Source organism: Eleginops maclovinus, chromosome 3 (genome assembly GCF_036324505.1).
Source record: "Eleginops maclovinus isolate JMC-PN-2008 ecotype Puerto Natales chromosome 3, JC_Emac_rtc_rv5, whole genome shotgun sequence".
Taxonomy (NCBI): domain Eukaryota; kingdom Metazoa; phylum Chordata; class Actinopteri; order Perciformes; family Eleginopidae; genus Eleginops; species Eleginops maclovinus.
Window position 1 is genome coordinate 19,643,943 of NC_086351.1, and position 102,387 is coordinate 19,746,329.

Below are 102,387 nucleotides of genomic sequence, written 5' to 3' on the forward strand. Positions count from 1 at the left end.
CACTTTGTATGCTTTTGATCACGTATCTACCCGAGTGGCCGTGACTGTCACTGCTGTGCTTTGCATATGCGATTGTGTATGCAAGCGTTTATCCTCATCATAGAGTTTACACACTGAGTGCACAGGTTTTGAGAGCTAACGTGGCATGCGGGGTCCTCAACAGAGCGTGCAAGATGCAAAGGATAGTGGCAATTTTACAACAACCGGTGCTATCTGCATCACGCTGCTGGAAAAAAATCACCTGTAGCTTCTTTTGAACATGAGGCTTTCTTTTCTTGTGATTTTTACCCGGCGACAAGAGGAGCAGCTGTACACGCATGACGTCTCTTGTTGCCATCTGGTCCACATTGGGGACTGCCACTGTCATCTGCTGATAATTACTGTCACCTGCACATTGCGCAGTGCGATAAACACTTGGTGTTACCAGTGGCGAGCCGTGGCACCGCAGCGCTTGTTTAGGTCGCTTTAGAGCTGGTGGGAGAAAGCTGCCGGCAAACACAGAGGTAGAAGAGTCTCAATACAGAGCAGAAGAAAGGAGTATAATCTCCTTTTTTCACCAGCACCAGATGAAAAGATTGTACCTACATTTGGGTTCAGACCAACTATATCTAACAGGATTCATTGCCACATCCCCTGTTTGTCATTACAGCCATGATGTTCAGGTCAACGCACAGAAGGTTTCCCAATTGCATGTTTATACATCTAAATCACTGACCTTTGCATGCACAGGAAATCCATCTGTGCTGATATACAGTATCTCAATGATAAATACTTCCCTTCAAATATTTATAATAGGATCAGGAAACCACAAAAACATAATAGTTTAAATTAGGCCCATCAAAACCAAGTGGCTTGTTAGACAACGTCCAATTTTTTGAAGTTCAGGGTACTCTTTTCACACGCTGTGGTGGGTAAGAAAAGAAAAAAATAGGAAAGGAAAAAGAAAAAACCTCAGGAGTCAAGGGTTGCAATCATAATGATTTAATGATGGGCTTATCCTCGCTGCAGTACAGTGTAAATCGTACCAGCCAGAGAATATAGCTTTGTCCCCTCGGGTGGTTTATCCTCCGGTGCTTCAGTCTCTAAATCTGCCGGTGACACTGACAATTATTTGACCCTTGTGAGGAAGTTGAACACTTAACCGCTAAAAACACAAAGGTTCAGAAGTTTGGAGGCAAAGCAATTATGTTTTATGTTTTAAATACATGTGCAGACTTCCTTTAGTTCACAAAAAAAGATACAGTTTAAAGGCGTCCTTTTTTTGGGGTCAAACACAGACCTAGGTAGTCTGTTGTGCTTTTTGAAACAAGTTTTTTTTGTTTCAACACAATGGTTTGGTAAGGTAATTTGGCTGTGATAAACATAGCCCTATTTCGTTTGATCGACATAAAAAAAAGTTTGAATGTCAGCCAATAGATTTTTCTTTATTTTGAAAGAATGCATTATCCATTGATTTACATCCATTAGTCCATTTTCTGAAGAAGGGTTAGAACAAAAATGTTTATTAATGTCAAAAACGATTTAGAGGCCCCGGCCGTGGCGCGACTGGCTGGGGCACCTGCACTGTACGCCGGCGACCCGGGTTCGATTCCCGACCCATGGTCCTTTCCGGATCCCACCCCAACTCTCTCTCCCACTCGATTCCTGTCACTCTCCACTGTCCTATCCAATTAAGGCAAAAAGGCCCAAAAATTAATTAATAAATAAACAATTTAGAATGTTCTCACACTTTTGTAGCAGATGATAATATAGCTGTACATATGTTTCAGTTTCACAAAAAAAGGACAAAACAACTTTTTGACCACTTGTTTCCACTTTATCAACAACACTACTTGATGTTGGATGTATGGTACAGCAAATGGGAGGAGCCATCACAAAGTTTGTAGGTTATTCAGAGAGGAAGCTTGCTCAGTTAACAAGCTTCCCAATGCTGGCATTGAATCCTATTAAATGTTACTTTTTGTTAATGTTATTTCAACGTCTGCTCCCTTTTCGGTTCCATTTTAATTTTGTTTCATACAAAGGAGCATTAGCCACCTTTATTTCATTGTTCCAGTTGTGATGACAGCACATAACCAGACTAATTTAAAAATGTGTTTCAAACAAGACTGTTTAAATCATAGAATGTGATTAAACAACAGCTTATCTCTTAAAACACATGCATGCAGAATCCATCGGCAACGAGACAAGATTCTGTCATCAGACGTATGCTGATCTTCATTTGAAGTCCAGGTTACATTGATCAATCACATTTGAGCGTGCTTCAGTTGCATAAAGGTCTGTGTGAAAAGCAGAAGAGGCTTGACACATTGAGCCAATATAATCTCGGAACACATATATTTATTTATCTATCTGTGTTCATATGCAGATATCGGTTTAGAAATGAAACGTCGTCCCTCAACTCCAACTCCATTCTCTTGCCACAAATTACTTATTCCACTGTAAACAATTTCACCAAATGGGAGAAGAAATCTAGGCCAAGGTAACCATTATCCAGATATTTGCTGGCTTCACAGGAACCACAGAAAATATTGGCCATTGACCCCAGAATCTAAATCCTCAGACCAAACATCTAGGTGGTTAGGGTTAGGGTTAGGAGTATGGACATGGTCAGTCAAAAAACTAAGGTTCCCACCCATCTATTATGATAGTAAAAATATATATTTTAAATCCTCTTTGTAGTTATTAAAATGTAAACCAAACGAGTACACACATCATAATCAACACAAGGGATAATGATTTCCTCTGCAACTATAAATATATATATATATATATATAGCTGGTGTTGGTCCTAATGTTGTTTTTATCATATTAAACATATCACTCAGTCAAAGGATGATAAACCTTTGGAAATAACAAGTAAAAAAAATCCCAAATCAGCAATCGTTGGATCTCCACCTGCCTGCTCTCACAACATTATAATGCCTTTTTCCTTGACAATTGAAGAGTTGGGAGAAAATGTCCCTGATTGGAGTTGCTAAACTGTCCCCAGTGGCTTGAGAGCAGCTGATAATTGTGAGCGGGATAGATGTGTATATCAAATAGTTTACAAAATGAAGCCAGCTGTGTTTCCCCTGCATACTGTGGCTTCCTGACACGCACCATTAAACCTTATTAGCTACTTCCTTTAACTGAGATCCTCCTCACCCCATCTTCCACCCCTCATATTAACGTTTTTCAGTTCCTCCAAGTGGAAATTATTTGCTTTATTGTAGAGTGTCAACCCCTCACTGTAGTTTTCTGACGCAACGTAATTGGCACTTTGGAATATAATCATGGATGAGGGCTGTGTGATTGTGGTCTTTTATGCACAAATTCCAGCCGATTGTTGATCACATTGTTCTGTCTTCGCCCCCTTCGGTCTCTCTGTGCACACGACTCATCTCTGATCCCTCTGTCTGTCTGGGTACCTTCTCCCAAAGGTCCTCTCTTCGCCGTACTGCTCAAAAGCCATTAGCCTTGAAATGACTCATAAAGAATCAATTGAAAATGATCACAATAGGACGTGCATATCAGAGGGGACGCTGCGTGGCTCATGAACAGATGTCGGCAAACACGTTGCATGTCAGACACATTATTGCTTGAAAAGACATTACCCGCGCAGCCAAATGGAAGAGATAATTGTAGCGATGTTTAGATATGACAATCATTTCTTGGAATGTGAATGAGGAAAAAGAGAGAGCTGGAGTCAATCCATGTAAATGAACAGTTTGGTAAAGCATGTAGAGGTACATGAAAATCATAAACTAGTACTGTAGAGAATAAAAGTGGAACCCAGCAACATCACCCAATGGTTCTTGACTACAGTTGAAGCAAAGAGTTTGCCGTTTTGGGTTTTGATTTTGGTTTTTCCCTCACAATCTTGTTTTTTTGGAAGAAGATACAAAAGAGGGTGGAGCAAAGAAAAACGGAACCCTGAACAACACATTGCCTGAACAAGACATTGCCTGAGCAAGGCAAGCAAAAGTGTAATAATAGTTTTCATGAACTGAAAACACTATGTGAGAGGGTAATACACCCAGACTTCAGAATCGTGGTAATCAATCACAGGGTAGATACACCCTAACACTTTTGCTACTCTCCCGCCTATTTTACTTTAAAAGATTTGACATTTTGCAAAAAAAAAAAAAAAACATCTTTATTAAACAAGGTTTAAAACTAGTGATTTTTGCAGAAAAAGACTGCATATTCAAGGCTCTTCCACATTCACTTTTTTCACTTTTCAAACCCGAGGCTTCCCCTTGTTCAGGACATGAAGGAAGGTGGAGGACTTATTATTTCCAATAGGTTACCATATGACACTTAGGCTTTCATAAGCCATCTATAAGGATGATGTATTGCGAGGGGATGAGGGTGTTGCTTTTACCCGAATATGTTGAAGTAATTACCTCTCGTACCTGGGTGGTCCCACTGAGAATAGACTGCTTGATACCTGCATGTGTGTGCGTGCAGATCTGGTGCTGGTCTTTTTACAATTGATAGCTTCCTATGCAGACAGATATAGTAACAGCAAAACAGTTGTCTTATAATATAAAATTAGAGCAGTTAACCCCTGCAGCGCTTACTGGATTGATGGAAGTCTCTTACAATGGGGCCCCTATGCAGGGCAGGAAGTTATGCTGATGATTGTGAGAACAAGGGATGAAAAGTGACAACACCCCAAGTGATTAGTTATTGTGCCAGTGTTGGGATTTACTGCCCTGTAACATGGTTTAAGCATAATGAAGTGATTTGAGTTATGTTGTTTTTGTTTAAATAATGAGCATGATATTAGTTGCCTTGTTGGATTAATCTGTGTGCAACACTATATTCCGCATAAGCCCAGGTCAGAGGGAATACACATTTCCGTTATTTGTTTACACAACTTAAGAGTGTGTTTTTTGGAATTTTTGCATGCATGTAGCAGCTTCAAATATCCTTTTTAATGCCAGTTTGTGTTGGACATATCGGTCATATTGTCATATCTCAGAGAATGTGACAGGATTAAAGAATGAATCGATCACTACAAACACTGCATTACATTTTCTTCATTTAAGTCTAATGCCAAATTGTTGTTTTCTTGATGTCTGAGATGTTTTTTTCCAAAGTGAACATTTTGAAATACATATTAAAGCATGTATATTTTAATAAACCTTGATCTCTTTTCCAGCTGTTTTAATAGAAGCTTCTTCTCGGAGTTTCAAAAGCCAGAAACACTTAGTTTAAGTGAAGTATAAACACTAATAAAACATATTTGTTCCCCTCACTATTTCGTATAATGGAACTTTTCACACTTTCTACTTTCTACACACTTTTCATGTGTTTCATTGGATGAGATCCTTGAAAAGGGATATGACAGATGCACATGACAATGTATTCATTTAAACATCACCATATGAAAAAAAAGCACAAGAGGCTTCTGTTTATTTTAATTTAATTGCTTCACAAAGAAAGTAAAGGTAACTTGAACCTTGTTCATATGTATAGGAAACATATTTAATATAATCATGTAATAAACTAACTCATCCTGTGAGTTTTCATCCATCACAACATTATAAAACAAACAAATATGCATTACATGTATTCTATGCGTTATTAACCTTTAACGACATGCTGTGTGATGCATCTCTCTGCTTAATATTTGGCAGCCAGATTAATGTGTAACTCAACTATACTGAGGGCTAAAAACAGAGATTCCTTCTTCTTTTTCTCTTAGAAGACCCCCACATGTCCTTGAAGCTTTGCAAAGTGTGATTTGTAAATGAGATAGGCGAGTATTACAGACCCTTGGTATTTCTCTTGGCGCCCTGCGATCAATTAAAGAGCGACAATAATAAATGTATACATTTAGAGAGATTTTCACTGTGGTGACAAATGATTTTACCCTTGAGCTATTGACATTGTCTGGGAATAAGCCGCGTCCGTCCCTGTTGTGTATTCTGTCTGAGGGTCCCTTCCTCTGCTTGGGGAGTCTGAGGACATGGCAGACACATATTCATCATTAACATGTGAGCATGGATGCACATAGGAAGCACAATTTTCTCCCGCTAATGATTGGAAAGTCTCTGCCTTGTTGTACATCTCTGGGCTTGCAGGTCAAAAGAAAAGTTAGATTTAATCATTGCTATTACTTATAATGGGATTTGGAAAGAAATATTTGTGTGGCTGTGTTGCTCGCTGATACCATCTTCAGATGGAGGTAATTGGATCCCCTGTAGTCAACTGAATGATGATTGTGCGCTCTCTTATTAAGTGGGACGACACAACTGAAGCCTCTTTGTTGTACCGGTGACATTTTCCTTTGCTCGTTAATTTCGCAACTCTCTTTTCAAAATGTTTGTTCCATTTTTCTCTCTCCATGGCGAGCGGATTTACTCCACTTTTCATACTTCTTTTTTTTTGTCCCCCACATGAAAATTGGAAAATATATCTTCTAATCCCCTTTTGATTTTATTCATGGCTTTGATATGTTACCTAGTTCATATGATTGATTGGTTGAGGGGGTGATGGAATCGTAGTAATAGAAGTCATTAAGCTGGTGGGGATCTAATATTACCAATCTGCTAGCCCCTGAAAGATCCATCAATAGGTGAGATATTTTCTCGTGAAGAGGGGGGCGACACATTTAACATATTTCAATAACGTAATTTTCATGTGGGGCAGGTCAGGCTCTGAGTACAAAGGGCAATAGCGCTGGAGTGTGTGAGTTGAATCGGGGTGTATGCTAAGCAAATCAATAAAACATTAAAGGCAGCATGCAGAGAGCAGCCCATTTGGTACCTGTCTGCCAAGGGCAATGGTCTAGCCACTCAGAAAAGAGAGAAGGATTGGAGTTGCTGGGCTTGAGGAATGCTCTGGCACTAACATAATTGGAAGGTAGTTGCCTTATGACTGCAAATTGGGTTTTTGCGCTTCATCAATAGGCATTTTGACAAGCAGCGTCCATCACGGTGCATCTCACTCTTGCCACGCCGGGCGGAGAAAGAAGTGTCTCAATAATTACATTAAATCTCTCCGTCTCACCCACCCCCAGCAACCCCTTCCTTATTGTTGGACAAGAAAAGCAATATGGTATAATTAGGTTTGATTGGGATGGTGGTGGGAAAAGAAGGGGGGTTGGGAGATACGTTTCCGGTGAGATTTGCAGATGAACGAAGTTTCCATAGCGACGTGCATCTGTGTCCAGTAGTGCGTAAAGCATAAAGCAAGGCACGTGGGCTCGTACGACAACACATAACATCTGTTGACTGAGAGCATGCCAGGCGTATTGACACCGACCTGCTGGGAGAGATGAACTGATGGTGTCTAAATGCAGATGTGCACCAGTTATAGATGACCTGCTGCTGGACAGGTTATGTACAGTGTTTCACCTGTGACATGTTGGGTAAAAATATGGAAGTGTTTGCTGGGTTTAACCTTGTCCTTCGCACGTTGATGTGCTAGGGACTGGTTGAAATGATAAAGGCTTATGAAATGCCTATTTGTTGGTTTTATTTAGCAACATTTTTGACTGAAAAAATACAAGCTTGGTTCCAGAGGGTATATTGCACACACTAATAGTTCAAATGTCAAGGGTAGTTTAAGCTAAACTTTTGAAATTACCTAACAAAAAGCAAATGAGGCACATTTCCTAGAACTGGATTGAGGCGTATCAATGTAGCTATAGCATAGTTTTGTCAAAAGTTGGTGCTAATTGTTACACGTCAGTAAACAGAGTAGGAGTTGTAAAGGTTGTGATCCCCAAAAAGAACAAGTTGTCTACAACATGTAGAAAAAATGGTGAGAGGCCTTCAGGAATTTGTTTGTTCATTTCTTCTTTAATGTCAGCTGGCCATGTTTATTGCTGTTCAGAGACAGAGTACTTTTTTTTGCTAAATGAGAATTAATAGGGAACCAAAACAATGAAAAACATCAGACCTGGTAAAAATTGTATATCTCGGGGTCTATTATAGTCATTAGTTTGGATTTTAGTCGGTAAATCTAGGTGAAACCTTATTTTTGTCATTATCTCTACCCTACATTACATGAAAGACACGTTAACAAACAAAAAAAACCAACAAAAAGATCATTAAAACTTTCATTCTGTGTCTTTGTAGCTGTGTGTATTTCCATGAAGAGGGTAGTGAATAACATTTTAAAGCTCAATCACATAAAACAAACTCAAAGATACCAGAAGTTCCATCAGCCTCAGTAGACCAGAATGCAATGCAGCCAGTACTGTACATTATGTCCGGAATCGGTTGTTGACAGGAAAAACTGTCGGTCCACTATCATCATCATTATTGCTGCCCGCACCCTCTCATGAAAGCCACAGCTGAGCGCAACACGTTAACACAGCAGGCTGAGGAAAAGTGGGTCCATCAAAGTAAATTATAATACACTGAGATGTTACCCCTGCACTGCGCAGCAAGATTGATAGTTGTGGCAGAAAATCAGAGGAATCACAGACCAGTCTAACACCTGATTTCAATCCTAGTTGGACTGGTCGATTTTAAGAGCAATGTTGCTTAACAGACTGGTGTTTTTGAATAAATAAAATAAATAATTAGTTATTAGTTTTTTCACACCGACCTCTTTCCTCATACTTTTTTTGAGTGGTTTGCTTATTTATAATAGCCTTTATATTGGGATTATGTTTCAAGGCATTTGACAGTATTCTCTGATTTATCAAGAAACACAGATACAAAATTCTCTGTGTAAAAAACCTTTGACTCAACTTTTTACACAACATGAAACAAGAATTTAAAACCTATCTCTATCCAATGTTGGGAAATGAATCCAAATGAGCACATCTTTGATAAGATCATTCCTCATTTGCAAACTAAAACATACATTTCAAACATTTAAGGGTTAGGGTGAGCCAACAATAATAATAATCTTAATAAGAGGTTGATAAGTATTTAAATAACAGTGTGATCTATCACGCAGAAACATAACAGGTGAGAAATCAGTTCTTAAGTCGTGAAGGAATTGGAAAACAGGGAATTGCATTAGCAAGTGGGAGTGTTTCAACTAACAGTCCAAACGGGGGCTAAAAGTTTTAATATACTGTTTCTAGAAAGACTTGAGGATAGATCAACCTCCAAAAACATGGATTTCTGGTGGCTGCATTTGTCACTTAAAGTTGCAAAATTCTGTAACAAACATTCCATTAAATTGCATTTCATTTGGCTGATGCTTTTATCCAAAGCAACTTACAATAAGTGCAAAAACCTTAGAGATTCAAACTCCGAACAACACACCAGTCAATCCTTACTTTAATTCCATTATCCACATATTGTCTGGAGTGCTATGAACCCCTCGTCTTTGTGTCTGCTTCTTATAAACACAGAGCAGGACAAATAAAACAACAGGAAGCGTATGACAGAACAGCTCTGTTTGTAGTACGGTTTGATGTGTCATCACATTCGCTTTATGGATGTTTCTGCTCTTGTTTTTGTTTTGAAATTGTGTAAACCCTTTTTGCGAGAGATGTACACAGATGAGTGGATGTTTGGATTGCTGCTTGTTTAGTCATCCGTGTGTCTGTTATTGCAGTTATAATGACGGGCAATAATTGCAAATATCATTTTCATGATGGGGAAACACAAACAGATGCTAGTGTGGGACAAATGAGTTTGATATTGTGCATTGGAGTCATTAAACCCATTAAGGATTAGACCTTATTGGTTTAAAAAAAAAACATAAAAAACGACCTCTTTCCTTTCCTCGTGAGTCATTGCCACTGCTCAGGTTTCATAAAATCTACCTCGGTTGCCATGTGCAATTTTTCTTCGCAGGAATCTCCTTGAAAAAGTAAAAACAATTATCCTGCTATTTTAGAGGCATGTTTCTTTAAAATTGGATAGTCTGGGGATCTGTAATAAACCTAAGTGCAGGAATGAAGAAAAAGCTCCTTTTAAAGGCGTCCACCTTGGGGAGCATGCCACTGGAAATCCTCTGGCTCTTTTTAATACATCAAAGCAGCAAATTAATCCTGAATACAACACATGTACAGGCAGGTAAATGAAGACAAAGCCACGGTGGACCCAGGCTACATGCCTCTTATTACAGGCCGTTGATAAACTCCACCTCAAGCCTTACAAATGCCTTATTGGGAGGTGTGGGAGAAACTTGTTCTTAATAAGCCTGTCACTTTACAAGGGAAGTGTAAGCAAGAGAAAAATGGGGTTAAGAAAAGAAAGACAGTCTTTGCACATAGGTCTACGAATCTTCTACAAGTCATCCAGTTAGTCATTGTGTATCATACCAAAACATGCAGCGTAGTTTAAACAGGACTACATGAAGAAGGCATCACACGTGTAATTGGCTCCAATTATTTGACGCTTAGCTTTCTAAATAATACAGACATAAATCCTCATTATTTGTGTCCGTTCTCACTGTGACTAAGCTCTTGCTCGTTGTCATGACAGAGATAGGCGGACCATGGAGTGGAAGATTATGGTTATGGAGCGATGACTCGGGAGTGGCTGACGTGAAGCTGTAGGATGTCAGAATTGTTATCCGGCTCTTAATTGCAGTTATTATTCATTTTTAATTGTTGCATGATGGGGATCAGTGGTTGGTACTCTAATAAGAGGTGTACAACCCGCATTTATGGCTACAACAAACAAAGGAAATATTTTGGTATGAAACATGGGTGCGTGAAACATTTTTCGGATGAATATTCAAAGGCTAATGCGGCTGCACCTGGAAGAATCATTTTAAAACAAGTAGGTATGAAACTTTAATAAAATAGTATGAAAAATATATTTATACAATATTTGGTATTAATTATTGTGCCTCTAATGTTTGTTGTTGTATGTTTGTTGACAAGCATGAACCAGCTATTATTACTATCTTCTAAACCATTTCTTCTTTATTGTTGCCAATACATTTTTCAACCACTCCATACAACAAATGTTCAACCCTAACCCTAATACAAAGTTTTATGAAACCTTAAGTAGAAAAAATTACAATAATAGTCCACACTAATAGATACTAAAAAACAAGGTGAATTTACAATAAAATACAGGACTGTTCCCGGATCTGTCAGACCAGACCGAACTGAACCCAACCTGGTATTGTTTCGTTTAAGAGCCCAATTTGACCCGAGGCCAAGGCCTTACTTTTTTATTTTTACTTAAGATAAAGACATGTAGTTGTCTTGAATAGCATTACAATGTCTTCCTTGTATGTAGCCAGCAAGGTTTGTGTGTATTTACACAACTTGTCCGTAATGTCCGCGCAATGCACTGGACTTCCTAAAATCCTTCCAGATTTAAGGGAGATTCTTTTTTTAAGTGTTGGCTGCATTTAATCAATTACTGATTGCAAAATAATGAAACACATTGGCTATTGTTTGTCTTTCCCACCAGCTACGATATTTACCAAATAGGGCTACCTAGTGTGTTGAAAACTAACCCTAAATAGTCTTGTCCAATTCTCTATAAATGACGAGGTGGGCATGAGAACAGGTTGGGTTGACAACTTTGTCCAGAGAGTATTCAAATCAGCAAAGTGTATATAAAAAAGATCTTTCTCATCCACATTCTGGCAGATTATTAATAAAACTCATATGTGATTACATCAAGACTGAATGGTCAATGGGCAAAGTGGAATTTTGTACTAATAAAAGGCTTACTTGCAGTTAATTTAATAGGGGTTAGGATTAGGGTTACCTTTGTAGTATTCCTTGCTATAGTTTTGTGTCATTATTGGCACAGCTGTGCAACTGAGGCAACACATTTTATTCCCTGCGGGGCTTCAGGACAGTATGATCCCCCAGAGATGACTTCCTTCTGATAGCAAGCTCTGAAAGCTTCCTGTCACTTAGTGTGGTTTGACGGCATCATCACAGCGGCTATTGATCCGTTCGCTTGACTCTGCATTATTAAGATGACAACCGCATGCACCGTGTGCGTCCCAACTGTAATGCATGTCTCCAATCCATTATAACCCGATTAGATTCCCCCCTCTCCTGGAAGTGCTGCTCTGTAACAGAGAGCATAATCTTTAATGGAATTTGCGTGAAATTAAATTATACGAGCATCAATAAACATAACATAATTCAGAAGAGTAAATGGGCTTAATTTATTGGATGGGCAGGCGTAATGGCACCGGTGTGTATGGAATGAAGATGTCAGGGAGACAGGTTTGGAACAGCAGGGTAAGAAGGGGTTGACAAATACATCATCTGTGTGTGTGCATTTTTGTGTGTTTGTGTGTGAGGGAGCGTTCGTGTGGTAGCGTTTGTGACACTTTAAGTGAAAAAGATAAATGTTAACGATGAGGCATAACAGGGTCTTCACTGCTCTTATTATTCAGTATTCACAATGGTGTGTGTGTGTGCGTGCGTGCGTGCGTGCGTGCGTGCGTGCGTGCGTTCGTGTGTAATATTCCTCGGCAGGAATTTGGAACAGCAGGAAACTGGCAGACTCTTCATCCACATGAGTGGGTAAAGAAAGTTCAACCTTTTATTACAGAGGACTGTAATTTAATGGGCTGGGTGCACACATGGGCCGAGGAAGAGATGAAGACAGAGGGGGGGGAGTTAGGGAGGGAACAAGAGAAAGAGGAAGATGAAGATAAGATTGAGAGACAAATGAAAGAAAGAGCAAGAAAGCAGCGGAGAGAGAGAAAGTGAGACTGAAAGTGGGTGGGAAAAAAAAGTTTAAAAGGCTGGGGTGAAAACATACTGAGATATAGGGTGAGAAAGAGTGTGTGTGTGTGTGTGTGTGTGTGTGTGTGTGTGTGTGTGTGTGTGTGTGTGTGTGTGTGTGTGTGTGTGTGTGTGTGTGTGTGTGTGTGTGTGTGTGTGTGTGTGTGCTTTCAAAGGATGATTTGATGGAGTGGCTCCGCAGCTGTAACAGTCAAGTGTTTGATTGCCCGGGCGGGAATTGCGTGAGGTTGTCATCTCGCGCCCTTAACCTTTTTTTTCTTTTTTTGGGGTGGGAGGTTAATAATCAAAAATGATCTGCTTCACTAGAGCAGATAAATAGTGTCAAACACAGCTGGGACAGAGAGGGGCTGACTGGCCACCACAGAGCTAAATTGATGGTTGTAACAGCAGAGGAGACGAGGGGAAAAAAAGCCCCCTCGCTCTACTGTATGACATGAATAGACTTCTAGGTGTCGCCTTTTTTTTGTCCTTCTTCCGTTTTTCTGCTCTGTCGTTTTGTGACAGGTTGCTGTCAGAAGTCAGGAGGCGCGGATGTAAAGTCGAGACTTCTGAACCCGAAACGGCTTCTTTACAACGGACTTTCAATTCCCAATCTGAGCGGTTGACATTTTTATTCAATATTTTTTTTGTTCCCTCCTTTCAGTCAGGTTGTGTGTGTCTAAGAAATGTTGACTCTGCGTGAGGGATTATGTCATAACCACACATACACACACACACCTACACACAATAGAAGCTGTTGAAGATATATGTCATTGTCACGTTTTTCATCCTCCTCCCAGAAGGCCTGACTGTTTTTGAAAGATATACTGTCCACAAAAGCCTCTTCTTCTTTATCCCATAAATCTGTTTGTGTGGCGGATAAAAGGAGATGGACTGAGCGGGAAAGGAAAAGCAACTCAGTTTACTTTATCATCTTTCACCCTATAACTCCATCCCCCCCTCCCACTACACTACCCCTCGCTCCAGCACCAGATTTGGGGCCATAATCGTGGATAACTTACAGTATAATCTTGTTTGTTCCTTTCTTAAATGGGACGATAACATCTCTCCGGATCATGAGTGAAATGACAGAAAGAGGGGGGGGGGGGGGGGAATTGGAGCAATGGGGGAGGTGGGAAAGGATAGAGAGGCTGTTGCACTTCTTTTTCTTTATGTGGAAATCCTATAGTGCTGGCGTTTATGACCAGCTGCCTGACTGCTTCCACTCCACGATTTACAAACCCCCTCTGTCTCACACACACACACACACACACACACACACACACACACACACACACACACACACACACACACACACACACAAGCAACGTAGGCACAGCGTTATCTGGAGAGCGGACACTAATAAATATCTGCAATATAAGAGGTCAGCAAAGGTCGATCGGTGAGGACGATCCCCTGTCATAATTTGTTTAAGGACTTGCGTCCAATAGCTTTTTTAGGGATAGAGTCAATGTTGTGTGAGTGTGTTTGGTTTAAGGAGGAAGTGGGGGTGGGGGGGTGGTGGTAAATGTGAACAGTTCACTATTAGGTGAAGTGAAATGGGCTTTTGTTTAGATCAGTCACAGCCGTAAGAGCTCCCAGTGACACGGGCAGATAAACTGGGTTAAAAAATCCTTACTGGGAGCATCACATTTGTGATGATTGGTGATGTTTATCTTATTAAATACAGTGGAAATCAATCGTGGACGGTGAACCCCGTAAACTCGCTTCAATTTGAGTTTTGACTTGTGCGCTTTAGATGAAATGATTGTGTGTGGTAATTCAAACAAATGCAAAAAAAGAGGTTTACGTTTAAAACCATTATTGTTTTGGTTGTTTTGGTTACCTTATGATGGTCACTGACTAGAGATCAGAGATTACCCTAAGAGTTATTATAATGTTTATCCTTATTCTGGTCTTTCAGTTCACTCAAGTAATTAAAGTATGAACACTGAAAACAGAAGTCTGCTCACTGAGCTACCAATTGATAAATCATTGTTAAATTGACTAAAACCATATTTCATTCATTTCAAATTACTTCTCAAGCCAAAAATACATTTGATCACCTAAAAAATGCTTTGTCCCTATGTTGATATCACGAAAATCGCACAAAAATGTAATTTGTAAAGCTTTTAATATTATGTTTACTCAACATTGTATCAAAATGGAAGAAAATCAGAAGTCTTTACCCATTAACTCAGTCAATATTTTGAGCATAGTTTATTAAATCATATACGTGTTTAAAAGAGAAGATCATATTATTAAACATAAAATATGGATTGTGTGTTTAAACCATTTAATGAAGATGCACTTTCTGCTTAGAAAAGGCATGATAAGCTTTTTTTGAAAATAAAATGCCACCATAGTTGTTCACATCACAATCACTGACAAAAATTCCAATAATATCGATGAATAGAAAAGGACAAGAGTCAGTCTTCTTTTTTATTTAAATCAACCTGGTTGTGGTTTCACTGATATCAAATGCTAAACACTTTATCTGTAATGTGTTTAATTATGGAAACAAACAGCATTATAACGCATTCATTTTGACTCTTCTGCAAAAGTAATTTAAGGCCTGCCTAAAGCTGCACACTTATTAAAGCCTGTTTCTCCCGTGTTCTTGGGTGGACAGAAACAGGGGCTCAACAGCTCAGGACATAGAGAACAGCTCTGAGATGCAGATCCCTCATCAAGAGAGCTATAGAAATGTACGCCTTGTTAATTATTTAAAAGACCGTGCAGGCGCAGGAGCTTTACCAATAATGCCGATCAGAGATGAAGGCTTGTTTTCTGACGATTGGAAAAGAAGTGCAATAAAGAAAACCCAAGTCTCAGCTTTGTGACCGCTTGCCTTTGCTGTGTTCAGGGAGTGTCTGATGGATGGGCCTGCATTTCTCCAGCTTTAGAATCACCCTCCATAAACACACCCATGTCCTCGCTGCACCCCCCTCTCCAAGCCTAGACAGGTGATACAAGTGTATATTTATTTATTTCCTTTAATACTCTTCTTTATCTCCTCCGTTGTAAGTAGGCCTGAGAGATTGATCAATATTTAATTTTCTTGGAGAAGGCGTGGGAGGAATCACAGTGACACTCAGGAAATCTTCCCCCAGCATTCTCCCATCCTCTCCCTTTCTCATCTCTTGTCTCATTCAATTCCTCCATCCATCTCCACGACATATTCTCATTCACACCTTCTTCCTGTTACTCTGTTAACCGTTGTTTCCCCATGCTGTACAAAAAAGGGTCCGCTAGCTCAGATCGTCACCGTGACAGAAAGAAAAGGGCTTTAGGTTAACCTCTAATGTAATGAAGGATCATAAAGGGAGTTGCTGTGCCCTCTCGCAGGAAGACCTTGCTATGAACAGGGCCCTTTGGTGACCTTTGATCCCATATGGTCATTGCCCTGTGCTTGGATGTCCCCTTTAATGACTGAGCAGTCTAATCAATGGATCATTTTTCACTTTGAAGACTGGGAGGTCTAGCTTTTTATCATGAGCAGAGGAGATGAGCCCAACAGTAAAATAAAATAGGTTTTTATATGTTGTCTTTTTCTCTGTCTCCATCTGTAACTGGTGGCAATCATAGACGACGCTGACATGTTGATGATCTTTGCAAAACCCTGAATTTGCATCAGGGGAAAATAAAGGATGAGCAGTGACAGAGCAAAATCACTGCATTGCTTAGGTTTGGAAATGAGAAATTGGAGTCCAGCGATCCTGCCAATAAAGCCTTGAGACAACTGCTTAGTCAGGTTCAACTAATCACATGTTTTTGTCGATGTATTTGAAACGAATTGTCGTCAGAGACATGAGCCATTATTATCTTGACCCCTGAGCCTTGTTTAATTAACCCATATATTGATTTAATTCTGACAAAACTAGATATTCTTTCCTTTTTTTTGGAAGAACAGATGGTACCCTTTTGGAAAGTCTCTTTTTCTTTATGTTGAATGGATTTCAATGGAAGCAGCCAACACGTGTTGCGAAAAATAAGGGTATTTGTTTTCCTTCTTGATGCCACTTTACAGAAGAATGTTAAATGGATCTCTGTGGATTAAACACATTCTCACAATACCAAGCATCCGTGTTTGGCTCCTTCTATTATCATTGCCATTGTACAGTAGATGATCATGAAAGAAAGCTGATAGTTTTGACTGCAGGCCACCGCTGCTCTCTCCAGATAGAGGGCAGTGCCATCGTGGCTCTCATTATACCCCCCCATTCCCTTTGCCTCTTGGTAATCGGCACCATAAGGATGCAGGAATTTCTCAGCACATGCTGGTGGTTTCTGGCTCGTTTCAACCTCTGCTTCCCATTGCGCGGGGAGGAATTCAAATTTTCATACACGGCAAGGAGAAATTACTCTTGCAAAGTTGTTCCTGTCTCAGAATTCCTGTCTTGCTTAAATATCCGCTCTAAGGACTTTGAAATCGGATGATAAAATGTTATCAGGAGGGCAAAAATAGGGTTTGGGATGGGGGTACTCTTATATAGGTCTCTCACTGTCTGTGAAGTGGCAGCAGCCAGTTTTGGCTCTGTCTATCTGTGATCCACATAGCTGACTAATAGTGTTTTTCAGCATGGTCTCGGGAGCTTCGGGCCAGGTGTTGATGTTAATGCCTGAGCCCTCAGAACACCTGTTAAGGGCCAGCTTCAGTACACATGCAGACGTCTGCTCTGGTTAACCAACCTGAATTACTCGGAAGCAATATTGCCAATCAAAAAACATGAAAAAAAGAAAAAGCTAGGCTTAGGGTTGGTACAACTAGGGTTTGGGTTGGGGTAGGTAATAAGTAGAAAGAAAGCATGCTGAAAAATGATCTCTTTAAACCGACATTAGCATGTGAATTGAGTAGCTGTATGCTGCCAGACAAGATTTTGGTATGGTTCTGATTTCCATCAGTTTTACCTGTAGAATTGACTAATAATGTTCGAGAGGGCTTTGGTTGCAGACAGGCAAACAGTCTCTGTGGAGAACAGGTGGCAGAAGACACAAACCAAAATGCAATCTGTAAACCCATTGGCTATCCTCTCACAACGATTTAGCTTTTGTTAGAAAAACAATTGTGTTTGTAATGTTTTCTATCAACTCCAAATCTATTCTTGTTTTTTAAGTTGCTAATTGGACTGTACCAATGACAAGATTACTGAAAAGGTTTCACCAGAACCCAATACATTGGCTTTGCCCAAAGAGGCTAAATTGTAATCAGACCAATAGCCTAAGTTTTCCAAAATGAATGTTTTCTGCTACCGAGAGGCCAAACTTCTTTGTACACACCTTATACGGAAGCTCACTGCCTTTATTCCTGGATAGAGATAGCTCAAATGACATAGCATGACCCAAATGTGTATCTTGATGACAATTAAGCTATCTTAATAGAAACATTTCCAGTTTGGAGATGCATGGTCGGATTGCCATCAATGAAAAACAAGACATTGGTTAATACTTTAGAACTAACGGTGTCATTATTTACATGACCAAGAGATATTTGTTGTCTTACAAAATAAATGTCCTTTTAAGCAATTAACATAGCAACCAATCCTGTTTTTGTTCATATAAACACAGGTCACAGGTTATCATTTGTCTCATTGATTGGTTTCGAGAATTGTTAAGTAGGCTGTCTTATCTGTTATGATCTTGACAGAGGGCAAACATCAGGGGGAGGAAAAAAAGTGAGAGAAAAAGGAAAAGGGATGCATGAGAAATTTGACATAGCATTATAGTTGCAAGATAAAGACCATGATGGATATTGAATGATAGGTAACAAGTCTTTGTTTAGTGCAGTACCATACGGTCCTTTCTAAATAAAGGTCCAAGGTCAGTTAACTTAGCATTAAGGTTAACCTTACACAACAACACTATTCGGTTAGGTTAACAGAAGTACAGCAGCCTGAAAAAGTGAGCATTGTTACATTAAATAAGAATATTTGTTAAGTCACATACTGTACGTAGCTAAAGTAGTATAAAAAGTCCAGGTTGGCTTTTACAAAGGGTATTCTCCTCTGTGAAATTCCATTGTTGTTATGACCCATCCATATACCTTTACTTTCTCAGATTATCTAAATGTCCTTAGCTTTTTTTCTGTATTTGAGGGGGTTGTGAGTGATACCAGGTTGAAAATGTGTCCAAGTAACCCTTAACTTGTTTTTGAAATTGCCCTTAATTATGGGGAAACTTCTGGAGAATGAGAAAGGGTCAAGACTGAGGGCAAGTGAAACAAATTGGACACAGGATGGAACATAAGGGACTTAAAATAAAACATATGAGGAACAGTGAATCAAATCATATTCAATGCTCCACTACTTGCCCTTTGCCTCTTCTCTAAAGTATCATTGTGACCCGGCAGAAACCACACACAGCTTTTACAAGATGTTATGACCTCTTAAACAGTGGCACTTTAAAGAATTTCTCTCCTGCTCACTGGTCCGCAGAGGCCAAGTTCTTGCCAGGGATTATCAAAGTTAACAGGATTTTAATGGGCCCGGGGAGACTGGTAAAGACCCAACCAGGGCCAGGTAGTGCCGTTCTCCTGCTACCCCTCTTGCTCCCTAATGCAGTCAGGCTGCACATCCAAGCACGGGCTAAATAATAAACAGATGGCCAGTACCAAATATAGCCCGCCCCAGTTCAAACTACAAAGGGACCCCAAAATGAAATGATGGGGTATTAAAGGGGATATACAATTTGCAGGTCAACATGTAATGGTAACCCTTCGCTGTGCAAATTGAAAATTAACCTTTGGTGGCAGAGAATTATTCAGAGCTGATGTACATGCACGGTGGGCATTTTGCCTGTGGCAGAAAAAAAGCTGTAGGGGGAAAAGTGGGGAATTTGGTGATGATGAAGGCGGATCATATTTATGGGGTTTCTCTCATTTGTCTCCCCTATTCAGAACCTATGGCAGCCAAGAAAAACCATGAGGAAAAAAGCAGTGCGTGTAGTTCCCAGAGTTCTGCAACCCCGTCTTGAAATATTATTTCCACTGCACTTTTAAAAAAGTCTGTTCATAGCACCTGGTCGATCATACATCAGACCTTTCTGTATGGCTAGAAGCTACATTTCCAAATGTTTGCAAACAGAATGCCACTCGAATTATGGAATCCAAAACCAGATGAGTCAAGGTCCAGTGTATTTTTCCCATGGATTAATGCAATAATACAAATACGCTGGCCTCTTTTTCTCAAAGCATTAATCCATGCCCTAAACCCCCTCTGCAAGAAACGGCTTATGATGCTAACCTTGTCATATTCAGCAGCTGTCAGCGAAAAAGCCACTGTGCAGGGCCAAGCTGGTAAAGTGGCCTATTCATTATCCTAATCTCATTAGTTAAGATCTGTTAAGTAGAGACCGGTTTTAATGCATGCTTTTCCCTTTTAATTATTGACCATAAATACATTGGAGTGCATTAGGGTCCTTGGGCGAAGAGCAGAGCGGCTCCTAATAGATTAGTGGACAAGCACATTATCTAAATGTATATATCTAACTAATCATGCATCAGCCACAGCCATGTGAGCATTGCGACATCAATTGCAGTTTGACACTTGACCCCGGCTGTGGCCCCTCAGTCACATAAAGGTCCGTAGGAAAACTGACGTCATGATTGCAGGAATGCTCAAGAACGCAGCCCCTTACTTTCTCTCACTTAATGATTAAGACGGTATTGTTATTTCTAAACGCGCACAGATTATTTCTAAATTGCTCCACGGTTAATCATGTTACAGATGAAATCACTTGGGGATTAGAATACATGAATAAGCACTGTACTGTGCTGTATGTCTGGCCGCCTGAACGCCGGTGATCTCATGTTGAGTGGATTCAGGAGAGAAACCGAAGGAGGGGTCTATCTTTCTCCTGCTTCTTTTCTTTTTGTCACTTTTGCTTTCCATCTGTCTTAGCATCCACCCCCCCATCCCTTTCTCTCTCTCTCTCACACGCACACACACGCACACACACACACACACACACACACACACACACACACACACACACACACACACACACACACACACACACACACACAAGTGTGCAGTTCGCCACACAGAGGGGCTCTTTTACAGTTGTGAGAGGCTATTGTGTAAAACAAGAGCGAGGGCATGCTCCTTTGAAGTATCATCCCAGCTGAGGATCATCCTCTGTTTGGGAAGTGTGTGTGTGTGTGTGTGTGTGTGTGTGCCTGTGTGTGTGTGTGTGTGTGTGTGTGTGTGTGTGTGTGTGTGTGTGTGTGTGTGTGTGTGTGTGTGTGTGTGTGTGTGTGTGTGTGTGTGTGTGTGTGTGTGTGCGTGTGTGGGTGTGTTCTTTTTTTTAGAACTCCACTAAAATTATGCTACATCATTTCTTTAAATTAAAAAAAAGATAAGACTGATGCATATTCATACACAACCTTTTGTTCAAGGTATTGATAGATCTTCTCATTGATTGAATAATAAAACATACATTTATAGAGAGAAAAAAAGGCCCTTTAAAATCAAGCCTTCTCCTTTACGCTTTACATTCCCCACAAGCTTGGAGGTTACCTCACTGTAATGCTCACACAAGCAAAATATTAGTGCTGTCCTTGCCTCAAGACACCTCACTCGACTTACAGTCATACAATATTCTCATTGAGTAGTTGATTTAACCACAAAATCTGTAAACTGAATTTCTCTTTGTGGAATTGCCCATAGCTCCACTTTAAATCCAGTGTATACCAAAAATGTGTTTCTTGGAATAAGTCATTCAACATGTAAAAACATTAAATTAAAATTAATCAATCAAGATACTGTATCTTAAGTCAAAAACAGCCAAAAGTTGACTAATTTCCTAAGAAAAGGACGGCCCAACAGAATATGACTCATACACGATGCTATGCATTAAATAACAAAGGAGACTATTTCAGATTGTACTCGTGAATGCAGCATCAGGCTATAGAGCAGCTGTTGAATCCACAGCACCATCCACCTCTCACTCCATATCCATTCACACCCACAGAATAAGGACTATTGTCTCGTCCAGCAGATATCCGTAACAGCATACAGTGTGTTTGTGAGTGAAATAAGAGCCTCAGTGTCTCTCAGCCTTAATGTCTCTATGGCTATAGCAAAGTCACCAGTCGTAGTATGGTAAAGCACTTGTGCGATTTCATGTAGGTAATGTAGATTCTATGCATCCCTGTTTTAAAATAAGTGTCCCCTATTTGTCTTGTATTAAAACCATTTTACCCTATACAGTGAATTGCACTTCTACGGTGGCCGAACAAGTACAAACACGATACAACCAGCCAAAACATTTCCATTAGGTGAAACGCATTGCAGCTTCAGCGGTAATTTGACTAGGTTAGCTTTGTTAGCTAGCTAGTTTACAGCCCATCTGCAAAAATATCAAAAGGAATCTTGCATTCACATCGTTTAAATTAGCCGTACATCGACACCAAAAATTTGAGATACCACTTGATGCCAAAAGCAATGTAATACTTCTGCTGTCTCTATCAAGCCTCCATTAAGCTGCTAAAAGGATTATGAGTTTTCAACATTAGTGTGCATAAAGATCAATGGTTGAAATTACACCCTGTGCATGCAAAAATGCAGTAATTACTGTCTTATTTTGCTGACGCTAAATACAGGTGATGCATTTGCAGGGTTTCCCCCTTTAATACATTTAATTACTGTATGTATGACAACATGTGTGTGTATAAAACTTCCTTCCCCTGCTACATCATTATCAGGCTGCTCCATACATTACTGGTCTAATTCGACTGAGGCAATTATTGCTTGTATGGACGGATGTATGAGCAGGTCATAACATTCATATTGTATCGGCCATATTAGCGCGTCAATAACAGCCGTGGGCAGGTTGATTTAATTACACCGGCAGCCTGATTAGACTGCTTTTCCCTGGAGTAAGTACAGCCTATATGTCATAATCATAACAATGGGGCAAATTATGAACAGGTCAAAGTAATATCCCTTTGTGGTTTGTCACTGCTAATCATTCTAGTGAGTTATTGTGCGCTGCTGTGTATTCATGCTGCGCCTAAAGGGTTGGTTTTATTGGGTTTTGTAAAGAGAATGAAAAATGCAGTTTTTATCTGAATAATTTCTATTAAAAATGAACCTGTGTTATGTGACATGTTTTAAAGACACCCCTGGGCTCAGATATTCATATCTTTTGAAAGCATGCTGAAAACAAATGTAAAAATGAAATGATGTTCTTTGTAATGTTCCAAGACTTAATGAAGTATCCCAATCAAAGCAACCTTGACATTTATTCACCTTCTTAGAAATAAATAAATTAATACAAGGTTAACATTTCTGTTTTAAATGAAGGGGAATACACCCCGAACAATTAATTTGCAAATGTTATTTTAGACATCATTTACATATAAATGTGTTTTGCGTTAAAATAAATATACAATACAAATAGTGTTAAATGACACCCTCAAGACTAACATTTACAATTAAAATGTTAAACCTGCTGATTATATTCAAGAACAATTTCTTCTTGACCTTTCCGTCATTCGGTATTTGGGCATTAATGGACATTTCTAAAAATGTTTTCTCTCATGGTTCACTTTTCATCAGGAATAAGATGTCTTTTGCTACTAGGAACATTGTTTTTAATGTATGCTAGTTTATTCTCCTACTTAACTACTGTTAACAGAAAAAATGTATTATTTTCACTCTACTACATGTATTTAAATGCTGTAGATATAAGTTACTTTTGATTAGCATAATCAGTAAATGGTCAGCTAATTAACTTATGATGTAATATTATAAATGAAAGGCCCTGCAGGTGTTCTCCGTCACTTACACTTGCTCACTTTGGAGCCATACAAAGCTCTGCTGGGAATTAGGTGAGGTCATCATGCACTAATAAGAATAATACATTATAAATCGACCTGCAACTTGCAGGAGTGCACCTGAAGTTGCAAAGAACATATTTGTATCTTTCCTAAAGCAATGACTTGTATGCTTAAGGTTTAGGATGCAGCACCTTTGGTGCTCCATAATGTTACAATGCCGTTTGCATGAAACATAGTTTTACTTCAGATAGTTATTATGCTTTTACCACTGCTCTACTTTTACACGAAGTAGGACTTTGAATGCAGGGTCTTAGCTTGTAAGAGAGTAATTTTTGTAAGTGTGTGCATGCTTGTGTGAGTGGGGAAGCAGTATTATGTGATGACAACCGCTATCCATCAACTGTTTGTTGTTTCTATCCTTTTCCTATTGTGGTGCAAGGTAAGGTTTTAAGTACTTGGAATCACTGCAGAGAACAGATTTTAAAATATAGAAGACAATTGGGAGAAAAAAATAACTAACTGAGACTAAAATATTTGTTCAATACTGTATGTCTAGAAATATATATTTTTGTATGTAGCGACTAAGGCTGGTAACCAAATATTATTCTTAGTCATTTCTCTATATTCTGTATACATGTGTATCTTATGTACGAATTCAAACGAAAAAGTAAAGCCGTAATTACAATATGTGCCTGTGTATAAGTGAGAGGGTTTATTTAAATGAAAAAAACAACACCTAATACAAATGATATAAAGTTATTTTGATTAATTATTTAATCAACCTAGTGCTACTTTGTTTGACATTTCCTCAGTTGCACACAAAAGAAAAAAGAAAGGAAAAGAAGAAGAGTTGGTGAAAATGTAACATCGAAATCCCCTCTTGCTTTCAGAGGCACATATGTCATGCCTAATCCACATGGTGGCAGCAAAGTTATAGGCATCTGAATTAACATGTGTTCCCTCTGTGGCTCTGTGTGTAAGTGTGTGTGTGTATGCACATGTGTAAACCATCACATGTTTGACAGCGCTGATCTGACCCATGCTAATGACTGCTGCCGAGGTGGCTGACACAGAGTGACACGGGGACAAGAAAAAGACCCTCATCTCTCCAACGCCTCCATTTCTGAGCCTTTAAATAGCCCCGGGTAGCGTGATGCATGTTTATTAGTCATGTATCAGACAAGCAGCTGATGGACACGGATGCTCATTACCACTTAGTGTGTGCTTCAGAAGAGACCAATCTGTGCAGAAACACGTCTGGCACTCGAAGATAAATTATATTTAACTGAATGCAAAAGGCAGGAAAAATGCTTCTGATACTGCACTATAATAGTGAAACTGTTCAGAATGGTCCCATGAGAGCTTTGACTAATAATAATGTCCCTGTCCTTTCTTTTACCTGCCTTTCCAGGTATTTTCTCAGTAGGTTAGGTTACCTTACATCTGCATACATGTCTATATTGAGATATCTGATATTTTGGCCATAGTGCAGTGTGTGACACACACACAGGCCTCGGAGGCAGACCTGCTCCCTCTCTCACCTTCCACGCATGACATCACCATGTCTGCTTTTAATTAAAAGACATTCGGGAAATATGAGAAAAATATTTGAATTTCAATCACTATTACATTTCCCTTATTTCACACAGGCTGCATCGGAGGAATGTGCCACACTGCTGCATATCCAATGAAGGGATCGGTCAGTGAGCATTAGGCTTGGGAGAAGGGCAAAGAGGAGAGGGCTATACAATGGACAGAGATGGAAAAAAAACTCATATTTTACTCAAGTAAATGTATTAATACCACATTGTACTAGACAAGTAAACATCTTAAAGTATGAATACAAGGGTTGTCGACATACCAGCTTTAACGCTATTAACAAAACGTAACAAAACAAAATAAATGACGTAATTATTCACATTAATAAACTGGACCCCAACTTCCTCCGTATTCCAGCGCAGATTTTTACCATAAATTGCACTGCAGTGACAAGTCTTAGAAAGCAAAGAAAGTGGCAAAAGCTACTTGCACAGAGACCAGTTTAGGTTAATGTTGGAAAATTGTTGGACTTTATGCCAATAATTTATAAATCTTAAAAAACTGTTACATATGTTGTCATAAAGTGAAAAGCCTCTTATTTCTCTTCAGGGTTTGCTGTGAATTTCTTTATTACAACACAACACGTAGAGCTTATTTTAATTACCTTTTATAGCCATGGGTATCTTAACCCATTATAGTTAACCACAGTTTATTAGTTGACATATCATTTTTGTTAATGATAAGAATAAAGCAACCTATGTAAAGGAGTATAAAGGACAATATTTGCCACAAATACCAAAATTGTACTTCAGTAAATGTACTTAGTTACTTTCCAACACTCGTGCATGGAAATGAAGGAGTGTTGTTGCATCAGGTACTTTTTATATAAGAGGGCTTAGTGTGCATTGATGGTGACCTTTTCAATACATGCCACTTGGACCACCTACATGATCCAGTAGAGCTCCATGTAAAACATTAGCAGAAAGTAGTAGAAAATAAACACAATATCATGTTTCCTTTGTCAACAAATCTAGGTGATGCAAACTACATCCACATTTTAGTAATAACAGTGACAGTCAACAATACCTGTGTTCTCCACCAGATGGTGCAAGGCTTCATGACTGATAGTAGGTCTCTTTCTCGTCGATATCTATTTGAGCCAAACCACATTAAAGTCATCTTTGAGTTTCTTAAGCTTAAAAAAAAATCACCAGGAGAAAAAGATGGTAAATCTTCCCAGATCTGCTCCGTTCAGGGCTACACATATCATTACTATTTAAATGTAATTATTTATTGAATTATTCCAATTCCGTCCTCCTCATTGCGTATACCTGTATGACAACTATCCTGTACACAACACACTATCGTACATACACACAAAAACAATACAAATATATACCATATATAAATCCTGTCTGTAATTTTTATGACAACTTTGTCTTTTTATTTGTCACCCGTCTGTACTATGTCACACCCAACTCTTAAAAATAAATTATACTTTCTGTCGTTATCGTTGTGTGTCCTACGTTGTATTTATTCACATACAGTACACATGCTCTTAAACTAATCTCCTATATGTATATTACGTATTGTACTTTTGTACTTTAAATGCATTGGAAAGTTTTTTACATTTTTGTGTTGTTTGCTATTTCTTTTAGCTATTTATTGAATGTGCAAAAAATCTATATAAAGCAAAATCAGGTCATACATTAGCAACCCAGGAGGTGGCAGCAACAACACATGAAGGAGCACTACCATACTTTGCTCACACACGACCTGGCTCTGATGATACTCCGTATACATAGTGAAAAGAAACATTAAGTCAATCAAAGTACCTAAGGACTGACAGTTTTAATAAGTCACGCATATCAAGCTTTGTTATTGTCGTTCAGGGTCACAAAATCTGTGTGACAGCACCTCTAAATTATTATTTTTTTCATAATACTCAATGATGGTAGGACTGTGATGGCTGATGTGTATGAAACTGAACCTTTTAACTTTTAATCTGATTATAGATTCTCAAACGTTCAATATGCTGAAACAGTCTGATCCCCATGCGTGATGTGTAGTGTATAATCTTTTAAGTTATACCATTTTGGGATTTTGTCAGATTCGTATAGCAACAGTTCTCCATGAAAGATTCCTGTGTTTTCAAAGATAACGATGTCTTTACATTTTTGTTTTTAAGCAGTAATTGTGTTTCCTGAATGTGTGACTAAGTCACATTTGTCCGGAAAGATTACTTCTGATGTGTGTACATGTCCAAATGTTATGAAATACTGCATTTCTCTGATCCATACATTGCGCCATGTGTGAATCAGAGCACCAACCACAACTACAATTTCAAAACCTGAAGGTATGCTTCTTGAGGTCTGACCTTTGCTTGCATAAAAGTAAAGAATTAGTTTTATGCAAGAACTGTTACTTTCTGAAAGTTCCATGTACTACATGAATATTATTGATTTAGAGAGGTTTTCATAGGCAAACCAATGTAGGCCTATGGACTGATAAAGAACTGCATATGACAGAGATACACTCATCAACATTAGAGAAAGGAGCGTGGGGATTGAATTAAATAGAGTGGCCGACCACCCATACAGTGATTCTGCAACAAATGCCACTGAGGATTGTGCTATGTGTGGAAGCTAAGCTAACTCAGCTAGGACCGTAGGCTGTAACACTATACCCAGCCTGCTCCTTGCACTCCGAGCGCAGGACAAGTAGATGGACAAAATGACTCAGGCTAACCCAGACCAGAGCTATACAGATACTAAGAGTTGCGACACTCTCTGATGTGCCGCCAGGGCAGTCACGTGGTTCATGTAAGCCCGGATGGTTCCAAACAAACGCTGCGCTGTCATGTAATTATATGGGACAGACAGCATCGATTGCGTTATTGAATGGTAAATATTAAAGAAAACACACACCTAAGCACTTTTTCAGCTGTGTATTACTTAGATTAGTTTAAATTGTTTTGGGGGGAAAAGCTTAGTGTTCATGTTAGCATGGGTCGCACTGCTGGCTTTAGTAGTTCTAACTTAACTTTTCCTTTCCATATCATTCATCTGATGATAGACGTCTCATGATTTTCATTTTAACGGAGCTGGGCTGTTTTATTGATTCGTGGTTTTCCTTATAAATTCCGATTCATAAAACGTAGTAGCTACAGTAAGTATAGTCAACCTAATGAAAAGTTAGTATATCCCAAAATTCAATTAAATATTCATCGCAAACGCCTCCTTATTTCTACTAATGCTAGCAGTTAATCTTATATCATACACAAAGCCAACTGGGTCAGGTTCAGTAGATAAAAGCCAAAACCCAAAAATAAATTACCCCCCCCCCCCCCCCATAATCAATCCAAATCCTGCTTGTTACTTACCCAGCACAATTAATATAAAAGTCACTAACGACGCATTACCGAACTCTTACCTTCACAGCTGGCGAAGTCGCGCTAGCTAACTAGCAGGCAATGCTTGCAAATTGGTTGTAACAACCAAGATAAAATATAGATAATTACGCTGTGCATATACAAATGAAGACCAGTATAAGCATCATAAAGGGCCTGTGATACAATATAAACAGTTGTTGATTCAAAAGAGGTCAATATTTCAGCAACTTACCTCTGGAACTAATCGACGCGACGCAATGTAAGTGAACGGGGTCCAACGGCCAAATGCCAATGTTTGGAACTATCTCGATGTCCATACCCCGGAAGTAGGTGCCGCCATTTTTTACAACGGAGGTCTATGGGAGTGTCGCAACTTTTAGTAGCTCTGACTCAGACACCACATTTCCAGTACACTGCGACAGAGGAACTTGACGGCAATTGCCAAATTTGTATGAATTTGTTGGCTAGAGCTTGATTGTAATGGACATTCATTTATACCTAAAAGTCCCACTTTAAAGTGAAATGGTAAAATGGTTTGCCTACAGTAGTGTGTTGGGCCCAAGAGGAACTCCCTGTTCAGCACTGGACTTCAGCAGACGTATCCCTCTAAAACCACATCATGGAACCATATTGAGATATAATAACCTATTTGCTCCGAAGGTTTCGTAACCGTCTGGTTGCCTAAAAAAAAAAAAGCTAGTCGGCAGACTGTACCTAATGTGAAGCCAGGACACATATCTGGTTCAAATGATGATATATAAATACTTTCAGGGAATCTTTTCCACTTTAAGGATTTTGGAGCTCCGTAGAGCCCGCAAAATGGGACACACACACACACCAAGGACTAATGTGTTCCGATAGAAGAGCGATCTGGAACCCAACTGGTGCAAAAGTGGGAAATCTCAATTGTCTGGAGGTCTCCTCACTCATGGCCTGGCATGGCTTTCTGGGAAATGCGGGAAGCCGAGGCATTGAGTCACTCTAGATGATGGGTCAGGGTGGTTTCAGACTGTTGGAGGAGATTTATGTCGGAGGGGCCAGTATGGAGTGTGTATTCTCAGCTGGGGTAGAAGGGATTCCCTCTGACAAGACCTGAGCTTTATTTTCTAACCGAGGGAAGTGGGGGATGGAAGGGTGGGCGTGTGAAGGTGACGATGTGTGAAATTATATTGTCCAGATGTATTTACACAAACGGCCACATTTGAAAGAGTAGAGAGAGCCATTACATTTGGCAACAAACCTTACTTGACGTGTGTGTGTACATACTTCTTGTGTATTCTCTTGTGCATTTCTCTGCATGCTTGTGTATTTTTCTTTGGCAGCGTGGCGGCTCCTGATCTCCTTTTACTGGACGATGATAATGGACCCAGAAGGTTTCCCAGAAGCCATATCGGCTACAAGGATAGTGGCAAGGTTGTGACACATGGGAGCTTCTGAGTAACACTGCCTCCTGCTGAAAGAGCGGCCAAGCTAACAAACCGTTAAGGCATGCAGGATTTCACAACGTCATTTATCTTTCACTAGGGGAAATGCGTCATAATCCCCCAAATTTCTCATGCATGCAGGTCTGCTATACAGTACAATATGTGCTTTGGTAAATATGATCCCGTATGCAGGACTGATTACTCCGCCATACTTCATGTGCAGGAAACAAAAACAAATGTGATTCCGCAGAACAAAATGTATATCCGGAGCACTGTAAGACATGTTGTTTAATTGTTAATATATGACATCAAGAGAAGTTTGGTTGTATTCAGTATTGAGTACTGTTGTGAGGTTTATATTGCCTTGTTGGACTTTACGTTTTCACAGACTGTTAGCTTCATTAGCCTCAGATTGTTGTGTTAAACAAGTAATCCAATAATTAAATGATCATTCTGAAGGGACTAGGATTGTGAACCAAAAGGTCCTGGTTCAGCTCTGGAAATCTGTATGTATAATCATAACATAAATGTATATGTGTGTATATATATATATATATATATATATATATATATATCATCAGTGGAGACATTTAAATCCCCTTGGGTTTTCATCTTCTTACTTAGAAAAGTTGCTTTCCGCAAACTCTGTACACTTACCGTTTAAATGTCTTGGCGATAATTGCATTGCCTCATCTACGCCATTTGTAATTCAGCGGGCTGATAGCAGGAATAACAGACGCAATATCCCCTTTAGAAACACAATTAGACATTGTGAGCATATTTTCTGTCCCTCCATGTTATGAATTACAGGAATTGTATTTACAACATCAACAAAAAGATGGACTCCAGGTTGCTTTCTTGCCTTTTTAGCAACTTTCAAGATTTCCATTTCACTCTGATATTCATGAAACGGATTGCTTATTTAAAAATATAACTAAATGATATCTTGAATGGCTAATTATCACTTCAAGCTCCTTGTTGCCAACAAAAACGTAATGTTGTGTTATTCCCAGCACAGAAAGCTCGAATAAATAAAACAAGCATCATACTGTATAATAAGGGATCTTTATGTACACACTAGTGACTTCAGATGCAGCCATGCCCTGAAGGAAAACACCACCGTATAACCTGCAGCAGAACACACAACTTCGGGCTTTCATGTCAATAAAAAACGCCCAGAGTCAGCGAGAGGGCATGCAATACCGCCCTGCCCATTGAAGGTCAATGCAGTGGAGTTTAATCCTGGATACACTCGCTTGCTTGCACAGGACAGGAGAGTATCCTGTTTATTGTCTGAATTCAAAGAAGTGTGCACTGCCGTCCAACCCAGCTCTTCCCTGGATGTTTTATTAATTAACATCCACACAACCGCAGTAGGTTGACTTAGAAAAATATTCACGATTGATAACAGTTTGAGTAACTCCGCAAGAAAATATGACAATGTTGAACCTAAAATGCTGATCTGTTCGGCGGGCAGCAAATATGACTGTTACATTTGGCAGCCATGAAATAAGGAACAACATAATAAGGATCCCAAGTGTCATTGAATACAAAATGGTAAATTCACACTCACTGAAATGATGCTTTTATAATAAACCATGCGAGTTATCAGCAGGAGCAGCAGCCAGTTTTCCTACTTGAGTTGCAACACTTGCTTGAGTGTGTTTCCTGGAGAGGGATCCCTCATTACACGATTATAATATTTGGTTTCAGTGCAAAGGCTCCAAACTGCTGCATCAGGGTATTCCTCCTGATTGGGATCACAGTCTGAGGTCAGGAACACCACTGTAGGATTCAAGTGAAAAACACACGTCCGGATCAGGTTTCCAAAGACTGGGGAGACGCTTAAGGCTGCAGGGTTGAAGGGAATGACTTCAGATGAATCCACAGCAGGGCAGCATGTTCTCTCCCTGCGGAGCAGCACTTTATTACGTCTGGTTTCATCTCAAGAGCGTTTTAATGGCCTAAAATGGACTGACAGAGAAGGAAAACAGTTTTTTCTTCTTCTTTGTGTATGAATGTGTTAGTTTTTGGAATTCATGCGTTGTGAGTCATGATGAGTTTTTCAGCCGGACACACAGGTTCTAGTTCAGCCTGTGTGTTTTAAACACATGCGTTAAAAAGCATGTGTGTTTGCTGTTAACCATGAAAAAGGCCTTTAAAAGCAGAACACAACCTGGTGTAAACCTGACATCCATGAACACTAGAAGTACACAGGTGATGTTCCGACACCATGTGGCGTATTCCTCATGTGATACATTCTCTTCCCAGCCTTGTCATAGCCAGATGGGAGTGAATCAAAGGAGAGGGCTGACTAATAGAACAGTGTGAATCACAACATTTTTAGTTTATGTGCTGTCACTGCGCAAATGTGGATTTTTTCTACAGATAAAAAGTTAGTAATTGATATTTGGATAGAGCTTTGGCACATATATTGACTAAACAAACCTGCAACATGTAAGTCCAATACTCTCTCTTTCAATGTTATGACCTTGGTTTTTGTGTTTTATTTTAATTTTTCTCTATGTGTATCATGTCTTTGTATACTTCCTGTGTTATCTTGCCTGTTTGATGTCTTGGCCTAATTGGTTTCTCCTGTTTCCCATCAGCACTGCAATCACTCGATCAGTTTCAAATTGCATTTAAATCCTGGTTTTCGGTTAGTTCTGGATGGATACTTGTTTGTGTTATTTGTCACAATTGGGAAGTTCTGTTCTGATCTTCACTGCCTTACCTTGCAAGGATCAAGCCTCGAATAAAATTATTTTCTGTTCAGTGTCCAGCCTTTGGGTCAACCCTACTCCACATACCATGACATTTATAGTGGGTATTAATGGGTACAAAAATATTGCTAATTACACAGCTTTTTAAAGTTAACACTTAGTACAAACCAATTTTGTGGAACAGGGCATTATTTTTGCCCATCTAAAATGCCAATATAAAAATTGTATAACATCCCATCCATATGCTGACCTCGTAACCTCCATCCCCCCCAGTCACACCAGTAAAAAGAAAAAAGTCACCCAACTGGACAGCTGCCATGGTTACCAACATAAACAGCAGGAAACAGAAGAGGGGATCCCATCAGAGGGGCCGTGAAAAAGGAAGGCATGGACTAGAGACAGGAAAAGGAGAGAAAAAATAGGAAGGAGACGGGTGTTGATCCTTCAGTTGACCCCCCTTCACATGAAAGTCCAGCAACCGTTATTTTTCTCGACTCCTCAGTCAGAGTGACTGTCAGCCGATCTTAGACTAGAGTGTGACTTGCTGCCACACCGTAAGCCAGGATCAAGCTATTTTTGATCTTTTTACGAGATGTCAATACCAACACCAAGGACAGGTCACAGAATCAAAGCAACAGCAGTGTAAGTGGCCTGCCGCAAGCTCTCTGTGGGTCTGTAAATGTAAATCATACCTCTGCAGCAGCTTAGAAGGACACTTACTTCATTTGGCCTCTTCCTCCTGTCAATCAGCTGTCACACTGTTAGATTCCATGAATGATATACTCATATTGCTCACGTTAAACTTGAACTTGAAAATATGGCTCGATAAACTGATGGATGGGATCTTGTTTCAACTTGTCCCTGAAAATCTGGTACCGAATGAGCGCCCTACTTGTTTGACAAAGTTAAAAGGTTCAAGGGTTGCTCCTCTGGAATGTGAATGGACAGTAAGAAGGAATCCTAACTGATTGGATGGGATGATCATTGTGAAAGCAGGACCGCTCTATATTTTCAGTCACATACCAAATTGTAAGGAAACAAAACAAAACAGTCAGAGTTGCCCCCTTAAAAAAAGTCAATAATCAGGAAGAAATGCCGAATATCAAGGAACCTATCACATATTGGTCAAGAAGAGTATGCATTTATTTTTTAGCAGACCCATATTAAAAGAAAAAGAAAGCAATGCTCAATTGCATATAAGAGCAGAGGCCTCCAACCACCAGACCTAATGACAGACCCAGCTATCAGCTTTTACTGTTTTCTCACAGTCAGTATGAAGATAATTGAGATAGGCCTACTATTTTCGAGTAGACAAAGTTTCTTTCCTATTGGGATATCGAGCATACACAGACAATAACATACAGTATCAATCATTTTTCTTAATTTTCTTGTTATTAACACTTATATAATGTTGCAATATTGCCTGCTTGGTACAATGCCAAACATATATAGTGTATATATCATGGCATTAAACCAGATGATATTAATGAACCAAATCTCCAACCAACAATGTGGATTTGAAAAATCATGTCAACCCCAATGCTAAGCTAACTGTCTCCTGGCTCCAGCATTTATAATTGACTGACTGAATTCAAACTCTCAGAAAAAAAATGATATATTTCTTTGTCAGATTAGAGACCCAGTGAGATCATTAAGATCTAGGAAGCAGCCAAGGATATGTTTGATCCCCAAATATAATTGTACAACCATGCTTAAATTCAGTGAATGCTTGAATAATGCACCAGAAACTGACAGTCAGCATACATTTAAAACCAATGTATAATGCATTATAATGCAGGTTCATAACAGCAAAGTTATACAACACAATTCCATTAGCTATTTGTACAAGTGTAATCATTTTGAATTCCCTGAGTGCCTTGAGTTTTTCTTTAAATAAAATATAGATCACTGCACTGCCTTGCCTGTCATTTTCTAGTTAGATAAAACAGCAATGGAAATAATGACTGGCTGTGACAAATCACCTCTCAGTATTTATTCGACAAAATGATTCAAGACGCTGGGAGATTGAGCTCAGATTTGTGAGTGACCCTTTCGCATAACCAGGACCCTGGCTGTGTTGGACTATATAAATGTGTTTTAATGTAGAGCAGCCAAGCTGGAGAGCCCGGCAGTAAAAATGGCCTTGGCATATATTCCTGCGTTTAAATCACCGTAATGGACCTGGATGTGACAGTCATAGGCTAGAAAAATGAAACCATCCGCCCTCATAATCCCATAACCATTACTGGGATTGCAACAAAACTGAATGGATAGACATTTTGGTGGAGGAAAAAAAAACAAAAAGCTTATATCATACTGTTTTGTTTGAAACTGACAGTATGGCCCTCCTCAGATGTCTTGCCTGAGTAATTATCTGTGTTAGAAGTGATGTCGGAAAATTGTCTCATAGGTCGTATGTCTTTGACCTATAGAAGCTGTTATTGGCCACAGGTTTTGAATTAGCTACACATGTGGGTAAGATACAGTGCTCATGGAGGGGCTGTTATCACATCTTGCGCTGTCAGCAAAACCAGTCGTAGAGAAAACAACCCTGACACGGTGCAGTAATAGGTCATTAGGTAAAAAAAACAACGTGCAGATATTTCACCCCCGTGGAGCTGTATTTAATCTAGACAATAACAAACAGTAGACCGCATTATCATACTTGTATGATTTAGTTTTGCTCTTTTGGTCTCCACTGACTTGTTTTCAGGGTCTATCTTTTGGATGATTCTACTATTATCTCCCTTTATTACAACTGCAGGAAGGGTATGTTTTTGGTTAATTTAGTTGGTTTGTTGTCTTTTTTTTTCGAAGGAATTCCAGAAAAATTACTAGCTACATTTTCATGAAACTTGAGGAAGGGTGTAGCATTGGCCATGGAAGAACTCATTGAATTTTTGACTGGATCCAAATCACTTGGCGAATACACTCATTATTTTTAACTTATGGAAGTGGCCTTGGGGGAGGTCTGCTTTCTCCAAGTTTTCATAATGCATTTGTCTTCCTTTTCCATTTTCTATTAAGTTATATCACCTCATGAATTGAATTGACCTAAAGCACAGTTACAGGATATCATCTCTAAGTGGGTAGCAATAGTTTTAAGTGTTATATTAATCTCACTTCTCATACCAAACCTGAAGCAATAGGACCCAAGCCACTTGTTAAACCAACGTTTGGAGCACCTCGTGTAAACAACCATGACACATGCAAGACTCACACTGTTCCTTCCCCATTTTTATACCACCTAAGAATCTTAGTCAATGGCCCTGTGACAATGACTGCCCTCCTTATTTGGTTCACAAGCCAGACATGTACTCTACTTCCTGTTCATAAGAGGAATCTCTGAAAAAAATCACGGTAGCTAAACATACAGCAGTGTCCAGACATGCCTAAGATAGCTCCGAGCAGTTCTCCATTGTGAGCACTCAAGTATGCGCGTCCTTGCTCTTAAATACTAACAAAGGAAAAATAGAAGTAGGGAAGTGTGTACAACTGGATGTGCTTGTGTGCTACACTAAGGCCAAAGAATGGACCTGACCACAGCCATTAACCGCAGACACCACTCCTATTAGACTACAATCAAAGTATGATTAGTAATCACGTCTGTAGCTGAAGTTGCTGCCACTGATGCTGGAGGCTTGGATGTGGCTGAGTAACAAACTTGTATCAACAGAGTGCACGCAAATGAGTGTTTACAGATATTAAAAGCTGCCTGATTCAAGTTATGGCTCATAGAAAAGCTTTGAGAATGGATAATAATAGTGTAGGAAACTCAAGATGCCAGTGTGCACATTTCCCCTGATATGTCAAACATGAATTATATGTTGTAAAAAGGAGAGGATTAACGGTGTAGCTTTGAGGGAAAGGCTTGGGTTTTTGCAGCCTTGAATTTTATGTATCACGGGTATTCACCCAGTTAGCTACACATCTCTTGGTTGACATGTCTTGTTAGTGTCCGTATCCATCTAACTGGAGATCTTTTTTTCCAAATGGCAGCATTTCTGGTTTCCGGACAAACAAATACGAAAAGACTAAGCCCATGGCTTGGAGAGCTTAAATGTCTTTATTTATACATGTCATCTCGTAGGCTGTCTTTACTTGTTTTTTTTTATTTATGGAGAGTTCTAGGAAAGGCGTTCTAGCCAAGCTGAGATGTATCCTTACTCCTTGGCCAAACCGCTGGTAGTAAACATAATAGAACCTGGCATTAAATACAGCACTCATATGAAAAAAAACACTTTTGTCATATTTTATATCATCAGCATTGTTGGCAATGCATCCCACTGAAGCAATACACCAATAGCAGGACGACATCCCTAAGGAAACTGAAGCGAGGTGAACTGTGTTGGGCACTCTTGATCTGGATTTTGGCACACTTTGATGTTTGTGTAAAAGAAATAGCCTGGCTTTATGGAATGGAACCTAAGGAAAAATAACAAAACACAACACAGCAACATCTCAATCTGTGCAAATGTAAAAGCAGCATGTGTCTGTTTACAAGACACAAGCAATGATCATTTTCTGTGCAACACGCGAGCGAGGAGCGAGTCGCTCGTAAATCTGAGCGCAAGACATAGAATGTCTCTAATGCTCTCCGCAGACATGTTGTGGCTGCTCAGTACGTGCAGTGTCACAGGGCCAGATGTAGTGGCAAAATAAATCATGATCTTACATTTCCAGAAAAGATGTGGCGGAGAAGAGAAGGCTATTTTTTTTTACGGGTGCTAGATGCAATCCGTATAGAGCCATAGAGCTTAAAGAGATTTTTGAAGTGGGGTTGTATGAGGCACTTATTCATAGGCAGAGGGAAGTCGACATGCACTAAGTTTGGAGAAACTGACAGGAGTTACAGCACAGAAGCAAAGCAATGTACTACTGGTAAACTGAGACCATTATCTACTCAACTGACTCCATTGACTAAAACAGTTATATTACCTCACAGAACACCAGGTCTGCTTATCTACCACACTTTGAAAATGATGATTTGGTCATGCATGCAAGTGTAGAACTTTCCATCACTGTAGGGTTTATTTTAGCAAGTCAAAACAGTATCAGTATGGATATTTTTTTACAGAAAATTAGTTAAACTCTAGCAGGGATTTCAACCTGAACTTTAATCTCACTTTGGAAGACATACACAGCCAGGCTAATGAACTGATCCTGAGGAGAAATTGTCCTTTACATTATGATAAACAATACACCATCAGGTTCTTAGATCAGATATTTTTAATGAAGTATGGCCTGCTTAATGACCTGATGTCTATAATGTCTGTCGCTGTAGAGATGGTCTGAAAGTACTCTTACCATCGTTGACAGACACTGCAGCTAATGGCACTTTACTCAGTAGCACAGAATCCATCAAGATAAGCCTTCAGACTGCCACTGAACCTTGCCACACACCGCAAGGTTTTAAAGTTGTTCAACAACTCGGGTAAGCCCACCCCACTGACAGTGCCAATCAGTTGAGCAGCTCCTTTTTTTTTCCTACCGCTGGTTTGTATCATCATTCATTTCCCAAAGTATGTGATGCTGCTTTTTCATCTCTGAGCACACACGTGCACGACCACCAAGCCACAGCCGACGCCAGAGAGCTACTGTAGGCAAAGAAAACACAGAGTGCTATTACTTTCCCCCTGCACAGTCTGCACACGCTTGCCGCACAGCCTGCCTTGCCCCCTAAAAAAGGAGTCTGCTTCTGATTATGTGTGATCATCCCCGGGCTTGCCAGCTACGTTTCAGACTCACGGGAGTCATTTTTCTCTTTAAATCTGGACCCCAGTCAAAAGGAATTACATTGTAGCTTGTCTAAGCCATTGTTAATTGCACTCATGGCAGCTACCACCACTTACTGATGCTCCTCTTGTTATATAGAGTTTTTTTACTCATCATTAGCATTGCCATGCTATTTGTAGCCCGCATAATGGAGACTCTATTTTCAGAGCTTTGCACTTGCCAATGCATTCAAAGGTACCACTCATCTGTTAATTTTAAAAGCCCCATTAAGTATCGTAATGACACATTATCATTACAAATTAAAACATAATTTATCAATGGAAGCTTGCAGTTTCTATTGTTCTGCTCCATTGTAGGAAACCCCCGACCTTGGCAGCCAAGGATATGAGCATTTTAATATCTTTTAACATACACATATGCAATGTATGTAGGCCTATGCTATTTAAACAAAATAACATGTGTAAGCCATATAACAATATCTCCATGTGTTTTCACCCTTCTGCATCCGTTTTTTTATTTATTTTAAATTCATTTTATGACCACAAAATATATCATCAAAGTCCTATTATGGACACTATTACTTTGATAGATGATGTAGTGAGTGGTAGGAGTGCAATTAGGGAAAATAGCTGCAAAGTGAACCCCAGTGTTTTCCCTACACATAGGCAAAGCTAGGTTTTTGTACCCGCAGATTCACGGGGGACTGCCGTGTTATACATTTGTGGAAAGCAGAGATGAGGAACACGATGTGTGTTTGTGCTTTCAGTGGTTCAGGTTAGTTATTTTGGGCAAATCTGTGAAACCGTATTTCCCTCAAACACAAGGAAAAAGCATTTGGAGATGAAATTTGATAACATTCCTGTTTTGATTTAAGTCACAGGGATACGCTGACGGTTTGAAAAATGTGAATGATGATATAATGATATGATAGCCAACATTAACAAGTAAAGACATTATAGTCGTATCAGTGGAAGTGCTGCAATGTGATACTTTGTTGTTCGTATGGGAGACCCCCCCCCCCCCTTCCTCTTTAGGGAAGTCACTGGTCAGGGTCAGCCACAAAAAAACAGTGGAAAATGATTTCTGATGCATGAATCCTAATACTATAGGGTAGCTGCCAAAAGGCAAAATGAGGTTATTTAGAACGTAAATTTACAATAATGCCAAATTAATATCAGAGTTATTGTTAGTTCCATGACAATTTTGGAAGACCTGAACCTCAAACAGCAACTAAAAGTTAACTTTTTTTCTGAGATTTGTAGTTAAAATTACAAACAGAATACAGACTGAGTAATGTTTTTAAATCAATAAATCTGATTTGGTGTTGGATTATTTGCACATATGTACACTAATCAAGAAACATAGATAAAGGAAATTAAAATACATTTAAAGAACTTTACAATTATATAATATGTACAATTTATCTGATCCAAATGAAACAAGTGGTGTGCAGAAATACTTAAAAATGTCCAAGGACTGGGTCCCCATAGTTAAGATAGTTTGTAGAGCTGTTGTCCTATATATTGGGGCTTGGCCCCGTGTGAATGACACGGGTTCAAATTGTTTATACGGCTTCGTATTAACACTTACTTATGATTATTGCTGTGTTAATTGCTTCGTCACAGCTGGTAAAGTTGGAGCTAATTGTATTACCTTTAAGGTTAATACAGTATATCCAGCAGCAGTGTATTGCTGCTGGATATACTGTATTAGCCTATAGTTATGTCAACATTTATTTATTTTTGATTTGTCGTGAGTATTATCTATCTTAATTTAGCTAAAACTGTCAGATTAATCTTTAGGAGTAAAAAGTGCACTATTGGCTTCCATAATGTAGCAGAACTATAAGGTACAGGATGAAAGAAAAATACTCAGGTAAGGTACACATAACTTTAAATTGTATTCAGGTACAATCTACAAGTCTTTGTATTGTTGGTGTATAGATTACTGCATGAAAATGCAATATACAAAATAACTTGGTCTATAGCAAAATACATATAATTGATCTACAATTATGTACACACACACACACACACACACACACACACACACACACACACACACACACACACACACACACACACACACACACACACACACACACACACACACACACACACACACACACACACACACACACACACACTTCCACCGATGGGATCCCAGGGTAGAAGACATCATCAGGCGGTACGGGAGGTTGAAGGAGCCGGGTCGCGTCATCCCTGGATGGGCGGCGCACTGACGGGAGGTGTTTTCCTCATTTAAAAGCACCGGAGCCGGCCCCTCTGACAAACCGCTCTGCGTCATCGACCTGGGGAGACTCTTGAAAAACCTCCTTTGGGCTGAAGCGAGTCAAACTCACCTAACCCTCGCAGCCCTATACCTGCACCGGTCCTAGATTTCTCCCCTCTCATCTGGTGCGCAGTGCAACGCGTTGTGGTTCCAAGTTGTAGCCCACACTCTCTTTGCTTCAAACTCGCTGCGAATTATGCTTTTTTTTCTCGGTGTGTGAAGTGATATAACGCCTGAAACATCATTACAGTCTCGAGAAAAGTTGTTCATCGCTTGTTGAATGCAGGATACCTTCTGCCGGAGCGTCAATCCCAAGTTCAGTTTCGGAGCAGCCGGTAAGGAGCGGGGACTCCACTTTCTCACCTCTCTCGCCGCCGATATGAAGTCTGCAGAAGAAGGTAAATATTTTTGTTTGATTTGATTGAAATCCTACGTCATGTTTTAACCAGCGTTCAAATATGATGTTGCTGTCGTGGAAGCGTTTTGGGATGTGTTTACATCAGATGATGCAGTTATGATGTGAATCTAAAGGGACTGTATGCACTATTGTCAAGTGTGGATAAATTGTGTAAACTCAGCTAATACTACAATGAAAACGAGCTGTGAACTGTATTTTTCCCCCCGATGTATTAAATAAACCCACCTGTACATATGTTGTTATAAACTTGAGCAACTCACTGACATCTCATTTGTAATTTTTTCACTTTATTACTTTTATTCCAAGTTAAAACTATTAATTATGAGGAAACATATTTGATGATGCTCTTGTGAGTTGTTTGTTTAAAACATTCACCAGATAGTGCTTGATCTTTGCTCTGCATGCATCAGGATCCAATTAACACTCACTAACAGTAGAGTGGCATGCACCCATCCACACCATTAGGTGTCTCCAGCTGTCAGTGCAGGTGGTTGTCATCATGTGCAATCAACACTGAAGTGGGTAACACTGCTGCTGTCACCTGCACTCCTCTTGATATAAGTTTAAATAAAAAATAAGGGCTTACTTCTTAAATACTCTGCAGGTTAAAAGGGTCAACAGTCCGACCGACACATCTTGCTTTAAATGATGTGTCTTGTTTGGCTTTAGTTTGCATGATGATTCAGCATTGGTTTACCATAAAAACAAAAGGCATGTTTTTTTATTTAGTATTTATAGTAGCAAAATTAGATTAGGCCCATCATAAGTCATTGATAGTTTGTCTTGTCATAATACACACAGTCTTCCAATGCTGATGTAACTGGCTTTCTGTGGATTTTGGTCATTTAATTTAGTTTTTTGAGGTTTTAGACGAACTGGTGCGGGCTGTATTATTATTATTCATTTCTGTCCCCGAGTCCTAAGCCCTTATAATTGGTAACAGCTGTGTGTGTGTGTGTGTGTGTGTGTGTGTGTGTGTGTGTGTGTGTGTGTGTGTGTGTGTGTGTGTGTGTGTGTGTGTGTGTGTGTGTGTGTGTGTGTGTGTGTGTGTGTGTGTGTGTGTGTGTGTGTGTGTGTGTGTGTGTGGGATACTAATATGTATCACATATTCATGAACTAATAGACATACAAATGCAACAGACATACCTTACCAGTGTTTTACCCACAGTCAGCCATGTGTGTGATAAGTGGCTGCAGGGTGAGATGCAGATGACTCCTGTGGGCGACGACCTATCTCTCCCTGAGGTCCCGTCAGTCTGAGATCCAGTCCTTAGACCACAATTCCTTTGGATAAGCCCATCCACCCTTTAGTCACGCTGGTTTGATTTGTGGGGAGAGAGTGTTTTGATCGTGATAGAAAAATTGTGGAGCACAGAAAGAGCATGCTATAATCTGTGTGATAGTCAGTGTTTTCAAATTAACTCTGCTCGCACCACATTTGGAATGTGCTGCAAACAATTGTAGTGGCTATAACTTGAATGCAAAAGTGAGTCATTTTCTTAATTGTTCTTTTATTTGTTTCAACCCACATAGTATGATATGTTACGATTTTGTTAGTTCAGCAGCAGACGTGTGACCTGAAAAGAAAAAAAAAGTTACAAGGTCATGCAGTAGCACACAAAAGTGAAAGTCCCCGTGTGTTTGAGTGGGTGGTAAAAGAAGTCAAGTGTGTTGTTGAGCACACTGATCAAGCACACATTTGAAAAGGAAAAAAGAGAATAACAGCTGCAACTCTGAGCAGAGTCAGTCAGGCCTGAAGTAAGGACGTGTGTCACACTGGGTGGAGTGGGCAGGAGATTATCATCTGTTCATCACTAGAAGAGGGTGCACCAGAGGAAACTAAACTGAAGACATACGCTTGTTTTTATGAAATTTAGCGTATAATTACTGGGGTGGAGATGAGTTTCCAGCTTGAAGAGCAGGAGTTTGATTTAAGCTCTGCGTTTGAGTACAGCCTAGGTGTCCAGAACAAACCTGAGAGAGGTGGGTACATTCACTGGAGGGTGTTTTTTTCTTTATTGCATATCCTGTAAAATGCACAGTGCGAGAGTAGTCCTGTGTACTGAGTCAAAGATTCTTCAGAAGGCAGTGTCTTTATGTTTTAAAGGGCTGTGAAAGACGACAAAACAAAACACAAATAGTCTAATAAGAATGTATTTATTTTGTTCTGAAGGCTTTTTTGTGAATAATAATATTAAAATGTGTCATAAGTTTTACTGAACTTAGTGAGCACATTGAATTGAGTGCTCATCGTATTGTCACATCTGAAAATAGACTCTCATAAACTAATTTTAGACTGCCACATATTATCTGGTGTGTGACAGATGTGTTATTTCATGTGATGCACAGCATTGTGGTGTACAAAATATAGCACTCTGCATCAAGGGGAATGCCCTTCACCGGGTTTCCGAATGAGTGTAATTCTTTGTTATACCACTTTTACCCTCATTGACATTATCACTTAAAAAGCAGTCATGAGTTTTACAACCATTGACGCATTAGCCAGGCTAACTGAAGAATCATACCTGCTGGCTCCATTGACTGAGTTTGTATATCATTCAGTCAGTGTTCTCCTTGTACGCTTGCTTGTTGTATGTGCCCTTTGCTTGTTTGTGTACCATGGCGCATCTGTGTGTAATGTTGCAGCAAACTCTCCTTGACTTAATCACAAGCTCAGAGCGATGCGAGAGTGCTGTCAGTTTTCCACAGGGGAGGGCCTAATTCACTCAGTGAGTGATGCAATCAATCAAATAAAGCATCCATCAGCGCTGCTAGAGAAATTCTTGTAGAGTACATATGACGGCAGGGAGTGCCAAATAGAGCCTTGGATGAACTGATCAAACAAACAGAGTGGCTGTGCAACTTGCAACTACACAGCAACCACATACAGTAACTGCTTTGAGATGATTGCTAAGCTTCTCCAGATGTTTATAGAGAAGGGAGGCAGTCATTTACTGCGGGACGTATTGGTTAGATTTGTGTAGGTGTATTGTTCTCAAATGCAATCAGAGTTCTTTTCAACCTTAATATAATGGTTGTGAGCATTTCCTGTGGTATGTTTTTCAATATTATACTTAAAAAACTTACCATGTACCCTTTTTTTTTTCTTCCAGATGCATACAGCTACACACCAAATGTCAGCTTGTCCCTTCCATTGGGCATGGGAAACCCATGTCTGGCTACCCAGTACCACACCTTACAGACCAGTCCAGTCATCTCAGTTTCCTCTTGCCATCAGACAGGTTACAGCCTCCAAAATGATAACCATGCAGCATCAGGCTACTACCTGCCCCACGGCCTGAGACCCAATGGTGCCCCGGCTTTGGAAAGCCCCCGAATTGAGATCACTGCCTACAGCCATTATCCTGAGGATGAGGTAGAAGAGAGCAACAGTGAGGACCACATCATCAAACGAGGCGTCAACTCCATTGTGACGCTGACGCTGCCGAACGCCGATGGCTACCGCGATCCCAGCTGCCTCAGCCCGGCTAGTAGCATTTCTTCACGTAGCTGCAACTCAGATGCGTCCTCTTACGAGTCCGGCTTCTACAACTATGACAACTCCCCACAGAACTCGCCTTGGCAGTCCCCCTGCGTGTCTCCCAAAGGCTCGACTACACTCATGTCTTGCCCACACGCCAACGGTCCTGTAGCTTCCCCTCACCATTCTCCATCCACCTCCCCTCAAATAGGAGCGGTTGCTGAGGAAGGCTGGCCGGCACAACCTCGAGGCTCCAGGCCAAACTCCCCTGCCTGCATTGGAGGCAATGGAGTCAACGGTGGCGGCATGGGGAAGAGAAAGTACAGCTTCAATGGTACCACCTACCGTCAGATGTCCTGCTCACCCAACCAGTCGCCCCTCCCGTCCCCACATGGCTCCCCAAGGGTCAGCGTAACGGATGAGAACTGGCTCGCCAACACCAACCAGTACACCAACTCCGCCATTGTTGCTGCCATCAATGCTCTAACCACAGATGGAGTGGTAGACCTTGGGGAGGGAATCCCAATCAAGACACGGAAGACCATGCTGGACCACTCTATGGGTTTGAAGGTAGAACCTGGTGCCGATTTGCTGAGTCTTGATCGGGAGCTCTGCCATGAGGACTACCCTTCTCGGATGGCCCTCAAGAAGGAGAACTACTGTGGGGGGTTCCTTGATGTGCCCCAGCATCCATATTCCTGGTCTAAACCCAAACCATACCTCAGGTAGGTGGATTTGCTCCAGCATTAGTTCTGTAAAAAATGTAACAGTATCAAACCATCCAAGAAGTCTTTACATTACCTTGGGAACACAAGGAAGCAAACACAGGTGTTAACAGTACTTATTTAAACACATACAGTATATGGATTCTAATATTCGCCTTGGAATGCTTAGATATTTTTCGGACAGTGGAAAGAAAAAGCAATTTGCCCAATAATACCACCAGTTTGTACCATTGTTGTCTTTTTCATTTTATTAAATATTGATTCTTTTTTGCAAGCACAATATTTCTGTTTCAGTTTTTTAATCTTCAAAGGCCATATCTAAATGCAGAAATCCAAAAATGGAATACTTTTCACTTCTACAAGACGTTGTCTTTGAAGTATAAAACTATTTGAGAAATCATATTTCACAGGGTAACCCTCACAAAAACAAGGATGCATAGACACATATCACAGAAATACACACATACACTCAACTTTATCCTTGATTTCGACTTTTGAGAAAAACAAGTTTCTTCATTTTCAATTGTGGCATTTTTCCTGAGCTAATAACACACTCTCCTGTCGGAAATCAAGTGTTTGATTAAGATAGTGAGCAACAGGAAGTAATGGTGACAGGCTTTACTGAAGCGGAAGCAGTCTGCGGGTTAATCAGGCGGCTTGCTGCTGTGGTCCGTCGCGCCATCAGCCCATCTCTTTCTGTGTAGCTAACCTGATGTCATGCACTGACTGGGAAGATAAAGCCCGTGGGGGGAAATCAGTTCGTTTTGGGTCAACAAACAGCCCGCAAGTTCCACAAAGATGCCAGAGATTGTTTTCAGTTGAGCCACCCATCAGGTCAAGGGTTTGCGTTTACCAGGCATCCGGCATAGCGAAATATTGTCTTGCACATGTTTGTTTTCGTTTAGATATCACCACGGTGTTCACATGGGAAGCTCTGAATCTCAATCTCGAGAACAATGATGGTAAGCGAGGCCAGCTGTAGCTCTGAGAAAGAGATATGCTCCAAGGCAGGGTGTGCTGCTGACCTTATTCCATCGTATAACTCCATTGTCTTTAATACTAATTATGCTGTGCGTTAGAATTATACAGTTGGATAATAATTGTATCAAAGGACAGGCTGATTGCCAGATTGGGTGAGATTTGCTTTTGGGTCCTAAAAGTTATCAATCTGTCAAATTCGGAAATCCCTGTATCTGTTTCCATCTGTTACACCATTATATAAAACACACATGCTCTCTAACCGGGTCCAATTGTCCCTCATTTATTTTCATTAAAAAGAGGACCACCAATTATTACCAGGGATTATGGAATTATGCAGGTCAACAATTTAATTAAATTGATTAGATTATAGACCATGATGAAATGGAGGAAGATCAAGCGCGTTGGATAACACTATAGTTTCTCTATATGGAGCTAATTTAAAGCAAGTGTAGAACTTGTTGATGCCAGTGATAAGCCATTGGAGAAAGAGAAATCTTATTGTTCTCATATCACATTCCCTGGCTTTTATGAAGAAATGACTACAGAACGGCAAATGTGTTATACAAAGGTTAATTTACTAATGTGTTGTTTTATTGCAGCCCATCTCTGCCATCTCTTGACTGGCAGCTTCCGTCGTGCTCCAGCCCATACAACCTTCAGATCGAAGTGCAGCCAAAGTCCCACCACAGGGCCCACTACGAGACTGAGGGGAGCCGAGGGGCAGTGAAGGCGTTGTGTGGTAGCCACCCTGTAGTACAGGTATGTCACAAACAGCCAGTGTTAGCCAGCAACTTTTTTTTTTAATGATTCACAAGTTTCACACAACAAGGTTAGCTTAGTGTTAATGTCATTAGAGCACAGGAGGTAACAGTGCAGAGTGACAGATGAATGATAATGGTCTAACAACAATCTGAAGTTGTGTTTTTGTTTTCCTGATCTGTCTTTCTCTCTCTCTTTCCAATCTCTTGCTGTTTTTTATACAAACTACTGTCCATGTGTTTGTGTGTGTGCGTGTACGCTGTGTTATTACTGCTCCTCTGAAGCCAGGAGTCAATCTACTGTTGCAAAAAAGGTCTCCCTGACTAGCAGCAGTGCGTGCTGACTCAATTAGTATAGAGCAGGACCATCGCCTCTCACTATTGTGCTTGGCGAGCACCTAAAGAGCATACAGAGCTCCTTTTCTGCTACACTGTTATCATAATACGTTGACATATTGGTTAAGTTTACTCAAGGTGCGGATTTAGTGGTGTGTGTCTTAAATGTTGGCATCAATTGGGATTTTTATTGTCGTCAAATCCAAATAAACAGCATTAGGTGAACATTGCACCCTAAGAATCTTTGTGAAGTGACAGTTTCAGGTTGGTGGTCCATTCTTGTCAAATACCTCTTAGCATGAAATGTTGTTTTTTCAATAGATGTTGTCAGCACATCTTGGTATGTGCAATGTCAAACACACTTGACAGCTGTTGGCCAACGTGGCATTATGAAAAAGGCCTGTCTAACTTCTGGTTTTCTCTGTAAATACAGCTATTTTCTTCTCCTTCTTTATAAACCGTTTTATATGCACATTCAAATGATTCAACATTTTAACCTCCCACATCCCCATGAGGTTGAACAGACTAGGCCTGCATGCACAGCTGTTGCAGGTGAAGCTGGTCTTAATTTAGTTTATACCACTTTCTGACTCACTGTAAAAAGTCATGAGTAAGCGTCTTGTGTCTCTTTGCATACACAGTGTTGTACTGATTTAGATCGATGACTTGGGTTGTTTATTTCAAACTACAGAGGCACCATTTCTTTGCGATGATGTTTCCAAGTCTTACTGTGTATGTCGAGCCATTAGTCTTAAGTAGTAGTCATCGAGAAAATATTACGACAGCTGCTTTATCGAAACACCTCCCACTGCTTGCATAACTCATGCTTTACTCTTACTTTTTAGTGAAGAGTGATATATGTGTCTGCATATGCAGTCAATTGGAGTCTTGAGGGTTTCCTAACAGAGGAAACCACTGGAAACATTGCAGTTGGTCGAGAGATAAAGGATACAAGGATTACGCAATTTGTAAATACTAGAGAGTTAAATGTAGAAAGACACATGTATTTTATCTCTAGGACGTTTTTCATAAAGTTATGGAGAACAAATCAATAATCTGACTGTGTAGTTTTCTCCCTTGCTCTCTTAAACGGCTTCGCCCCAAAAAACTCAAGCTTTCTCAATTTAACTCTATTATTCCAGAGATTTAGATGCCAAATTGTCTGGAGTTTCCCTTTCACACTTGTAACACACAGCAAAAGATTGTTTGTGTCAGATGTGTTTTCATAGAGTGTGTAGGAGGCAAGATACAATGCCTATTACACTGCTCTCATGTGATGGGTTTACAATTTGATCAAAAAACAGTCTCTCCTTCCTTTTGTCTGATGATATTGGTGAAAGAAGTCCCTGAATCTTGTTTTCTCTTAAGTATCATTTTTATTGGTTTCTTTGTGTAAATGACCGATTTTCTTCACCCTTGTATTTTTGTTTTCTTTCAGCCATATAGAAACAAGTCCACTCATTGGCCGTAAATGCTTCCGGCAATGAGCGATTCTATTCACACATGAGCTCAAACACACATTACGCAGACTTTTTTTATCAGGAAGCTGGCAGGATAAAGTCAGTTTGATGTCTGGTCCAAATGGTTTAGACATTTACGTTCTATACAGCTCCTCCGGGTAATGCCTAGATAATTTCATGGTTGCACTGCAGTAAAATGGTGTTGTCTTGGAGGATAGAGCACGCTATAGTCCCCAGTGCCCTGTGGTAATGAGTGGCAGGCGCTGGATGGGTTAGGTGCAGTCAAGGAGAATAAGTCAATAATGACACTGGGACACGGGTGTAAGGAAGCAGCTAAGGAAGTGTCTGTGTGGTGTGTTTGTGCTCAAGACTGGAGAGGGTAGAGAGAAAGAGAGGGAAGGGGCAGAGGGAGTCACCAGGCAGCTGGGGCTTGGCTTTGCTTTCCCTGGAGATGTTCTGTATCCTGCTGATTAGGGCATGGGTGGCACCAAGGTTGGCTGGGGTGGGAGGGGGGGGTGTTCATGAATAGGAATCAGAATCACAGCACCCATCGGACACCACCTCCCCTTTCCATAAACTGGTGCTTTCTTCTCTCCCTGGGGGGCCCGAGGATGTCATTTCTTGTGAACCGTTCATCCTTCAACCATTTCCCAAAGTCTACGCCAGCAGGCCTCCCTTGGTTAAAGCCCAGTCATCCATGGCTCAGTTTTTTTTTTTTTAAGCTCATGGATGATCAGACATGTGCGCCATGAGTGATGGTGACATGTGTGTTGGAAAGCAACAAGCGATGAAAAACAGAAGGTTGAAAAACATGAAGGGATACACTGTTTCTACTGTTCCCCAGAGAGACAAATAATCAAACCAAGATGCTGCTCAATTACTGTTGTCTTGTTTTTCAGTAACGAGCAGAGGTGTTTTCTTGACAAACGTACATGCAAGTTTAGCATCGTTGAGGTCTGACATCATCCTAAACTGAAGCAGATCAACCACACCATATGCAATGCTATACCCACACTCTCATTGTGGGGTGGGTGGGTTGTAGAATGGAGTGTGTGCTCTCCAGCCACACACCGATGAAAACCTAGATTATAGGGTTACCTCGACTCATTACCCCTCTCCTGCTTGCACGACTCTTTGCGCTTTCCAAATCTCAGCCATTTATTCAGGTCTTGCACTTTGTCCTTCAACTCCCTTCTTCCGCATCCACAGCCTTTTAAACCCCTCTTTCCCTACTTTGTGACCCCCACGGCTGCTTTTCCACTTTATTTACTGCAGCAGACCACAGCGCTATTAAGGGGATCTAGGGTACTCCGTTGGCTCCTCTCGTATTGTTCCAGACTCTCCCCTCTTTTACCACAGCTATGCCGAACGTCAACAGGATGATTTTCAAAGCCATGCTTAGGAAAAAAACAACAACCTGGCGTACCTACTCTGAATATCACCAGGACATTGATTGATGGGTTTTCCAGAGAAGAATGGTGGGGAAAATGGTGGAATTGTGCTGTATTACGTTCACTGAGAATATAGTGACCTAGAACATGACCTCGCTCTGATCCAAAATATGGGTTCAGTTTAATATGTTGCAAAGCTGTCAGGATTCAACTTCAGTCAGGAAACATATAGACATCCACCAGACTTTTAGTGGCAGCAGACAGCAACACCTGTGGAGTATTAAACATATCGCGAGGCGCGCAGCACACTCCTGCATATGGCTAGTTCATATAGGATAATGACTGGCCTATAGGGCTTTCCCCCTCACGCATACACACACTCAGTCTCTCATTAAGTCTAAAGCAGCAACAGACATGGTGTAATTTCAGCAGGATGTGGCCATCATCCCTATTAACGTGTGCGTGACTTAATACCCATCTCCCTTCCTCTGCAACTGTATGTAATGCACATCAACTTTGCAGTATGTTTCCGCCACGACGACATGAAAGACCTTGGCAGACATGTGCTCGGGTCTTTCGCATGTGCGGTTTCACCTTGGGATCCGGTGGCTGCGTAATGTCTCAAACTTAAGGCCCTGATCTACAGCGTTCTATACTGTAGCTGCTAATTGCTCATTAAATCCACCGCCGCCTCTTGTTTGATATTCAGAAGGCTTGGTGTACCCTGTAGTGCTGTAAGAGCTTAGCCGGGGCTGTTATTTGTTGCCCAAAGGGGTATTTATGCCACTCTTAAATTGTGGTCACTCCATATGCAGGGCTTCCCTAGCTCTGGTATTGGGCTACCACTAATTACCAGTTAATGGCAAGTGGAAAAAATGGAGCGAAATGTGTATCATTTTCACTTTGTCTGAGGTGATAACCAGACAGCCCACAGATTTATGAAGTAAGACACTGGTGGGTAGTCATGCCATTGGGGGGCACAGCAGTCTTTCAAGCGTCATGTTACTCAAATACTTGGGAGGTTTGGATGATATTTCCTATGGTAGCAACATAGCCATCCTTTTTATATGGAATTTGGACCATCACTGGTCTAGACATGGGATAGTACTTGAAACTATGCCCTCAATGACATAACACTAAAGTGCTCAGTTTAACAAAAACTTTAAACAGTTTGGTGGCCTTTCAAAAGGAGCAGCCTTCAGAGCTATGGAAATGCGAAGCATTAAAGGACTGCATATGTTGCCTTATGCATTCAATATGAGGCACTGGAGACATTAGCAGGGTGGGAGGGTGATGGAGTAAAGTCTGGAAAGAGAGACAACTTGGATGAGTGTACATTTAATTGGATACAGCAAAGACTGGCTGTGTGACTGTCAGCACTTGACAGAGAGAGGGAGCGTGATAATGGGAAAAAGCCAGAATCTGCAGTTGTACTTCTCCTCGCCTGCTTCAGCTCCCCCCTAACCCACCTCCCCTCTGCTGCTTCCAGTCGTATTCTGCTTCTCTTCTCCCAAATGCTCGCCGCCACGTGGACCTCTACGAGTCATGACATTTCTCCAGGCAGTGATGAAATCACTGTGGAGGAATAAGAGGCCTGCAGGCCTGTAGAATGTATTCACACTCAATTTTTAGCAAGGCCAGACACATCTAATTTACCAGCCAGTCACATGTTGAAATCCTTTGTTTGAACTATTGAGACCAGGTGCAGGCAGCATTAAGACTGTCACTATCACTAAAGAAATGTAGGGATTAAATGTGTTATGCAAATATATGTTTATCCAAAGAAAAACAACCTGTGACATTTATCACAACTGACAGAAGAAAATCAAATTAAGGGATGACATTTTCGATGCAGATGATGGATCTGTAACGGTCCAAAGGAAGGGGGAGATGAATGGTGGAAAGTGGCTGGGATGCACCCTGCTCTCCCTTTTTAGCTCGACACCCCTCCACATCATCACAACTGACCCAGACAATACAGCTGCAAACAATTACACAATTAATGCATCAGCTGCCATACCCGCAATGTTTTACTTGAGCCTCGGCTATCAGAAATGGCCCGTGCAGCAGAGGCTTGTGGTGGGAGGTGTAAATGTATCTAGCTGACACAGTGGCAGAAGTTGGCACCCTGAAAAAGCTGTGAATCAAGCCTTGATTCAACTTCGGTTTAGATTATCTCAGAATAAATATACAGTACGTGTGCCAGACAGGCTGCAGTTGCCACTAGAAAAGCTCATCTGGTGAAAATTAGCTGTGCTCTGGGCCAACCTCACAGGCTGACACAAATACAGAGCTGAAATCACAGGTGTGTGTGTCTGTGTGAAGCCCCTGACCTCAACCAACACTTTACGTTTATGACACTATCTCTATATTTCACCATATTATTCCCCCTTTAAAAATTAAATCAAGAAGTAAGTTTTGCACTATGCTTGTGGTGTGCACTTCGCAGGATTTAAGCAGAAGCAAAAGGGGGTCTTAGGGAAAGGGTCAGAGGAGCACATATGGTAAAGGAATTGGGGGAGGTCGCCCAGGGGGGACTAGACCGACTTTTCCTGGCTGCTGGGAAGACCAGCGTCACCAAGAGGACTATCTGACCTCATTAATCACTTCCTCTCCTCCATGAGGTAACTACTACTTTGAGTGCGGACGCCACCATCATCGTGTGCTACCGCAAGACGAGTGAAGGGATAAAGACCCCTCCTCCCTTCTGCCTGACTTGTGGGCCTCCTTATAGCCACGTGGCGGCTGAGGCAATGTTTGGAGGTCACCAAGATATCCAAAAGAGTCTACTGAGGCATAAGTGACAGGCGACATGGCTTTGTACCGCTGCTGCCTGCGTTTTATTAAATCATATGAGAACGTCATGCAATTTAACGCTCTGGCATCTCAGATTTGTACCTCATGGTCCACTATAGTGCTCTCACGAGTCAATACACAAGTAACTGGTAGCATGTGTGGCTATGGATAATTACCTCTGGTGACACCATAAGTAAAATATAACAAGCAGAGCGGGGTCTGCCGGTGAGATCACCGCATAGATGAAGTGGTCCCTTGGGATGCCAAGACTTCAAGAAGCTCCTGACCTCGGCCTAACTCACTGATGAGTAGCATGTGTGACGAGCTCACAGGTCAAGACAGCTGCTAGAGACACTATGCGGAGCTGAAGAGGAAAATAGGACGGTTGGAACTGGAGATGAACGGCAGCCATAGTTTTACCACTCCATTTGCACTTCCTTGATATCTGAATCAGAGCAAAGCCAAATAAATACTGGTGCTGAGATTATTGAGACATATGGATATATGCTCGACTCCTGTGGTTTGTCATACCCTATTTTTATTCAACATGATTAAGACTGAATTTTTTTCTACTTGGAAGTAAAAACACATCCACAGCCTTGTCCCAAATCCAGATTATCTGTCATCAAGTCAAGTACAAAGGCATTTAAAATAACTATAAGTCCAACTTTAATACAGTATGCAGACAAATGTGTTCTCTAACCAAAGACATTAGATGTCCATGACTCTGTAGCACTAATTTCCACAGACGACTAGTGACGAGTCTTCCACCGACCTACCTCTTCCTCATGCCCCCATATCTGACCGCATTCACAAAGGTGATTATAAACCCATTAATCAGATTGTGTCATAGGTTCCATGTGGTCTGTATTTTGTTATATGACTCAGTCTGTTAAATAAACAACAGGGGTCTTTTATTCCATCCGACAGTACCACTGTTTTCACTTGGATGGAGCTTGAAGAAAATTAGTCTGAAGTGATGCGCTGGGGTAATTTAGCCAATTTGTGGGAATTTTCAGATGTCCATGGCTTTGCGAGCCCTGGTCTACAGTAAATGATTGCTCACTGTAAACGTCACATGTGGTCAAGTAGCCACCTGGGTGGGTCTACAGAGGTCCACCACTCGGTTTTAAACAGATGGATTCTGCAATTTTCTGACATTTTTTTATATTTGGAGAGAATTTCAAGTCCAATCCAACATCTGCCCTGCTGACCATATGACCACTTTGCACTGCAAAGAGCAAGCCTATCCTGGGAGGTCTGCAATTCCAACAGAAATCCACACATTTTCATTGGCAATTTTTTCTGGTCAGAAATCACTCACAAAGTATCGGTTGTACTTCAACCACAATTTGGATTTTGCAACCCCGCCTGTGCGTTCATACTTTTGAATCATCACACACTTGGTTAAATCATCAAGTATTGTTACTTTAGCAGTCGGAGAGTGATCTGAGTGATGCTGAATTTAAATTGGCAGTTACCTCAGTATATACTTGAAGTGCCGTTGACCCCAAAAGTCAACAGTACTTTTCAAGTCATGCATGGTTATGGAGTTTTTCTTCTGTTTTTAAAAGATTTGATCTTTTTATTACTTGAGCAGTAGCAGCTAATGGAGGGCTTCAAGAGGAAGTGGTAGTTGTTTGAAGTGGTGGTTCTGATACAGGAGTCTCTTTCATCACAGTGGGACACAGTCTCCGTACTTTAATGGAAATCATAATGCATGTTCATAACAGCCCAAAGGTAAAAGGGATGGGTCTCGCCAGCATACCAAACTCCACAAAGTGATTTTGTGTTATTATATTTAGGTGTTAAGTATGTTGAATTTGCAAATGCTTTACCTGTATAAAAAAAATGTTGTACTTTGTTTAAAGGCATGATTCTGATCTTTTTTCCACTTTAAAGTTTGTCAATGTCTGAATTTTGAATTCCCACCTGCAGCCCATATAATATCATCCCAATTTTTAGTTTTGTTGAGTATTTAACTTGATGTACCGTGAGCTTTTCACATTAAGATAGACATAATTCTATTTCCCTGGTTTCTTATTTTTCTAAAGCCACTTTACACTGAGTCTCTTTTGAATGCTTCACTCTCTGTAAGCATTACAAAAACACATCAGCAATGAGATTTGAATTAACAGTAAAGGTATGTGATGCCCTTCATATGTCTCCATGTCTCCGTACCAAAGAAATCCTTACCCCAGACACACAGAGAGACATCAAAACTTGTTTTTAACTTTCCCTAAAGGAATGCAGAAAGAACAACAAAGACCACTGAAAAAGGGTCTCCAAACCAACCAAAGAACAAACAAAGACAGGGGGCTTGTTCTCACAGACCCCTTTACAATGTCAGAGCTATCATTAAAGGCCCCTTTAACTAACAGTAGCCGATGTGCATTTAATCTGAATTTCCTAAATGAGGGGTTGACTGAGATGGTGGTCTTAAAATCTGATGTTGCCTCTCACCTGGGTCTCTTTGTTCTCCCGCCAGCTTTATGGCTACATGGAAAGCGAGCCGCTCACCCTGCAGCTGTTCATAGGGACCGCAGACGACCGCCTCCTGCGACCACATGCCTTCTACCAGGTTCACCGCATCACTGGCAAAACCGTCTCCACCGCCAGCCATGAAGTCATGCAATCCAACACCAAAGTTCTGGAGATCCCTCTGCTGCCCGAAAACAACATGAGAGCCATGTGAGTGCTTTTAGACCTCCACAAGTTGCCTATCAATCTTTTTTTCTTTTCCACTGGTAAAGCTTTTTTTAAATAAACCAACAAAAACACATACTCTTCTTTCTCTTTCAGCACCTTCCTCATTGCTTTAGCTCTACAAACAGAATACCCGATGATAGGTACATTACAGCACACACTTCAGAATAGGCCTTTAAAAATGAGTTCTAAGCTTTCACCCCAAGAGATGAATGATTTCTATGGAAGGAAAATAAGTTCATGGGTGTGAAGGAACTCAAACTGCTTTTGGCTTGGTGAAATGTCCCTCTAGAACCCCTTATGGAAGTCAAATGTAGACATTTTTCTCGTAAGACATAGCAAGCAAGCAAGCAAAACATATTTTTGAAGTATACACACCACGTTAATCATAGTAGGCAAAAACAAACGAGTTGAAAATACATACATGTTCAATTTCAAATCAAAAGCCTTCCAATATTAAATAATACATTTGACCAATAAAAAAACAAGACAAGTGATATGGAATCTTTAAAAGTATCAAGACTAGACAGACTAGAACTTCAACACACATCCCATGGTTTTTCAGTATGATTTAGTCTAATAACATTAGGCTTGCCAAATGTTTGCTAGCAAAGTGATTATATTAGAAACACATCAAGTGAACTAACAGATCTGCAAAGAAAATGTTAATTTATTTGTTATATTGTAAATTATAATCACAAGTAAGTAGGTCTCACAACTACTAAAAACCCAGTAGCCTGCAACTGGGTAATGAAAAACTCAAGAAGAGCAGTTACAGTACATAGAAATAGCAATACAATGTCAATGCATGACCATTCAAACATATACAATGGGCAAAAATGACTCTTGAAGTATAAATTGTAAGTATTTTTATATCAATGAATGAATATGCATAGTAAAACCCATATTTAAACAGTTTGCTTGGCATACATTTTATCTTGTCATTGAAGGAACAACACAGGTGTTGCTAATATCACTAACTATGATGCCTTCATTTCATTAGACCTTTTACACGTCAGCCATATTGACATGACAACACAGGTGTTGTTAATTACAGTAACGGTGGTGCCTCAAACTAATTGTGCTAGCAAGTCATGGCAGTGTGACAGCAAGCAGCTCAACACGAAATAAACAACTGGTAGACAACAATGGCAATCAATAAAATAATTATAACAGGTGTGTTAAGGTTATCCACTTTTTTTATTTCGAACTGTTATACAAAAATGCTCTTAAATTCTATTAAGTTTCATTTATTTCAACTTCAGCTAACTAACAGCAGCACTATTAGCTAACTCTGAAGAACTGAAATGTTAGGTTAACATTACCTTCTTATATTTTCTAGTTTATCTTATTGTTTAACACAAGATACTGATATTTAGGACAGATGTCTGCTCATTTTCTGCTGTGAGCTCAACTAAAACATTAACAGATATTGTGTTTAATTTTTAAAAGTGTGGTTAGCAACTCATGTGGCTTACCTTGGCTCACCTTTAAAAACATAAGCATCGTTTTGCTAGGCGGAGGTAAATCAGCTTTGGCCTCTCATTCTTTCAGACTAGCAGTATTTCAAGGGACCACGTTCTACCATGTGTCAAGGCAGTACCTTCCATCCTGGGGCTCCATTTAGACTAGGCTGCAGTGAATTATTTTGGACTAGGGCCCAGAACTGTGGCTTATGGATAAAGCGGCTGTATCCAAACATAGGTTATATAAGACCGTTACCTCTTTCTGCAAGTTGATCATTCCCCTAAAATCTTACAATATAATCGTAAAAATAATGATTTACAATTTCTCTATCTTATGTTCATGTTTGTTTAAATTCAGGAGATTTTGCAGATATGTATAGGACATACACGTTTCCTGAATGGGCAGTGGCCTTCTTTGATTTAGCATGGATGATTTTAATATTTGTACTGCCCTACAATATCATTACCAACAATTCCACAATATCCCTTACATTGTATCATATTTAGGGGCCCTTCTCACACATATAACTTAATGTGTCCCTTAGGATGAATATGATACTGAAAAAATATTCAAGAGGAAGTTTGTCGTCAGCACACGCTAAAGAAAAAAGGAGTTCTCTCTTTCTCCCTCGACTATCTGAGGTCAAAGAAAAGTCTTTAACTGTCTCTTTCCACTGAGCTGTTTAACAATCGTCTTGATAACACAGCAGTCGTATCTCTGCTCTTGAGCCAGCAGTCATTTGCTTGCTGTGTGGGATACAGAACTGCATTAAAACTTTGAGACAGTTTCAACCTGTCTTTCTTTCTTATTCTAGGAAATGTACACACCTCAGTTCATTTCGAACACTGTCGTTTATATCATACATATCGTGTATGACCATAAATATCAACTGCATAACCTAATCAGCAAGGTGATGCTTGAAATCAGTTTTGACTGTTATCCCTACAGTTATGAAAGGGTTTTGTAGCTCACAACATGTGCATGTCTTATTACTGGCAGAGAAGACTAGTGTAAACATTTACTTTCTGGAGATCCATCCTGTGTTTATTTTAAAACTACACGCACCTCCCAACACTTACATCATGAAAGGCTGATAAGGAGTGAGTTGCCAGCATTGCATATTATTTTTCCTTACTTCTTTTATCGTCCAAACCAAAGTCAAAGGGAGAAATTAAATCGTGTAAAACCTGACATTTACCCTTTTCCAGGAATTGTGCCAAAAAGGCTACCATGTAAAATATTTGAAATGCCAAACCATATCCCATTCCTATTCCCTCACTTTTTTTACCAGCCACACTAGTTTTATTTAAATTCACAAAAGGCCATGTCTGAAAATGAATGCCTTTTTTCCACAAAGAAAATGGAAAGAAAAATGTACCCCCTTACCTCCCAAATTGTGAAAGGAAATAAATAATGACAGACGTCTTAAAAAAGTGTGTGAATCTAATGCTACACGTGGCAATGATAAAAACAGGCTTTGTACACTAATGTGTAAGGCTGCAATGGTGTGAAGGGAGCAGAGAGGCTGGGTGAAATAAAATGGAGCCATAAAGAGACTTTGTGTATACTTGTGTAGCTGATGTGACATTGTTTGATAGTGGTAAACTGTGGTGTGTTTAATTCAAAGGATTCCTACTGAGAACTGCTAATTCTTGGACCAAAATGACCTTATAAAACTGTAGTCATTAATGTCAACTCATTCTTTGATGACATGCTGGATTAACAATGACACGGTTCAGTGGACTTCCATGCATGATCTGTAACACCACTAGAGATTTCACTATGTTGCTGCTCAATGTCTCAGTTTAAACAACCACAGTCAAGGAATCACATTTCTCCATTTCAGCCTTTGTCCATACAGTACCTTCTGACGCAAAAAACTTCACTGTTCAACTCTCTTGAGTCTACAGTATGGTGTTGTGTTTGAAATATGGTGGTAAATGTTGCTTTTCCCTGTCTCTGTCCCAGAATTGACTGTGCAGGGATCCTGAAGCTGCGTAATTCTGACATTGAGCTTCGCAAGGGTGAAACAGACATCGGACGTAAAAACACACGGGTGAGACTGGTCTTTCGAGTGCACATCAACCAGCCCAACGGCAGAACAGTGTCTCTACAGGCTTCTTCAAATCCCATTGAATGCTGTAAGTGATACATAAATAAACTCGCATTATACTGGCATGCCTTTTCCCTTGGCTTCCCGCTTTTGGAAAAAATTGACATCTATTGTGGTAATCCAATAAAATGTGTTTCTATTTTATTACCTACTGGGGCAAACTAGGGGTTTGCAGTCAATAAGCTTTATACGATCAAAGCAATTTGCCAAGGCAATAGATGCATTGTGCTTGATGCCAGACACACGTGTTATCTATCTCACTTCGTATTTTATGACTGAATGCACAAGTTATTGTGGTAAGACTTCTCCATTAGCACAGGTTCCATAGAGGTCATTTTCCAGCCCCAGTTTTGGCACGGTTGAATGAGTGCTTTGAAAGAAATCTTGGTTTCTTTGTCATTCATTTGTGTATGTAGGTGTGATGTTATTTGCACCCAAGGAAGCCAATTCAAGTTAGACGGTGAGAAGGAGCTGGCATTATAGTTTATGGGTTAGGGTTAAGGTCTAAAGAGGATGTTAATCTGTGTTGGTTCATCATAACAAAGGTTTATTCACTGTTACTACATTTATTTGGTTCTTTAGTAAGATCTTTTTGAACAATTAAACATGGGATGAAAGATGAAATTAGAACAGTTCCGATACCATTTTGGCCTTTAGGATATCAAATTGAATAAATTTACTTGCATTACAGCAGGTGTCAACTAATGATTGGAAACCAGTGCGTTAAAAACAGGTGTCCATTCTGTTCTGCTGTATCAATTGCTTACCCGATACTGGTAACCCGACAACTCACTAAAATACACAGTTACAGAATGTGACAATAAATAAATGTGCTTCTGTCTGTGAATCTGATAACCAAATCCCAAAGGCTGAAGGTGCCTAGGTTGCTCGATATATAGAAAGCAGAGACAGGTGGTTGGCAGTAGGCTTCTTGATGGAAAATAATGACTAAGAAACAGATCATGAAAATATATTTCTTATCAGACGTGCACCCTTTTCAAATCCATTTAAAGAGCAGCTGTTGGCTGAAAACCTCTTAGCTAGGGGTCATGAAATCATCATAATAAAGTTGATAAGACTGTTTCCATAACAAAGAACTGCTGTTTCACTGGCTTTGTGCCGGGCTTTTGCTTCTTGGGGTGGATGGAGATCAGGCAGTGACGTGTGTGTGTGTGTGTGTGTGTGTGTGTGTGTGTGTGTGTGTGTGTGTGTGTGTGTGTGTGTGTGTGTGTGTGTGTGTGTGTGTGTGTGTGTGTGTGTGTGTGTGTGTGTGTGTGTTTGTTTTACCTCCAACAGCCCAGCGCTCCGCTCAGGAGCTTCCCTTGGTGGAGAAGCAAAGCGTGGATAGTTACCCAGCCACCGGCGGCAAAATGATGCTCCTGAGTGGCCTCAACTTCCTCCCTGACTCCAAGGTGGTGTTCGTAGAGAAGGCCCAGGGTAAGCTCCCAACACCAGGTTGTGTTTACTGCCTCTCAATTTCCCCTCTTAATATCTCTTTGAAATGTCTCTTTCCCTCTCTGCCTCTTTCACATTTTCAGTCTCTCCTCCCGTCAAAATAGAGCAGACCCTGCCAGAGAGCCACATGTGGTGCGCATTAAGCCACTATATTTTTAACCAAAGCGTATTTACATTTGCTGAAGTTTCCATTGCCTGTTCAGTGGTGCTCGCCACAAGTAAAGGAATGAATCACAACCAGGGCATGTGCAACGTCTTCTTCTCTCACTTTCCCTCTCTCCCTCCCTGACTTCCATGCTTTTGACATTTAACTCTCTCATTTACTTTCATTTCTGTAGCTCCCTCTTTCAACGATTCTACTCGCCCCGACTGCATGTCACTGACTCACGGTTAAGCGGCTATTTTGTTCATTTTTGTCCATTCGTTTCCTTCCCATGTGGGAGGGAGAAACGCTCAAAACACTACTGATCAAGTTTGCAAGTGAATGATCATTTCCTTGATTGCTCCCACTGAATCTCAGCAAAGGTCAAGCACAGTAATCCCCTTGAGTCTGTTGAAACAGAAGGATGATGAGAAAAAAAATAAAGAAGGATTAGGGAGGTATCTCCGTTAGTATCCACCGCTTGAGTAATGGTAAATTCCATAATTTAGGATGACCCTTTCTCATTCCCCTACTAAACTAAGGCCATTGGATAAAGAACTACTAAACCAGTAAAGAATACTTGAACTCACGTGGATTCGATTGTTGCTTAATTTCCCCCATATTTTTAAAGATTGTGTTACTTAAAAAGAAGACAAGCTAAGAAACAATTGTACAGCCTTTTCTCTCTTACATTGCCTCACCCCGTAAGAGTACTTCTAAGTACCTTAGGGTTAAGAGATAGGTAGAGATGGGGTGAGGGGAGGTGGATGAACTTGGTCAAATGGGGTCTCCTTCCTCCTGGCTTTACTTAGTCATGGAAGGGGGATCCCCTGGAGAGGAAAGCCCATACACACACACACCTTCGCCTCTCCGCTCCCTGCTATTTGAGACTCATGACCCCTTCCAGGTTGTGTTACTCTTTTTACATCCCCTCTTTCTCTTCCTCTTCCTTTTATTCTCTCATTTCACTCCCTCATCCTTTATTCTTCTTACCTCTATCCTCAATACCCGTTAAAGACATTAGCCGGCGTGGAGCTCTGCGCTAGCGGGATCCCCACACTCGTGCCTGCCATGGACATTTCAGTGGTTTGTTTTTCAACTCTGTGTCGCGAAGGAGAGATCGAAAGAGAGGTTGTCTGTCTGCTACTCAGTAGGCTTTTATGTAAACTTTATGACCCACCACTTCCAGGGTCTCCTAAGTCGCAAAGCCCATTACAGACGAATGAACACACATGCACACACAGGAACACATACATCACTCCCTAATGGTAACTATCTTTGAGGAAGCATTAGTGTGGAAAAGTACTTGTGTGTTAAATATACTACTACATTTTTTTTGGGGGGAATCTTATTCTAAGAGTCCCGCTGTTTCAGGAAGGCTGTCAAACTTAAAATCTGTCTGATTGTGGATTTAAAAAGACCAAACTGCAGAGGAAAAAAAGAAACCAATAAAAATATAATTATATTGCATATCTTTTTCTTTTCTATAACTTAGGTTTTATTTCACTCTGGAAAAGATCATGACTAAATGCACCCATGAAATACAGAGCAATGCACCGCAATGATTACTATTCGCAGACATGTGCTTATACACACAGTGGCACACATGTGCGCGCACACACAGATGAGCTCTTTGTACAGCACAACACCAATCACTGCTTTTGCCACAGTGGTGACAGCACATTAATGTTACTGCCATCAAAGTCGGGACGGCTGCTCATTTTCCAAAATTGACTCCAATAAACACCTTCCAGAGAATTCCACAAATCATAAGGAGCAACAGACCGTTTTTGAGCGTCCAAATCCAACTTGTGTTAATGATTAACGTACGTTACCATCGTCCAAGTTGAGTCAGAGGGAGATCACACACAGCACTAAAGAATATTAGACCAAATGAGATAGCCATAAATCATAAATTCATGCATTTCTTTAAATGTTTCCATTTGTCTCATACACTCAAGGATGATGCTGCTATTAGCAAAAACATTTCTGGATGTCTATCTTGGAAATGTCTGCTTTGAAAACAACAAAAACAGAAGTCAATTCATTACCAAACTTTTAAACTATTGATGACATTATCATATGAGGATTTTTTCAATTAACAATTTGTTCTTAAGGAAGACTTAAGTGCAAGTTCCCACTGTTCCCCATTAGTTAACAATTAGTTAAGTGCAATCTATACTTACCTCCAGTTCTCTATGCAAAATGGAAAAAACATACAGTCTATGTCTTCCATGCCAACTGTAGTGTCAGCACACAGTGAGTTCTTGGCACAAATGATTGTTAGAATTATTGTTAACCTTAGTGGTAACATCGAAGATATTTGCCACCAAACATACCTTCTTTCAAATAAGTATTTGTATCATCTAAATTACTTTACATATAGTCTAAGAACTCAAACAGCGGCTGGACGATTGAGAAGTGTAAGCATTTAAATTTTGTGCTTTGGCTTTACATCTGGGGTGAAGAATTGGTGCATTAAGAGTTTGGGCTTATATATGGTTTCAGAAATATTGTTAGTTATGCTACAAACATGTTGGTCTACACTTACTCTAATTGAGAATAGGTGCTACATATTTCAAAAGCCAGACATAAGATTATGAATAAATAGACAAGTTATAAACTTTGCAACATTATAAAGTCTTTTAAATTGTACATGTTGCTCCTATGCAAATGGTATTTGAAGGGCAATAGTTCTTAATAGGAAATTAGGAGACCCGTAAAAAACCTCCATATATTTATCATATTTTCCCTTTGTCTTCTGCTGTCACTTTAAACTTCCTCTCCTTCACTCTGTGTTGTTTTGATTGCCTGTCTGCCCCCCATGAGATGTCCTTAGTATCAAATGAGCAGAGCTCATAGCTGTTGCCACAGTGGGAGAACTTCATGCGCCTTGAAAAATAATTACTTATGCTTTTCAAATGCCAGGTCTGTCCCCACTGCTCCACTTCATCACCCACAGGATAACTGATGCAAACTGTGTGCATCCACCGCGTGTGTGTTTGTTGTTGTGTACTGTATGTGTGCGCACACCGTCCCTGTTAGCCTGCGGGCCTGTTTGCGTTGTTCAGTAGGAAGTGTTTTCAGTGAGTCATCTGCAAGGGATTCCCTGTGGAGGGGTGAGACGGAAAAGACGAGACCCTTAGAGGATAGGGAGAGGGAAGAGGGGAGAAAGAGGAGGCAAATAAAACAGGGCTTCCTTAGAAATCCTGTGACATCGGAGGATAAAAGTGATCATATGCTGACCTGATATTGACTCTTTAGTGAATATATTCCATGTTTAGGGTCAACTTCTGCAGTTCCCAATAAATAGTTGTATGTATTCACGTGACTTTTATCGACACGTTTTTTTTCATCATTCGATGTATTTGTTATCATAATTGTTGTCTTGTTTTTAGCTCATCACAGACCACACAGAGTAGGGAGAAAACTGTGGCTAGATAATGATAGACTCAAAAACCCCACAACCAGAAGTTCACTTTTTTCTCCTGCTGTAACGTAAACATTCTTTTCAATCTTAATTATTGTTGACATGTATTTTTAATAGGCCTTATCGCTTTTTTTTAAATCTGCAGTTGAGAATTGTACCCTTCACATTGCCGCAATGTAGGCATGAAACTTTTCATCTTCTTTTGCTTGGTTTCACTTGATTTTTATTATATTATGTGTTGAGGTTGTGTCAGTGTTTTGCCTAAACCGCACTTTTGGCGCTTGACTGAGAAGACATACCTGGCGCACCTTGTGCAGCGTGTGTTCTGGCTTGCCCTAACCCTTTCCATGGATGGAATGAGTGCTACAGGCAGGGAAAACAGACAGACAGACAAACAGAGAGAGAGAGACAGAGAGAGAGAGCTGGGGAAAGCCTACACTCTGACTCAGAGGGGAGGTAAGGGAATTCCCTGGTGGGCTGGATAGTTTTTACATCTGGTCGGATTGGAGCATTGCCTGGAGCTCAGCAGCACCACACACGCCTGGGATGCAGCAGGGAGAAGCCTGGTCTTCTCCACCTCCGCTTCAGGCTGGTCCAGCTCAAGGCCAAGACTAAGAGATTTCTGAGCTGCAGTGTAATCTGTAACATTAGGACGGCAACGTCCACAACAATACCCCTAGGCTCTCTCTCTTTTCATGTGGAAACTCCTCTGCAACAGGCAGAATATCTCTTTTGGATTCTTGATAATTTGGGAAACGCAGGCCTTATAGACTGTGTTCCGTACTGTTAGAGTTCATTCTGTTTAGTCTTTGTTGAACTCTTCTACCCTGGGCAAGTCTAAACACAAGACAAATCAGTTTATGTATTGTACTTCTAGCGGTATGTCTAGACTGCCCTTTGGCTTAAGGCTAGGATAACCTGCATAATCTTGGCTCGTATTAAGGCACATGGCAGTGTAAAGTCAGCCTCCACCCCTGCTCGAGGCATGTGATGAGAGAAGCAAGAGTTATGATGTCTGATGTATGATTAGGATGGCATTCGGCACCAAAATCATTGATTATGTTTAACAATTGTAATTCTAGGAGGAACCCTATGACAAATCTGCAGGGACTTCTCAAGCTCATTCAACCTGAAGCATAAAGTCACTAGTCGAAAGCTATGCCTTAGGGAAATTGCAATTTGCAATTGAAATGCACAGCAAGAGAAAACTATTTCTTAGAGTATTGCTATACTGCCCCCTTTAATGAGATTGGCTGGCTGAACCAATATTAGTGTGGCCAAAAAGGTGTACCTATATTGTCCTGGTATAGTTTGAAAAATAGAACATAACGTTTGTCTCTCAAACTCAAAGCTAGTGGCTTATTAAATCCCATTCCTTTCATGTTATAAGGTTTTATCAACAACAGGCCAGTGCATACTTTTTGGAATGCCTCTGCTTTTGGCATGTCTTAACATCAAAAGGTATCGTAACAGAATGATGTCAAGATTGTCCTGTTGCCTCCACAATTTTAGACTTGTCTGAAACATACCACATATGTATTGGGGTTCATAAGTTTGGATCCTGCAGTGACCTTTCCTGGGCTCACTATAGCGAGAAACCAACCTTGATATATTTTATCAGTTTGGATTATCTTCCAACCATCCCCTCAGTCTTTAGATCATTTTCAGCATAAATACCACATAGCTGGAGTCTTGAGTCAAAAGGATCAAATCTGTCTTTTGTGGCCGCCATCCTCCTCAACCTGTACCCACAGGTCAAGTCAGCTCACGTTTTTCCTGTTTTACACCAAGAATAACTCACTTCCTGACTATTAAACCATCAAAAATCTACTGTCAGGTCATAACTTATACAGAAGCCTCTCAATCTGAAGCAGACTCGCATTTCTCCAATTTCAACACTCAGGTTGGCAGAGGTCAGGTGCTTTAGAGGGGAAAGCAGCTGTCCCTCAGGGGCTTCTCATTGGGCACTGAGTTAATTGCTGTGAAAATGTGTGTAAAATTACTGAAGCATTTAAAGTGTGGCTAGTAGAAGAAGAACTTTTCCGAAATGAAAAATAAACTTAAAATATTGTAAGCAAAAAAGAGAAAAATATTACAGAAAATCATCTACTGGAAGAGAGGCATGGCTTCAAAATATGTCTGGGCTGTTTTACAAGACAACATCCGCAATTAGGCATGTGGATCATATTTTCCATCCTTAAAATATTTTCTTTTTGGTCAGTGGAAGTTTTTGTGCACTACACAACATTTTTAAGGAGGAAAAATCACCTGTAAGCCAAAACCTTCAAGGTCTTTATAAGGAGAGGGATGCCATTACTCAGCTATTCGTTGCTTTGTACACAAGGACCCATCTCTTCATCTCAATTATTACCCAAACTTCATGAAAATATGACGAATGATAGGATTTATTATTGCAACAACACTGTTGCTGTGCTTTTTGTGTTGTAACAAATTGAGGACGACTGAAAGAAGCCTCACCCAACATGTGTTCTAATTCTCTGATGAATGAGTGTGTTGTCCTGGTTGTCTTTTGGCGAGGCTTTAGTCTTTGTGTATATATTTTAAATAAAGTGAAAGCCCATAAAGCTATGGGCAGATGCTTGGTTAACCTTTTAAACACAAAGCGTCAAAATAAGTTGCCCAGTTGTCTTTGTGCTTCCATTCCTTTTTTCTTTAAATATGAGTTCATTATGGCAAGACTTATCTAGACAGAGCTCCAATACAAGCAATTTGTTTGTGCTTCACTCTCATGTTATTCAATTTGAAGACCAGAACAAAGCTAGAGGATACTGTGGCTGCGTGTGTGCATGTGCCTGCATCTGTGTGCTTGCATTTTGCGTGGGTGGAGGGTGCGTGAAGGAGGAGGTGTTGTCGGGAACAGAAGCTTTTTGCAGATGTTGCAGGGAAGACGGGGTGAATGGAAAGTTGTGCGGTTATCAGTCGTACAGCGCTCTGACTCGCAAAGGTATGCTACGTGTGGGCCCTGCCAATTCAGTCTCACTTGCACATTTGCTTTGTCTAGTGTAGTAATCTTTGAAAAGTTTGGAGGAACAAAGTGACAGAGAGATACAGAAGGTGAGAGAAAAGATCAAGGAAGGAAGAAAAGTTTGAAAAACATGTTTACTAGTGGAGTCTGGGATTGACGTCGTAGTCTAAGGTTTCCCTCTTGGAGAGTCTCCCAGAGTGGAGGCGGGTGAGATTCCCTCTTGGTTCCCCTAGACGTAACATGAGGAATGCTCATCTCTGTTTGTCTCTGTCTTTCTCTGACCTTCTCCCTGTCTGTGCCCACTCTAATTGCCCTTCCTTTTTCTGAGCATATTGTGGGTCTCATTCTTTTGGACATCTCAATCCACCAATCATTGGCGTGCCCCATGGCAGTCCTATAGGACCCCTTCCTCTATTCCCTCGGTCATCATCTACATTACAGCGAGGCACATTTCTCCATATGCAACTCATATTTCCCCCCAAGTTCAAATAGAAAACTCTTATCTGATCTGTTCACCGTCTGTCTTTCTCTTTCCTCAATTTTTAATATGGCCATTTTGGAAAGAGATATCTACTGATGTTCACTCCCTGAATAATAAAGCTGACCACCCGCCCCCACTACCACAGCTCACCAATAATAAACCAACCATAGCTGGGATCCTTTTTTCTTTTACTTCACTGCCTGATGTAAAAAACATGCTAGACTTCTGCTATCAGTTTGGACACTGAGTCTGATTATCTTATCTGATGGCTTCCTGTCCCAGAAGTGCAGCATTTCAGCAGTGGCTCGTACCCATGAAGCCACAGCTGGTGCTTACCCCAGCTAACATAAAGTAGCTGTGCCACAGTGCCCATGCTATTGCCTCACATGGTGTGCCACTGACACAAAGAGTGTTCTGTGTCACTTCTATTTCTGACAGCTCTAATGAGTCATTGGTTCTGAGGGGAAAAAAGAAACAAAATGGAACTGTGGTTGGTGCTGATTGCCCTAGCAGAGCCCAGAGTCTGTGCGCTAAGGTGTGGCATGAAATCACAGAAAAACCCCAAAGAATGTGAGCTGAGCTTCTGCAGGCTCGCAACAGCTGCAGTAGCTCACAAACCTTTTTATTGCATGGCAGCAGGGGAAACCTCCCACCTTACCACAACAAGATGGAGATGAGAAGAAACGGAACCCAAACAAACGTTTCTTTAGGGGGGTGTTATTTCAAAGATCAGGATAAAGAGTAGAATCAAGGGAGAAGAATGGCAGTTTAAAAAAAAGTAGCTCATCAAATATTTAATGAAGGGACAAAAATAGTGACACATTTAATGTTGATGAACACCTAAGATGAGAGTCCCCATTTAAATATGAGATCAAAGAAAGACACATTTTGCATTTCTGTCACAAACCTCTGGTTGCAACTAATTCATAACTTTAAAATGTAATTGAATGGTGACCAAAACACAATCACAATTGTCCAAAACCTAAAATAACCTAAATTGGTTAGCGCTCCAACCCATAATACGTTATATGAAAAGCGATGCCCATTTTGTTTGTATTATACTTAATATTCCATTTTATTCTTTTGCCAATAGATGGGCATCATCTGTGGGAGACAGAAGCCAAAGTTGACAAGGACTCCGTCAAAAATGTAAGTGCACCTCACCGAAGTGACTCATTGGAAATGCTTCTTCAATACAACATTCCCTTGACACTTTCTCTTTTCCTTTCTGTCTCCTCCCCATCTGTCCCCTGCAATGATGTAACCTTTGTGAGGCATTACAAGTTGCAAAATAGACAATGATGATTAGCTCATGCAATACTGAATGGAATTTTCACAAAATGTCTGTACCCTAATGGAGTAAACACGGGCTGTCATATTGTTTTTGCATTTAACATGCTCAAATAGACGCACATGGAGGCAAAATAAAGCATGAACCAACACACATTCATGCCACAGTCTCTCCAGAATAGCCAGACTATTAGTTCACAGCAAAGTGTTGAATTGGACTTTAACACCTCGTCTGTGCCCCGGATCATGCAGCCAAGAGCGGATTACACCCTGTGCTTTTACCTGCTGCTTTTCATGAGATGAGTAATAAGAAAATAAACCAACCAGCCACACATTCAGATTGTGTTAATATTTAAGTGAGTGAAAGGGAGTCGCCAAGAGAGGGAACGAAGCAAATGTTGTTCTACGTGTCACAGAAAGCGGTTTGTGCTCTGGAGTTAATTAAGACTTCATTGAGGTTCGTTAGGCCTGCTCTCAGGGTGGAGAGTTGAGCACAAGGTCTCCCAAAATCTGTTTGCTTGTGCGTGATGACAGTATGTTTTGAATTGCCAATGCCTTTCATCAGCGTCTCATCCTCCCCCACACTTCCCCCGTGTTCTGTGTAAACTAACCGAGGCAATTTACACTTGCACAGGGTCTAAAATTAACCACACGTTTTTCTCCTTGTTGTTGCTCTTATTTGACTCAGGTAAATGACTTGGTTGCATCAGGAGGGTAAATATGGACTCTGATTTCTAATTGGGCTGTAGGGCTGGTTAATGTGCTATGGCTGGAGTCCCAGTTGCTGGAAACTTAGTGGGCGTGCAAGGCTCAGCTGGGGGCGGCGCTGTTGGGAGGGGAGGTCGATCAAATACAAATACGTGTGTTTATTTGTAAATCTAACAAACAAGTAAGGAATGACAGCAAGACAGCTCTGGACTTCATCAGTCGCCACTAGACTACACTAAAGTGCTCCAGACCGCCCGCCAAACAGTGTTTTTATTGCCATCCAGAGCGTGCTAACTTTCACTGGATAGGATGGAGAGGAAAAAGCCATGTGCACACGCACACACTTAACACACTCAATCAGCCACCTGCATGTGTCGTCATCTGGATGGCAGACGAAGGCGGAGTACACAGGCCCCCCACCTCCAACACTCCTTTACTGCTCCATTTATCCAAAACCTACTTCTGTCAAAGACCCTCAAGAGAGTGACAGCCATCCAAGGAATTAAACACAAGAAACTCAGGTTCCCTTGTCAGAAAGAAAGCAGTCGAAAGTTCACATCCGTCCAGACTTGCCAAGGTCTTGCTTGGACAGGGGGAGGGGGGAAGGCGAGCCTCCCCACAGGGACACATGGCTGTGCAAACAAATAAGCCGGCTACCTCTCTTCTCTCGTGCTCTAAGGGGACAAAGGTAAAGCCCTGGGGTTTTCTTCATAGACAAACACGGGCACTGGACCAACATCATGGGCTCTACTACTCTGTCTACACAGTACAGACAAGCTCATTTAGAGCAGTCTCAGCCCAGCCTCTTGGAAACAGTACCCTATATGAAGGCCAGCTTTAACATAAACATTGCTGTTGATTAATACGCTACAGGAAGTCCTAGTGCAAACTTACATTTGCTGTAAGAGTTCCATGAAATCAGATGAGTAAATACAACTAATTATTTTTTGATGGTTTCAGCTGCTGTATTATCTCATACAGAGGAAATATCATATTGCATCTTATTTATATTTTAGAGTTCTCTTGTTGTGGAGATCCCACCATACAAGAACCAGAGAATATCCAGCCCAGTGCAGGTCGACTTCTACGTCTGCAACGGCAAGAGGAAGAGGAGCCAATGCCAGAGCTTCACCTACCTGCCTCCGAACGGTAATCATCATTAATATTTTCCACTTCTGTTTTGGTGACACTCAAAGACATTTTCACCAGCTTCACTTTCTGCATTCATCTCATTGAGTATTTCTCAAGGTCTTGACATCCATCCACTGTAGTTTACCCCAGCTGTCAACATGCCATGTGAAATTTGCAGCCAGTTTTTGTTCGGTGTTTTTTTACTGATGCACTGGCACCTCTTGGCCATAGCCTGTGAGTGAGAGCAGAAGATGTGAGGAGTGTTTATTCTGAAGTGAGAGCGCGTTCCCCAGCGATGAGGTGTACCTGCTGAGTGACAGAGCCTCCGAGCACTGTTGATGAAGAGAAGTCAATCCCCCGGCGACCTGACTTTCACACTCCACCTCACACAATGCCATCCTGGTGCACCAACACACAAATACACATTCATGCGCACACACACACATTCATCTACCATGCAGTTGCCCTGTCATTCATGTAGCAACCTGAAAAACCCAGGAATACCTCTCTCTGTGTTTATCATGTGTCTCTGCCTTCAATGTTTATAGATGGCTTTCACGTTGGAATTTGAAGAATGTATTACAGAGAGTTAAGAGAAGAGTTCAGCTCCACAATAACAGTGGGAGCTATGGACCTTTCACAGTGGGGGCAGGTGAAATATCAGCGTTGTTATAACTTTTACTATCCAATAATGTACATTATCTATGTGTATTCAGAGAAAATGTACTTCAGCAAACCAAAGTTTTCCATTAAAGTGCCAGTCCTTTGCTGTTGGCCAATGAGCAGTCCACGGTTCAGTGCCTTTCTTAAGACAGGTAACGACTTTCTGGAACCTGATCAATAGTTGCTACCCCCCCCCACCACCACCACCACCACTGAAAATATATTAGATCAAAACAATGGTATCTTGTGTTCATTGACCAGTGTCTGCTGGGTCTAATGCTGCTGGGAGAGCATGCATTGTGTTTTAAGTCTTCAGCTGTTAATATGATGTGACATTTGGATTATCAGCAGATGTATTTATTGCCACAGGAGATAAGTGATTTGGATTTTGGATGAAGCCCTGAGACAAAGAAAAGCAAGACCCTATTTGGAGATGCCTGATTATATGATGGGTTCATTCTGGGTTACTGAACCAGTGCACGGCAGACACACTGTGTCCTTATAAAGCCGATCCATTTCATATACTGTACTTCCATTGGGGAAAGAGAGACGGAGTGATGTGGAGGCTTATCAGTCTCCACTATGCATCTCTAAGTCATTTCCCAGAGCATAAACATAGCTCTAATTAAAAGATGACTTGTTGTGTTCTCTCTTTGTTGCCAAGTAAACCACAAGTAGAGTGTGGACCACACAAGCAGGGCCGATATCGTCTTAAAAGAGCACAATTAACTCACAAGTGTTACCACCAAAGAGACCACGAATCACAAGTTATTGAGTTCTATTTTGAGATTTACCAAGCTTATGAAGACGCACATTAAAATATACGACAACAATCTCCCTAAAAACAAATATTCAGTACTTAAATCAAACAATTGTAAATTACAACAGTGCTGTATAACAGCTGAGGGAGTACTGCCATGATTGCAGAACAAATAATTAGTAAGGAAATCTCTGTGGGCAGCACAAAGATACACAATTTCTCCATTGAAGGGACATCATAGCCTGTACAGTCACAAGCAAAGTTGAAAGGTGCAATACTATTGACATTTGCTATGTATTTTCAGTGTGATTTAAAGGGTGTTTGAAGAATAATGTATCACTCTACAGTTTGAATTACATTTTAACAGCCAACAAGATGTTTTAGTTTTTTGTTTGTTTTTGTATCAGCAGGATTGCAGAAAATGTACTTGTCCAATTTTCATGAAGCTCGGTGTAATGTGGAGGCTAATAAAGATCTCTTTTGGATTGGTTTCGAATCAAAGGATGGATGTACGCATTATTGTTCACTTTAATTCATATTGCAAGATAGGGCATTGGACATTGTTGTAGCCATCGCTCTCCAAATACACTAGTTGTAAATACAAATATTTAAAGGCAAATTTATGTTTCATAAATGTTTAAAAAGTGACTATTCAGAGCTCTTTGATTCAAATTACATTCACAAAGAAGACTGTAGATGGGTTATAATTAGTGTACACAGACCCTCTTGGCGGCAGTGATGACTGTATTACATTCATGGTTTCAATACAGCAACAAAGAATGAGGAAATCCTAGTTAGGCTGTTTGCTTTTGAGGGTTTGTGTGTGTGTGTGTGTGTGTGTGTGTGTGTGTGTGTGTGTGTGTGTGTGTGTGTGTGTGTGTGTGTGTGTGTGTGTGTGTGTGTGTGTGTGTGTGTGTGTGTGTGTGTGTGTGTGTGTGTGTGTGTGTGTGTGTGTGTGTGTGTGTGTGTGTGTGTGTGTGTGTGTGTGTGTGTGTGTGTGTGTGTGTGTGTCAACATAGAGAAAACAACACTGTGGCTTGGTACTCGGGGTGGGCTGGGGATGAGGACACCCACACACACACTGTTGTCAACGCTTTTTTTCACCTGCTTGTATGAAAAGACTCTTCCGGCCCGCTGTCCCACTTCAAGCACAGTTGTGGTCACTGACGTTGTTTAGAGAGAACATTTCTTTCACACTCTGCTGTCTGCTCGTCTATAAAAAGACAAACCCAACCCTTTAAATAGCCTGACTTGTTTGAAACAGCGGAAGGATGAAGCAAACACTCTGGGACACAGATGCTAGTGAAAACCACCTTTATTTTCCATTCAGGTCCTGTGGCCTTCTTGTTATTCTTTAATGCAAATGCATTTGGCACGATATGTGGCTGAACAGTGATGCCTAGTTTACTATACCGTATTATCCCCTCAGCTCTGAAGATAATTTTATTTCAATAGAGACTGTATTGTTTTAGACATGTAAGCAGATTCTAATCTCTTTAGGCCTCCCTGCTTCCATAGTTAAAATATAACATTTTATTAGATGCAGTCTGTAGTGCAGTCAAAGCAGCTATATCTCTCACTAGTGATCTTATTTAGGTGTAATGTAGACCTGTTGAAACATTGCCATTTTGATGACCCAACAGAATTGCAGCCAGTCAGAAACAAACTATGGAACATGTCAGTAGTACTTTACAGCAAATCAGACAAATGTCTTCATGAGCAAAGCAGTTGGGCTGCACTGAGCAAACGTTACTGACCTTTAGCTTTCCACAAAGTTGAATGTCTAATTATATTATTAATGTTTTATACTTTTAAATATTTAAAAAGTATAGGTAAGGGTTCATAATGTGACATTTCAAGCAGGTGGATTGCCTCCACGCGGCTCGCAACATTGCGACACTCACATGTTTGAGCCAGCGGCTAACAATGCTAACAGTGCTAACATTCTTTACTTGGGGGGGAAACTGGAAGATACGCTTCAGTGACGTTGCCATAGGTCAGGAAGCCGAGATAAGATATAAGCGCTGTTTGAGAGCAGTGCAGAGTGGCAGCCATTAGCTAGTCAAACATGCACTAACATGCACATGTGGCAGACTTGACTAGGTTAAACAAAGCACAGAGAAGCTGGGTTAACAATAGTGGGACAGTGATCAATATTCCACAATATCTTTATGTCAAATTTGAAAACCTTTAGCCAATTAGGTGAGCTATTTGCTGGTAGCCAATCTGCTGCCATTGAGTGTAAGCTGCCTTTAGCCGATAGAGCAAGAACTAATACATTTGCTTTTAATATACTACCAGCAGTATTTGTGGTATACTTACTTGAGATGCACCTTTAGTAAACATGTCCTTATCTGGCTCCTACAATGAGCTACGCGTTTCCAAGCTCCTATCCAATCATTGTTGTTTGAGTAAAGATGTGACGTGTTGCTCTTGAAAAAAAAACTGTTTTCACCAACCACATTTAACAACGAACGTCAAGAAGTCCTGGCAATGACCGAAAGCTTGAGTGAAGAACTTCTCGGAACCCCTTTATTTTTACAGGAGATTCCTTTGTACTATCAAGTTCTATTCTTAACGCCGACTCCCTCTGCTGCATTGGTTTGTGGTTGGAGCGGGAATGGGGATAGTCAGAAACATGTTCAGTGACACATACAGGAAAAGTTAATGAACCACACATTGTTCTTCTTTTCTAAATATTTGCACAGTCATGATTTTTTCCGAAAAACTAGACTGTTTCTGTCATGTCTACTGCTTTGGGGTTTGTAGGACTTACCTACAGCACACTAAGTATACCAACAGTATTTGGGGTGTCCAGATTGCCTACACAGTGGGACATGGTGCACCAGGAGTGTTCAGTTAATGAACCACCACCTGCTCCATGTTAAATGTCAATGCAGATTCCCAGCGAAACAAGACAATGTCATTCCAAGCCAAAAAATGTTACAAATTAGAATCAAATCTTTTGCATTCATGACCAACCTTGCCCAATGGCTACAAGTACATATGGTTTCCTTTGCATCGTCATTTCCACATTTTAAAAGGCCCTGTTTGCCAGCCCTTCCCATTACTTTGAGAGGAAACAAATCCTCAATAAAATAACAGATCAGACCTGATCAGTTTAATACGAGCAGAAATGGAGAGAAAACCATGTGCAGAACATCAACTGTCTGTGGGCCATAACCCACAGGTTGGGAGGAAATAGAAGCCAGCTGAAGTTGGGACTTGCCTGGTGAATCTGTTTTCTTAACTCACTTGTAAAGTAGAAAGGAGACACACAGATGGACAGACTTGAAGGGAAACCTCTGTTTATATGTATCTCTAGCAGAGGAGTTGTTTGAAATTTAAAAGAAAGTCTATTAGTCAAATGTGATTTGATTTCCTGTTTTGCCAGTCTTGCTCACAGTCAAAAGTCATACAGGAAAATAATGTTGACAAATTACCTCATTGGGAATAAAAACTTGAAGCTGCAATAAGCCAAACTGCTCTTTAAAAATACACTCTAACTGGATTACAAAATGGGACTGCAAAGGGCAACAGTATGCCATACCTTCTGAGATACTGCTGATTCACCCTATTTCATAAATTCAATTATGTTTGTTTCGCTTGCTGGCAAGACATCTCGTGACGTGGTACATCAGATTTGTTGAATCTTCAGAAGGGTTTCCAGAGAAATCTTAATTTAACATAAAGTAATTATTATTGAATACATTTGCTTTGCTTAGTTCAAACGTATTGATTTATTTGATACATAATAAAAGTAGATCCTCAGAACCATGACGATCTAAAAAAAAAATTCTAAACATTTTTTCAACTCACAAAATGATGCAGTTTTTGAATAGAGGCTAAAATGTCAAAATCAACCAGTTTGCTTTTCCTCGTGACCGCACTGGCATCTTGGCACCATGGCACTGTGTCATCCATTCACACAGAAGAGTTGGCAGGGAATAAAAAAAAAAGAATCATTGAGGGAAGTGGCTGTTGATGTAGCTTCGACCATGTGACTTACTTGTTACTCCCCAGGCTGTGTAGAGTAGGCCCGTCCGTGCATCATGGGACTCGCCTTACGACGCTCCCCCAGACACCAGGCCTGCTCCCTTGGCTCTGAAAGCAGACAGGGCTGACGTAAATGTGCTCCCTGCTGCGTTATCACTGCACCGCATCTCAGCACCCCGGAGGCTTACAGGCGCGATTAATGTCTTTTCAAATCCAGCTCCCAAACAAATAATAACACGCTGAAAAACAGCCTGTTTTTCATAAGACACACTTCACGCTTGATTCATTTCAATTGCACCATTTGCTTTTCCGATCAGTCAAAGGTTCTATTGTGTACAACCGCAAACACACAGACATCTTATTCACATTGACATCTGTACGCCTTTTGAGTAAATGTCACTCCAAGCTATTTTAGCCAAAAGCTCTTAATGGTGGTGGTTGGCATCAAACACTCACCACACCCATTAACAGACTTTAACAATGTGTAGGAATAGAAACAGTGTGCCTATTGTGACTCAGAAGCCTTGCTATGCATCTGGGTATCTTAACACTGCCCTATTAGTTTCGTGCTGGCACAGTCCGCACATAAATACTTATATAATAACTTGCCAGTGAGCTTGTTAACGTGGATCCCTCTACATCTCTCAAACCAAGGCCATATAGGTCCGTTTTGAAATTTCCAATTAATAGAAAGTTGTTTTCAGTAACTACTCTTGACATTGAACAGGAAGTACCTGTCCGTCAGAACTAATCAGGAAACAGTGCAGACGGTCTGCACTGGATTAGAAAATTAGACGAGAGGAGGAAGGATGATCAAGTGGGGTCACAGCACTCTCCTGCATTAGCTGAGGCCTGAAGCTCCTGAAACCACAGGCGCAGCTCTGCAGCCTCTTAAGGAGCTCAGGCGGCCTAATCAAAATCAAATCATCTCCTCCTTTTTTTCACTCTCTCCTTCTATCTTTTTGAGTCCTCAGAGAAACAATTACTTCTAGAGTGTGGAGAAAAACCTTGGGGTCCTGGGCTCCTTGAGCAGCAGCAGCAGCAGCTCAGTGCTTTAAAGTAACTTTTATTGGATATCAGACCTAGAGGAGAGTCCAAAGAAAATAGGTCTTATTCATTATTAGAGCCAGCTGTGGCTTTCCACACTGATGACTCATCAATTTTTCTTTCCCCCCTTATTCTTTGCTCTTTTTTTTGTTGTTCATGATGTGGTAAAAGGGGTGGCGGTTGGAGGCGTGAGGGTTTCTCTGGTAGAGAGCTCAGCCAAGTTGACTCCGAGCCCATATCGAATGGTGGTTGTTTGTTTGGATAATGGAGGGTAGCACGGCCCCATGCTCACTGCTTTAGTAAGCCTGACTCGTACACTCACAGCGCCACGTGGATGCCCTGCACGCATTTTTAATATCTCCACCTTTCTTTCCACTTTTTTTCCCCCCAGTGCCGATAATAAAGACAGAACCCAATGATGAATATGATTCTCTGGGGACTGCGAGACTGCCCATGCATTCAAAGCCCTATTACAACCGGCCCAGGCCTACTCCCATCATGCCTGTAACCAATCCTGATGACTGCCTGGTTGGTGGCTACGCTCCGTGCCCGCCTCGCCATACCGCCATGCCATCGTCGTCCCCCAGCTCCAGCCCCACCCTGCACGACCTGTCCCCAGTGGCGTACAGCAAGTGCTTTCCCAACAGTCCCAACCATGCGGCACCACCAGGCCCTGTTTTGCCTCACATTCAGGAGAACTCTGGCCGCCCCAACCTCAGCCACCCAGCATCGCCAGACCACAACTCCCCTCTCGGGATGCTTCATTCCCAGGGCAGCCCCAACCACCTCAACAGCCCAGGGTCCCATGGTTACCACAACATCTATGCCAGCAGCAGTCCGTCATCATCCCCGGTATCCCACCCTTCCACTCCTGGTGTGACAGTGGACAGCCCATTCGGTCAGGCCTACAGTCCCCTGCCGGGTCAGACCCAGACCGGAGGGAGCTCGCCCAGTCTGTTAACTGATGATGATGACAGCCCCCCATCGATGGCCATCACCGTCAAACAGGAGCCCCAGGAACTGGACCAGATGTACCTAGATGATGGTAAGTTACACAAACAAGGTGTACATACGTTCTTCTGCAAGTTTCCATTAGATAAGCATTCCAATTAGCTTTCTCTTTATGAGCTCTCTGTCGATGCCAGAAATTGCTGTTTATGTAGCACATTATATCTATTTAACACCTTTTGCTTATCTGCAAGCCCCCACACATAGCCGCACCCTGCTGCACCCCTCAGTATTTCCTGAGCAGATTTACGTCACAGTTGTTCAATTTTAGACCACAGCAGATTTATTTGCTTTTGTTGAAACGTGCAGTCCAGCTAATGTTGTCCAAGTGGCGGCTTTGCTTTAGAACAGTCAATTGCCTTGATGGGATTTTGAAACAATCTGTCAAAACATCAGAGCACTGAGGTCAGGCTGGGGTGCAGCAGAACAAAAACAGTGGCACACGCGTTGCGAACCAAACTGTTGACACAACGACTAATGAAGGAAGCAAAACAATGGTAGGGGTTTCCTGAACCAGACCATTCCCCCCCCACCCCCATCTTTCTGGGAGGGATGCCGGGAGGCGGAAGGTAGAGGCTTTGTTTTCCCGTGTTCTCCCTGTGGAGTCGAAACCATGCGGCTGTCGTCATCAGGAGAGGCTTTGGGGTCACTGGTCTCCCTCTGGCAATGAAACAGGTTACACCAAAGGGACCATATGGTTGGGTTTATAGCCCACACTATGTCTCTTAGGTTGCCAAGCTGTTATCTTTGCTATCAGTGGCTCCAGTTGTTGCTATGATATGAATATATATGTTCATGGAGCACATTAATGGCGTTGTGCCAATTTAAAACTCTAAAATCGTAATGGAGGCAGGGTGTGTGTGTGTGTGTGTGTGTGTGTGTGTGTTTGTGTGTGTGTGTAAGCAAACCTCAATCAACAGCTCTGGGAGTAGAGGGGTGATAGGCACGAGGGGATCAGGGGAGTTTTGCTGTGGAACTGTAATTGAGTTGAAATGCAGTTGTCAGCATGAATGTCAGTCCGGATGAGTCCCATTAGTCCTCACCTCATAAACATACAATACACACACAGGGGGGGGGGTTCTCAACTCTCTAAACTGATTCCCAAAAACTTTTCTTTCCTGTTTCTTTTTTTTTGAGTCCATAGCATTTTTCTGGAAATCGAATTTGAAACAAAACTGCTCATTTGAAGTTCTATATTTATAGCAGGAGCTTTCCTTTCAGCATTAATTGAATGAAGTGAAACTTTAACTTAATTTTGCATTGTCTCATACGGTTCGCAAGGGTTCCTTTTACACCAACAGTATGAAGATATACCAAATGTACAGAGCACTGCTGAGGTGAAATCATGTAATCTTATTCTCTTCCCCACTACTCCATCCACTGTCACTTTAGCAGGCTTGATCTCTCCAACCCGGTGGCCAAATGTATTCAACCAGTGATTACAGCTGCATTAGTGACGTGCAGGAATGTGTATTGATTGACCAAGGACACCAAGGCAGGCCCCTTGAAAAGCCTCAATGTGCCGCCGTTTTGCATCACCTAATGTCTGTGCGAGCATCTGTGGTGAGCTCCTGGAGTCCCTGTAAGTGTGCGGTGGTAACAGCATACTCCAAAGGCATCTACTGCACCCAGGCGCGGGCCTATCCCAAGCCCCTCAAATGAGCCCTGAGCTAAAATAAATAAGATAGGAAGGCAGCTTGCAGGGCGTCCCGCTCCCCGTCCGCACGCATTAGCACTGTACGTTAGCGAGCTGAGCGCTCCATTAGAGAGGGAAGACAAGCGGATGACCTCACCTCAGCGGCAGTGATTTAACGCCAGCCATGTAGAGTAGCATTCCTCCCCAGCAATCCGGGGCCGGTGATTTGGAGTCTGCGGGAGCACACTTGATCTTCCCCAAGAGTGGAGCGCCTCCCACGCTCGAACGCTGAGGCCTCCGGCTCTCATCAGCTAGAGGAAATGTGTCTCTCTGGCCGGGCTCAGATTTTTTACACAGCCCCTGAGAAATCACTCAACTTATCAACGTTGAGCTACTGTACCACAAGGAGCTCGGTTAGTATGGAGGGAGTTCGGGATGTCAACCCCCCTGACTGCCATACACAGTCTCCTTTGTAATCTGCAAAACTCTTCCTTATAGCTTATAGTGCTAGACAGGGGGCAAAGGTATCTGCAATGTGTTTATGGGAAGAATCCAGAAGGCAGTCAGATCTACAGGCAGCCATTTTCACACAGTGGCATGTAGGCCGTCCAATTCTCATAGCTGGAATAACGCGATAGATCAGCACGGTTGAGATAATAGTAGTAAGAAGACGATAAAACACCCATGTTGACTCACCATTGTAAACAAGCACATATTGGGATATAAAACCGAAGTTTTAAGACATTTTGTACTTACTCACAGCCGCTATGTGCACTTTACAAGGCACATGACTGCGAGCAAAACGCCAGTCAAATGACATCAGTGTATATAACAATAGAATTCATTGGAAAAATGCATTGGCTACGTCCAAGTTTGCCGTGTACAGCATGCTAATTGGGCCAAATAAAGAAATGCCAAAATGACAGCATGCTTTGTCACACGTCGGAAGGAACAATTGTGGTGACATCATACCCCCTCTTGTCTTAAACAACCACTGACACATACTCACACAAACACACACTATTTTGAACTTAGACATGGCTTTTTCGGGTTTGGAAAATCCCCAACAACGCTTATTGCAAACTTTTTACTCTGTCATCTATTCCTGGTGTTTATAGGTATTGTGCTGCAGATGTTTTTTGTATGTGTGTGTGCTTGGAGCAGAAGCAGTGTGCTGGTTGTGCTCAGTTTGATTCTATTAGGCTGCTGCCGTGTGTCCGGTCTTATTAGCTGCTTGTGCGACGGGTTATATCGTGAAGTGTAGCTGCATGCAGCACACAGCAAATGAAGTTTTGCTAATCAGAGGGCCAGATTTCTACCAGCTGCCTCTCTGGGAAACAGAGGGCCCTTATTCCCCAAAATAAGAAAAACACAGGGTGCAACGCAGCCTCTGCCGATTTCTGACATTTGACATATGTGCTCTGATTGCCTCGCGTTACAGGGTAGTTTTCCTTGTGATTGTTTCCTCCTCCAATTCAAGGTTGGTGCATTTGAAACTCTACGCAGCTTGTTTTCTCAAAATGAAAACAGGATTGTTGTCAGGCTCTCCTTTTCCTCCCTCCGGCGACCAAAAAAAAAAGAAGGCATTCTAACCTTCCTGAGGATCTCCGTCCACCACCGATGCTTCTGAAGGCAACTCGAGGCTTTCCTCATGGAAACTTTTACACATCCTGGCAAATTGCCCAGACCCCAGGACTCCGCAAAACCTCTAATGATGATTGAGAGCGCGTCCGCACCGCGCTGAAAACATGCTGAGTCGCAAACATTGGAGTGTGCCGCAAGGCTGGCTCTGGGATTGGAGGGGGGGGGCATAGAGAGAGAGGATTTAAACGGGAGGGTGGGGAGTGTTCATTAAAGTGGAGGTTGAAGTGTCTAATGGGACTCACTAAAGCAGAGCTGCTCCTGTATGTATGGGCTGTATGTATTTGTGTGTCTCTTTTAGTTAGTGGAATCAGCGAGATGCGGAAGCTCCTGTGACAGCCTGTGCTTTCACAACACGCCACCTCTGACCCTCTGGCATATTGGGAGGCAGGTCAAGCTCAAGCTAATAGTGCACAGAAAGAAAGGCTGTCTTGTGGTTAAGTGCAATGCCAAGAACATAGTCTCCTTTTAGACATAGTGATATTGACGGGTGCAAGGCAAGGGGTGATGGCTTTTTTATTATTAATGACTACAAAGAGGATGTGGGTTGTCTTTACTCTTGTTGTCATTGCTTGCATTTTCATATTAGGGATCATGTTTTCCTGGCAGCTCTTGACACACTGAGGTATAAGTAAAAGTTTTTGAGAAGTGATAGTAACATAAAATATTGATAGCAATGATACATGTATGTGTTTTGTATTTAATAAAACGTGTTCTTTTATCAAATGCTATGTTAATGTATTTACATTGTATTGCATCTATATGTGATTGCTCTGGTAGATGATGTATTTTTACAATTTGATATTGATATGAAACACAAATGCCAAAGTGCCCAAATGACAACATTTAATTTTACAAACTTAATTTGTAGTAATATCACATTAAAAAGAGAAGCATTGCCAAAGTTGGCATTATAAATAAATACAAACTTAATACCTTACCTAATACTTACAGAAGTAAATGGTCAGAAACTTGAAATAACTGTCGTAAAGCAAATACCAGTCTGATTATACACTACATTAGTCAGATATATAAGGTGTGGAAGTAACAATAGAAACCCTCGTAATGGAACCCAGAGAATTGCGTTTTGAAATAGAGCCGGAATATTTTCACAGTTGAGTTAATATTCTCTGCTTTACACAAGCACCCTTCTGTTTCTTCCTAAATCTCTTTTGTCTCTGTCCCATTGGCTGAGGATAAGACCTTCCATTGTATTCTTTTGTATGGTTTTATCTTAAACACTAACATAAAATCCACTCAATTATAGACTTTTGTCTAAGATTGCTAGCAGTTTAGCAAATAATTGTATCTAAGTGGTTACACATGACAGTGGCAATGGGGTAAAAGTATTAGCGCTTTGATTTTAAGCTATTTGTAAAAACGATTGGAAATATTATTAGTTTTGATAAGCGCAGCAAGATGAATCAGTAACAATTCAGTCCATTCATCACGGCAGCGCGCTGGCCTTTATATGCATGCGTGTGCGAGCCAGAGGATCTGGTCTGGTTTCAGTCGCTCCGTCATAATATCCACAGTCACTGAGAAGGAATGTGTCTGCTAAAGAACTAAATTATCTAAACAAATTGGGTTTCTTTTGTGTCTGGGATTTGATACACGCACACATTTAGATTGGAGACTTTTGATTTGGTCCAAATCTGTATGGTAGATTTGCTACCGTAAAGATTTCTGTGTTATTTTCTCCAATATTTTCAAGCATTGTAAAAAGTGGCCACACTATGTTGGAAGTCAGTGATCTGCCATCAATAGAAACATTGACATCAGTGATATACAATCAAATGTCGCAAAATAAAGCCACAAGGCTTCCTTTTCCAAGTTCAAATCTATTCATTAAAGTTAGATTTCTTCAGCTCATCCTACGTCATGTATTTCTTATACTTTCTACCAGCACAGCAGTTTAGAGACTGAGTTTATGTGGCTCACATTCTGAGGTTGAGGAAGCACGCGTTGAAAAGCCACACGGATCACAGCGGGTCAGGACTCAGACAGGGCCTGTGGCTTGGCCGGGATGTTCCTGTATACTATCTGTGATCATGGGGCCACCACCTCAGGCCAGACACTCTCATTACTGAATCACAACATTGCAAAAACTAGTGTGGTTGACGGCTCTGACAGAATGATCACGTAGAGATGCTCCCTCCTCCACAAGGTTGTGAGGTCTTTACCTGTGCCTTGGTGAAGTTTGTATTTACTACTTCACCACCAAAATGAACATTCTAATATAAATAACTCACCTGGGGCAACTTGATTTCTTTTTGTCATGCTTTTGGGGGTTTTTGCGCATGTGAGTGATCTGCAAAGGCTCAAATCCCTAAAAGTTTCCTCCAGGGGGAGTTTTTCTAATTTGTCTCATAGGGACATCACTATGTTACACTGGCACTTCTATTGGCTAGCACTCCAACACATTTTTCGTGATGGGCTTAGGGGCAGGACATCTCTAAGTGGTTGAACAATAACAACAGACAGCCAGATAACCAATCAGAGCAGACTGGGCTGTGATTTCAGATAGAGGGGGAAAAGAGGTTCTGCAGCACAGGCAATAAGAGAAAAGTATTTGAACCTTAAAGTGTTTCATCATTCCACAGAAGAGGGACATAATACAAATATATTTTTTAAACAATTAGCATAATATGGCCCCTTTAACATATATTTTGCTTTATTCAGTCAAAGTTCACTGTTTTCTGGATTCAGGTTTTCTTAAGGCAAAATGTCTTTGTGCATGTGCGATTCATCTTTGGCTCTTTAAGGGTTATGATTAGATCATGTTTACTGTGTTGGTTTGTTGTTGATTGAAAGAACATTCTGTAATCTCTGCAAACGCTACATCAGCACTGTGTTGCCATTAAACTCTGTTCGTCCGTAAGGATAGCTGATAATATTGCAACAACAAACGCTGTCCTCTTATAGAAAGCATAAATTAGCCTTGAATCTTAGATATTTCCTGCTGGCATTAAAAATATAAGTACATGGAAACATCATACAGTCCTGGGAAATGCTAAACTAAAACAAGCAGAATGTAAATTTGCAGAAAGACACATTTTATATTTGTTGACTCTCTACTGGGAGAACATCACTAGACACTTACCCAGGCACAAACAATTGGATGTCATTCAAAGAGGAGATGCTCCATTTGATCATAATAACCACACTGTGATGCTCTGGTCTTGAAGTTCCATTGTTTTTGGTTTTGTATTTAGTGGATGTAAATACCTGCGGCATCAGTAAACAGAAGCAGGTCTCCTTCTCCAGACCGCTTAATAACAGCTCCCCATCTGAAATATGTTAGCTCAGTGAAATAGTATCCTCTAGCAATGGATGTCAACAGAGAAGTCTGATCCAGTCGGTGGGGATGGGGAAAGCCGTTGGGTTTTGCTACTCTTGGCAGAGCTTGCCGTCATGTGCAGATACATTAGAAAGAAGAGGGTGGGAGATCAGTCATAAAGAGAGAAAGGGAGAGGAGAAAAGTGAAATACAGATGCAGATATAAACTCCGAAAGAGTGAGATCCCCGGAGGAATCAAAACTATAAACCAAACGCTGTCCCCTGTTTAAGAGTTACAGTCCATTGACAAATAATTCCAAACACTGGCGGGATAATGTGAAATGCAACTTTCCAAATAATGTGTTTGTCTGAAACAATTAAAATGAAAGCTTCTGTGCATCAGTGATTTGGGAATTTGAAAGAGGAAAAAGAATGAGGAGAAATAAGAGTTTAACGTTTATAATGTAACCCTATTTATACAGCATAATACTGACTTGGCCTTAGCAAGTTTATTTTTCATCACCTCGGTCTTGAACTCACATGAAGGGCAGGTCATGAGGCTGTGGAATACTGTATATGGCTTTACAGTAGGGTCAAAAGTGGAGGGCCGCAAGACCTGAGATGTATTTGAGTTTTGTTTTTGTTTTTTTGGGGGGTCAGGACAATCTGACATGTCCTCAATTACAGTAATATTCAAGAAAGACTTACAAGAATCCACTCAGACATAGGAATAAAGGAGACACAGACAGACTTAGAGCAAGAGGGGAAAATGTGAAGTGGAAGAAAAGAGCAGTAGTGCGATCATGGGTATTTTTCCCGGCAGCTTCTACCACTGCCCCTGTTCCAACCATTGACACACACAAAACGCTAAAATCATTCAAACCCAAACACCAAAAGTCAAAGAAAGATAAACATGGCGAAAGTTAAAGATCACATTTTCTTCCTCTCCCACCAGTGGCTGCTTGCAGTGCAGAGACTCACTAAGCAGTGGGTGAAAGGGTTTACTTCAGGGGAGGGAATGATCATAACCACTGAACTGTAAGCGTCCTACTGTTGACTGTATGACCCACGGCAGTTATAAACCTCAACGGGTCCCCCGACTCTTCTGATCGTACTCAGCTGAGCTCAGTTTCTCTCAAAACAATGTGCTAACAAATAGGGAAATGCTTTCACACTCAGTAAGCCTTTTTTATAGCGTCAAGCATTGAGAGTTTAAACGATGAAAGGCTAAGCAAAACCTCACCATTACGGTCTTTAGCTGAAGAAGGCCAAGGGGCTTTTAACTAACTGCTGTGCTGTTTAGTACTGAAATATGGTATAGCGGCTAACAACACCCTCACCACACTCTTGCATGCTTTATAGCGTTTCTAAGCAGTACATAAAACAAAATACAAACACGTTAATATGGTTGTATGAGCAGATGTTTGTTTTTCTAAAAGCATTTTTTATTGACTCATTTCATCCATGCATGGGCTTTGTTTTCCAAGATACAAACTACATGCGTCATACAATGTAAAGAAACTGCGGCAAAGAACATGCCATGACACAAGCTAGGTCTTCAAGAATCTTATAGTATTTAGTAAACAAAAGAAATAAAACGTTATATAATTTGCAATTAACTTTATCCTGTGTTGTATTATGTTCAATTTGACATGTATCTTCATGAATCAACAACTGCCACTAGTTAATGTACAACTACTTACAAAGGCTAGTTAATAGTTGTTAGCAAATCCATAAATAAACAACCTTTTATACAATATAATTGAAACTATAGTGTGCTGTAAACCATTTATGTAGTATTATAATATATGCTATAGTACTCAATTTTATACTTAATATAGGGTGTTTCAGTAAAATGTTACTTTTTAAAGCCATATTGTGTTGGTTCATTCTTTTTAAATAATTGACTGATGCTGTAAAGTTACATCAACTCAGGTTGCTATTCATTACCAACTTACAATTGTTTGAATAAACATTTGAAAGTCATTTACACACAATTAATATGGCCATTAATTACAACTGTAAACATTTAAGGTGCCATATTACCAAGTGGTTCTATTGTTCTATATAAACAAATGGTACCACTTAAAAATGAACAACTTACTCTTCTGTTCTGTTGGACCTGCTAGTACTAGAAGACAATTCTTTCTGCTCATGTTGTAAATCAATCACATCAAATCCGCTGGGAGCTTTAGTTGGAAAGCTCAGCCCTTTAACGCGGCGTGAATGAAAATGTCATGTACATTTTAATTAAATCAGTTTGATTTACTGCATCATCGAGTGAAATAACAGACCCCTGTGTCTGTTAAGGTATTTAAATGGCAGGTTCACTCCCTCTGCCCAAGCCAACTGTTAAAATGGTTTGATTGGAAACAGCACGAACAGAAGCAGGTGAAAATGTAGTTCTATGATTTACAGGTGACAGTGAACGTGTCTGTCTTACCTACCATCTCTGGAATAATAGTTTGGTCTTCATCTCTGACTGTAACCCAGCTTAAAAAAAAAACATTACATTCTCCAGATGGATGGAACTCGGTCTGTCTATAAAGAAAATCAAAGTGAGGTTGATAGAAAGGAGATAGGTGTAACATTTGCCAAGATCTCCTCTTCCTCCGGACTGGTTTACTTGAATAGGTCCACGATGTGCTCTGAGGCGACCTCATCCTGTGTCTTTGAATCCCCACGGCGGCTAAGGATATAAAGTTGTAGGGCAACTCCCAGGTCAGCAGACAGCGTGTTAATCAGATCACACTCTGCTTCAGTACTACAGCTCAGCAGGGAAGGTGAAAAGAGAGAGGCCATTTCCTTGTGCGCTGCAGGAGCTTGGTTTTAAGATTTAGTATTGTGCCTTTTAGAGACTTGTGGATGCAAAAACCCAATGTCAAGCTCGTCAGGATTCTTGATCAGAAAAAATGTTTTCTTCCTTAATCAGGGAATGCTTTACAACACTGTAAAACAAACCATAAGCAAGGACAGCCCTGGAACACCCAGTGGTACATAGTAAAACACGCAAAAAACTGTCGATATACTCCTTTCCGATTGCCAGTAGACACAGTGACTTCTCTGTTTCTTATATTTTGGTTTATCAGGTCATTGGAAAACAGGGTTAGGCTTAGTTAGGGTTAGTTGAATTTGTGGCTACATGCTGATTTTTTTAGGGGTAGGAAACTTGCTAAAAAAACTTCTTTCCCATTGCCAATAGACGGGTTGTCCTTTTCTTTTGTTCCTCTATCTTTGTTATTCTGTCTAAAGTCACTGGAAAACAGGGTTAGGGTTACCTAAGGTTAGGTATATTTGTGTCTACATGCAGATTTTCTAAACGAATGAAACACACTGAAAAGTGTTGATAGACCAGCAGACAAGTTTGAAGAAACTGTATATCTGTCTCTCTGTTTTTCACTCGGAAATCTTAGTTGATGATTTGTTGGAAGACTAACAAAGACAGTTTTGATTTATGTTCTTCCTGTCATCTTCGAAAGATGCTGTTTTAATAACCGGGGAGGTAAAATACTGTTTCTCTCATTTGAGTCTGGTAGCTTTGAGGAAAGCATCACATAGCAAAGCACCAGAAAAAGGTTGGTTCATAACAGTCGATCAGAAATAGATCTGATTAGTACCCATGACTACTGCGGAGCCATTTGTCCCAGAATGAATCCTGATTGTAACCTTTCCCACTGAAGACAGTAGCCAGATGTCTTTTTTTTTTTTCTTTCATCCATTGGGAAAGGGGCTTTAGAGAAAAACCAAGAAGAAAGGCAGAGTCTTAAACTATGCTCAAAACCAATTTGGTTTGAAACTACTGGCCAACTGAGTGAAAAACCGGCCATTTTTGGCATCCTCACAGAGTAAAGCTATTGCTAGCAGATGACAGCAAGCACAGCTAATGCTTGGATGGCGAAACAGACAGGTTAAGCAAAGGCCACGGTGTGCAAATACAAGCAGACATGCACATTACAAAACAGGAAGGCGCCTCTGAGCCATCTATCTGTGATGGATAGTGAACAATAAAGTTTGCACTGAGGTAAACCTTTTTGGACACGGAAAACACTTCTGCTCTACATATAAATAAAAGACAACAATTCTGAAATCCCACGTAACCCCTGACAGGCAACAGGTGATTTAAAGAAGAGCTATACAAACGCAGTTATAAATCGCATCACATGCAGGTACGCTGCCAAATTCTCACTCAGACGGCTGCAACCCACACAAGTATGATTGTTTCAATATGCTCATATTTTTTCCCTCTGTGCCATTTTTAAAACCAGTGAAATCTTAAACCTCCGTGGCAGCATACGCTTCTAATTCTAGATCAATCACAGTGGGCTTATCAGATGGCTGAGTTACTTCACCATAAACCTATTGGTAATGAGCCATACAAAGAGTTTTAATCTCTCTCCTTTATATTTCGATCACAAAGATGTGTGTTTCACTCATTTTTAGCCTTCGGTGTTTGCTATATATATGCAGTTATGCTTCAACAGTTCAGTGAAAATGATTTCTCACAGTCTCAAACCATCTATACGCACTATATGTCAGAAGTTCTTTATCTTCCTCCTACAATGTTTACTTTTGATAAACACTTTGATTGTTGGGTTCTCTAGTGCTATTCCTCCACTGCAGCTAAATAAATACAACACCACGCAATCAAACTGAACTGTGTAATTAGAATAACTGGAAGCACCGGTTTGCTGCTTTTGTTTGCTGCACTGCAGTATGTTTTCATCAATCTGTCAATCAGACCTTGCGGCATCCTTTTCATAGTCTGTTAAAAAAAAGTACTCACTATTTTAAAGGGATGGTTTGGATTGTGGGGTTTTGGAAGTGGGTTTGTACGAGGTATTTATCCTGCTAATTGTTCTACTTACACTATTGCAGTTGGCACTCCTCAAGTTAGGGCAAAAACAGACAGCACCATACCATTACTGAAGCAAAGTATGTTACTGTTGTGGATGAGGGTAGCAGCAATACATATTTTGGCCGCCCCAAAAAATGTTTCACTTATCATTGGTAGATAAGCAAAACAGTCAAGTCAAACTGATTGGTTTTTTTTTCACTGGAGTTTGTTGAACTAAAAGAAAAATCTAACTACAGTGAACGTTTTAACTGATGCTTTTTTTTAAAAATGTTATCAACTATATTTTTACTCTCTGCGTTCTTTCCCCTGTATACAGTAGTACATACTGGTATAACTGGATGTTTCTCAGAAATTGCGATGGGCTGACTGTCATCTGCTATACACTGACTATGGATAAGTAACTCACACAGCTTTACTTCCAACAATCTAGAATATTCCTTTAATGTGCGAGTGCATTTTTGGTAGTCTGGTTAGTGATTCCTATCCTGTGATTCTGGACACCGAATTGTCCCAATGTATAGATAAGGTTCACAAGATTATTCAAATATATTTACATTTTGTACATAATGTCTGCAAATACTTTCATATGTTCACTTTATTTTTTACCTTGTTGTACTTACTTGCTTTTTTATTTGTTTATATTCTTAATGACATTGGGCTAACTTTGTATTTAGTATTAAGGTACACTCGTTTTCCTTCTGCATTTTATCTGCTATTCATCTGTACCTTGCTGCTTAAGTGTTTTTGATTCTGATTGTGTCGGATAACCAAAGAGAAACCTGTCACTCTGTCAAAATAAATGAAGTTCATTGTTTCTGGACTGTAACAATTGTGTTATTGTTTGCAATGCAGTCAGAAGAGACTGCACAGTGATTACAGAGCAGTCAGTGCTGAGGGCACTGGAGAGCAGTACCTTGTAAACACCACCCCCTCATCCTCCCTGAGGACCGACCTCAAGCGAGCACACCCGCGGCCTCCTGGGCCTGGGAGGAAATGAGAGGAGGAGGAGGACAGGGAAGTGGCAGGCTCACAAAGAGAGACAAGTGAAGTGAGATAGGGAGAGGCGCAGTACACCATGTGAGATCAAAGACAAAAGGTTAAGCACCCCTGTGGCCTAAACAAGCACATCAGTGGTGGGGCTTTCAGTAAAAGTTGTTGTCTTTAGATTTCTAATTTGGGATATTGGTGATTTATTGGTAAAGTTGGGATCACAGCATTTCTATAGTTTGGCTGTTTTTTGAGTGATTTAAGAGTCAGGCGTTTTGCTTTTGCAACATGTCAGATTCAGCTGACAACATAGAGCCGTCAACCATTTGCTCTGAAAAGTGAGGCACATTAGAGACTCATAGCTCCACTTTGACTCTCCACGTGAGGCGCAGAGAGTATGTCACTGTTACTTCTCCGGGCTGCTCCAGCTCTCTTCATCCAACTGAGCCAGGAGCCCCTTGTCTAAAAACAGCAGCAGACATATCGATCGGAAATCTCTTCAGTGACATCAGAGCACTCACTGTTTACACTCCGTGCTTTATTTCTTCTTTTCTCTTCAGCTCTCCTAAAGAGGAATTGTATCACTTATTTGTCTGGCATCTCTTCTCTGGCCCCTTATTTTGAATCAAGTTCAAAAGCTGATTTACAAACACAATTCCACACAGTATATTAGTGTCATTGTCCATCTTTGTCACCTCTTGTCTCTCTTTTCACACCAACTGTTTCTTGCTTTCCAACATTTTGTTTTCAGCTGAATACCACTTTAAGGAACTTAAACGGTTAAGGTGGAGCAGGCTGTGGGTTGCTTGAGTCCTTCTCTAGACATATACAGTTTTTTTTTAAAACAATATTTCTCCCCTTCTAGCAGTGTATACTGCAAGAATGCAAACTACAGTACAATAATTTGCCATTGTTATAACGTTTTTTGCAGCCAAACAACAATAGTAATGAACACATTGAGGAGATGACATCATAGATTTCCAAACAAAGAATTTTAGTGACCCAAAACTCTATTTCCAATGGGAGGCCAAAGCTTAGAGTAACATATCAGTTTGATCACAACATTTCTGTATACTGTAGGTTTAAACAGAGAGACAAGACCTAGGGCAAAGAACAAACAGGCAAGGGCCACTTTTTGTTAAGCTTGTTGCTTGGTGGTAACAATTACAGTAAACTTTCTCAGACAACTGTGTCATCATTTTATCAGATCTTGAGCTGGACAGTATGTTCAGAAAAAATCAACCTGAAACTATAAAAGTCAAAAGGACCAAAGTAGAATCTTCCCAGTGGAAATATATCTATCTATATATTTAATGGCTTCATTGTTCACCTCAGCTGTGTGAGGAGATGATTGGCTTGTTTTCACCGTACCAAACAGCTGCTGCAGGGCAGTTGTAAAACCTCAGACCCCTCCCTTTTTCTGGCTCTGCAGCCCTATCTCTTTCACTCTTCCTTTTTTTCTCCTTCTTCTTCTTCGCCTTCTCCCCATCTCCTCTGTCAGTGGTGGAGACTGAGTGGTTCCACATGGGAAAGCCCAGAGCTTCACACATCAGCCTAGCTGCAGGGATGAAATATGCTGTCTGTACATATCATCACATCATTAGGCCCAAAGGGATCCCTGCGATGGATTAGAAGCTGTCTACCTGTGAGGCTTAGATGAATTTATGAAGCACTTTATCATGATGAAGCATTAGTGGAACACTTTGTCTCTTTCCATTTGTGTTTATCTGTGGGAATAATGATTGTGTCTCCCTCCGTTTTGCTCATTCCCTCTCAGTCTCTTCGTCTTTATTTCCCTCTCCCCGTGTGTCATATATGTATGCGTTCTGACCCCTGACCCATCCCTTTTTTGGACACTGTCGGTTATCAGCGGAAGATAAGTGACTCTGTCTGAGCATCTCTCCATCCAGCCGTTTGAGCCGTGCGTGGGAGGCAGCAAATTGTCCATTAAGTGTTTCTGCTGAGGCCGAGAGAAGATTTGATATAGTGGGGAAACAAAAGTCATATGCAGCAGGAAATTCAATTGTATCTCTCCAGCAAGTTAAAGCTTTCTTTTGGCTTCACCACTAAATCACATGATCACAGTTCAGATGAGGTTTAACTCAGAGTCTGTCTTGCAGCCAGTGCACAGATTTGATGCCAGTGTTTAGATGAGGGAGCTTCTATGACTCATACTTACTTCCTCAAAGACTCTAGGAGCCACAATAGAAGGAAGCTACCTCCTTTTTCTCACAAACCTGATGTGCTTTAAAAAGTAAGCGTAGGAGACACCCCCCTTTGCCACAGAGTGAAGGTCCATGACCCCAACACAGCCGCCGTTTATTCATGTAGTGAAAGTGAGAGAAGCTCAGGAAGGTGCCTCTGCTGCTTTGGTATCAAGAGACTCTAAGTGAGAACAGAAGTTCCCTGGTAGGAAGCCTCCGTTACAACCTCAAGTTCAAAGGTTGTATTTTGGATGATCAGCTGAGGGAAGCCGGGGGAAGGTGAAGTCACTTCCTGTCAGGTCATTGCCAGTCAGGCCTGATACAGCAGAAGGAGATCGTGTTACGTGAGCAGGAACCTCCAAGCAGCTCTCAGGACTCACGACTCCGCGTCTCACCATACCACAGGGCATCCTCTGTTCTCTGAGGAAGCCTGGCTGTAATTCAACCTCAGTGCAATGCGCTCTCCTCTAACAATGTTACACTGAACTCTCAGAGTAGTCAAATTAAATCATAAAGCCCATGCATGGATTACTGAAAAATAAGGAGGCCAAAGTTGCATTATTATACAGTATATTGGTATCCGAATTTCTTTTAGCTATTCATATGGGTGTGGTGTTATTTTTTGGATAGAATGATTCAAAGAAGAATTAAAGTGTTGAGCAGATCCAAATGACAGCACAGACACAGAGTTGATTTGTTTGTCTGTAAGCCTTTCGGATTTCCCATAAACTTCTGGCCCAATTTTCATGAAACTTGGTGAAAGAGAGGACCATAGTCAACGGTTTTTCCCAAAGATATGAAGGATAAATCCACAAGACATGGGGCAGATACAAGCCTTGCTTCAAACTCATGGAAATGGAATTAAGGGATTCTGCAGATTTCTAGTTCTTTGACGTGTTCTTGCATACTGGGGCATTTAACCTAAGTAATTTTTCTCCACAAGTTCCTCCCTTATTTATTTCGATAAGACCACTGTGTTTACATTAGGTCTACGTTAACCAAAGTTGAGTCAACTTTTGCTGCTAAAACTATTTACCCTGCAATTTGCATCAAAATGGAGGCCAAACGGGTAACTTTTTACAGTATTACATTTCTGTTTCTAAGTAATTATTACCCGCTGTGCAATTTTTGTGTGTATGTTAACCCTTGTGATCTAGACTTCCTAGAGTATTGTATATTCCCACCAGTACCTGTAGCAACATGCCCACAATTACACAACCCCTACCCCTATTACACAATTTAAAAGCTGTGCTATTTTTGGTCTGGGCTTTCTGCTAGGGTTGGTCTTTGACAACCTGTCACATAATAGATAAATTGTTGTTCCACCTCTGCATAATTGGTGGAATTAGCAGTTTATATAAGTTGACCTGCACTGTACTGTTGATATACTTTCTTACACAGGCAGCATATACAACCCCCCCTCTAGCAGGTAGAACAAAATCCTTTCTTATGAATCACAGACAGATTGTTTAAGCAATGTCGACATTCATTCAGCCAGCAGTCACACAAGATGTAAATGTGGGGGGGGGGGGGTCAGCTGCCAAGAAACACTGGTTTGCCTTTAAAAAGGCGCTGATATGTCCATTACACTGTTGGATATGTCTGGCATCATACAGTCATATTTTCGTGTCACTCTCACACCTGCCTGAAATAGATCTCCCAGCAGCCCTGCCCTGATTATTAGTCCTGACAGGTCCTGACTGCGCTTCACTGATTACACTGGCACTATGGCTAACAAACCGTGTCATTCTGTTTGACTAAGGATAGCAGGGCACGGCTTTTTTTTTCTTTTTTTCAGCAGGGGAATATTTTGAGCTAAATTTTCCGCTGTTTTTTGTTTATTCATGAGGTGTCCTCCCAGTTCTAGCTTGCCATAATTAACCTGGGCAACTGACAAAAGTTTCCAACGTTGCTCAAAGGGATGCCACGCCACAGAGAGTTCATTTCTGTACATATCTAGCAATAAACATATTATCATGTAACATAATACTGAAATTGCATAGAGATCCGGAAAGTTGAAAATAATCATCTGGCAGGATTTTTTAAACACTGTAATTCTCTTTCCAAAGCTTAGTTTACAAGAGGAGATATTGTAATATACCCTTGCCCGTTTATATTATGCAATGAGTTGAATTATTGGAGCAAAATTCCACTCTGGACAAAATGTTCCCGAGCATATCTTCCCATAATTCTGCACTGTTGTGGTTATCTAGTCAGGTGAGGCAGATTTATGGGAGAGAGTTGATTTATAAAGAAAAGGCAGAAAAATTGGCTAGAGAACTGTGACACAAGATCTTTTTTCAGTGTTGATTTGTTTTTCTGAACTAAAGCCAAAAGTCTGACTGGTTGAAATATTGCATATGCACATTTATTTACGTATTCATTACCTGTTTCTCTGTCAGTCGGATTTCATGAAATGTTCTTTTCAAATGTCTTCATTTCCAAGAAGTTAAACGGTAAATAGTGCCACAAGCTACCCCATTAAACAGCTATAAATAGCAGCTTGGTGTTGTGTTGTGGTATAACAGTTGGCCGCATCCTGTTTCTGAGATTCACACATTGCTGACAGAATACATAAAAGAATAACTGTGGCCATAGTTCTACCTTTCTCTTTATCGCTCTTTCCTCAGAATGGAACATCGCCAATGGAAAATATTAGATTCAAGCAGTAAAATAACACCACAGTTGATATGTGGGCGATGGATACGTCACAATGTTTTTGAAAGTGACTGAAAAGAAGAAAGGAAGCCACTGCTTTCCCCTAGAGAAAAACAAAAAGGTACATTTGTGGCTTTTTGCTGCCAAACTGTTGGGTTTTCCCTTCATTGAAATTACCTGCCACCGTTTTCTCACAAACAGAAATGAGCAGCGACATTCAAGTTCGATCAATAAATTGTTATATGTGCTTACACTTCCTTTATGTCCTTCGATGGCAAAGCTAAAAATAACCTCAACGTGTAAATGCTTGTTTATCCTGGAGTGGAATAGACTTGAAAACAGCCCGCAGTGTTGGCACAGGTGGGATTTTTCCAATGGGAGTTCCTCCTGTTTAGGGAGGGGAGTCCCAACCAGTGTGTGTGTGTGTGTGTGTGTGTGTGTGTGTGTGTGTGTGTGTGTGTGTGAGGCCATGCTGTTATAGGTGTGTTGCCTACTTCTAAAATGTGTAACACTCCATGCAGCAAGTGATATAGACAGGAAAAAGGTCTCTCTCTTTGTTCTTTTTGGTTAGTACCAATGGATTTACGTGATTCATCTATTTTTGCTCTCTTCTAATTTCAGAAATGGCGGTTAAGTCGCTTATGAAGATAAGAAAAACATATATTTTAAATTTGAAGATCATAAAAAAAACATGTATATCATAAGTTATGATATACATGTTTTTTTTATGATCTTCAAATTTAAAATATATGTTATGATTCATAACATATATTTTAAAGTAATCATACCAATTACTAATAAGTGTACTCATTATTAAATCTGTGTGCTAAAGAAATGTCATTTTGCCAATCAAGACTATATAAACCCTTGGTGATAGTGTTTAGGAGGTATTACCTATGCTATTAATGAAAAGTAATTGAACACACACCTCCAATATTTAATCAAGTGGGATTCAACAATAAGGTTAAATGTGTATTTTGTAGTAGTTTTTTCTACTTTCCATTTCCCTCAGAACAGTTTGTATTTTATAAAACTTGTATTTCTTCTTCATTCCTGTTAATAACATATTGTCGATTCTCATTAAAGAGTTGGGCTGTTGTTTTTTCTCAGTGATGTTTTCGTCTCGATCATCACACAGTATCTTGTGATAACACAGCAGACCCACTCTGGGCCTCAGAGTGGGTGGACTTCCTGTCTCGTTTCGTTACATTGGGGATGGTGGTTCAACCAGACTTTCTCTCTCATTCTCTCTGTGTACATCAGCACAATTTATCACAGTAAGCTCTGTGACTGGGGAGCTTCTTGTTTGCGTTGAGCTTCAGGACTCAGGGTCCTCGCCATCTTCACAGTCACTTCCCTCTGTTTTGCCAAAGAACACAGAGCAGATAAAGACAGGGGACTGATGTGTCTGCCCGACTGTGGGAAAGGCGCGGGCACAGGAACTAGTGCAGGAAAGACAGGACGATGACTTCAAAACAGAGATATGTGCACAGGGCCGATACCAGCTTTAAAGGCTAGTAATGGCAGTGATATGTTTGGATTGCAGCTACTGACCTCCACTATTTTTCAACTTCAATCACATTAAACAAAGTTTGGTAATTTATCATTTGCCATTATTTTGCAGGCTGTAGTTCAGTCAATGTTTTCTTCGTTAAGTAAGAAAAATGCCCATATGTTGTAAAGGCTAAATTCTAAAACTAACATAACAAGACTCACTGTTGTTTCCCAAGCATTACTAAGGTTAGGGTTTAATGTAAGCAGTATATAATGTAATTTATATAAACCCCACCTTTAACAGATGCAACATTGAAGTGAAAACAACTTCATTGTCTTATACAATCATTTAATATGTATGATTCTGAAATGGGTCAACTGCATAATGGGTACTTATAGATTTGGTACTTTAGGTGTAATTAAATGCTGATACTGAACATATATAAGTACTCCTTCCACCTCTGGGGTCATCGCGGAACTTTACCACCACATCCCTAACCCTAACCTCCCAATGTGCAACATATACCATCTTTCATCAATTCAATGCCACCTTCACCCAGTTTTCCTATGTCTTAACTTGTTAATAATATGTATTTAGTAAAGAAAACTGTGCAATGGGAATTCTTAGATCCACGGTTGTCCTTTCTGAAGTTCTTAGGAATTCTCCTTCACATCTTTCCATGACCTCATGATGTTTTCCATCGAAGTCAAGGGAAAATGGTTGGGAACAGACATAGGACGTCATTTTTTGAATATTCAACCGCAACCTCTGGAGTTCCGAGTCCCACATTCTGGTTGGAAATACGGCCTTGGCAGGGAATATAAACTGACAAGCTTCTATCACAAGTCTCTGTACCTTCCAGGCCACATCTCTTTATTACATGTAATAGTGTTTTAATAGACTCCATTGCCATTTATTGTGACTTGTTAATAATGATTCCCAATGTCTCTTCTCTCTCCACAGTTAACGAGATCATCAGGAACGACCTCTCCAGCATTTCCGTGCACACTCATGCATAGATCCCAAGAACTCATCTGAAGCAGCACAAACACAAAAAACAGCAGTTTAACAAAAAGAGCACCAAAAAGCCTAGAGATCCAGATGATGAAGAATAAAGTTATGACCAGGATCTCCCAACTGACCATCATCGCCATCAGCTCCTCCTAACTCAAAGACTCGCTGCAGATTCACATTGACATCCATTTGAATAAACAAATAAATGTTATATTTACAAAAAAGGGAAGTGATATCAGGGGCAAAGTATACGACTACACTTGCCTTAATACACAGCAAATGTTATTTAGTGGACCAAACTGTTCAATGAGACTGAATTACTTCTATCGTTGACAAAATGACAATCCTTAATTCAAGTGTGATCTGTATGTTAATGCATGGACAACGCTAATGGGACTAATAAGTGTCATGCTACATCACTTTGGCTCATTTGTTTGTGCAGTCAATCCGCTACAACCGAATTGGTGCCTTACAGTAGTGATATTGACAGCAAATGTTCGCAACAGTCACACAAATGCAAATGGTTCATTGTGACCCAATTGGACGTTTTTATATGACCGTTTTATATCATTTCAATCATTTGTTTACAGGGAAACAGAATAAAAAAAGGCTGGAAAAAATGTAGGGAGTATGTGAATAGATTAGTATTTTTTCTCACTTCCTCATTTATTATCTCATTGTTCATTTATACTGAATGTTATTGTATGATATTCTTTTGTATAAACATGTATTTGAAAAACGTATGCCTTATGCTTATATCATGCTGTTAAGCTTTTTCTTTTTTGTTCCATTTGTTTCCGTATATTTTGTACCATCTCTATTACCCTGCATTATGCTTTTCACCTTAGTGCCTATTTGTGTTTGTTTTCTTCATCCTGCCCCAGTCTTCCAGTCCTCCCATATGACATAATGATGCACAGACAATCAGAGAAATATATAGTACATATCCTATGACAACAGTTCCTGGTTGCAGGGGCTTATGAAGGCAGGTTTTAGAGTTTTATCCTCCCCTAGCTATAAGGTAGTTGAACAATGGTATGCTTACCTGCTGAATTTCAATGAGAATACTCCTGGACAATATATTTTAACATCTTGCACTGCAGGTTTTGCATGTAAATAGGCAGAATAATATAAGTCTTCAGCAGGCTCAGTTTTACTCATCATTTTGGGTGATTCCACTGAGAATATGGCAGGACTGTTACTTACAGCTGGCAATAATTGATGTGAGTAAACCAAAGGATTTTAACTTTGGGGAAATTATTGTCCAAGTTTTCTTTTTTTCTGTCAAAGCTTTGAGTGGTTCCCATGTACAAAAAAACATTATGCACTTTACCATAGAAACTGGCTTCCAGACCAAATATAGTTTCCACTGTCGCTTCACAAACGTACCTTCGTCAACTCTTTTTACACTCAGCTGCAGTCTTTTTAATGTGTTCTGTGTTACGGAGCATGCACATTGTACCTAAAGTCTGGGATCATTTAGTTGACAGTAGCGTATAATATAGCTTCCTAATACATTTTGGACATATAGTATAATAGCATGACTAAATTGTATAAATAATGTTTGTTTTTTGTGCCTTACTCTTTTTCTTGGCTACAAGATCATTGCAACTCTATAATGCTTTTTCTGTCCAGGCACAAGGTGAAACATATTTCTCTTTAATATGAAATATTTATGAAAAATGAAATGTGTTTAAAGTGCATTTAATATGTACTAAACAATGAATTAATAAATGGCATAATGGTGACCATACATAAACTAAGTTGTCAGTTGTTGTTGATGTTATATTTAGTTTTAACGATAAATGATATATATTAACCCTTCAATGGTTTCTCTATCCCTGGGGTACATTTATTCAACACACTGTGTCCATGTGTAAAATGGGTGCAATAACAATGTAATTACAATGATATATGGGGGTAATATTGGTGTTACATTGGTTTAATATTGGTCGAAAATAACAGTGTAATATAGGTGTAATTAACAGTGTAACATGGGTATAATATGGGTTTAATTATAGTGTAAAATTAGAGTAATAACAGTGTAATTATGGTGTATATGGGTTTTATAACAGTGTAACATGGGTATAATAAGGGTGTAACATGGGTGTAATAACTGAGTCTTTTGGGTGTAATATTGGTGTAATAGTAGTGTAAAGAAGGAATAGTGGGTGTATTAATGTATAATATATAACATTACATTTCATTTGGCTGATGCTTTATCCAAAGCGACTTATAATAAGTGCAAAAAATATAAAGAATCAAACTCCGAACAACAAGAAAAGTGCAGATATATTCACTTCAAGCAAGTCATGTAATCGTTAGTGCTGGTGAATTTGTAACAAGGCCTAAGCTAACTCTTAAAAGTGCTTTTTATTTTTGCAAAAATGTAATATAAAAACAAAACAGATGCGTGTTCAGTTTGTGATGGAAGATATGCATAGTTTCTGCTGTCCTGGTGTCATGGAGAGCTCATTCCACCATTTAGGAGCCAGGATAGCAAACCAAGGGTTTTAGAGGGGTACCTGGGTCCCGATCGCAGAGATGGAGTAGTAAATCAATTGGCTGACACGTGATGGACTGTATGGTTTAACCAAGGCCTGGATGTAGGAAGGGGTTGATCCCTTCACAGCTCGGTAGGCCAGTACCGGTGCCTTGAAGAGGGTTCTGGCAGCCACTGGCAGCCAGTGGAGGGAGCGGAGAAGAGGTGTAGTGTGGGAGAACTTGGGAAGGTTGAAGACCAGTCGGGTTGCAGCATTCTGAATTAGCTGTAGACGTCGGATGGCGTTTGCAAGTAGACCAGCCAGGAGGGAGTTGCTAGCCGTAAGATGAGTATATATGTGTAATGAAGAAAATAGAAGTCAATACATTTTCAAAATATTGAATGCCCATTGAAGGGTAAAAATGTTTGCAGATTGAAATTAATTTTTGAAATTTGAATCCATTTATTTTATGAAATAAAATCCTTAAAGAAAGTAATAGTATTGCATTTGGTATAGCTTCAGTGTAATTGTCTCTAAAAGCATTCTTTGACTATTACATGTATGGCCCATATGGCTATGCTATAGATTTAAGGCCTTCACTTTGACTTGTCTGTGTGATATGTGTGTGTTATATGGTTTGACCTTATTAAACCTCTGACTGTTCCAACCTGCACCTATATCCCTCATAAAACCTGAAATGGAGACAGTTGGACATTGACAAGAGGAGGGGAAAATACTTCTTCTTTTTAACCACTAGTTCACCACACTGTTATTTGAATGAATATTTACTTTGATTTATTACAATTTAAATTGCCACAAAATACTGGTAGGTTTACATTTTTCCTACGCCATTGCCAACAAGATGGCACCTAATCTATCAAAAGACAGATGGTTGGTATTTGGTCTTCCACTTATGTTTGGAATAAAAACAACCCTACACTTAGCAGGATAAAAAGCAACCACTGCTGATATGCCAAGTACAAGCAGGGGCCTGTGTGTTTTCCGGTGAGTATTGTTAGTGGTGGGTAGTTATGAGTGAAACAGCACCTCGCCATGGGAGCTGTACCACGCTCCTGTGTACCACCTGCCAGTCCTCCAGACTTTTTCCATCCAGCAAAGTTATGAAGCGCCCATCCCCATAGTGACAGAAGGCAGGCCTAGGCGGCGCTCCCCTGTACTGCCCTGGTAAGCCCAAAATAGCGCCACTATTTACAGATGCAGTCACGCCCCTTTTTCCTGGCTCCCTGTCCTCCTTACCTTAAGTCTTCTTCTGACGCCGGCATACCCTTTGACAGAGTTGAGAGATGACTCCGGGCCATAGTTTCCACGAAGCAACAGTGAGGAAGGGAGGCTAACTAAATCAGTGGAATATCCATGATCTGAAAACAAATGGAGCTTCAAAATCTATTGACCTAAACTGTTGAAAGGTCTGCATCTGATGACCAAAAAGAAACTGAACCTGCAAACAGTAATGACATTTTCTTGTGAATATACTTTGTTGAATTCAAGTTTTTTGCATCATTGCATTATACTTTATTCAGATTCAAACACTGAACTGCTAGATTTAACAATGAATGCTGACAAGATGCATCAGTTTAAACTTTACAAAATATAAACCAGCATTTTAGAGTTTCTGTAAAGCACACTGAGCTGCGTTTCTTTCATTGGTATTTGCAATAGCTCCTAGGGTTAGGCCAGAAGATCAATACCACCCTCATAGCTGTATGTTCGATATGATGCTTTGACCAGAAAAGAACAAGCACCAGAGGAAATAGCTTGTTTTTTTCCTAAAGTAACAAAACTGCCTTCCAGCACCTCTAAAGCTCACTGATGAACTAACTTGGTATAGATTCTTTGAGTATACCAAAAGTATGAAAGATAACACCAGTGCCGGCGCTATGG

The 102,387-nt window shown here is 40.6% G+C and overlaps 1 protein-coding gene across 2 annotated transcripts; it reads left to right on the top strand.

The window, feature by feature from the left end:
* The first annotated feature begins 40,521 nt into the window (after positions 1-40,521).
* On the top strand, positions 40,522-99,761 carry LOC134861319 (nuclear factor of activated T-cells, cytoplasmic 1-like). Of its 2 annotated transcripts, none has more exons than XM_063878424.1 (10): positions 40,522-40,902; positions 44,036-45,128; positions 46,709-46,868; positions 55,339-55,541; positions 58,992-59,164; positions 60,433-60,573; positions 68,724-68,779; positions 70,645-70,777; positions 77,617-78,270; positions 97,952-99,761. In XM_063878424.1, exons 1-10 carry the CDS (start codon positions 40,785-40,787, stop codon positions 98,005-98,007), a joined length of 2,787 nt encoding a protein of 928 aa, XP_063734494.1. In that variant the 5' UTR covers positions 40,522-40,784; the 3' UTR covers positions 98,008-99,761. The 2 variants fall into 2 exon arrangements, with proteins under 2 accessions (XP_063734494.1, XP_063734495.1); XM_063878425.1 differs by lacking the exon at positions 40,522-40,902 and adding an exon at positions 42,667-42,905.
* Positions 99,762-102,387: the final 2,626 nt, after the last annotated feature.

Coding starts and splice junctions, on each gene's coding strand:
- LOC134861319 (XM_063878424.1), top strand. CDS start 40,785: ATGCAGGATACCTTCTGCCGGAGCGTCAATCCCAAGTTCAGTTTCGGA. Junction 45,129..46,708: donor AAACCCAAACCATACCTCAG/GTAGGTGGATTT, acceptor GTTTTATTGCAG/CCCATCTCTGCCATCTCTTG. Junction 78,271..97,951: donor CCAGATGTACCTAGATGATG/GTAAGTTACACA, acceptor CTCTCTCCACAG/TTAACGAGATCATCAGGAAC.